The sequence below is a fragment of the Bos taurus genome, chromosome 16 (genome assembly GCF_002263795.3).
Source record: "Bos taurus isolate L1 Dominette 01449 registration number 42190680 breed Hereford chromosome 16, ARS-UCD2.0, whole genome shotgun sequence".
NCBI lineage: Eukaryota > Metazoa > Chordata > Mammalia > Artiodactyla > Bovidae > Bos > Bos taurus.
The window spans coordinates 48539237-48682039 of record NC_037343.1 but is presented as its reverse complement, the minus strand read 5'-3'; the positions used below and the strand labels follow the sequence as shown (position 1 = coordinate 48682039).

Sequence of the window (142803 nt, the reverse complement as noted above, 5' to 3'; positions counted from 1 at the left end):
CCTGGTGTGCATGTAGAGACGACAGAGGCGTGAGCTGTGGCCACCCATGTGGAGGAAGCACGAGAGAGAATTATCAAGTGAGCTGCAGAGGATGCCCTGGAGGCCTTGATCTGGCCAAGATGTGACTGGTCAGGGTGGGATGCAAGCCTGGCCAAGCTGGAGTGGGGTCTGGGGAGGGCAGGCCCAACACGGTCACCAAGGAAGTGGGAGAAGCCGGCACTGGCTATGCCAGTGCGGAGGAGGATGAAGGAGATGAGGGTCCCACCCTCCGGAGGAAGAGATGGAGCAAACACAACGGTTCAGCTCCCACTCAACTCACTGTGCTTGTGCAGAGGGGTCCTGAGAGCTGATGGTCAGATATTCAGGAGTTTTGTGAGCAGGTTTCTCTGTGGTTTGTAGCTTGAACTGGCTCCCTTGGGAGTATTGACACCGTGGAAATTAGCAAAGACAGTAAAACAAAGCATGTCCTTTTTCTTCCTTTTCCAGCCAATTCTCCAGCAAGGAGAAGGAGGCAGTCCCCCAGGAGGAGGGGAGGACAGGCATGGGGTGCAGCAGTCCAAGGGGGTGTGCAGGGGGTGACTCTGGGGGGTGGACCGCAAGGAGAGGTGACTGGGCCAGCTCGTGGAGGAGCAGCAGCCCCGCCCGGGTGCAGGCCGCCACGGCCCATGTGCAGCCACCTGGCTGTCCTCTGCAGGTTTGCAGGGACTGGGGGTCACAGCTGGGAGGGCCCTTCCTTTGTGGGGATAGGAGCAGTCAATTCCACAAAGGAGTCTGCGCCTTCACAGCTGTGCTGGGGGATAGGTTGGCTGGGAAGGCTGGACCGGCTGCACGTGTAAAGGCCACCCCTTTCTCCTGCCACGTGGACAGTGAAAACACTCCCACGATCAGCTCTGTGTCTCCAAGCAGTTAGCATGGATTCTGAGATGTTCCAGAGTGAGGAGCTGAGGGGGTGGGTAGAAAATAGGGACACTGGCCCCAGGCCACACAACAGGGCCTCTCAGCAGAACAGAAACAGGTCCAGGTGGGCTGGCTCTGCACCCCCATGTGGAAGCTGAGGCCTCCCCTCTACCGAGAAGTTCAGGCCCTGGGTCCCTCCAGAACCTACTCACTGGATTTCGAAGCAACAAGGTTTTTATTGTGCCACTTGAAATTAAAATCTCTCCATTTTGCAGAATTGTCAGCTGCTGGAGGAAATAAAACTTCATAGGCTTAATCATTTCAAGACAACATTTCAAGACGGGCAGTGACATGCCGGGGAGTGCAAGTTGCCCCACTTTCAGCAGAGACAGATCACAGAAAACAATTACATCCATAAGTTCCATTTGAGGGTTTAATGGAACAAGCCTGCCCTGCATTGATAAATAGCTCAGGCAGAGAAGCAGGCCACGGGGGCGAGGCTTCAGGGAGGGAGGAGGAAAGGAAGAGGGAGGGGGGAGGAGGGAAGAGAAAGAGAGGAAGGAGGGGGTGGCCTCTGCAGGGAGGAGGGAGGAGGAAGGAAGAGGGGGGAGAGGAGGGAGGAGGCGGATCTGTCTGCTGCGGCTGCCATAGCAAATACAGCAGACTAGTCCATGGGGTCACTAAGAGTCGGACACGACTGAGCGTCTTCACTTTGACTTTTCACTTTCATGCATTGGAGAAGGAAATAGCAACCCACTCCAGTGTTCTTGCCTGGAGAATCCCAGGGACGGGGGAGCCTGGTGGGCTGCTGTCTCTGGGGTCGCACAGAGTCGGACACGACTGAAGCGACTTAGCAGCAGCAGCAGGGGCTTAAGAGGCGGACACATGGTATGCAGGGTTCTGGAGGCTGTACCTCCAAGGTCAAGGCCCCTGCAGACATGCTGTCTGGTGACGATCTGCTTCCTCTCTCGCAGACCTGCCTCATCTCACCATCTTCACCTGCATCTCTCCTGTCTTTCTTAAAGGCACCAATCCATCGGGAGGGTTTCACACTCAGGACCTCCCTTGGCCCTGCCTCCTGATAGCAGCCCATTGGGAGATAGGATTAAATTTCTTTTTCTTTTTAAAATGTATTTATTTACTTATTATGCTTCCCAGGCGGCACTAGTGGTAAAGAACCCGCCTGAGACGTAAGAGACTTGGCTTTGATCCCTGCGTCAGGAAGATCCCCTGGAGGAGGGCATGGCAACCCACTTCAGTATTCCTGCCTGGAGAATCCTCATGGACAGAGGAGCCTGGCAGGCCACAGTCCACAGGGCCTCAAAGAGTCGGAGATGGCAACAACAACGACGTTCGATCTGCAGCATGTGGTCCCCAGGACAACACTTGCTGGGAGTCATCCCATAACCCTCAGTGGCAGGGACCTGCTGTTTCATCGACTCTCCATTGGTGCGTGGCTTTGCCTCCAGGCCGCCCAGGGCTGTGGCTGCAGGCCCCCACGTGTAGGGAGAGGAAGGCAGGTGGCATATGCCGACAAGTCCTGTCCTCAGGCCGAGGGGAGCTCAGTCTCTGGGGGCAGGTCCCAACTCTCCTTCTGCTCCCTCATCTGTTACCAGCTGTTACCATGCAGGATGCTAAGCTGAATGTGAATTGCAGATAAACCACACGTATGCACACGCTGGTGTTGACAACCTGTGCCACATTTGCAGTATATTCATAAAAAGTTACTGTTATTTATCTGAAGTTCATGTTTCACCAGCATCCTGTGTTATCCTGCAGCCATTGACCCAGGCAGGCCTCAGCTTCCCTGAGCCTCAGTTTCCTCCTCCCTAGACAGTGTCTACCTGTGGAGACAGGATGATTCCAGAAGGCAGGGGGCAAAGCCTAGGGCAAGCCTGCTTAGCCTGGTGGTGAGTAGGTCTTGGTTGTCCTTCCAGTGTCCCAAACACCCAGTAGACCACCACATAGCCAAGCAAGGTGACCACATGAGGGCAGGCTCAGGCCAATGGTGGAAGAAGTCCATTAGTTAAAGCCGTGGGGCTGGGGGATGGACAGGAACAACACCACAAAGATACAGGCTTGAGAGAAGGCTCTGAGTCAAGGAAGACATGCCCTGGTGCGGGGATGGGGGTGGGGGGTACGGGGATTGGGAATCAGGTGTGGGAGGACTTTGCTTTAGCGTGTGGGGATGGAGGCCCTGGGCTGCTGGGAGAGGCTGTAAAGGCATCTGGGATGGAGGCCTGAGCAGGCTCGCTGGTGCCCTGTGGGTGGTATGGGATATTGAGCTGAACTGTGTCTAGAGAGTGTCCTGGATCCAGGAGAGAAGAGGGCAGAGTAGGTGTCAGGCCACAATCTCCAGAGTTGCCAACCATGATGTAAGGTCCTAGCATGGGACGGGAAACTCCAGGTATCCCAGCAGATAATGGAATGGCTGCTGGCCGCCTTATGAGACCTGCAGGCAGAATTCCAAAGTGGCTGAATGACTGTGGTTCATTCACCCTGGAGCCTGGTCAGAATGGTAACTTGCTTCTCGCCCATGGACCGTTGGGCTTCTGTAGATGTCATTAATGTCCCTAGTCGACTGATCTTGAGCTCAAGTCCATGGAATGCTCCAGGCCAGAATACTGTGATGGGTAGCCTTTCCCTTCTACAGGGGATCTTCCCAACCCAGAGATCGAACCCAGGTCTCCCACATTGCAGGTGTATTCCTTACCAGCTGAGCCACCAGGGAAGCCCAACAATGCTGGGGTGGGTAGCCTATCCCTTCTCCAGCAGATCTTCCCAACCCAGGAATCGAACTGTGGTCTCCTGCCTTACAGGCTGATTCTCTACAAGCTGAGCTAGCAGGGAAGCTCTGTCCAGGGTGAGACTGACCCAACTAGGGGAAGGTTCTTACAAGAGGGACTGGGGCCCTTCCCAAGTCACAGGCTCTGTCTCCTGCTGGCTTTGAGGAGGGAAGTGCCATGAATTCTACAGCGGCAAAGAACTGAATTCTGCCAACTATGGGAGCTCAGATGAGACCCCTGCCCCCATCAATACTGTGATGGAAGCCTTGCGAAACCACACCAAGGACCCAGCCTCTGACTCACAGCAATTGTGAAATAACTGACAGGCGTTTTAGACGCTGAGCAGGTGATGATCCTGAAGCACCACAGAGGCTGTGCATTTCCACGCATGAGTTCAAGGAGTGGGCAGGTGGCCACCAGAGGTGTGTTGGGCTGGGACTTTGGCCTGGGTGAAAGGCTGCACCGGACCACTTGCATTTGGGATCTGGAACCCACTATTCCATGTCTCCAGACAGACTAGGAGATGGGCATCATTCATTCATTTCAACACATTTTATGTAAAACAGAGCAAAAACCTGGTGGTGCTGCCCTCAAGGGGCTTAGACGCAGATAGGAAGGACCAACATCAACAGGTGGACGGGTGGCAGCTGCGGGAGTGGTCAAGGGCTTGCAGTGCAGGGAGGGCACTGGGAAGGGGGTGACAGTGCTGGGGCCCTGGGGGCCTCCTGGAGGAAGGAATTTGGTGCGATTGATCGGGAGCTTGGGGAGTTAACCCCCAGAGAGAATGGAGGTGAATCTTCCCTCAGATCCACCAGGGATGCAGGCTGGGTTGGACCCCAAGGCCTTCCCTGAGCTGAGTCAGGTGCTCCCCTCACCTGGGCCAGGTACACCTCAGGGAGTGGCCTCCTAGGGCTTTCATCAGGTCTCCTCCCACATGCGCTTCTACCTGGAAGTCAGAGGTTCTCCAACCACCAATTTCTCCTGAGGAGGAAAAGCAGGGAAAGGATGCAGAAGGCAGTGGATGAAGGGAATGGGCCCTTCCTCTTTCATTTAAAGGGGCCCAGGCTTTGGCCATCAGCCCGTTTCTATAACTGAGGACCCAGGTGGTGCAGCCACAGCCACTAATGCCCCCAGCTCTGCTTCTTCCTCTGTCCCAATTAAGATCCGAGTTTCCACGGGGATCCAGAAAGGTCCTCCTACCATCCGAGTCTTCTTTCTAAACAAGGCACTGCTCTTCCTTGCTCTCCGCACAGCAGGAAATTTGCATTTTTAATGCTCAGTGCTGCATGTATTGATTGAAATTGCACTGATTTGCATTTTCGAAGTGGTCAACCACTGGAGCTGTTTTTTTCTGATGTACGTTTCTTAGAAAATGAAGCCATGAGCCATAATCATGAGTGACAGAGGACTTGGAATGTGGAAGCAGCTGCTGGAGCCCTCCTTGGAGTAGGGGGTGCTGGGGCTCCTAGGGACACCAGCTCTTGGCCAGGAGCCAAGGCTTGGCGCCTGGGGTAAATGCTGAGCATCCTTCTCCGAGGGGTGTATCTTGCAGTGTTTTATAGGGGGACTGACAATTAGCCAGACTGCCAAGGTCAGAGGACTCTGGGGTCATTCAGCCAAGACCACATTCACTTCTGACACCAACACCAATTGGGGGGTGGGGTGGAATCCTCAAATCACCTTTAGGTTTGATAATTTGCTAGAAAGACTCACAGAACCCACTAAAGCTGTAACTCATGGTTACAGTTTCTTATGGGTCAGAACCAACCAGGGGCAGAGGCATGGGAGGGTAGAGTCTGAGTGGGCTCCAAATACAGAGCTTTCATTGTCCTCTCGCATGGGGTCAGGACACCCCCTCCTCTAGCACGAGGGAGTGACAACACATGCTGGGTATTACCCACCAGGCAAGCGCTCCTGAGCCCTGTGCCCAGCGCTTTCTCAGGGCTCCATGGTAGGCATGATTGATTGATTGACGATGGTTTGATTAGTGACCGACCCATTGAGTGCCCACCAGGTCCATCTCAGTCACCAGGTTGGCTGAGATGGCAGGACCCAGAGCACCTCTACCAAGCCATATGGGTGGTCTTTCCAGCATGGCCAGCCCCATCCTCCATGTTGGCCCTCCTGTCAGGATGACAGGTCACCTTCCAGAAGCCAAAGGCAAATATCAGACCACTCTTTTTTGCCATTCAGTTGCTAAGTCATGTCCAACTCTTTGCGACCCCATAGATGCAGCATGCCAGGCTTGCCTGTCTGTCTCCATCTCCCAGAGGTTGCTCATACTCATATCCATTGAGTCGGTGATACCATCTCATCCTCTGTCACCCCCAGACCACTCTTCAGGCAAGGCCAAGGCCAAGGACTTCACTGGACTCACCCCACCCAAGGCCAGGCCACACCCCTACAGCTCCCTCTGAAGGACCCCAAGGCAAGGAGAAATTTAAGACTATCAGATAAAGAGCCTTGAAGTCAAGTGGTGCGGCTGTGGGCAGGGGCTGTGGGGCTGTCTGCTGCCAAACAAGAAGGATGAACATACCCTGAACCAAGCCAGGGCATGGAGACTGGCATCCCAGCAATGTTTTCTAGCTGTGCCCCTGTTCACCCACCTGCCCTAGCTCTTGCTGCCTCCATGGTGAGGAGACCCTCTGACCTTAGCTACACCGGGCTGGCCCCTCCTCCCCAACTCAGTCTTCAGTCTGGGGTCACTTGCACAGTGAGGTCTCCCTGACCGCCCTGCCAAGGAAGCCGTGAGCCCACCCCTCCTCTTCCAGTTGCTCTCAGGCCCATCATTACTGTTGTTGTTTGTCCCTAAGTCGTGTTCCACTCTTTGCGACCCCATGGACTGCAGCCTGCCAGGCTCCTCTGTCTGTGGAATTCTCCAGGCAAGAATACTGGAGTGGTTGCCATTCTCTTCTCCAGGGGATCTTCATGGACCAGGGACAGAACCCGGCTCTGCTGCATTGCAGGTGGATTGTTTACCACTGAGCCACCAGGGAAGCCTTTGGGCCCATTACTTTTATTTCATTCATAGACTTGGGTGTGGAGGGCAGAGGGATATTAGTTTCTACTGATGCTCTAGCAAAAGTTCATAAACTTGGAGACTTAAAACACTTATTATCTTATTAAATAGGTAAAAATCTATTCTCTTGTAGTTCTAGATTTCATAGGTCCTATAAGCAAAGTGTCAGCAGGACTTCCTGCCTCCTGGCGGCTCTAAGAGAGAATCCCGTCTTGCCTTTTCTAGTTTCTAGAGGTGCCAGCATTCCTTGGTTTGTGGCCCCTCCCTCCATCATCAAAGCCAGTAGGGCAGCATCTTGCAGTCTCTGACTCTGACCCCCTGCCTTTCTTTTACGAGGACCCTGTGATGATGCTAGGTTCTCCAGATAATACAGGACAATCTCCATCTCAGGATCCTTCATTTACTCCCATCCATGTAGGTCACATACTCACGGGCGCTGGAGATGATCAGCCTCTTATGGGAGAGATTATCGATACATTATTTATATCTACATGGGCTTCCTAGGTGGCACAGTGGTGAAGAACCCACATGCCAATGCAGGAGACACAGGAGATGGGGCGGAGGTGGGAGGGGGTTTGATCCCTGGGTCAGAAAGATCCCCTGAAGGAGGAAGTGACAGTCTACTCCAGTATTCTCACCTGGAAAATTCCATGGACAGAGAAGCCTGGTGGGCTACAGTCCATGGAGTTGCAGAGTCAGATACGACTGAGCACTCATGCATACATGCATATATATACAGCGTCTATTCACTAATTATCTGCCCTCACTAACTGCCTCACACCCCACACCAGCCTGCACATCTCCTGAGGGCAGCAGCTTGCTCATCGCTGCACACCCAGGTCCTGTTATGAGCTGGCACAGGGCGGGGGTCTGCGCAGATGCATGAAGTAAAGGAGAGAATACAGTGTGAGAGGCAATGGGGGCGCTTGCTTCCTGCCAGCAAGTTCGGAGACACAGTGGGTGTGGGACCCGGAGAGGGTGGGGGTGGTCCCTGTGCTGTGAGCTGCAGAGCTTTGCCTGGGAGGCCTGCCATGGGACTGGTGGGTTGTGTACCAGAGCCTGGACACGACAACCCTGCTTCTGAGAAGTGTGGGCAAGTGGTCCAGGGGAGGGGGGCTACAGGAGGTCACAACCCACCTCAGAGGCTGGTGCTCCCATCCTTGGCTGCACGATATGGAACATAGAGGTACCCCCTCTCTCTGGCTGTGCCCCACCCTGGGATGCTATTCAAGGAGTAGATCTGTGAGCCACAAATAATACCATGACCAGACTGAGTAACTGAACCCCAGGAAGAGCTCAGGTTTGGGGATGCCCGGTTCCCTCTTACAGCCTTGTACCAGGAAGAGAGCAGAGAGAGACTCCAATTCAACAATGTTTGGTCTGTATGAGAGGGTTTGGGGATGCCAAGCCCTCCCATCCCATCAGCCTCCTCTCAGGTTCCAGAAGGTACAGCCTCACTGCTCTCAGGTCACCGGAGAGGCCAACGGGAAGCGTGGACGGCAGTAGGTGGGCTCGTGTTAATCGGAGATAAACAGCTGTCTCCACCTCCTTCTCCGTGGTCCTCCCACCAGGATCCCCTTCTCTCCTCTCCTAGAAGGTGGGCCTGCTTCCCTTCTGAGTGAGTCAGACGTCCTGAGCTATTGTGTTTTGCTTTTCATTTGTTTTTAAAAGTCTCCAGAGCCCAAAATAGCAAAATCTTCCTTGGGCATGTAAAGATAATTTATGAGAACTTGGCCTGTCTCTACAAGCATGGATAGCAGAAAGGAGGAACCACCTGGGGACTGTGTCTGCAAGCAGCCCTCATCCAACGTCTCTTCTTGGCTAAACTAACCTCTTGTTCTCTGCCAGGTAATCCCAGAGTGCAGCAAGAGCCCGGCATCCAGCCAGATTCTTGTGTGTCATTTGCTTCTAGGAGGAATCCATCACTTACGATGTTTAATGGCAATGAAAGGAGTCGTCTCCTCAATGGGGCCTTCCATCCTTTAATTTGCCAGAGTGTTTTATGTGACATAGGGGAGGGAGTGTTCCAGGTGACCCCAGGGACCTTCCTGCAGGCCAGAGCGGGTTTAAGAAAGCCTACTCCAGCCTCGGCTGGGGTGACCTGCACTGCCCACCTTCACACTACCCACCCATTCACCCTGCTCATTCACCACCCATACAACACACAGCTGCTCAGCACCCGATCTGAGCCAGGCAGTGAGGGTGGGGCTTCCCAGGGCAGTATCTGGGCGTTTGCAAGGACCAGTTACTAAGAAGGTCGGTTCCGGTTCTTCCCTGGAGGAAATGATAGTCCAGCAGGAGGAACAGAATATGATGAGGGTGAAGATGAGGATGACAAGAAGAAAGGACGAGGATGGGGAGGAGGAGGCTGGCAGTGGATTGTGGTAACAAAGAGGACGCACGGCGGGCTGTGGACCCACAGAGGAGGGGCGCCTAACCCGACAGGGAGGCTGGGAAGACTTCCCGGAGGACGTGAGACTGTACTGAGTCCTAAACAGCCAGGACAAGCTGGCCAAGAAACAGAGGAGCGAGGAGGAGGCACTTTCCAAGAGGGTCCACTGGCTGATGCACAAGCCAAAGGGCCAGTAAGACGGTGCAGAGAGCAGGATGTGGACAGTGCGGGCCTGGGACAGGTGGTGTGGGGCTGAGTACCAAGGAACGTACCTACAGGGAAAGAACCTACAGGAAATTCCAGTACCTACAGGAAAGAAATGCCCAAATACTGCCCTGGGAAGCCCCGCCCTCACTGCCTGGCTCAGATCGGGTGCTAAGCAGCTGTGTATTGTGTGGGTAGTGAATGAGAAGGGTGAATGGGTGGGTAGTGTGAAGGTGGGCAGTGCAGGTCACTCCAGCCGAGGCTGGAGTAGGCTTTCTTAAACCTGGATGAGCCGGATGCTGCTGTTCCGCATTGTATGGGAGAAGTTGAAATCCATTGTTGAATTGTAAGCCAGGAAGTGACTTCACCAGGGCCATCATCTGCTTCCCCATAGTTACTGAGTATTTATTGAGTATTTACTCTGTACCAAACACTTCCAAGGGTTGAATCTATGATGACTCATACAATACTTAGAGCCCTCAAGGGTAGAAACTATTACTTAACCTCTTTGTATGGGGCACAGCAGCAGCAGCAGTCTGGCCAGCACCTACATCTTCACTGTGCTTCCTTATAACAATACTGTTCGGGTTTGCCTGTGGTCTTTGAATGATGCTTTGGCTCCTGGGAAGAAGGTGGGCTTGAGAAGGACAGAGTTGGCTGCAAAGGGTCTCAGAAGCTTAGACTCTCAAGGAACTGCTTTCTGTCATGTTGTGTGGGGGGGTACCTTTTGCCCCTGACATCAGTGCCTGCACCCCACTTGACAGACACATCTGCTCTCGGGGAACTCCTCAGCCTGTTAATCATGCCAAGTGGAAATCAGAGATTTTTCTATCAAGAGTCTGAAAGCCCCGTTTTCAAAGGATGCCTCTCATTGTACAAATGAATAGCCATCTCCTTATAAAGCATTCTTCTTTGAAATTCTGGGATGAAAAGATGAGCCCAAGTGATTGGAGCGATGGTAATAAGTCACACAAATCACCATCCTTGTATGGTACCAGGATTCGCATTTTGATGTTGGGGGTGGGGAAGTGTGGCTAATTAGTGTCCTCTGACTTCATACTCCAAACCTGAGCTGTGCCTTTCCTACAGCAGGAAGACTGTGTCAGCCAAGGAAAGTGATGCATGCAGAAACGGGGCTCCGGTGAGGTGATGCTCTCACCTTGGGCTTTCTCCTCCCTGCCCTGGGCCTTCTGAAGATCCGGCAAAGATGCTTCCGTGTCACAGCAGGAACCCCTGGGACCCCGAGGACTTAAACATATTGGAATCCAGGACAAACACCTCTCAGCAGCTCAGGCCACGTGTCCAAACTGCACTGCCGGCCTCAGGAGGCGGTGATGTCTGTTCTGCCCCAAATACAGGGAAATCCCTCACCTTGAACCAGGTGGTGCATGCGTGAAGTTGCTGATACCCAGAGCAGGGGTAGGGGAGCTGTGAGCCATCATCCCTGGGTGGAATGGTCAGGCCAGTCACTTAGGATGTCCTTGGCCCTCTGAAGCCCTCCTCCATTGCTCGCTGGGAGCACGGAAAGCTGCCAGCAGGAAAGGGAAGTCACAAGATGCTTGCATTGCTGGACCATCCCTGTCGAGCTGCAGAAAAACAAGGAAACACCAGCAGAGAGAAGGACGGAGTCTTGGGAACTGAGATGTGCTCATTCAGGCATGCTTGCCACAGAGAGTGATCTGCAAAGAACAGGCAGGACAGGACAGTGCTTCCCTTTATGCATTTCAACACTGAGTGCCCTCGGTGGTCACCTCCTCCCTGTCCTGTGCAGGGGGAGGTGGGGAGCATCCCACAGGCCTCAAAGCAAAGGACCTTTGGGGTTATCCCACCTGCTCATGAGTCAGAGGTACTGAAACGAGGCAAGAAAAGACAAGATTCTTCAAGACAGATCTTACAATGGGGTGCTGTTGGGGCCAATCTGGGTCACCGACTTTCTTGACCCTGAAAATAGTCTGTTGCTCAGTCGTGTCTGACTCTGTGAGACCCCATGGACTGTAGCCTGCCAGGTTCCTCTGCCCATGGGATTTCCCAGACAAGAATACTGGAGTAGATTGCCATTTCCTTCTCTAGGGAATCTTCCCAAAGCCGGGATTGAACCCAAGTCTCCTGGTTAGCATGCAGATTCTTTACCACTGAGCCACCAGGGAAGCAAAAGTAGCAGCGTGCACCTTGCTCTCCAAGCAAAGTGAGCACCGAGTGGTCACTCTGGTCGAGCAGGGTGACCAGAGGCCACAGGAGGGTTTGGCTTCAGGAATAGGCTGGTTAACAGAGGAAGAGACAAAGATTCCATCTGAGTTCCAAACTTGCAGAAAATCCTCCTGAAATGCCTTGTCGCTTAGCCTCCACTGGAAATCTTTGCATGGACACAAGAACAGAACTCTCAACTGTGGGCAGAGGTTCCTGTGGTCAGTGCTGCCATTGCTTGGGTCAGAAGCAGCCAGAATGCACAGAATTTGATTAGCCCCACACCTCCCTGTACAGCGTGGCATCACCATCCATGCATGGCTCTTTTAAAAAAAAAATGCATTTTTTGAAGTATTGTTGATTTATATCATTGTCAAGTCTTATATTTAAGCCTTTAAGTTTTGAGTTTATTTTGAGTAAACTTTAAAAATTTAATTGGAGGATAATTGCTTTTCAATGTTGTGCTGGTTTCTCTTGTACAACAATGTGAATACTCTAAGTATATACATATCCCCTCCCTCTTGAGCCTCCACCCCACTCCCCCTTGAGTATATTTTTGTGTATGGAGTGAGGGAGTGTTCTAACTTCATTGATTTACATGAGCTGACCCGCTTTCCCAACACCACTTGCTGAAGAGATTGTCTTGTCCCCCATAGTATATTCTTGCCTCCTTTGTTGAAGATTATGGTGTATGGGTTTATTTCTGGGCCCTCCATTCTGTTCCATTGATCGTTATGTCTGTTTTTGGGACAATACTATGCTGTTTTGATTACTGTAACTTTGTGGTATCATCTGAGCTCTGTGAGGTCCAACTTTGTTCTTTTACCTTAGGACTGCTTTGGCAAGTTTCAGTCTTTTTTGGTAATTATTAGTTCCATATAACTTCCCTCATCTTGAAAAAGGAAGGCCCATGACACTGAAGAACGAGAGGTGATGGAATCCTGGACACAAACCCAGTCGGTAGGGGTGGGGAGGGATCAGATCCACTCTGGTTTCATCAGCTTCTTGTAAGGGCACCAACCCCATCATAGGGTCCCCACCCTCATATTTATCTAAACCCAATCCCCTCCCAAAGGACCCACCTCCACATACCATTGCACTGGGAGTTTGTGCTTCCACAGAGGAATCTCCAGGGGACACAAATGTTTGGTTCACAACACTTCCCGACAATCAAGAGGCCAGCCGACCAGGAAGCAGGCAGGTGGGAACCAACAGCTGTCAGGAAGTGACTTTGTAACTCTGCCCCCAGAACTAAATCTCTGCCCTGCAAGTTCCCTCTGGGAGCAGGAGGATGTCCCACACCAACCCCCAACCCATACTGAAGATATGGGTTGGGGGGTGTCCATACAGCCCCTGGACACTGACTCCACACCCCACTAAGAACAACATAACTGCAGTGTGCATACCCACTTTGCCACACTGGCTGAGGGGAGCTGTGTGTCAGCCACAAAGGCTGAAGGGCTATGCGTCTATGCTGCCCACCTGCCAGCAAAAGACTCCAGAACATACTCTGCAGACCTGCCCCTGGGTACCTCCCAGAGCAGCTGTCTGGGCTAATAATGTCCTCACTTTAAGGGGTGCTGTCAGGATAAATGGCCCAAATTTATCAAGCACTTGACTCATCGTTAACTGGTTTATAATGTTAACTGGAATTAATATAATGATCACCATCATCGCCATCACTCACGCACAGAGTGGGCATCCGATGAATTTTTGAATGAAGGGGTGAACGGCTATGCTAACACTGCACAGGTTTTACAGGCTGAGCCAATTATTGAGTCTGCATTTCCTTCTTCACTTAAAAATTACTGTTATTAGTGTAACTAACATTCTTACTAAAAATAACATTTCCAAATTAAAAGGACATTGTGTGAGACATCCAGATCGTCACATCTGAATCTCTGTTCAGTCGGTTGCAACGTGTCGTTTTGGTTGACGTATCTAAGGAAAACTCAGCCTCAGACATTGGTGTAGCTAGGGAAGAGATGAATGTTTTAATAGATTTTTCAAATAATTGTGGGTATCTTGTTTGAAACCATAGGGACATTTGACAAGTTGTGGTTTCTTAACGGTTAGTTGCAAGGTGGAATTCCACGTCTGTACCTTTTGTACTGTATTACATTAAAATCTACTGGTTTATCTGACTTTGAATGGATTTTTACCCATGCATGAGTCTTAAACAGCTTTATTGAGATTTAATTCGCATACTACAAAATTCAGCCATTTAAGGTGTACAATTCAATGGTTTGGGCATACCCACAGATATGTGCAGTCATCACCTAGTCAGTTTCAGAACATTTTCATCACTTTAAACCATCTTAAACAGAGATTGTACCCTTTAGTTATCACTCCCTATCCTCCTCCTACCCAAAGCCCTGAGCAAATAGTAAACTACTTCCTGTCTTGTTGTTGTTGTCTGATTGTTCAGTCGTGTCCAACTCTGCGATCTCAAGGAGCAGCCTGCCAGGCTTTCCTGCCCTTCTCTATCTTCCGGAGTTTGTTCCCCACACATGCCCTTTGTCTAGTTTCTTTCACAATGTCATGTTTGCAAGGATCACACATGTGGTAGCATGTGTCGCTGCCTCATTCCCTTTTAAGGTTTAACTGTCTTCCATTGTATGAGGATCCACATTCCGCTGTCCACCTGTCTGTTCATGAACATTTAGGCTGTGTCCACCTTTTGGTGATTGTAAGCAAAGCTGGTGTGAGCTTGCACGCCCACATTCCTGGATGGACTCTCACTTCTCAGTCTTAAGATCCCTGGTGCCTTCAACCTCCCAGTTGTGTGCTCAGTTGCTCTGTCATGTCCAACTCTTTGCGACCCCATGAACTGTTCTGCTGGGTTCTTCTGTCTATGGGATTTTCTAGGCAAGAATACTGGAGCGGGTTGCCATTTCCTTCTCCAAACTCCTAGGTGGTGTCTCTTTAATGCTCAATAGCTTTTGACAGCGTATTAAAAAGCAGAGACATCACTTTGCTGACAAAGGTCCATGTAGTCAAAGCTATGGTTTTTCCAGTAGTCATGTAACAATGTGAAAGTTGGACCACAAAGAAGACTAAGCCCTGGAGAACCGATGCTTTCAAATTATGGTGCTGGAGAATAGTCTTGAGAGGCCCCTGGAAGGTAAGGAGATCAAATAAGTCCATCCTAAAGGAAATCAACCCTGATTATTCATTGGAAGGAATGATGCTGAAGCTGAAGCTCCAATACTTTGGCCACTGGATTCAAAGATCAGACTCATTTGAAAAGACCCTGATGCTGTGAAATATTAAAGGCAAATGAGAATAGGGTGGCAGAGATAGTTTGTTAGCATCACTGACTCAGTGGACATGAATTTGAGTAAACTCTGGGAGATACAGAAGGACAGGGAAGCCTGGCATGTTGCAGTCTATGGGGTCGCAAAGAGTTGAACATGACTTAGCGACTGAACAACATCAAAGCTTTTGATGTGGAAGCACTTGATTGATTGAGTCAGCATAGAACTTATAGTCCAAACTGGGACACCTTGAGAGTGAGAAAGAGCAGTGTGAAGAGTTATTCCAGAACTATAGTCCCAGCCTGTCTAGGTCACCCTGTTTGCCAAGAGCCTCCCCTTTGGACACCCGTGTGTCCCTGGTCAGCGATCAAGTTCTTTTAATTAATTAACTACTTAATTAATTTGGCTGCATTGACTCTTAGTTGCAGCACATGGGATCTTTTGTTGTGGCTTGCAGGCTTCTCTAGTTGGGATGCACAGGCTCTAGAGCACATAGGCTCAGTAGTTGTAGCATGCAAGCTTAGTTGCCCCGTGGCATGTGGGATCTTAGTTCTCTGACCAAGGATTGAACCTCTGTCCCCTGGCTTGGAATGTGGAGTCTTAACCACTGGACCACCAGGGAAGCCTCAACAATCAACTTAGACATTCAACAGATGAGGCTACCTGCCCCTCTCCCAATTTTCAAGCAAGTTTTAATAAGCCGATGATGCTTCGATCACAGAGAGCTTACTAACGTTCCCACATGGATGTTTGGGGCTTGGAACTTGACCCAAGGAATCTAGGGATGAAGACAATCCAATCTCATCCGTCCCTTAATCCCAAATCTGGGTTCCAAAGTGATGTCTAGCTCACATTTTCTGAAACTCAGTAGGCTGAACTAGAAAACAACCTGAGAGACAGGATCTCATTTGTCTGATGCAGCAGTCATGGAATACAAGTTGGCTCAATGAACATGGGAATCGAGGAATGGCTGACTCTAAGCTGCTGACTGCTCTGCCTGGAGAGAAGTTGACCCAGATCTGTTTGTCCTTGTTTTCCTACCAAGTTGCTCAGAGGCATGGGCAGCTTCAGATCCCTCACAGCACTCTGCAGAACCCTGCTTACATTAGGTCTTACTGTTCTGTTGAGACATGTATGACTTTCAATATATATGGATGTCACCCTGGCTTTCCTACCGTGTGAGTCTCTAACTCTCCTCTGAGATCCAGACACCATTATTCCACAGCCACTCACAGGACCATTTGCTACTGCAGGAAGGAGGGCTAGGGATGTAGTTTGCAGGCTTCTAGCCCCTAAAAGCAGGAGAGAGCTTAGAAAGGAGGCGATGGTGCCGAGTACCAGACAACAGCCAGTCAATGACTTTCAGAAAGTTTCCAGTGGACAATTATGCATTTCTATCTTGTGTTCTGTTTATGGTCTGGATTCTTCTCTGAACTGTCTTATGAAGAAGGTGTGTTTAACTGTTCAAAGTTTACCTGGTACCTAGAATCATGCACAATAAATCTTTGAGGCATGAAGGATAAATTAATAAGTAGCTGATATCTGTCCTCAGATGTACACCAGTTGCACTGACAGCAGCTCCTTCCTAATCATGGCAATGATTTATGAGCATCTAATGTGGCAGGAGCATCGCCCAGGTCATATGATTTAAATCCTCCCGAGGTTTGCTCCTTCCTGTCTCATTTGCAAGATGTGAGAACCATGGTAAAGGAAATGACATAACTGGTATGAGATCTGGTAAGTGGTGAAGGCAGCACTTGACATTATTTGTTTGATGTAAAAAAAGAGGAACAAATGGAACCCATATCCTTCTGATTACTCTAAGTGTCCTTTTTTGGATACAAATGTCGCTGATCATTATGAGGGTGGAGATGAGTGGAGAAATAACTCCAGAAAGAATGAAGGGATGGAGCCAAAGTAAAAACAACACCCAGTTGTGGATGTGACTGGTGATAGAAGCAAGAGAAATATTGCATAGGAATCTGGAATGTTAGGCCCATGAATCAAGGCAAACTGGAAGTGGTCAAACAGGAGATGGCAAGAATGAACGTCGACATTCTAGGAATCAGCGAACTAAAATGGACTGGAATGGGTGAATTTAACTCAGATGACCATTATATCTACTACTGTGGGCAGGAATCCCTTAGAAGAAATGGAGTAGCCATCACGGTCAACAAAAGAGTCCGAAACTCAGTACTTGGATGCAATCTCAAAAACAACAGAATGATCTCTGTTCATTTCCAAGGCAAACCATTCAATATCACAGTAATCCAAGTCTCTGCCCCAACCAGTAATGCTGAAGAAGCTGAAGTTGAACGGTTCTATGAAGACCTACAAGACCTTTTAGAACTAACACCCCCCCCCCAAAAAATGTCCTTTTCATTATAGGGGACTGGAATGCAAAAGTAGGAAGTCAAGAAACATCTGGAATAACAGGCAAATTTGGCCTTGGAATACAGAATGAAGCAGGGCAAAGGCTAATAGAGTTTTGCCAAGAGAACGCACTGGTCATAGCAAACACCCTCTTCCAATAACACAAGAGAAGACTCTACACATGGACATTGCCAGATGGTCAACACCAAAATCAGATTGATTATATTCTTTGCAGCCAAAGATGGAGAAGCTCTATACAGTCAGCAAAAACAAGACTGGGAGCTGACTGTGGCTCAGATCATGAACTCCTTATTGCCAAATTCAGACTTAAATTGACGAAAGTAGGGAAAACCACTAGACCATTCAGGTATGACCTAAATCAAATCCCTTATGATTATACAGTGGAAGTGAGAAATAGATTCAAGGGACTAGGTCTGATAGATAGAGTGCCTGATGAACTTTGGAATGAGGTTTGTGACATTGTACAGGAGACAGGGATCAAGACCATCCCCATGGAAAAGAAATGCAAAAAAGCAAAATGGCTGGAGAGGCCTTACAAATAGCTGTGAAAAGAAGAGAAGTGAAAAGCAAAGGACAAAAGGAAAGATATAAGCATCTGAATGCAGAGTTCCAAAGAATAGCAAGAAGAGATAACAAAGTCTTCCTCAGCAATCAATGCAAAGAAATAGAGGAAAACAACAGAATGTGGAAAACTAGAGATCTCTTCAAGAAAATTAGAGATCCCAAGGGAACATTTCATGCAAAGATGGGCTCGATAAAGGACAGAAATGGTATGAACCTAACAGAAGCAGAAGATATTAAGAAGAGGTGGCAAGAATACACAGAAGAACTGAACAAAAAAGATCTTCACGACCCAGATAATCACGATGGTGTGATCACTGACCTAGAGCCAGACATCCTGGAATGTGAAGTCAAGTGGGACTTAGAAAACATCACTACGAACAAAGCTAGTGGAGGTGATGGAATTCCAGCTGAGCTATTCCAAATCCTGAAAGATGATGCTGTGAAAGTGCTGCACTCAATATGCCAGCAAATTTGGAAAACTCAGCTGTGGCCACAGAACTGGAAAAGGTCAGTTTTCATTCCAGTCCCAAAGAAAGGCAGTGCCAAAGAATGCTCAAACTACCGCACAATTGCACTCATCTCACACGCTAGTAAAGCAATGCTCAAAATTCTCCAAGCCAGGCTTCAACAATACGTGAACCGTGAACTTCCAGATGTTCAAGTTGGTTTTAGAAAAGGCAGAGGAACCAGAGATCAAATTGCCAACATCCGCTGGATCATCAAAAAAGCAAGAGAGTTCCAGAAAAACATCTATTTCTGCTTTATTGACTATGTCAAAGCCTTTGACTGTGTGGATCACAACAAACTGTGGAAAATTCTGAAAGAGATGGGAATACCAGACCACCTGACCTGCCTCTTGAGAAACCTTTATGCAGGTCAGGAAGCAACAGTTAGAACTGGACATGGAACAACAGACTGGTTCCAAATAGGAAAAGGAGTACGTCAAGGCTGTATATTGTCACCCTGCTTATTTAACTTCTGTGCAGAGTACATCATGAGAAACACTGGGCTGGATGAAGCACAAGCTGAAATCAAGATTGCCGGGAGAAATATCAATAACCTCAGATATGCAGATAACATCACCCTTATGGCAGAAAGTGAAGAGGAACTAAAAAGCCTCTTGATGAAAGTGAAAGAGAGAGTGAAAAAGTTGGCTTAAAGCTCAACATTCAGAAAATGAAGATCATGGCATCTGGTCCCATCATTTCATGGGAAATAGATGGGGAAATAGTGGAAACAGTGTCAGAGTTTTATTTTTGGGGGGCTCCAAAATCACTGCAGATGGTGACTGCAGCCACGAAATTAAAAGATGCTTACTCCTTGGAAGAAAAGTTATGACCAATCTAGATAGCATATTGAAAAGCAGAGACATTACTTTGCCAAGAAAGGTCTGTCTAGTCAAGGCTATGGTTTTTCTAGTGGTCATGTATGGATGTGAGAGTTGGACTGTGAAGAAAGCTGAGCACTGAAGAATTGGTGCTTTTGAACTGTGGTGTTGGAGAAGACTCCTGAGAGTCCCTTGGACTGCAAGGAGATCCAACCAGTCCATTCTGAAGGAGATCAGTCCTGGGTGTTCTTTGGAAGGAATGATGCTGAAGCTGAAACTCCAGTACTTTGGCCACCTCATGCAAAGTGTTGACTCATTGGAAAAGACTCTGATGCTGGGAGGGATTGGGGGCAGGAGGAAAAGGGGACGACAGAGAGATGAGATGGCTGGATGGCATCACCGACTCAATGGACATGAGTTTGTGTGAACTCCAGGAGATGGTGATGGACAGGGAGGCCTGGGGTGCTGCAATTCATGGGGTCGCAAAGAGTCGGACACGACTGAGCGACTGAACTGAAGCGTCCTTTTTTGGATACAAATGTCACTGCTCATTATGAGGGTAGGGGCAGTTCTAGTGGTATCCAGGCTATTGCTTCAAAAACATACCCTGGATTGCTGATGTGTTTGGGAAGCCTAAGTCCTCAAGCTCATCTGGGATGCTGTGAGCCTGATTCAGCTTTTAAACACTTGCTTCAGACACAGCAGACCAGGCTACCTTCTCTGGAGCCCTTTGCTGACTCCTGCAACAGAGGAGAACTCTGGGCATCAGACATGCAACCCAGATGAGCCAGGAGTCACTGTATCCTGGGAGACATGTACTTCCTTACTCAGTGAAGTTTCCAGAAACATCAGAACAAAGGAATGATGAATTCCTTAGCTTCAACACTCCCATCCCCAAGGCAGAAAGAACTCAGCGAAAGAGGTGACGCTGGTGAATCAGGTGTATATCAAGATGTTAAGGGGGAAAGGTGAAGCCAGTACAGGAGATGCAGGAGCCCCAGGTTGATCCCTGGGTTGGAAAGATCCCCTGGAGATGGGAATGGCAACCCACCTCAGTATTCTTGCCTGGAAAATCCCATGGACAGAGGAGCCTGGTGGGTTACAGTCCTCGGGGTCGCAAAGGGTCAGACATGACTGAGCAACTGAGCACAGCACACCGTGAAGACTTAAAACCCTGTGTTATGTTTCTATTTAGACTCTTGATTCTGGATTGATCTCAGTCATTCCTTTTTAACTTTCAGTGACAGTTGATAAAATTCTACCCTAGGAAATTTAGAATCTTAAAACACTGAAGGCCTACAATTGATTAACTACCAGCCTTACAGGTAAGCACTGGCATGCTGTCAATGAGGATTACATTTGGCCAAAAGCTACAGAAAATTGGGACCAAGAGAAGCTTGAACTAATGTGAGATTTATTTCCCTTGCCAAACAGGAAGTCGGTAGGTCGGTAATTTGGAATGCATGTGGCTGTGCACCACACCCCAGTGGCCCAGACTCCTTCTGTCCCTTTACTCTGACATTTTGACATGCAGCTTCCACTCTCATACCTGTCACCTCATGGTCACAACATGGCTGCACCATCTCCTGCATCCTATCTGCATTCCAGGCAAAAATAAGGACAAGAAAGAAGGCAAAAACAGGTGCTAAAAAGTCAGCCCCCTTCTAAAAAACTTCACCAGGTATCCCATCAAGCAATTTCTTCTTATATCTCATTGGTCAGAATTGCATCACAAGCCACCCTCAGGAAAAAGGAGGCGGGGAATACATGAACTTTCAGCCAGGCACATTTATCACTCCCCCGACCCCCCCAACAAAGTTCTGTTAGTAAGAGACAGGGGCAGTAGATATGGGGTGGTCATCTGGCAGTGTGTAAATGCAGCCACATTCCCTAGAGGTCCAAACAAAAGTGAACCTTTCATAAAAGCATAGTTCTAAAGGTGGAATTAGGGCCAGAGTTGATTATGCAGGGGACCAGCTCTACTGTGCATCAAAAAATCATGATCCAGGGTAGCCATGGGTAGAATTTGAGTATTGAACTGCTTTGAACACAGGTTGCCTTCCAGGGCTTCGGCTTTTTAACATACTCAAAAAAAGAAAAAGAAAGAGAAAAAAAGAATAAAACCCATAGGACCAATTAAAAAAAAAGAAGAAAGCAGGTGGTGAAATGGATCTCTGTCAAGAGTCCTTCATGTGTTGTACTAGAGAGAGCTTCGGCATTGGACATCCCAGACTGGATCACTGAGTCGTCCCTTCCCTGCAGGGGGATCCTGGACAATCAGCTTTGAAGTTCTGATGCATATGCATGTGATCAGGCCTGGCATTCAGTCAGCATGGCTGCGAGCAGCCACTCCAGATATTACAGAATTGGAATACCTTCCTACGAGCTGCAAACAGCCCCCCTACTCCCCAGCACCCCGACCGCCGCCTCTGGTGCTCTCCCGGAAGCCCTGCATGACCCCATGGCTGTGGACAACCTTCATCCCGGTGCCCAGGCTGCACGGTATGAAATGCTTTCAATATAAGCCCGTGTATGATAGTATCACCAACCTCTCCGGGTTGCGGCGGCACTTAAATGAGGTCAGAAATGTAAAATTCTTCATGGTGAAGAAGAATTTAAAATTCTTCATTCATCTTCCACGCAGGGGTGACTTTCAGGCTACACTGGGACAAACCAGCTAGGCATTTGCTCTGCACCGGCGCATTCAGGAAACGACAAGTCTTCCTCCCTCCTTGGCATGTTCTGGAAACCTCTTCAAGCCGAAGATAACAGCTCCAACAAGGCACTGTTAGAGGAAGTGGCTTTTCTGCTCAATTACTTCCTAGATTGGCTGAGAGCAGCCCAGATGAGCTGCTTCTGGGGGAAGGCAGGGTCCAGTAATTACTGACTGAGAAAGGAGGCCACGGAGGTATCTTAGAAATGACAGTGATGACGATGGTGACCATGGTGATGGTGGTGATGGTGGTGATGATGATAATGATGATGGGGATGGTGATGATGAAAAAGATGGTGATGGAAATGATGGTGATGGTTGCTTTTGACTAATCACAGCTCTCTCTTCTAGATAGAAATACAGGCCCTAAAGATGCATTATCTGACCATTTGTATAGTTAGGGATAAAGCCAATCAGCCCCACTACCCAATCATTAGTGACAACTGTCTGCCTCCGAGTTTCCAGCATTAACCAGGTGCCTGACTCTTGGGTAGGCGATAATGTCTAGATGAATTCTTGCAGCCTCGAGGTTCAAAAATCCATCTAGAGTTCAGAGATAGAAAAAAACATGCAAGCACAACATGCTTGCCAGAAAACATGCTACCTTCCTTTCAACAAATTTTGGCATTGTCAAATTTAGGGGCTCTGTAAAAATGAAATTTTAAACCTTCTGGAATTGTTGGCCCCTATCAACTCTGAATATTCATTGGAAGGACTGTTGCTAAAGTGCCAATCTTTTGACCATTTGATGCAAAGAGCTGACTCATTGGGAAAGACCTTCATGCTGGGAAAGATTGAGGGCAGGAGGAGAAGGGGTTGACAGAGGATAAGATGGTTGGATGGCATCACTGACTCAATGGACATGAGTTTGATCAAACTCTGGGAGATGGTGAAGGACAGGGAGGCCTGTCCATGGTGTTGCAAAGAGTCGGACACAACTTGGCAACTGAACGACAACAATAACTCATAAGTAGAGGTATCACCTGCCTTTCTCTGGGTGAGGTTTCTGTTTCCTCAGCCTGCTGATGCCAGCCTGGCTGTGCCACCTCCTGGGGGTAGCCGTAGGGGCCACAGTGAGGTTCTGCCATGACTCTGCCCTGCATCATGGGGTGTGCAGGTGAGAGCAGCTCCTGCAGGCTGGTCCCGAGTGAAGACAACGTGCAGGAGGACGGATGGGGCAACATGGTGGTCTTGAGCGGGAGCCAGAAATCACCCTGTGTCGGGTTGTCACCAAGCTCTGCAGGTTGTCTGCCGACGCAACAGTTTCTGCTCTGGGCTGAACGCGGTTGATGAATTGATTTGGAAGAGACAGCAATAGCTCAGAACCCTGGGGCATCCAACTCGACCCTTCCTGCTTAGAGCCAGGGGTCCCTGGACCTGCCAGGAGCAGCGACCCCTCCAGGGTCAGCCCTCAGTCCCTGTGCACCCACCACCGATGGAGGAGCTTGTTCCCAGGGAGCCTCATCACTGGTATTTTTCCCTGCACATCCTCAGGGCTCAGTCAACACAATGAGGGCATCCTCAGCCTCTCTCCTCTCCTCCTAGAAGGAGTGGGACTTTTGGGGCTAGCAAGTGATGTCCCTGGTCCCTTACTGTATCAGTGAGTGTAACCAAGGGGCCCCTGACCTGCCCCCAACCTCATTGATTTTCCTTAATACCCAGTTCACCTGTCTAAAGCCCCATCCTGAGAACTCTGTGAAGTTGGGCGGCTCTTCTTGCCACCACGGTCCCCATCCACCCAGGGCCCAGAATCTTCTGGAATGTGAGGCAGGAAGGAATTTTCCTCACATCCCTTCTGGAATTAGTCACCGTGTCCCAGTTCTTCCTCCTGGTTTCTCTGGCCACTGTGGTCTCCCCCAGCCCTCACCCCCACAGCAGAGGTCCCCCAACTCCCCTCGACACAAACACAACTGCAGAAACTTTGCAACACAGGACAAAACCCTCAGACTTTGCTTCATTTAAAAATTTAAAAAAAAATCGTGTATGTATTTTTGGCTGGGCCGGGTCTTCACTGCTGTGTGCACAGGCTTTCTCTATTGTGGTGAGCAGGGGCTACCTTCCTAGTGGCACAAGGGCTTCTCTTGTGATGGAGCACAGGCTCTAGGGTGCTCGGGCTTCAGTAGTTGCAACATGCTGGCTCAGGAGTTGCGGCTCATGGACTCAGTGACTATGGTGCATGGGTTTAGTTGCTCCATGGCATGTGGAATCTTCCTGGACCAGGGATAGAACCCATGTCTCCTGCATTGGCAGGCAGATTCTTATCCACTGCACCACCAAGGAAGGCCAAAACCTTCAGATTTCGGACTCAGTCACAGGAGAATGTGTAAGGATTCAGCTGGGTAGCCCCATCCCCAGGCACCTCATTGACTGGCTTCCCGCCCATGTCTGTCCACCCTAGACCCTCTACTCTCCAGCTTCATGCCCCAAACCTCCACACCCTGTAATGCCAAAGGACTGCTAATCAAATGGTCACTTTATATTGCAATGGGAATGGATCCTCCTAGTCTTCATCCTTGCCCACTTAAATAGAACAGGAAAGTTGGTCATCACAGAAAATTTTTTAAAGGCTTGAAGTGAGGGTTTTCTTTTTCCCAGATAAAATTCTTAGGCAGCCCTCATGGGAGTCCATTGCTTGATCAGAGGAAGCAGAGGGACCATATTTTTCCCTCTCTGATACACATGAGTATTTGATGGGTAGCAGAGACCCAGCATTCCGAGTCATTTGATGAGAGGGAGTCTCAGTTTCCCTCCCAGGCTCTGACCTGCCCACAGCTGGAGTGGACAGCTGTGTGCAGCATCCCTGGGGAACAGTTCAGAGGCGGGTGGGGTCGGGGCAGGACTCCAAAGTCAGGGGCACTCACTCTCCCCCACTCAGGAGGAAAAGTGACTTGTACTTCTTTCCCAACCCTCTGACCCCTTGAATGTTTTAATGGGTGGAGGAAGCTGGAAAGGCAGGGGGGCGGGGGCAGAGAAGACTGTGAACGCTTTAAAGAAACTTATAATAATTTCAATCAGTATTTCCCTTCCATTTAAAATCACAAATGTAGCCACTTAATCAAATGTCATGCTTAAGACACATTTACCTCCTTGGGAGAAAAATGAACAATGGCAGCTCAATTTGGCTTTGGATGGGTTTTAAAAATAGTCAAGTCTGTGAAGGCCATTAGGTAAATGGTCTAAGAGCTTCAAAGAGGGCCTCCCACTGGGGGTCGGCCAGCTTCTTTGTTGGGAAAATACTGCAGGGCAGAGAGGGCTTCCAGAGCCTGGGGCCAGCCTGGGATTCCAGGTCCCTGGTTGCAGGCTTCTCCTGGAGGTGGGGACCTGGTGATCTTTCAACAATGGGTACATCTGAAAAGTTCCCTTTTGCATTTGTTCAAGCTTGTAGGCGTGTGTCTCTGCCTCTGTGTGTGTGCACGCTAGTGTGCTGGGTGGGAGATGACTTACACCATCCCCTCCAAACTCCCAAGAGAGGAGAAAAATGGACTGGTCAGAAATATGAGATGCCATCCAAGCACAAGAAACCAGTTACATTAACAGTGAAATATGTCATTGCTCTTAGTTAGTGTGAGTCACTCAATCGTGTTCAACTCTTTGCGACCCCATGGACTGTAGCCCACTAGGCTCCTTCTGTCCATAGAATTCTCCAGGCAAGAATACGGGAATGGGCAACCATTCATTTCTCCAGGGGGTCTTCCTGACCCAGGGATTGAACCAGGGTGTCCTGCAATGCACACAGAGATTCTTTACCATCTGAGCCACCAGGGAAGCCCAATATGTCATGATTTTATTCTTTTTCAGCACATACAAATGACCATGTTGGGACTTCCTTGGTGTTCCAGTGGTTAGGACTTCACTTTCTACTACAGGGGTTGTGGGTTTGATCCCTGGTCAGGGAGCGAAGATCCCAAATGCCTTGCAGCCAGAAAAACACAAAAAACAAAACAGAAGCAATGTTGCAACAGATTCAATAAAGACTTTTTAAAAAAAATGGTCCACATAAAAAAAGCCTTTTAAGAATGACAATATTTGCATCAAGAGAAAAAAAAAAAAAAAAATAAGAGTTGTTCTCTTTGGAGGATTTGCAGCCGAGTGGTCAGTGCCCCAGGAAACAGAAACCTGCAGGTCTCTGTCCTCAATCTGACTTTACAGCCTGGGTGAGGGCAACCTCCCTCCCCTAGGGGTGGAAGGCGCCCCACCAAGTCTCGGTGGTTCCCTGCTGGGTAACTTCCCCTCCTGACTGTCTCTGCCCCCAGCTCTTTCCAGAAAACAATTCCACTGAGGTCTGGGGAGCCCCTGGGTATGTGGGTAGAATGCAAGGGGTCCTTATACTTGGATGGTGAGAAAAATCACCTAAGTCCAGCCTTTCTTTCTGTTATAAACAGCAGCAGAACAAGGCGGTGTGACATACCTGCGACCATCAAACAGAAACTGCAGACATTTCTCTTGCATCACCACGACTGTGGATGGCTCGAAATATTACTGCTACATGTCCGGACACAGCCAAATCACGGCACACTTTGGATCTGGCGATTCATCCTCAGTGTAATAAAAAGAACATACACTGCTATATAAAAAATGCATTGTAATATTTTGTTGTGTTTCAGTGCACTTGGTTTCCTAACAATCCTCTGCATTTTAGTTTCTATGCACTTAAAAACGTTCTGAGACGAGGGTTTGCATAAGGGTGCTGAAGGGGTCCTTGGAGCAGAGCTGGTCAGGAGACCCCCAGGCTCACCTGGCCGGGCAACCTCATCAAGGATTCTTGGGCTCCTGAAGGGCCTCCCTGGTGCAGCACTCCCACTTTATCCCGCTAGGTGGCAGCAGTGAAGTCACCGCTTCTCTCCAGGCTTCAGGGGCCCAGTCCATTGTTCGAGGACCTCCCTTTGGGATCTGTTCACCCCCTTAAACCCTCAAGCAAAGAGAGGACTCCAGGGGAAGACCCGCCAGGGGTGGTCAGGTAGATGAAAGGCTGAATCAGCCTGCCGCTTCTTCGGACAATAATAGTGAAACAGTGTGAGGCAACCTCATTTAACCCCCACAGAAATCTCTGCTGTGGAAGGGAATATGGAACCCATTTCACAGATGTGAAAACTGAGGACCCAAAGAGGTTGATAATGTGCCCAGGATCCCATAGTGAGTAGACAGTGGCACCTGGGCTACCTGCGTCAAAGACTTGGGGTGATCTGGCCACCACACCACCCTGTCCCCTGCCCTCTCCTCTAGGACCTTCTCCGGGAGGCAGGTCATCCCCCTCTGTCCTCCTGCCTGGGCAGAGGAGAACCTTATGACTTTAAAGGTCCTGGAGGCTCAGGGATGAAGTTGCCTGCCTGGGAGTCCAAGTTTCAGGGGCAAGCACCGGGCCTGGCTCCACCCCATAACCATCTGCCCCCTCCCAGGGAGGCCTCTCTTGATAGAGGGGGTCTCTCTCGCGGGCTGGGGGTTACAGAGCTTCAGTGGGAGAGTCACCTGCATAGACCACTGGTGCCTGCCCCTCCCTGGACCCCCGCATCCACACTTGCCACACAGGAGCTTCACTAGCTGATTTCTAAGGCCTGGTTTGTGCACCTCCTCGGGCCGCTGAGAGTTGGAAGCAGGGCTTTGTCGCGGCTGCTCACGGAGTCGGCCTTCAGCCCGGAGTTTCCCAGGAGTCTCTTCCCGGTGTGAGGGACCCTGCCGCGGGCCCTTTCGCCTCTAGTCAAGGCCTTGCAAGGACAACCTAACCAGGTAGGCACGGGAACTCCAGGGACGGACAGTCCGAGACGCCGGGGTCCTGGAACTCTCCGGGGTCCTCCTTCTTCAGAGCCGGCCGAGCAGCAGCTGCAGTCCTGCGATCGGGCGCAGCTGGATGCCCAGTCCGGGGAGCTGTTGAGGTTTCGGGATTCAGGACTGGACGGGACGGGTGGGGGGACAGAAGATGGTGGAGTTCTGACCAGGGACGCAGAGACTTCTCTCACCGGAGCCGAGACAGGGGTCCAGGCCGCGGGGAGACACGAGTGCCTAGCAGCGGACCCTCTCACCTACCTGACTCCCGCGGCCGCTTCCGCGCACCTCTGCCTGGAGGAAACTTTTCTCCTAGTCCCCGCCCCAGGCGCCCCCCGAGTACTTCCTCGGGAACGTCCCCTCCGCCAAACCAGGTCTCTCGGGGCACTGGGTGCACCGGTAACCGGGTCAGAACCTCGAACCGCTTCGCGTGCTATCCGGTTACCGTGGCAACACCATCCGGCGGCGCCCGGCGGTCCAATCCGAGCCCGCGGCCTCTCTCGAGCTTTTCCCAAGGTGGGGACCGGGACGAGGCCAGAGCTGGGGAAGGGGCGGCTGGGGCCCCGCCTGCAGTGTCGCCGGGGCCGGGCACGGCCCCGCGCGGAGAGGTGGGCCACCGCGAGGCGGGGCGGGCGGCAACCGGCAGCCGGGGCCGGGCAGGGGGCTCGGGCTTCAGTTCGAGGGGCGGGGGAGCGGGTGACGTGAGCCGGGCCGGGCGGGCGGAGTTGGGGCCCACTCGGGGAGGCGGGGGCGAGCGCGCAGAGAGGCAGACGCGCGGAAGGAGGCGGCCGAGCGGCGCGGGCGGCTCTGCGGCGGGCGCGGTGGGCGCGGGCGGCGGGGCCCCGGGATCCCCGCGCGCCTCCTCAGCGCGGCGCCGCCGCCGCGCGTTCCCACGCCCCGCGCTCCACGGCGCCCTCGCCCCGCGCGCCTCCCCCGCCCGCCTCCTGCCGGCCTCCGGCGCCGCGTCCGTCTGCGGAGCGAGCGCTCAGACGGAGCCCCCGGCCAACTTGAGCGGCGCCGAGCGGCGGCGGAGTCTCCGGCAGAGCCCCCCGAGTCGGTGGCGCGCGCAGGGGAAACGCGTCCGCCAGCGTCGCCGCCGCCCGCACCCCCGGACCTCGCCGCCCCCTCGGCGCGGGGCTCTGGCCGGATCGAGAACCGCGCTGCGAGACACGCACTGTGCGCGGCGGCGCCGCCCGCCTCCCTCTTCGCGGCTCCGGAGGACGAAGCCGCCGCTCCCCGATCCTCGCCTCGCGGCCGCGGCGCCGGAGTGCGCCCCTCCCGGGCCGGCAGCCGGCTCCCTCACCTCACCGCTGCCTTCTCCGGGTCGCTCCCGGAGGGGGTCGCGAGCCCTGCACCCGGGCTCAAGGATGTGCGCCCCAGCGGGCCGCCCCGCCTGAACCATGCGCCCCAACGGCGGCGGCGCGCCGGCCGGCATGGAGCCCCGCGCGGCCGCGCTCTGACTCGCTCTGCGCCCCGCGGCCGGCGGGCGGCGGGCAGCGGGCAGCGGGCGGCGGCGGACCGAGAGCCGGAGACCGGCGCCGCGGGACGGAAGCGAGCGGGCGCGGGCGCCGCGCAGATGGCCGGGGCGAGCGAGATCTGAGGCTCTGCTCCCCGAAACGTGACCATGTGGATTCAACAGCTTTTAGGACTCAGGTGAGCGACCCGGCCAGCGCCGGGGTGCGTGTGGGCGCGCGGGTGCGTGGGTACCGAGCTGGGCTGAAGCGGCGCTTTCCTCTGTGTTGCGAATAAAGCGAACCCCTCTCTGCTCCTGTGAGAGGCCAGCCTGTGCCCCGGGATCCGGGTCGGGGAGCCGCTCCGGAGCTTGGAGCCCCGGAACCGGCTGTCCCGGGTTCCGCGTGTCCGGGTCCGGGTGCCCGCCCCATTTCTCCCGGTTCTGGGGCCGGCCGGGCGCGCCCGCTGCTCCCGGCGCCAGCAGCGCAGTGTCCTGGCCAGCCGCCCCGGCGCGCCGCCTCTTCGGGGCCCAGGGGAGGCGCGGGCCGCTGGGCGCGGCGGGCTGTGAACCCAGGGCGGGGGCCGGGGCTGCCAGGGAAAGCCAGGGGGCTCCGGGTCTGGCGAGAGCTCGGCCGGCGGAGTTAGAAGAAACCGAAGCCTGATAGCCACGGCCGCCCCTCTTTTCCCCTTCCTCGGGGCCCCGGGGCTGAGCAGGGGCCTCCTGGGCTCCCAGCTGCCGATCCAGATGTTTGCCGGTGACCTCCGGGCCCGACGGGCGCGCACAGCTGGCGGGCAGCTGGGGCGGGAGACGTTGAGGCTCTGGGGGAGCGCGGGAGGGCACCCTTTCTCCCCTACGGGCAAACACCCTCCAGGAACGCCCTGGGGTTTGCCTTTGTCCCGGACTCCAGGGCCGGTTGAAACCGGGGGTTCGAGCTCGATGCCCGCAGCAGGGGTACCCAAGAAGACCCTTCGGGGCAAACTTTGCTCGCCTGCCACGGCTCTCGGGTTTTAGCCGTTCTAGGAGCCAGTCGGACACACTTGTCCCCTTGGCGGGGCAGACGGCCTGCGATCCGTCACCCTTCCGCCGGGGTCTCAGCGGAGCTGGTGCGTGTGGGTCCCGGGTTGCATCGGAGAACGGGAAGGACGCAGGCGGAGGCTGCGAAAGCCAGCGTGCGGTTCTCGAGTTTGTCCACTGGGATGCACTGCACTCCCGCTTTGGGGAGAAAGGGGCCCGGTCGTCGCCGGAGCCTGTGCCTGAGCCGCCCCCACCACCAGCCGATAAAAGCTGGGGGGAGCGGGCTGAGGGGGAATCGAGTGCGCGTCCTGATTTTGAGAAACTGGGAGAGGACGGAGCCCGCAAGGCGTCTCTTAGCTACCCTTGATTTATGAGACGATTCCCCAGTCCCGGGGCAAAGCCTGTTGGAAATATCTAGTGAGAATTGTCCAGTGTTATCCTTGGCCTTTTTCTTGAAAGCGGCGTTTCTTGTCTGGGTGGCCGGGTCGTGTTCGGCGGCCTGGGCTTTAATAGGTTAATTCTGAAGCGGGTTGCGCTGGATATTGGCTCAGCCTGAATCGATGTCCTGTACTCAGACTAGATAAGGTTTAGGCTCAGCCGCTCTGGGACGCAGACTCCATGGAGCGTCAGGGCAGCTCTGCCCGAGTGACCCCTTCCAGGTGCCCTGCCTCTGCCTGCCGGGTTTCAGCCAGACTCCAGAGCCTTCCAAAAGATCAAAGGGGTCTCCCCTCTTTGGGAGAGGGTGCTCCTTCAGCTCCCAGACACCTCCCCAGCTTCTGTCTGGCACTGCCTTCCTGATTGCCGGCAAGTTATTTGAACCGACATCTTTCTTTATTACTAACTTGCTAGATTGAAAGATTAGTATATTTTGATAAAGAGAAAAGTGAATAAATATTACGGGAAAAAAGAACCTCTCTGGTGGTTCACTAAAACAGTTCATCTAACGCATCCCTGAGTGAGGTCTACCTGGGATTTTGCTTTAGGAAATAGTTCTGTTGCTGATTTTGAAGTTTGACCTTTTGTTTTTTTCCCTTCAGTGTTAGCACAAGAGATTTTCTGTAAATGTGCCTCTGAGGACCGGCTGTCACCTCTTGGGGAGGCTGGCAGGAGAGAGCTCTGTCATGTCTGAGAGCCACCCCCTGGCCGGCTGGCCAGGAGAAGGGGCCGTGCTTGGAGGGTCTGTGTTTCTGCATCTCACCAGGCACAGCATAACAGTCACTAAAAGCCAGGGATGGCTTGCCTGGGACCTGCTAATGCGTTTTTCCTTGAAGGCAGCCCACTACCTCTGCTCCTCCCAAGCCCCTCCATGGCTCCCCCAGGTGAGCACCGGGCATTGTGCTGCCTGGCTTCCAGCCTGGTTAGGTCAAGCAAGCATAAGACACGGGGCCCAGGTGACGAGACGGCTCTGGGCACGACCCGAGTGAAGACTCTCAGCTCTGGCTTGCGAGACAGTCTGGGCTAGGATTTCTGCTTCTGCATTGGAAAGGAGCTGTGTGCGGTGCCTTTTCTTCCGAGGAGGAGGAGGAGGAGGAACAGATTGAGTGTTTTGGAGCTGTTTTTATGCCTTTTTGGTGGTGGTTGTAGCAGAGCTCCAAAGATACCTTCCATCCGTGCAGATAAAGGTATCTTTTGAAGGTGGCCTCAGAGCCCTGCCAGCTGCGTCCGAGCTCGATCTGGGAGCAGATTGAAGGGGATGCTTACTCAGCAGGCGGCACAGATTTTAGAGTTCGGCCGCCTGCTTGTGAGTGGCCTCTGAGGCTACAGCCCTTCACGTAGCAGCTTTATGGGGGGCTCGGAGCCTGCGAAGCACTTGCCAGGAGTCCTCAGGGGCTCCTTGGAGGCCTGGTGTCTGTCCTTCTGCTTGTTCTTCCAGGCTAAGGTTCTGTTGCTCCTTCTGTTCCAGAGGCCCTGGGTGTGCCTGCGGTGGGGGAGGGTCTGTAGCAATATAAGATGACTCTTCTTTCATGGAGGTTCACACAGGTCCCCGCCGGCCACACGGTACCATGTTTGGGTCTCTGTGCACAGTCCCAGTGGCTTGGTTGTCCCCATCGCTGCCTGTAAAGTCCTCCAGTAGCTGGGGCCCTGCAGCTGGGCTTTAGAGGACCAGGTCAGAGGCTCTGTCCACAGACGTCACCCTCCTGGTCAGTCTTGGTCCTCACCCACTTCCAGCTGCTGGCACCAAATTGATTACCACTGGAGCCCCTCGAGTGTCAGTAGCCGTTATACTCATCCAGGACAATATTGCTGGAATAAATCATCATTTTAGGAGACAGCTCACATCTTTTCTGCCACGTGGGTGCATCTCCCCCCACCACTCAAAGCTCCCCCACCCCCCAGGGGACACACTGTCTAAGCAGAGGAGGGGGAAGTAGGCTCCTCCAAGCCTGTTAATTGATTTATTCTTTGGTTGATTTATTCTAATCACCTGCTTCTTTTTCTTCTGTGCATCAAAGAGGCCAGTAAGTAGGGAGCAGGGCACAAGCTGAGACAGCTCCTCGCCTCCCTGAGATGTCTGTCTCCCAGTCCCTGGAGAAAGAGCCGCCTTCTTTCTCATGCATCCTGCATCCTCCTAGCCAGGTCGCTCAGAGGGAACAGCGGCATCCCATCCCCCTTGTGGTCCCCAGCCCCAACACGGACACCGTCAAGGTGTTTGGCAGGTGTGGGCTGGGTGTGCTTCTTGAGTTCTTCGTCCCCCAGCCGTTGTGTGGGGAAACCACAGGGTGCACAGAGCACGTGGGTCAAGGCTGCACCCTGGGTCGCAATGAAGTGGGTGGACACCAAGCCCCAATCCGGCCGACCACTGCCCAGCCTCCCAGAGGCCCAGGCTCCTGTCTGGGGTTACGTAAGAGTCATCTGCTTTCCAAACGTAGTTGCCAAGTTTTCTTCAAAGGGCTACAACTCAGTAGAGACCAAATTGATGTAGAGATTAGCTTGGAAAGCCAAATATATCCTTGATCTAGATTTTCACGTTTGAAGTCTGGCTCGAGAGGGTTTCTCCTGCCCGATGCCAGTCAGCCAGGAGGGGGAGGCAGGAGGCGGACTCACTGGGGCTACAGCAAACAGACCCTGTGGCCCCAGACTCCACTCTCTCTCAAGACCCCCTTCCAGGAATTCAGAGGAGCTGGTGCGTCAGGAGGCCATCCAGCTGGGAGTGGTGGTTACGTAACTCAGATTAACTCAGTTCATAGAAAGTCGGAGGCTGCAGTGTTCCCATGTCAGAGCTCCAGGAGCCCTTGGGTCCTGGCTCCCCCGGTGGCTATCCATATAGAGCCTGGATTGTTTCTGGCTGCTTGGAGGAGGCTGCTCTGGCCCCCTGTTGGGAGCAGCACTCTCTACAAGCAATGAGCCAGGCATAGTAGGGTACTTCTTCAGGGCCTCTTCCAAAGCCCCTTCCAGAAGAGCATGCAGGATCCATCCCCTACTGCTGCTGGTGGTGGGTGGAGGTAGTGAGCTGGATTGTCTCCTAGCAACCTCTGGACCAGCGGAGTTAATTGGGATGTCCCAGCAGGCGCAGGGAGGTAGCCAGATGATGAGTGATGTTTCTCTGAGGATGCTAAGAGGCTAGAAGCCCCCTGTTCATCTATGGGCATCTTCATAGTAGATAAATACCTCCAACATGACCCAAAGAGAGCTTGGGTGGAGGACAGTGGGAATGGTGGCATCCATTTTGCCCTTGTTGGCTGTGACCCACTGACCTGGGCACCATCAGAGTGTCATGTGCTGGCAAAGAACAGGGTCCTGCTGCTGTACTATGGGAGACTAGGGGATCAGGGGGCTGGGGGGGAATCGGGGTGGGGGGGATCAGGGGGTTGGAGGAGGGCTGGAGGGGGGCTAGGCTGGAGGGACTAGGGATTGTATTTGCATCTCCATCCCATACGTGCACTCTGAAAGAAGCTATTACTTTCTTTCTTTCTCCCCTCCCGCCCAAGACAAGGTGGGTGGCAGCCGTGCTGGGTCCATCTGTGCATCAGCCTTCCCCACACACCGATCAGGCGCTGATTCTGTCCACTCACTGGGGCTTTTGTCATTTGGTGCACTTTCTCTTGGGTGGTCAGCCAACAGAGCCCACTGCCTCTGCCCTCTTGCCGTTTCCAGCCCAGAATGGGCAGTGGCCTGGACCATGTGTCTGCTGAGACCTCCTGCCTGACTCTGCAGCAAATCATTGTTTGAGCCCTGTGTGTGACCTCAGGGGTTTCAGCTGGCGCTGGAGACTCAGGGAGTGTGTCTGCTGGGGATACTGGTGCACCTGTGCTCAGGCTTCCTGGTTGGTGCTGGAGAGGAGCCCTGGTCTCTGGGCTGTGGGTGATGAGGGCAAGGGCCGTCTCACCCTTCAGGACCTCTTGAGTGCTGCCACTGTGTAGATGCTCAGGAGCTCTCTGTAAATGAGTAAACTTATCCACCTGGCACAGTGCCCATGCTTTTTCCAAGTGTTGCCCTTGTAGTTACTTGGCCTTGACTCTAAACTAAGACCCAGGAAAGGAGTGCACAGCCAGAGCCAGGTTTAGGTTGAGACTCTGTTCTGCCCCCCACAGATAGAGACCTTCTTCAACCCTACTTACTGGTGCTCACAATTCCACCATTAGAGATTCATTCCTTTGGCTTGAAACTTCATCACAATTGGAATGCAGGCATGTTCAGGAAAAACTATCTGAGCTACTGATCTGATAAGAACTGAAAGTACTCAGTGCGATAGTTTTCAGTTACTATCAGTTCAGTAGGAGTGAGAGCATCCAATTTTTAACTTTCTGAGAGGAAAGGTGAGTGAAGAAAAGAGAACACGAAGGCAGGTGGCACAGGTCTGGCAGTGGGAGCTACGGTGCCACCAAGGGAGGCCTGAGAGACATGGGGTAGAAGTTGAGGGCAAAAGGCAAATTCACTGGCCTTGCCCTGGGCTGAGGTCTCCCCTCCCCTGGACTGTCTTGAGGAATAGGGAGAGTTAATGTGCCTACTAGGGACTAGTGGAAGACAGGGCCAACGCATCTGCAAGAGAATATTCTGGTCAGTATAGGAGTGCAGGTAGGCAGCTGGAAGATGTTGAGGAATGTCAGTAACACATAGACACCTTAAGCCATGTCTGTTCCTGTCTTAAATGTGAGCTGTGGAATTTGCACTGTATTTGGATAAAATATGCATGCTTTTTTAAAATTGAGGTATAATTTTCATAAACATTATATTAATTTCAGGTGTACAGCATAATGATTCCATACTTGGATACCTGTGAAATGAGCAACGCAGTAAATCTAGTTAACATTTGTCACCGTACATAGTTAATTTTTTTCTTATGATAAGAACTTTGGTGGGGGGGATACATTAAGAGGTTGGGATTAACATATATACACTACTATATAGAAAATAGATAATCAACAAGGCCCTACTGGATAGCACAGGGAACTATACTCAGTATTTTGTATTAACCTATAAGGGAAAAAAATCTGAAGAAGGATATAGATAGATAGGTAAATAGATAGATAGCTGTCGTTTAGATACTCAGTCATGTCCGACTCTTTCGTGACCCTGTGGACTGCAGTCTGCTAGGCTCCTCTGTTCATGGGATTTCCCAAACATACTGGAGTGGGTTACCGTTTTCCTTCTCCAGGGGATCTTCCTGACCCCGGATCTCACCCACTTAGGCTGCATTAGCAGACAGATTCTTTACCACAGAGCTATTGGGGAAGCTTCATAGATGGAGCTTTATATATATATATATATATATATATATATATATATATCTTTGCTGTATACCTGAAACTAACAAGACAGGGTAAATCAACTATAATTCAACTTAAAAAAGAAATTAAAAAACAAAACAAAAAAGAACTTTTAAGATCTACTCTCTCAACAACTTTCAAATATGTGATTCAGAGAACAGGCTGGTGGTTGCCAGAGATGAGGGGTGAGGGGTGGGGAGTGGGTGAAAGGGTGGTCGGGTCAAAAGGTACAAATTCCAAGAATAAAATAAGTCCCGGGGCTGTCACGTGCAGCTTGACACTGTAGTTCAGGAGACATATCTGCTGTAAATGTCTGTATAGCACAGAAAAATGTCCTGATCTCTATTTTCACTTATATCTCTCATTGAGTTTGCTCCTCAGTTTCTAAGTGCTTGGGCATGCCCCACCCTGAGTGGATGCTGAGCAGACCCAGAAATGAGTGGATTTCTCCTCTTCGAGACTCCTCACTGCAACAATGGGGGCAGGCAAATGAGGGGTAAAACACCCTTATTGGGGTGAAGAGGAGCACCGTCCAATAGAAATATAACACGGGCCACACTGGTATTTTGAAATTTTTCAGTAACCACATTGAAAAAAAAATGTAACAGGTGAAATCAGCTTGAATGATATATTTAATTTTTCAGTATGTGCAAAATAGCATTTCCACTTGTCATCAGTCTAAAATAGGATTAATGAGGATTCCTTTTACATTCTTACCCTGCTCTGAGTCTTGGAGACCAGGAGTGCAGTTTGCTTTCATTTCTCCCTCTGGACTTGCTGCATTTGGGAGCTCATACTGGACACTTCCGTATGGAAACTTAGAAGTGAGAAAAGCACGTGTTTGGGGACCGCCACCTGCCCAACCAGCGTGTCATGTTGGCACCATTGCTCCATTAGTAAGAGCTCCGAGGAGGGCCAGTCTGGCCAGCAGCCCTCCTGATTCAACAGCGGGCATTTGCTGAGGCCAGCTCTATGCCAGGTCGGCGCCAGGGCCAGAGGCAGAAGGATGGGCTGGGGTGGGGGCAGTGGCTGCTGCCATTAGGGGTCCTCGGCTTGGAGAGGGGGGAGGGCTGTGCTAGCACGTCCTGTACTCCATACCTAGCATACCATCAGGGGCCCCCCACCAAGAGCCCCCCCACCAAGCTGTAATAAAACCCTTTTGGGGGCTTGAAGAGCGGACGGCAGAGCTGTTCCTTTGTAACAGAGGAGTCAGAGGCCAGGGTCAACTGATACAGAGGAAAAGACCAATGAAAGAGCCTGCTGCTGCTGCTGCTGCTAAGTCGCTTCAGTCGTGTCCGACTCTGTGCGACCCCATGGACTGCAGCCTACCAGGCTTCTCTGTCCATGGGATTCTCCAGGCAAGAACACTGGAGTGGGTTGCCATTTCCTTCTCCAATGCATGAAAGTGGAAAGTGAAAGTGAAGTCGCTCAGTCGTGTCTGACTGTTAGCGACCCCATGGACTGCAGCCTACCAGGCTCTTCCATCCATGGGATTTTCTGGGCAACAGTACTGGAGTGGGGTGCCATTGCCTTCTCCCATGAAAGAGCCTAGTGAACACAGAAGCTGTGTTGCCCGTCAGAAAGGAGCGCTGACCCCCAGGATTGGGGGGCATTCCCTGCCCCACCCAAGTGTGCCCCAGAGCCAGTGCCTGGAGTGAGCACACCCTGGGGTGACAGACCTCCTGGTGGACCCCTCTCCCTCCACAGTGTACATTCACTGGATCTGTCCTGGTGGGGGCCTCCATCCTCCACCCCGCCCCCCAGCACTTGTCACTAATGCTGAGAGTCCGTGATACCTCAGGCGCTTGGGAGGAGGACAGATGGGGAATCACCAAGGCCTGGTTTCCTTGAAGATTTTAGGAATGTTTTTGTAGAAACAGGTGTGTGTGTGTGTGTGTGTGTGTGTGTGTGTGTATGGTGTGGGTGGTGTCTGGGTGGAGTGAGCATGTCTGTTGGGAGTTTATGTGGGTGTGTATTTGGGGAGTTTAGGGGCTATTGGGTCTCCAAGCACTTATCAGGAGTTCCAGCTCCAGGTGAAGAGACTAGTTTTTAAACAAAACTCTTCCTGCAGGAGGGAATTTGGTATGTTCACAGGACTGACGATCTGGATAAAGAAGCCTGAACAACCACGTCAGAACCTGGCTTCTGACAAATGCTCAGAGAGACAACAGACCCCAAGGCAGCTGGTGGACAGCTGATCAGAGCTGCACAGGTACAAGGGGGCTCTTGAGCAGATTTGGGGGCAGTGTCCTTGCAGTGACCAGTCTACCCTGTGCCTTCAGGAAACACTGATGGGGAACTCACCAAGTGCAAGACCTTGGCTCTGGGCACACTTCTGGGCAGTGGGGTGTGATCTGTGAAGGGACTGCACTTTGCTGAGGTGCCCTGAGTGGTCATTTGTAGTTACCTGTTCTTGAGTATTAAAGAATTTGTACTGTGGAGCAAGCCCACAGTATGGGAGTCTGTCTGTATTAAATGGTAAACTCTTTGAGCTCTGAGAAAACTCCCTTTTTGATATCATCTAAGTCTTTTTGAATGTACTGACTTAGTTAAGCAGGGCACAGATTCACTGTTGTTCAGTCGCTAAGTTTTGTCCTACGCTTTGTGACCCCGTAGCCTGCAGCACACCAGGCTCCTCTGTCCTCCACTACCACCTGGAGTTTGCTCAAATTCATGTCCATTGAGTCAGTGATGCATCCAACCAGCTCATCCTCTGCCACCCGCTTCTCATTTTGCTTTCAATCTTTCCCAGCATCAGGGTCTTTTCCAGTGAGTTGGCTGTTTCCATCAGGTGGCCAAAGTATTGGAGCTTTAGCTTCAGCATCAGTCCTTCCAGTGAATATTCATGGTTGATTTCCTTTAGGATTGACTGGTTGGATCTTGCTCTCCAAGGGACTCTCGAGAGTCTTCTCCAGCACCACAATTCAAAAGCATCACTTCTTCATCACTCAGCCTTTTCGATGGTCCACCTCTCACATCCGTACATGACTACTGGAAAAAATCATAGCTTTGACTATATGGACCTCTGTTGGCTAAGTAATGTCTCTGCTTTTTAATATCGTGTCTAAGTTTTTCATAGCTTTCCTTCCAAGGAACAAGCATATTTAATTTCATGGCTGCATTCACTGTCCATAGTGGTTTTGGAGCTCAAGAAAGTAAAATCTGTCACTGTTTGCACTTTTTCCTCTTCTATTTGCCATGAAATAATTGTAAAACCTCTAAATTCAAACTTAAGGAACTTTGGGGCAACTTAGATGAAGATTAAGTGGCTTCTTGTGCCCAAATCCAATGATGCAGCCTTTTCAAATTGATCTATAGGCTCTACCAGCTGTTGTGAAGATTCCAGTAAAAGAAGGGTGAGGAAGGAGTAGTCATAAGTGTCTGTAGAAGAGGGATCTCAGGAGTTCAGTATTGATTGATGGACCTCAGTGTGCCAGGGCCCTGTACAGAATTTTCATGCTATTTCATGGACTCCCTGGTCCTGAAAAAAGAACATGTAGGTTGGAGGAAGGGAAGGTCTCATGGAGAAGTTCTGACAGCAGGAAAGTGTTATTAAAAAGCTAGCATTCTCAATTCTGTAGATCAATATAATTTATGAAAATAGACCAAGAAAGTCCTTAACAAAGTATTAATAAATAGATAAACTTAGCAACATGGAAAAGAAGCATATGGGGGCTTTCAAGGTGGCTCAGTGGTAAAGAATCCGCTTGCCAGTGCAGGAGATGCAGGTTTGATCCCTGAATCGGGAAATTCCCCAGGAGATGGAAATGGCAACCCACTCCAGTATTCTTGCCTGGAGAATCCCGTGGACAGAGGAACCTGGTGGGCTACAGTCCATGGACTCATAAAGAGTCAGACGTGACTTAGCAGCTGCACATGCATGCAAAAAGAAGTATGCACCGTGACAAAGTGAAGTTTATACCATGGATGCAAAGATGGTTCAATATTTGGAAGTCAGTTAATGTAATGTATCATACTGCTACTGCTGCTAAGTCACTTCAGTCGTGTCCGACTCTGTGTGACCCCATAGACGGCAGCCCACCAGGCTCCCCCGTCCCTGGGATTCTCCAGGCAAGAACACTGAAGTGGGTTGCCATTTCCTTCTCCAAATGTATCATAAGAAAAGGCTAAAGAAGAAAAATCAGAGGATCATATGTGTTTAATAAGTTCAGAACTTATCTGTGATGAGAACCTCTAGAAAAAAGGACTAGGAGTGCATTGCCTCAACTTGATAAAGGACATTTATAAAAACTACCACTGACTTGATAGTTAATGCTGAGAAACTGGATGTTTTTCCCGAGATGAGGACAAAGTCAAGGATATGCACTCTCACCACTGTTACTTAACACAGTGCTAGAAGTTCCAACCAGTGTGCTACAGGAGAAAAGGAAATAGAAGACATACAGAAAAGGAGAAATAAAACTGTTCTTATTTGTAGATGATACAATTATCTCTATAGATATGATTATCTACATAGAAAACCTCCTGTAATCTATTTTAGAAAACTCCTAAAGTTAATAAGTGAATTTAGCAAGGTTGCAGGATATGAGATAAATTTACAAAAATGAATTATATTTCTATTATCAGGGAACACACAGACACTGAAATTTAAAAATGCAAAACCATAAGTGATTACAGTTGCTAAAAAATGAAATATTTCAGTGCAAATCTAATAAAACCTGTTATCCTGACAGCTTGTATTCTGGGAACTACACAATGGAAGAGTCAAAGAAAGTCTGAATATATGAAAGACATACCAGGTTCATGTACAGGAAGACTCATCATAGTATATGTTGAGAATGTCGCTTTTCAGATTGATACAGAGGTTTAGCACAATTCTAATCAAAATCCCAGCAAAATATTTTAACATATAGATAATTCTAAAATTCATATATAAATGTAAAGGAACTAGAATAACTAAGCCAGTTTTGAAAAAGAATTATAAAATAAGAGGCATCAGTCTATCTGATTATGACATTATATAACTACTGTTATCAAAACTGTGTAGTATCAGTGAAGGATTAGATTCACAGATCAGTGAAACAGGAACAAAGATTTTAGACTCCCGCAAGTACGCACAATTGATTTTTGACAAAGGTACAGATTCAGTGGAGAAAAGACAGCCTTTTCAATAAATGATACAAGAACAAAAGGATATTTATAGGCAAAAATAGAATCCTCACTTTATACAAAATTAACCCTGGATACAAAATTCTGGATCACAGAATTAAATATAAAATGCGAAAACACTAAAACTTTTAGGAAAAAAAAATCTACAAGATGTGGGGCTTCCCAAATAGTTCTTAGACTTGACAGCAAAAGCACAATCCATAAAAGGGAAAAATGATAAATTGGACCTCATCAAAATTTTTACATTTTCTCTGTGAAAACTTCTTAAGAGGATGAAAATATAGGCTGAAGAGTGGGAGAAAATATTTGCAAACCACACATTTGACAAAGGGCTAATATCCAAAATACAAAAAGACTCAAGACTCACAAAGACCTCTCAAAAAAAAAAAAAAAAATGATACAAGCTAATTAGAAACAAGTAAAGCCATGATGGAAGGAATGGAAGGAATGATGCTAAAGCTGAAACTCCAGTACTTTGGCCACCTCATGCGAAGAGTTGACTCATTGGAAAAGACTCTGATGCTGGGAGAGATTGGGGGCAGGAGGAGAAGGGGATGACACAGGATGAGATGGCTGGATGGCATCACTGACTGGATGGACGTGAGTCTGGGTGAACTCCGGGAGTTGGTGACGGACAGGGAGGCCTGGCGTGCTGCGATTCATGGGGTCGCAAAGAGTCGGACACAACTGAGCGACTGAACTGAACTGAAAGCCATGATGGGACATTTCATCAAAGAGGATGTTTAGATGGTAAAGAAAAAAAAAGGCACGTGAAAAGATGGTCAACATCATTGGCTGTTAGAGAAATGCAATTAAAACTACATTGAGACTTCCTTATCCATCTACCAGAATGGCTAAAATAAAAAATACTGACACCAAATTCTGACCAGTATATGGGGACCCTGGATCACTCATACACTGTTGATGGGAAGGTAAAATATTACAGCCAGTCCACAGAGCACTTTGGCAGTTTCTTATTAAATTAACCATGCAACTGCCTTGAAGTTGAGCATTCCACTCTCGGGCATTTATGCCAGAGAAATGAAGATTTCTGTCCACACGAAAAACTGTATATAAATGTTTATAACAACTTTATTTGTGAATAAAGTCTCAAATTGGAAAATAAAGTCTCAAATTGGAAACAATCCAGGTGCCCTTCAGTAGGTGAATGGCTAAACATATCATGGTACCTTTACACCATGGAATAGTGTTGAGCAATAAAAACGAGAAAACGCTTAGTACACGCAGCTGCCTGCATGAACCTCCAGAGAGTTAAGCTGGGTGAAAAGAGGCAGCCTCAAGGGTTACACACTGAATGGTGATTCCACAGTCTTCTTGAAATGAAAACATTATAGGAATTATAGTTCCTGTAACTATAATTATAGAAACACAGTAATAATTGTCAGAGGTTAGAGAAAGAAGAGAATGGCTATAATAGGACAAACTCGGTGGCCCTCATGGTGACGGGAGACTTCCTGTCTTGATTGCATCTGTGTCACTACATAACTTACTTTGTTGTTGTTCAGTCAGTAAGTCGTGTCTGACTCTTTGTGACCCCATAGACTGCCACATGCCAGTCTGTCTGCAACACTATCTCCCAGAGTTCGCTCCAATACATGTGCATCAAGTCCGTGATGCTATCTAACCATCTCATCCTCTGTTAGCCCCTTCTCCTTTTGCCTTCAGTCTTTCCAGCATGGGGGTCTTTTCCAGTTAAGTTGGCTCTTCCCATCAGGTGGCCAAAGTATTAGAGCTTCAGCTTCAGCATCTGTCCTTCCAATGAATATTCAGGACTGATTTCCTATAAGATTGACTGGTTTGATCTTGCAGTTCAAGGGACTCTGAAGCGTCTTACCAGCACCACAGTTTGAAAGTATCAGTTCTTTGGCACTCAGCCTTTTTTATGGTCGAACTCTCACATCCGTGCATGATGATTGGAAAAATCATAGCTTTGACTATATGAACCTTCATCGGCCAAATGATGTCTCTGCTTTTTAGTACACTGTCTAGGTTTGTTGTAGCTTTCCTTCCAGGGAGCAAGCGTCTTTTAATTTCATGGCTGCGTTCACCGTAAGCAGTGATTTTGGAGTCCAAGAAAATAAAATCTGTCACTGCTTCACTTTTTCCCCTTCTATTTGCCCTGAAGTGAAGGGACCAGATGCTGTGATCTTAGTTTATCCAGCTTATACACTTTATTGTAGTTTTGTAAGATGTTACTGCTGGGGAACTGGGTAGGAGTGTGCAGGATTTCTTCCTATCTGTCTTACAACACTTGTGAATCAGCTCAAAAAGTATCGTTAAAAAACCTAGCATTCTCTACCTCATTGTCAAAGGTTAGCATCTGCTTGTGTGCCTGTGTCCCCTCTTTAGGTACCATGTATTTGAATTTAATGATAGTCATGGGTGATGTGAAGATTTGCTATGCTGTGATTCTGCCACAGTTTTTATCATGCTAAATATATTAGCATGTAAACTTGCAGTGTTGCTAATGTGATGAAATCTGTTAGCAGTGACAGTAATGAATGACCTGGTGCATAATTATTGGATAAGAAGAGCTGTCCAGATTCATGCATAAATCAGGTCAGCTCTGAAAATAGCACAGCCTTTCTGGGGACAGTCCTACTTGCCTGCCCTGGCACATAGGATGGTATCAAGACCGTATTCCAAGGAAACACAAACAGTTGGTTTCCTGCTTTTAGATCAGTAAGACAAGAGCCTCAAGTTTGTGAAGGCACAATGTTCCTTTGTGTCGTTGCTGTTTTCACTTTCTTTGGTCTTTATGATAAAAGAACTGGTGTGTGTGTGTGTGTGTATGTGTGTGTGTGGTATGCACACATGTGCTCTATTAATACTTGCGGAATGAAGTTGGATAATGCAGTGGGAAACTGTGTCAGATTTGGCTGTGAACTGCTGTGATTCCAAGAACCAGACCCTTTGCTTGTCTTTTTCTCTCCTTTTCTGTCCAGCTAGGAGGCCCTGGAACACAGTGTTCCAGACCTTTCCATAACCTGGACTTCTGCAACTGACCAGCCAATCAGCACCATCTCAGTCTGTCCTCAGGATCCATGTGACAACACTGCAAGGCAGGTGTTGCCGCTCTGATTTTACAAAGGAGGAACCTCAAGTTCAGAGAGATTAAGTGATTTGCTCAGGGTGACTCAGGTGGCTAGTGGGGGAATGTGCTCTTCCCATTTCCTTTATGGCTCTCATGTTTTATATAAAATCTACTTCTCACTCCCTTGATTTAAGTCACACTTTGCCCTTCTAGGAAAAATAAAAATGCAAACAAAACCAAACATAAAGTGGAGAAGGACCCAGCCACTGTGATGTCATGTTAGCACTCTGTGGATCTAGCTAGCCCTGACTTTGAGGTTGTAAGTCCTTCCTGCACCCAGAATTTTAGGGAAAAGCTTTGTAGTCTAAATCAGAGGTTATTTTGCAGCAAAGAATTCCTAAGATGTCATAAAGAGATGAAAACATACCTGTGACACAGATACAATTATCTATTTAATAATTAAAAATAAGTATGTTGCCAAATTCAAGGAAGCCTCTTTTGAGAGCTCTTGTGAAATTAAACTTGAAATTAATGGATGGAGAAAGTTTGGTTTAACATAACTTGTAAATCTGGTCTAGTACCGAAAGAATTCATAATGGAAGTTGGCACATCCCATAATAAGCTCTCACATATGGGATTATCTGAATGGTTGACTCCGATTATGATGTGTATGTATAAGTAAGTGAAGTCGCTCAGTCGTGTCTGACTCTTTGTGACCCCATGGACTGTAGCCTACCAGGCTTCTCTGTCCATGGGATTTTCCAGGCAATAATACTGGAGTGGATTGCCGTTTCCTTCTCCAGCGGATCTTCCCGACCCAGGGATCGAACCCGGGTCTCCCTTATTGTAGACAGACGCTTTTACCGTCTGAGCCACCAGGGAATTCCATGTGTATGTATCTGTACATGCAGATGTTTAATATGTAAACCTAAATAGATGGACATAACTAAATATAGTACATTGAAGAAAAAAAAAAAACTCTGAGTCTGGATAAAAAGGATTGCCCACCGTGTGTGTTTATTGAGGTGTAGTTTATGTACCATAGCATTCATCCATGTTAAATGTACAGTTCAGCTTCTAGTGAACTTAGTGTGTGCAACCATCTTTGTACTTAGAGCATTGCCACCACCCTCAATAAGATCCCTTGTATTACTTACAGTTAATCCCATTCCCACCCTCAGCCTCAAGCAACCTCTTGCCTGACTTCTGGCTCTAGATTTGCCTATTCTGGGCATTTACTATGAACAGGATCAGACTTTCTTATCTGATTTTCTTCACTTAACATAGGGTTCTTGGGGTCTACTTTGTGGGCTTTTTTATTTCTGAGCAGCATTCCATTTTTTGGACATACCACAGTTGGTTTATCCATTCATCTGTGGACGAGTCTTTTAGCTTTGCTACTTTGTGGCTGATACAAACAATGCTGCTATGAACATACTTTCCATTTCTCTCCTGATTCCCTGTTCTTTGTACCCATCCATATAAATGCTTTGGCAGGGGTGGGGTTCAGAGATGCCCTTATGGTGTTACTCATTTGGTGGAAATGCACAGGCCAGGTATCCAGGCTCCACCTCTGGGTTTGGATTTGCTCCTTCCCTTTGCTCTGAAGAGAAGAGCTGACTGCACGGAAACCTTTGTTTATTCATTCATTTTTCATTCGATACACATTTATTGAGTGTCAGCTGTGTCTCGCCATGGTGCTGAATCTTGGCGAGATAAAGACCCGGACAAAGGTTTCCGTTTTGCCTTGGTACAAAGATAATGTGAAGGGGAACATTTTGTTCATTGGAACAAGGGCTCCTAACTGGCCTGGGGCTGGTTCCCATGGCTGGAGGGAGGCAGCCTGTGGCCTAGGGGTGGAGGGGTCCTGCAGATGGTCCTGCAAAAAGTCCCCCAGCCACAAAGTACCCTCCTGCTGCGTGTGGCTGGTGTGGCCCTCGGGTCTCCCAGAGAGTCTCAGGGAGGCAGCTGTGCTTTTTTTGGGGTCCTGTGCTTCCTTCTAGGGGTCAGTGGCCATTTTAAGGAAATCCACCACCATGGGACATCTTAAAACAAAAGCTATCATTTCAGATGAAAGAGAGAGCGTGGGTCTGAAAGCTCAGGACAGAGTTTTTAGTTTGGTTTTGCTGTGTTGGCTGCAGAACCCTCAGACTGTACTCTCCTGCTGGGGTTGGGTGGGGAGCCTCATTCTCAGCAGTCAAGGTTGGCTCTGAGAGGTGACCGTGATTTGGGAGATGGAGCTGGGCAAGTCCTCATCTGCTTTTCTTTCTGTAAGTGAACCTTTGGGTGAAGCTCCACATGGTCTCATTCGAGCATCCATATAACCCACTTTGACGAGTCTCATCACTCCCCTTTTGGCCCGGCTGTACCCGTGATCAAAAGTGAATGTTCCCCCTGGGGATCCAGTCTCCCAAACTGTTGCAGAAAGCCTACTTAGGCCAGGAATTACCCAGGGATGCCCGATGGGCTTCATTTGTGCACATCCGCTATTTTATAAAACTGACTTTTCTAGATGATCAGTGAGCAGGCAGGGTTCTGCCTTGCAGGCTAGCATGGAATCTCCAGAAACCACGAGGCCAGGCTGTGACAGATGGCTCAGCCTCTGGACCAGCTGAAGACCACATTCTCACGCTTAGCAAGGAGCACATGTGATGAGGAAGGATCCACCCCGGAGTCCGTTTCTCTCACTCCTCCCACCCCCTGTCTTTTGTAAAGAGAAGATTCAGGACTGTACCCAGATGCTGAAGAGAACTGTGCTTCCTGCTGAGGGACATGGTGGCTTTCAGAATGCAAGGATTCTTTAGGGAGCCAGTTATGCAAGACAAGAGTAAGCATGTTTATTTTTATGATACCACATTTCAAAACCCCAGAAAACATTGACGGAATGGCCCCATTAGGTTCTAGCCCCTAGTGCTGTGGCATGGCACTGGGCAGGTTTCTGGGGGGCACTGGCAGGTCCTTAATGAAAGCCCGGCCTGGGGCTAGTTGACTGCCTGTTACTGCTCTGGCCCCAAATTCCACCTTCCCTCAGCATCTGCAGGCTAATTCAAGTGTCTTCACAGAAGCCCTATAGATGCCTTCGAAAACCTGAGGCTAAAGCTCACACAGCTGGCATCTATCTCCCAGGTTCTTGTCTCCAGGATCATGGGAGAGGTCAGGGCTGTGGCTTTGTCACACCAGCCACCAGGTGGCCCCCTGAGGGTGTGATGCCCCAGCACTGCAGCCCAGGCCAGTTCTGGCCTGGTGGGGCCGAGGGAGAGTTCCTCCTGCAGTTTCATTCTGCTGGTGTGGTGACCTGCCCCTAGGTGCAGTGCTGTGCTAGGCATGGAGACAGGGGACTTCCCCCAGCCCTGAAGGAACTTTTCATCAGAGTGGGAGCAGCGGTGCAGCTGGAATTGCAGGAGTTGAGAGGAAGAAGCAGAGGGCTCTACCTAGAACCACTGGGAAGACTTCCTGGAGGAGGTGGCACTTGGCCCTGTCTGGGAAGAGGAGGAGGAAGAGGGTGCAGCTAGGCAAAGGGAAAGGGTGGCTGCTGTTGATCACTTCCAGTGCACGTGCTTCACAGGAGTGACCTGGGGGTACCAAAGGGGCAATGACTTTCTGAGGACACACCCCGGCCCTCCCCCTCCCCCACACCACCAGGAGGAGTGTGGGTGCCAGGAGTAGGTAGAGCCGGGTGATGATCCAACAGCACAGAGCCGGGTGATGATCCAACAGCACAGAGTCGAGGTGGAAATTTCCAGTAGGAAAAGGAAGATAGGAGATTGGATCCTCCTCAAATGATGTCACGTGTGGGTCCAAACCTGTGTAGCAGAAAAGATGAAGGCCTTCTTACAGTAGCTTCAGAGAGAGAGCTGGTGTGTGTGTGTAGGTGCGTGCATGGAGGTGTGTATCTATATGGGGTATGTTTGTGTGGGGAATATGGGTATGTAGGTGTGTGTGGGTGTCTGTGTGTTGTGGGAGGTGTGTATGTGTGTGTATGTTTGTCTATGAGTGTGGTGGTGTATGTATCTTTTGTGTTTTTGTGTGTCTGTGTATATGGGGATTGTGTATATGTCTGTGAGTGTTTTTGTATGTGGGTGTGTGTTGTGAATGTGTATGAGGAGGTGTGTGTGTTTCTGTGTTGTGGCGGCATGTGTATGTGTGTGTATGTCTATCTACAGGTATGGGGTGTATGTAGTTTTTATGTGTCTGCGTGTCTGTGTGTATAAGGCTGTGCGTATGTAGACGTATAGACTTTTATGTCTGGGTCTGTGGTGTGTGTGTGTGTGTTGTGGGGGCATGTGTATGTGTGTGTCTGTGTATAAGGCTGTGCATACGTAGACGTATAGACTTTTATGTCTGGGTCTGTGGGGTGTGTGTGTTTCTGTGTTGTGGCGGCATGTGTATGTGTGTGTATGTCTATCTACAGGTATGGAGTGTATGTAGTTTTTATGTGTCTGTGTGTCTGTGTGTATAAGGGTGTGCGTATGTAGACGTATAGACTTTTATGTCTGGGTCTGTGGGGTGAGTGTGTGTGTTGTGGGGGCATGTGTGTGTGTGTGTATGTCTATCTACAGGTATGGGGTGTATGTAGTTTTCATGTGTCTGTGTGTGTCTGTGTGTATAAGGGTGTGCGTATGTATGTAGACGTATAGACTTTTATGTCTGGGTCTGGGGGGTGTGTGTGTGTTGTGTAGGGGAGTGGGTATGTGGCATCAGCGGACTTGAAAATCACCAATTAACAAATCTTTGCCCTCTTCACCCATCAGCTCTCAAGCCGTGCAAAAACTTCCACAAAATCTCTTAATAGCTCTCCAGGGTCAGGACACATCATTAGCCTTATTTCACAGGTGGGTAAAACGAGGCAGAGAAAGGGTAAGGGGTTTATCTAAGCTCACGCAGAGTCACAAAGGATCTAGACCAGACTCTCGGGCAGCCAGCTGTCCAGCCCTGGTGCTGGGAGGGGACACGGGGACAGCGTGGCATTTCCTGTCTTATCTGTGTGTGCTTGGGAGCCCCAGCCTAGGAGATGGGAGCGTCCAGGGCTGATGTCCACGGCAGCTCTGAGAGATGGTGGGAAGGGTGGCCTTCGAACCAGCTCCTCGCATCACCCTAAGACCCCCCTTCTACCACCTTGTATAGGAATTCAGAGTCTTTTTGAGCTACAAGCAGAAAGAATTCATGTCAGGGGCCACAGGGAATATTAGGATATCACAGGAGGGAGTCAGACTCAGCCAACACTCCTTTTTTTTTCTTTTGTTTTTTTACTGATATGAAATTCAATGGTTAACAAAATTAACCATTTAAAAATGTACTTTTCAGTGGCATTTAGTGCACGCACAGTACTGTGCAACCATCACCACTAGCTGGATGCAGACTATATTCGTCTCCCAAAGGGAAGCTTGGTACCCATTAGCTGTCACTGATTCCCCTCCCTCATCCCCTGGCAACTGCCAGCCTACTTTCAGCCTCTAAAGTGTCTATTCTGGACAGTCTGTGTAAATGAGATCATGCAGCAGCTGACCTTTGGAGCCTGGCCCCTCTCACTCATCCCCACGGCAGCCAGAGTCAGTGCCCCGTTCTTTTTCATGGCTGAATAATACTCCACCGCACGGGTGGACCACACTGTATTTTCCACTCATCCACTGATGGTGATTTGGGTTGCTTCACCTTTGGCTACTGTGAACAGTGCTTCTGTGAATGTGAGCATACAAGTGTCTGTCTTAGGCCCTGCTTTCGATTCTTCGGGATGTGTGTAGGTGTCAGCACTTCCCACACACGACGTTTATGCACACCTACCTGGGTTGGAAGCAGCTGCACTGTTTGTGTGATCTTGGGCAGCTCCCGTGGTCCCTCTGAGTTTCCTGGTGGGCTTGTCGCCCCACATGGGGCTGGGAGGAGGGTCACTGTGTGAGAAGCACAGCCCAGTATCTGGCTGCCCAGTGACAGAGCCACCCCCATCCCCACTCCATTACAGAGAGCCAGGCTTTCACTTTGCCCGTGGTCCCGGTGCTGGAGTGCCCGGCACGGAGCAGCTGTTTTCATCTTTACTCCTGACACATCCCCAGGGAAGAGGCTCGGGTGAGAAGCAGCACTTTTTATAAGCTCTGCACTAAAGAGGGATTATGAGCCATTTTGGGAGTGGATTAAAGCAACTGCCCCTGGGATGGATCTTACTCTCGGTGACTTCTGCTTTCCCCTCTTCCTGGACCTCAGAGCCGAGTCGTGTGGTCTATTGAAAAACACCTGAACCAACGTTTATCCTTTTAGTTGAAAAGCCAGCCTGGACCGTGCAATCACATGGGACCTCTGTGAGCCAGCCATGGGCCGTGAGCTTGGAGCGTCCCCGTAATGACTTCTTGAGCCTGTTGCCTTTCCTTGAGAGCTGTGTCTTGCCAGCACAGAAATGCAATGCCCACTCTGCTGCTGGCTCCTGGGACACTGCTACCCCTCGAGTCCAGTGCCTGGGTCCCCAAGGAGCAAGCGGGTGGACGTCTCCCTGTCCGACCCCATCCATCTGCAGTTTTTAAAGAACCTGCTGGGCGACTTGTTGGGAAAATGTGAGAGCAGGAGCACAAATGCATCATATTCCAGATTACCTGGAATACGGGTTCCCAGAATGTTCTTTTGTCCTCTCCTTTTGGAGGAGGGAAAAAGGCAAATGACTCACCCAGTGTGTCGACAGGAGGGTTTACGTTTTAGGGAAACGGCTTTTAAGGGATGCCCTGGCATGGAGATGGTTTGAGGGAATATCCTGAGCCTTGTTCATCGTTCCCGTCTTGGAGATGATGTGATAGTAACACTTGCTGGTGCTTCACAGAGTTTGCCTCACACTTCCCATGCATTGTTTCCCTTGTTGTTCACAGTCATGAATAGAGTTGGGTGATGCTGTTCATTTCACAGTGGAAGAAACTGAGGTCCAAAGCATAATAGCGATACTAATAATGACATGAGGATGACAGTCTTCATAAAAATAGCAATAGCAAGCAACTGTTACCAGGAGCTTACAGTGTATCGTAGCACAAACGCATCATCTTTCTTAGTCTTCACACAGACTGATGGGAGCATCAGAACGTGGGTCTTCTTATCTGACAGGTGTGGGACCATGGGCTCAGGACATGCCCGCCTTTCCCAAGCACAGCCTGGGCGGTGGAAGAGATGGGCCTCTCCTAGATCCTTCAGTCCTTCTCTAAATGTCTGCCTGATTCTGCGCTCACAGCATATCTCCATTTATCAAAGGATGCTGGCATGATGACATGGAAACCTCGTTAGGCATGCTTCTAATCTAAAAGATATTGGCCCATTATTTTCCCTGCTTTTGTAGATCCGGAGACTGAACAAAATTGAATCCCTGGGTAACCAGAAAATGTAATTAATGGGAACACAGAGTTTCACAAAGAAGCCGGTTGGAGCCTGCTTTCATTGTGATGGTCTGAGCGGGGACCCACAGCACAGCCCTCCCACGTGTGCTTGGGTGCCGTGGCAAGAATGAGACTTGTGGAAACGAGCATTCTCCTGAGCACTGTTCTTCCCCATTGAGTGGAGTCTTCCAGAAGCCTCCCCCACCTCCCTGGTTTCTGTGGTTTGAGGCTCTCTGAGCTGCCTGAGCATCATTACAACGTGTACATTTAAGCTAAACACTGCCTGTCTCCTGGGTGTGGACCCTTGGCATTGGGTGGGAGGGCATTCGAGGTCACTCAGACCTTCCGTGGCTGGACCTTTTGGTTGCTGAATGTCACCGAGGTTATTGGACCCCATGTCAGTGCAGTATGAAAAGCCACAGGCACACTGAACAAAAATGAAAGAACTGAACCTCCAGGGGCCTCAGGGCTACAAGGGGTCAGCTGTTCCAGCTTTGGGGGCACTAAGGAATGGAAGACTGTTTCTGCGGGAGCTTTGCCTATGTGGTGTTGGGAAATGGTATGGCTCTGTTTGGGACTCTGCATCATGCTTCTGATGAAGTCTGGGGGTCTGGGAAGCAGGATGTCTGGCAGAAGCTCCTCAGATGGCCCCAAAGCTGCCATTTCTGGGGACCAGAACTGACTGTAGAAGCACTTCCATTGGGAATGCCAGCTCTCTCCAGTGCCATTTCTGGAGACTGGACCATGTCTCTCTGGTGCTCCACGGGGTCTCCAGGGCTGAGTGTCCCAGTGGATGATGGTTGAGATTTGTGGCCCCCTTGCAGGCCCTGGGCTTTGACTGTGATGTGATGCTCTGCCCTGAGTCCATCACCTGACACACAAAGGGGACTTTGCGGAAGTAATTAAGGTCACTAATCAGTTGATCCTAGAATAAGGAGATTTCCCTGGATTATCCAAGTGGCTGTAGTGTTACTGTGCATGCCCTTAGACACTGAGGCAGAAAGATGGAGAGATGCAGAAGCCAGGCAGGGAAATTCCAACCATCACAAGGATGTGACGTGGTGTGGAGATGGAAATGATCACCCATTGAAGAAACGGGGACTTCAGTCCTGCATCCATGGGGACTGGATTGTGCTGGCTGTCTGCATGACCTCAGAAGAGGATCTTTCCCCAGGGTCTTCTGGGGAGAAGCAGCCCAACAGTGCCTTGATGTGAGCTTATACAGCCCTGAGCAGATGATCAGCCATGCCCCTCTGGGCTTGGACCAAAGAGGTATGGGCTGATCCCTGGCTGGTGGTTCAAGCTGCTAAGTTTGTGTAATTTGTTACACAGTGCAGCTGACTGATACAAATGACTTAGGTAAAGAGGTGTCCTTGATGTCCAGTTTTCTTATGCCCGCTCCTCCCCTCTTGTCTTCCCCCCCATTCTGTTCTCTCTTCCCTTCTCTCCTAAGGCTTTATCAGAATTAGTGGTTCAGGGGAGGTGCCATTCCTGAGATTTGGGATCTCTGTAGACTGTATTGAACTGTGTTGCCACCACATACAGCTGCCAGATAAAATACAGGATGCCTAGTTATATTTGAATTTCAGACAATTGTTTAAATGTACCAAATACATTTTTGGTAAAAAGTTTGTCCCAAGTTCTGCATGGGATAGCCTTACATTAAAAAGAAAAAAAAAAAAAGGCTAAAGCTGTTGTTTTTCTGAAATGCAGATTTTATTTTCATTTGCTAAATCTGGCTGCCCTGGACCCCGAGATTGCAACCAAGCTGAGAGATTGGCTTACAGCACAGACTAATGGGTTTGGGGAGGGCACTGGACAGGGGATTCATGGAGAACCTTTGGGACTTTAGGAGCTATTATGTAGGTTAGGGGTTAGCAAACCAAAGTCTGAGGGCAGTATCCCACTGCTGCCTGATTTTGTAAATAAAGTTTTATTGGCACATGGCCACGCCCACTCATCTGCATATTGTGACTGTTTTTGTGCTGCGAAGGACAGGATTGCATGATTGTGCCAGGGAGCCCTGCCCAGCTCAGCAGCCTGAAATACTTGCTCTCTGGACTTTTCCAGGAACAGTTTGCTGACCCTTGGTGGGTTCAGAGGTCAGAGGGAAGGCAGATGTGCTGGTGGTGAAGTGAAGGACTGAAGTCAGATGCAAGGGGGGACTTTCTGATCCAGAGCACAGCTGGCCAGGCTTTTGTACACAGCAGGCAGGAGCTCTTGGCCCCTGGGGCTCTGGTTTGATGAGAAGCTTGTCAAGCCAGTTTTTGTTTGCACAGAGGACAGGGCAGAGTAAGCAGGCTACACTCTTCTCTGCCTCCCCGTCTCTGTATTTTGGGGTCTCTGGCAGAAAGTTCTGTGCAAACAAAAGCCTCCTTTCATCTGCATGTGCCTATTTCTGTCTCGTTGCCTACTTCTGCTCTTCCTTCTTGACATTCAGCGTTTTCAAACACAGATTCTGCACAGGGCATGAATCATGTTGCCATGTGGCCATGGAGACGTCTGGGGCGCTGGCTCCAGCATCCTCCTGCAGGCTTGGAGAACACCCTCCCTTCCCCGTAGGGTCCAGGTGTCAGAGCCTCAGGACAGGATGAGAGGGCAGGACCTGGGACATAGACTGTCCTACTCTCCAGCCCCTGTACCTCTCCTGAGCACCTTGAGGACCAGTGATGGGAGCTGTCCCCAGGACCACCGTCTCTTCCTGTATGGGCTCCTGTGTTTGGGAATCCCTGGACCACTCCCACGTCTGACACCAGCTGCAGCATTTGAGGGTCCTCAGGACCACTCTCAGGTTTGGTAATTTACTAGAGGGGCTCCCAGAACTTGGAAAGGCTCTTGCACTCAGAGTTAACGCTCATTACAGGGAAAGGAAGCAGATTAAAATTGGCAATGGGAAGAGACGCATGGGCAGAACCCCGGAAGGAGCCAAACCCAGACTCCCAGTGGGCCCCTCCCCGTGCAGTCAGGACATCGTCCTCTCCTGGGGACAGTGTATGACAGTATACCTGCAGCATTGTCCCCAAGGAAAGCTCACCTGAGGCTTGGTGTCCACAAAGTTTTCACTGGGGCTCGATTGACTGCCCACGTGACTGGCCTCCATCTCCACCCCTTGAAGGTCAAGCAGATACCATGTGACACATCCCCTGAGTCATACTCTTGAACTACTTGGTGGCCAAGCCCCCCAGGAAAAAACAGACATTCTGATCAGGCAGGACATTCCCAGGGCCTGGACCCACCCCCCAATGGCCACAGGCAAAACCAGACCACTCAGGTCAAGGTTAAACCCTTTACTACACAGTGTACTTTACACCAGGGTCTGAGGGTCTCGCAGAGTCTCACTATGGATGGAGGTGTAGCCAAAGCTGGTTAAATGCTGGTCCGAAAACCTTCAGGGCAGAGGAACTGGGAGAAGGTAGAGTGGTTTCTCCCTGAGTCAGCAGGACGTCCTGGGTGTGCAGTGGAGTTGCTTCAAGAAACAGCATCAGAGCTGCCTCGTTTCCTGCGGGGACTGACACTTTCTCTGGAGAGGAGGCTCTCGTCCTTGCCCAGGGACAGCAGCCCGTGCCAGCCACTCACTGCCCCTCCTCCTCCTCTGTGGGTCTGGACACCCGGCCTCTCTCAGAAGAGGACTCTGTGTTGCTTGATTCTCAAGCTGCAGATATCGGTGGGCACCATGCGTTGGTCTCCTCGTTTCATTTTCGGTGCCTGTGTGTTAGTCACGCTGCTCTGATTTCCTCATCTCTTAGGCACTCGCTCATGGCTTTTTTTTGTTGTTTTTTTTTTTCTTATTCTTTTTTTTAACCAGTTCCAAAAAAAGATAATTTGTGTGAAGGGAGTGAAAATTGAGTTTATTTACGACAAATTCAAACTTCGGCGAAGAATTCCAGAAGAGGCTACTGGCTCCTGAGATGGGTCCGGTTGCGTCATCATTGTACATGATGTTTCAGGTCCAGCTGGCCAGTGAGATGCTGACCCTCACTCTTGTCCTCCTGGGTTCCCTGAGGTCGACTTCTGCACCACGCCTTCTCAGAGTCAGTAAAGTTCGCTTTCAAATAATGCACACATCACAGAGAAGAGAAGGTGGTTCCTTGGGGACTCCAGCCCACAGGGTCCCTGGACATTTATGTGTGGGTGGAGGCAGACAGGCTGAGGGAGGGAGATGGGAATTTTGGGTGCCCTTCCTGTCTGTCATCCAGGCTCTGGGGCTGACAGTGCTCAGGTAGGCCTTGTCTTCCAGTGTCTCACCGAGGGTCAGGCACCAAAAAAGGGCACTGTGAGGATTTCTAGGTGCCAACTGGGGTATAGCATTATTGAATTTGCTAAGAGTAGGGACTCTTGAGAGTCCCTTGGACAGCAAAGAGATCAAGCCAGTCAATCCTAAAGGAAATCAACCCTGAATATTCACTGTAAGGACTGATGCTGAAGCTCCAATACTTTGGCCACTTGATGCAAAAATCTGACTCATGGAAAAGATCCTGATTCTGGGAAAGATTGAGGGCAGGAGGAGAAGGGGGTGACAGAAGCTGAGATGGTAGGATGGCATCGCCAACTCACTGGACATGAGTTTGAGCAGGCTCCATCCAGGAGATGGTAAAGGACAGGGAAGCCAGTCATGCTGCAGTCCGTGGGGTCTCAAAGAGTCGGACACAGCTGAGTAACTGAACAGTGAGAGTAGGGAAAAGAGATGCAGTGGTGCTGGATCCAGAAGGTTTTTTCAAAAAGAGCAATGGACAAAACTTCCACTGATGAGTTGCTGTTCACTGGGTTTGAATAGAAGGTCGGGCCTTCACCCAGCTGTGGGTGTTGGAGCTCGATTTGTAGGTGGAGAGGGGAGGAGGTAAGAGTCTCCCCTTGCAGGAGCACCAGCTCACCCCCCTTTCCTTGAGTCATCTGACTCCTTGGGACCAACCATGATGCCCTCCCAGCCCTGCCTGCCTGGCCCAGCCCTTTGTGGAGAGGCCGGCAGCCCTGCTGGTGGTTTTGCCCACCCCCTGGGGGCAGGTCAGAAGGTGACTCAGACACCCTAATCTACATCACCATCCTCCTTCCTGTTCCCTGGCAGAGATGACCTGTCCCATTCAGAGCCATGGAGAGAACATTCCAAAAGGAGGAGTGACCGTCGGTAGGGCCCTGGTGCCCAGCATTTTCCTTTGTCCTCACCCTCAGGCCTCTGTCTTTACGTATGTCCCTGGCCATCCTGTGTTCTAGGGCCCACCCCCCGGGGCCCCCTGAGACAGTTCCTTGTTTGTAGGACTCTGGGGACATGTGACATGGCCTCGTTGACTCTCTGGGTCCTTCCTCAGGGACAGATAGATGTTCCAGGAGAGCAGGGCTGTCCATCTCACTCCTGCTGGATCCCCGAACCCAGCACAGGCCTGGTGCGTCCCCAGCGGTTGTCTACCATGGGGTTAATTCACTCAGGGATGGACGGGTGGGTGATAGATGGACTGAATACTCAGAGATATGGGAGATGTTTGTTTGTCTAGGAGGAGGGAAGGCTTGGGAGAATCAGGAGTGAACCTGGGCCGTGTGAGCTGAGGTCCTCCGTCAGCAGGGCTGTTTGGGATGGGGGGTGGTGTGGACTTTGTGATGGGATGGGAAGAGTGGGCAGGACTCACAGGGTGGCTGAGATTAGTTCAAGGTAAACAATGACATAATCTTTGCAGGAGGTGTCCAGTGATGCAATGAACGGCTCATAGAGAGAGTGAGTTCCCAGACAGAAGAGGCATACAAGCCCAGGCTGAGTTGTCAGGGACAGTGCAGAGGGGCATCCCTGTGGAAAGTTGGGGTGGGCTGTGATCTCTGGTGCTTTCCAGCTTGTCAGGCTCCTAAAGGCTAAGGACTCTGACCTCACGGCCTGCTTCTTCTAATAGAGAGGCAGCCGATGTGGTGTGTGCAGCCCCTGCGCAGCCTGCTGCAGAGATTAATTGCTTTAATTGGTCATAAATGAGCTGTTCAAATAGAGGAGGGTCTCCATGAGAGCTGGCCAGTGGCTTTTCTCTTCTCTTCCAGAGGGTACCCCACTGTCTCCTGGCTCACTCTGCTATGCCAAGTGGATGGCAGAGAGGGGATTAAGAAGGGAAAGAAGGATTAAAAAGAAAAAACACTCTAATATCTGAAACCAAAGCTGGCCGTGCAGTGGGCATGAGGCCCTGGTTTACGGGAGAGACTCTTTTCAAGTTAGTCAGCCAAGATTCATGTGGGGTGGGAGAAACTTGCCTCATACAAAGGAACCAGCAAATATTCCAAATGAAAATGACATTAAAAAAAAAAAAAAAGTATGTGAGCCTGTGTTCAGCTCATTAAGAGTCTGTAGTAAATGTGTACCATAAATGATGAAAATAAGCCACTGTATTTGTCTGTCCAAGGTGGTTTTAGAGCTGTTGGTTCAAATCAGAATGTCAATTCACTAATTTTTTTTTTAATGTCTATTTTTATTTAGCCAGCGTTGGGTGTCAGTTGTGGCCTGCAGGCTCAGTAGCTGTGATGTGCAGGCTTGGTTGCTCTGTGGCACCTGGGATCTTAGTTTCTTGGCCAGGAATCAAGCCCACAGCTCCTGCACTGGAATGCAGGTACTTAACCACTGGACCACCAGGGAAGCCCCTCGATTCACTAATTTTAAGAAGAGATATTAGGAAATTCCCTGGCTCTTGAGTGGTTAGGACTCTACCCTTTCACTGCCAGAGCCACGGTTTCAATTCCTGCTTTAAGATCCCACAAGATGCATGTGCTCAGTTGTTTCAGTCGTGTCCAATTCTTTGTGACCCCATGGACTGTAGCCCCCCATGTTCCTCTGTCCATGAGATTCTCCCGGCAAGAATACTGAAGTGGGTTGCCACGCCCTTGTCCAAGGGATCTTCCCGACCCAGGGATCAAATTCATGTCTCTGAAGTCTCCTGCATTGGCAGGCAGTTTCTTTACCACTGAGACACTGGGGAAGCACCACAAGCTGCATAGCACAGCCAAAAAAATAAACATTAACTATATATTATAAATACAAGATAGAACTATGGAGTAGGGTGCTTTTGGTTTTTCTGAATAGTGGGTTTTCTTCCTGAGTCTTCAGGAAGAGTCTTCAGCTGAGTCTTCAGCTTTTTGGGTGTGGATCAACCTGGGGCCCAGTAAGTGGTGGGTTTAGTAGCCCCCAATGAGACTTAAATGGAAGAAAGTAGGGAAAACCACTAGACCATTCAGGTATGACCTAAATCAAATCCCTTATGATTACACAGTGCTAGTGACAAATAGATTCAAGGGATTAGATCTGATAGAGTGCCTGAAGAACTGTGGACAGAGGTTTGTGACATTGTACAGGAGGCAGTGATCAAGACCATCCCCAAGAAAAAGGAAATGCAAAAAGTCAAAATGGTTGCCTGAGGAGGACTTACAAATAGCTGTGAAAAGAAGTGAAAGGCAAAGGAGAAAAAGAAAGATATACCCATTGAATGCAGAGTTCCAAAGAATAGCATGGAGAGATAACAACGCCTTCCTCAGTGATCAATGCAAAGAAGTAGAGGAAAACAATAGAATGGAAAAGACTAGAGGACTCTTCAAGAAAATTAGAGATACCAAGGGAACATTTCATAAAAAGAAGGGCACAATAAAGGACAGAAATGGTATACACAGAAGAGCTATATGAAAAAGATCTTCATGACCCAGATAACCATGATGGTGTGATCACTCACCTCAAGCTAGACATCCTGGAATGTGAAGTCAAGTGGGCCTTAGGAAGCATCATGACAAATAAAGCTAGTGGAGGTGAAGGAATTCCAGTTGAGCTATTTCAAATCCTAAAAGATGGTGCTGTGAAAGTGCTGCACTCATTATGCCAGCACATTTGGAAAGCTCAGCAGTGGCCACAGGACTGGAAAAGGTCTGTTTTCATTCCAATCCCAAAGAAAGGCAATGCCAAAGAATATTCAAACTACCGCACAATAACACTCATCTCGCATGCTAGCAAGGTGATACTCAAAAATTTCCAAGTCAGGCTTCAACAGTATGTGAACCATGAACTTCTAGATTTGAACAAAACTAGATTTCAAAAAGGCAGAGGAACCAGAGATCAAATTGCCAACATCTGTTTGATCATCCAAAAAGCAAGAGATTTGCAGAAAAACATCTGCTATTGACTATGCCAAAGCCTTGACTATGTGGATCACAACAAACTGTGGAAAATTCTTAAAGAGTTGGGAATTCCAGACCACCTTACCTGCCTCCTGAGAAATCTGTATGCAGGTCAAGAAGCAACAGAACCGGACATGGAACAGCAGAATGATTCCAAATAGGGAAAGGAGTACATCAAGGTGGTATATTGTCACTCTGCTTATTTAGCTTATATGCAGAGTACATCATGCGAAATGCCGAGCTGGATGAAGCACAAGCTGGAATCAAGATCACCGGAGAAATACCAACAACCTCAGATATGCAGATGACACCACCCTTATGGCAGAAAGAGAAAAACTAAAGAGTCTTTTGATGAAAGTGAAGAGGAGAGTGAAAAAGTTGTCTTAAAACTCAACATTCAGGAAACTAAGATCATTGCTTCCAGTTCCATCACTTCATGGCAAATGGATGGGGAAGCAGTGGAGACAGTGGGTGACTTTATTTTGGGGGGCTCCAAAATCACTGCAGATGGTGACTGCAGCCATGAAATTGAAAGATGCTTACTCCTTGGAAGGAAAGTTGTGATCAACCTAGACAGCATATTAAAAAGCAGAGACATTACTTTGCCAACAAAGGCCCGTCTAGTCGAAGCTGTGGTTTTTCCAGTGGTCATGTATGGATATGAGAATTGGACTATAAAGAAAGCTGAGCACCGAAGAATTGATGCTTTTGAACTGTGGTGTTGGAGAAGACTCTTGAGAGTCCCTTGGACTGCAAGGAGGTCAAACCAGTCCATCCTAAAGGAAATCAGTCCTGAATATTCATTGGAAGGACTGATGCTGAAGCTGAAGCTCCAATACTTTGGCCACGTGACACGTGACTCATTGGAAAAGACCTTGATGTTTGGAAAGACTGAAGACAGGAGGGTAAGTGGATGACAGAGGATGAGATGGTTGGATGGCATCACCGACTTGATGGACATGAGTTTGAGCAAGCTTTGTGAGTTGGTGATGGACAGTGAAGCCTGGCATTCTGCAGTCCATGGGGTCACAAAGAATTGGACACGACTGAGTGACTAAACCAAACTGAACTGAATTGGACTGACTGGAGCGTCTCCTACACATATAAGGTCAGCCCTACCAGCGAGTATAAAGGGATGACCCTTGCTTCAGTGCTAAGGGCCATGTGGAATGACTCCCTTATGAATGTTCCCTGTGGTCGCTAGTTCACAGGGTTCTTATGGTTCCAAATGAGGAAGAGTGTGTGTTTGTGAATCACTTAGAAATGTGTGTGGGACGGAAAGTGTGTGCTTTACTAGCATCAGTGACTCTGGCCCAGCATTGTGCACTGCAGGGCCTGCCCTATTTCTAAAGATGAGCAGCCTTTGTGTTAGTTATCCATGGCTGCCTAACAAAGCACCACAATGTCAGTGGCTTGAAACAGTACACATACATGATTTCCCACTTTCTGTGGGTCTGGAGCCTGGCCTGGCTTAGCCAGGCTCTGAGCAAGAATGTGTCTCCTGTAGGCTGGGACTGGTTCATCTGAGGCTCAGCCAGGGAAGGACACACTGCCATGCCCCTGGCTGTTGCAGCTCCTTGCAGGTTCCCTGACTGAGGGCTCCATTTCTTCCTGGCTGTCGCTCCTTCACCCTGTGGCCCTCTCCACATAGCAGCAGCGTGGCAGCTGGCTTCTTCAAAGCCAATGAGAGGGAGCATCTCCTAGCAAGAGGGATGTTAGAATCTTAAGTGATGTCATCCCAGAAGTGACATCCCCACCTTTCCTGGTTTCTGTTGGTTAGAGGGTCATCCCAGGTCCTACCCACACTTGGGAGAGTGCATTATGCAAGGCGTAGACACCAGGAGGTGTGTAAACCACTCTGCTGGGGATTCCAAATAATCACTGACACAGTAGGACCATAGGCCAGGTGCACCTACCTTGAAGCATCCCATCTTTACCGCAATTCAGTGAGATGATCCTATCACCATCTCCTTTCAACAGCTGAGAAAACCAGTCCTCAGGGGCTTCCCTGGGGGTCCAAGGCTAAGACTCCAAGTTCCCCGTGCAGGGGGCCCAAGTTCTCTCCCTGGTTGGGGAACTAGATGAGACATGCTGCAACTAAGACCCAGTGCAGCCAAACAAACAAATAAATAAAAATATAAACAACAAAAACAACAATTCTCAGAGAGGTTCCATAACATGCCTAAAGACACACACCAAGTCTCTGAGGTCAAGTGTGCATGGCTATACCTGTTTGAGCCCTGAAGGTCAAGAACAAGCTGCTGACTAGGGCCCTGGTGGGTAGCTCTGTGCCGTGCACCCCCCAGCTCCTCCGCATCTTAAACATACCATCCAACTTCAGACAGCACCCTCGTGCACATTCTGTACCCCACTTCCTGATGCAGCCGTTTCTCTCGACGGCCCTCTTTGCCGTCTGGTCTGCTGTACTTTTACTTGATTTGTGTCTTGCCTGTCTCCCCTTCCTGGAATGTAAACTCCAAAAGGCAGAGGGTTGTATCTTGTGTTCCCAGACCCCAAACAGAGATGTTTAAGAGCAGGCCTTCAGTAAATATTTGATGGGTCGATGGACGAATGAATGAAAGATCCTCATGTCTTTGATTCTTAGGTGGGGGCCACCTGAGATAATAAGTGACCCCAGCTGATTTTCTGGGGCTGTCATAACAAAGGACCCCAGTGACCCAGCTATCATGTCTCTGGATATTTACCCAGAAGAATGAAGCTTATGCTTACACAAAACTCTAGACATTATACTTTACCACAATTCTATGTGCAGTAGCCAAAATGTAGAAATAACCTAAATGTTCTTTGATAGGTGAATAGTTAAACAGACTATGCTGTCCAAAAGTCAGCAGCCTTGAGACCCAGAGAAGAGCTAAGATTTTAGTTCAGGTCCAAAGACAGGAAATGCCTGATGTCCCAGCTCAAAGCAATCAGGTAGAAAGAGGTCCTGCCTCCTCAGCCTTTTGTCTTTTTCAAATCGTCAACTGATTGGGTGAGGCCCACCCACAGCAGGGAGGGCAATCTGCTTTACTGAGTTTTCAGATCCAAATAGTGATCTCATCCAGGAACCCCCTCACAGACATGGTCAGGATGACATTTGGCCAGATGTCTGGGCACCTCGTGGGTTAGAAAAGTTGGCACATAAAATTACACATCACACAAGTCATTAGACTTCAGTACGACCTCTTGATTACATCTTCAAAGACCCTATTTCTAAATAAGGTCACATTCTGAGATTCCAGGGGGACATGAATTTGGGAGGATGCTATTCCCTCCTCCTACTGTACACCCAGGGACTTCTCTTGTGACTCAGCTGATAAAGAATCCACCTGCAATGCGGGAGACCTGAGTGTGACCCCTGGGTTGGGAAGATCCCTTGGAGAATGGAAAGGCTACCCGCTCCAGTATTCTGGCCTGGAGAATTCCATGGACTGTATAGTCCATAGGGTCGCAAAGAAGTGGACACAACTGAGCAACTTTCAGTTTCACTATACACCCATGGGAGGCAGAGGCTTGGAAGGAGTTCAGTTGCAGGTCCGCTGGGCCCACAGCCTTCTCCTCAGTAGATGCTTGTGTGTGAATGAATGTCACGGGACTGCACAGAGGCCTGACCCTGCTGGCCCCAGCTCTGGGCACCATGCAGGCCACGGCTGTCCTCTTCACTCCCTTGTAAAGCCTTTCTTGAGGCTGGTACAACTGCTGGGCAGAATTACAGATGTATTTTCAGGTGTGCTGGAGTTTTTATATCTAGACAAATAAAATTTGTTTCTTCCCCAATAAGAATGGCAAAGTCGCTGTAGCATTGCTACTTAGGTGCTTGTGTTCCAGCACAAGCCTCTTTCCAGACTTGTTTTTATGTGGACTTTTGGCTGAAGGGGAGTCTAAATAGGCCATTTCTCTGCAGGATTATAGTCTTGTGTCTTATAACCTATACAATATACGAGCTAAATAACAGGTCTTTGACATTAGAATTTGGGTGGATTTGGAAATATTGTGAAGATAAACTTCTGAGCAAGTTCTCTTTGAAATGGAGTGCTTTCCAGCACCTGTTATTGGCTTAAAATCCTGAGGGGAAGAGTTAAATAAATCAACGAGACAGGTGCAGTTTTTAGATTAAACAGCCAAACTCGTACAAAATCCCTTTGTCTAGACTGGACAAACGTCAAGTGTTATTTCAGACGTTTTGATGAAATGCCCACTGTTAACCCGCAGCCCGCTGAATGCCCACACTGTTTGGAAAAGCCCCTTGGACGTTCGTGTTTTCAGCACCGCGGACAGTGTGCAGAATTACCGCAGACCTCGATGGAGAGGGGTGTGCGCTGGGCCACGCTGGCGTCCCTGTCTGCCAGCCGCAGGCCGAGGAGAGGGGCCCAAGCGCCTGCCAGAGCCAGACTGGGATGCCAGCCATGCCTGCCCCTCTGGCCAGCCTCCAGGAAGACCCACGATGTGCCAGGGCCTCCGGGGGTGGCCTGAGGCAGGGCTGGGTGCTGTCCTTTCTGGGCCTCTCTGCTCACACTCCTAAGACGAGTCATCTGGGGCAGAGGGGACTTGACTGCACAGAGGCGGTCCCAGGGCAGAAGCCGGCTCCTCATTCTGGGAATCTCTGTGCCCCGTCGTGGGTGTGGAGGAGAAGGCCTATCTAGAAACAGTGCATCTTGAATTGTCACCTCTGGCTGTGTCCCCACACAGGATAGGCAGGCCACAGGCAGGAAGCTGCATGCTTGGGATCTGATGGACCTGAATGGGGATGTTGCTCAGCTCGTGATGCAGGCGGGATTGTCAGGGCCTCTGCCTGGGTCTCCCTCCCTGCAGAATGACGAGGGTGATACTAGCCATGGTGACTGTCTCTCAGCTTGCTGCGTGCTGGACACCATGCGATGGTCAGTCCTCAGCACCCCTGCAGTGATGCTCATGTTACTCTCTTGAGGTACAGAGAGGGTGAGTACGTTCTTAAGGCCACACAGCCCAGAGAGCCCAAAGCTGAGATTAATCTGTGGAGTCTGGCTGAGGGACTGTTATCAGACTATGGTCTGATAACACCATAGTCCCTTGGGGCTCTGATGCTTTGGATTGGGATCTCGTAACTTCAGAGATGCTAAGCGTGCAGGCAGCTCGAGTCTTAGGATCATGGAAGCAGAGGTGCTGATGTCATGGGGCTGTGGGTATGGTTGATGAGGGTCTCTGTGAGTGGTGACCTGTCATCACTACTGAGGTTGTCATTGCTACAAAAGCATCCCCATGCTGGTCCAGCCTGACCACCTTCTGGCTTCCACCTACCCTGTGTGGCTTCCTCCCCTGACCCTGCCTGGGCCCACCTCCATCTGTGCCTGCACCTGGACCACTTTTCTTCTGCTCTCCTGGCTGGAGACCAACCACATCAGCTCTCAGAGGCCAGCTCGCGTCCCCACTGCCTCAGCCCTGGGGCGTCCCAGCTCCCTGTCCCAGGCAGCTCACTGGTGCCTGCGGAGCATCTACCTGGTTTTGTATGATTTCAAACCCAAGGTGTCTTCTGTGTCTCCTGTAGCCCCACCCTCACAGCACCCAGAGTCATGCCGAGCCTTCGTGGGGCTTTGGATGTGGGTGTGACGGTGACGATGATGGCGATGATGATGACTTTTTAAGGAGTGAGGATGCATCACTTTCATGGCCAGGTCCCTTCTACCCCATGGAGCTCAGTGGGTGGTGTGTGGGCTCCACCTGCCCAATCTGCCAGAGCCCCAGCACTGCGTTACTGGTAAGAGTCAGATGTCTGCGTCTCAGATCTGGCCTGTTACCTGCTGTGTGGCCTTCCATGCATTACTCACCCTCTCTGGGCCTCGTGCCTATCAACTGTAGAATGAGCTAATAACAGCATCCGTTTGTCAGGGGCTCAGGGGAATTAAATTAAGGCCTTTGAAGAGCTGTGCACAATCCCTGCCCCTGGTGCTCACTCAGTGAAGTTCCCACTCAGCCTCAGAGCCCGGGACCCCCAGCCCTGAAGAACTTGTGAAAATGCAGATTCCTGGGCCCAGGGCCTCTTGATTCCCTGGGTCCGAACTGCAGCCTGAGAATGTGCATTTCTTCAAGTTCCTGGGTGATGCTGGTGCTGCTCGCCCTGGACTCGCCCTGAGAACCTCAGAGCCAGTTTATTCTGCTTCAGCGGCTCTTCTGTGACCTTGGTGTGTGGAAGACAAAGGGACTCTGCAGACCTCGGGGAGCAGAGATGTGGAAGGTGCCTCTTAGTGGTTTGGGGACATGGCTTCCTGTACCGGGTGCCCTCGACCCTGGTCCTTGGGGGACTCTAGCACGTCTTCTGGCCTCAGAGCTGGAAAACTGCCCTGAGACTCAGGACGAGATGAAGTCATTCTCACCCTTCATGTCATGCAGTTCGCTGCCATCTGAGGTCCCTCCTTGTGCCAGCTCCAGAGTGAGGTTTGGGGCCATGGGGGCAGGGAACGTCACCCCTGCCTGAGAAAGCCTCGTGAGAAGGGTCAGGAGAGCGTGATGCACAGGGCTGGGGGCCTGGGGAAGGCATCCAAGGTAGGCAGGAGGCCGGGGAGCAGCTATAAAGCCAGGGAGGGTGGGCCTCTCAGGTGTGCGAGGGCAGGCAGGCCTGGCTCACTGGGCGGATCCAGTTTCCTGTCTCTGCAAAGCTCCAGTATGTGCAGGGCAGGGAAGAAGGGGTGCGTCCCGGCTGTTTTCAGGGCAGCTGTTATACAGTTGATAATTGTCCTCAGTAGAAATTGTTCTCCATTTCATTTGCTGCTGGCTCAGCATTTCTCGTAGGTTTAAGAGTTCACAGTGAGGGTGGGCAGGAAGGAGTGGGCCAGGAGACCCCCTCGCACCTGGAGCTGCCTGCCACCTCTGTGAGCGCGGCTTTCTGGCTGTCAGCTTCATGAACTGCGGGAGGCAGAGTTCAGGGAAGTGAGATGAGACCCAGGGCAGCTCAGCAGCCTGCCTGCCTGGCTGCCTGGGGGAGGCACAGGGTAGGGTGGAAGGGCATGGAGAAGCTGTGGGGAGGGAGGGGAGGCAGCAACCTGAGCAAATGCCCTGCACATCCTGATTCCAGGGAACTGTTTACCTACTGTTTCTTAGACATCCCAGATCCATGGCTTTTCTGGGTGGAATCCTGGGACGAGTAGTTTTTGCAGGTCACCTGGGGGTCATCACTGGCTTTCAAATAGAGCTGCATCCTAACCATCAGAGACAGCCTGGCATCTCTCCATTTCACAGATGGGAAGGCTGAAGCACCAGATATCAACTTGTTCAAGGGCAGCTTCCCCGTTGGCGCTAGTGGTAAAGAACCTGCCTGCCAACACAGGAGACGTAAGAGATACAGGTTCAGTCTCTGGGCCAGGAAGATCTCCTGGAGAAGGAAATGGCAGCTCACTCCAGTATTCTTGCCTGGAGAATCCCATGGACAGAGGAGCCTGGTGGTCTACAGCCCTTGAGGTCGCACAGAGTCAGACACGACTGAGTGACTGAGCAGCAAGGGCAGCTAGTAAACAGAGAGCAGATACAGCCATTGAACAGAGATGGGCTTGGACCATCTCGTGAGCTCACCCGCCCCTGAAGGGCTGGCCAGTTTCTTCTGGGATAGCAGGACCTCATGGTGGCCTCGGAGGATGGACTCAGACCTGGTCCCAGGCATTGTCCTCAGCTCTCTGAAAAGTCAGAAAGACTATTCTAGCCTCCTGCTGCCGGAGCATCCCTTCTCAGCAGGCCTTCTCTGCCGGACGTGATAGTGGCTGAGAGCCTGTCCACGCCGTCCCATGTCTGTGTGACAGCCAGCCTTCCTGGGCTCCAAGAGTCTGTGTTAGTCCGATTATGTCCAGAATGGGGAACTGTGAAATGCTCCCAGCCCATAAATCATGAAAAACAAGGACATAACCTTGCTTCTTTCTGCACCATCAGTACATTACCTAATTCAATCATAAAATGGAAGAGCGGTTCCATTTGTATAATTCCATAGGAAACATCAGCAGATCTTTGCATTTTAAGTGCTGCCTGGATGGCCTCTCCACGGGCCATGTGGGGTCCCCTTTGATGAAATGAGTGTCGAGCAGAAAAGGGTATCAAGGAGCTCTACGACACTGCCTTCATGCTTATTTAAGGGATCTTTTAATGCCTCGCTGCTGGGGTTTATTTGCAAATGGTTTGCAAGCTGCTAACAATTTGTGTTTCACAATTTGTGGGGCCTGGTAGCAGCCAGGGTCCTAACTAATAACACTGACAGGTCACAAATGTGGCATCGTTGTCTTCAAACTGCTGTCGGCAGGCACTGCTTCCTGAGAGCAGGAATTTGGGGCTGCAGCCCCCTCCCCAGGCAGGGGATGGGTAGGCTGGATGAAGACCATACCCTGGCTCCTTCTTAATGTGCACTGTGAGGCCGCCCCTCATCCCCCCCCAGCAATGCTCCCAACTGCAGGGCAGGTGCTGTGGGCAGCCTGCCATCAGCCATCTGGTCAACCTGAGGCCACAGGGCTGAAGGTCTGTTTGCTTGGTTATAGCAGCCTCTACCAGGATTGGGATGATGGGAAGGGTTAGGTGACAGACACAGGGACCCAGGCAGCCATTGAAACACTCACCAAATTTGACAGAACCCCTTTCTTTAGGGATTGCCCCTTGTTTTCCCAGGCAACCCAAACGCTAGCCTGGATGTCAGGGCTTTTTCTACTTCTCCGAGGTGTTTCCCTCAAAAGCATATGCCAGGCACAAGAGAGCTGATGGTTGATGGTTACTGAAGTGATGAGACAATTGAGCCTCCTCTTTACTTCCTCCTTAAGTTTACTTCCTCCTTGCTAAAAAAGCGGAGACATCACTTTGTTGCCAAAGTCCACGTAGTCAAAGCTATGGTTCTTCCAGTAGTCATGTATGAATGTGAGAGTTGGACCATAATGAAGGCTAAGTGCTGAAGAATTGATGCTTTCTAATTGTGGTGCTGGAGAAGACTCTTGAAAGTTCCTTGGACCATATGGAGATGAAACCAGTCAGTCCTAAAGAAAATCAACCTGGAGCATTCATTGGAAAGGCTGATGCTGAAGCTGAAGCTCCAGTACTTTGGCCATCTGCTTCAAAGAGCCAACTGATTGGAAAAGACTCTGATGGTGGGAAAGATTAAGGACTGGAGGAGAAAGGGGCAACAGAGGATGAGATGGTTAGTTAGCATCACTGACTCAGTGGACATGAATTTGAGCAACTCTGGGAAATAGTGGAAGACAGAGGAGCCTGGTGTGCTACAGTCCATGAAGTCACAAAGAATCAGGCATAACTTAGTGACAGAATGGCAACAACATTACTTCCCCCTGAAAGCCCTTGGTGGGGAGGCTGTCCTCCATTCAGGGCTGTCTTAGCAAATGATCACACCTGTGCAAGTGTCCCGGGGCAGCTATACCATGGATTTTCAGAACAACAGAAATACATCCTCTCCCAGGTCTGGAGGCTGGACATCTGAAATCAAGGTGTGGGCAGGGCCAGCTCCCGCCAGAGGCTCTGGGGGAGGGGCAGGAAGATGCTTCCCACCTCTTCCAGCTCCTGGTGGCCCAGCATCCCTTGGCTGGTGGCTACATCTCTCCACTCCACATGTCCTTCTCCTCCATGTCCAAAATCCCCTTCTGCCTTTCTATTGTAAGGACACTTGTCACTGTATCATATGTCCACCCAACTAGCCCAGGATGACCTCACCTCCAGATCTTTAACTTGATCACATCTGCAAAGACCCCCTTTGCAAATAAGGCTCAAGTTCAGGTGGTTGGAGGTGGCCATCTCTTTTGGGGGGACACCATTCGGCCTGTGTAGCAGCTCTGGAGCACCAAGCTCCTCCTGTGAGCTGGGGACTTTGCATCCATCATCCTTGACCTTTCTGAGATCCCACCAGACACCTGTCTTTTGCAACTTACAGATGAGGACACCAAGGCTCACAGTGGGCCCAATGCCCAAAAGTACGGCCCGGGAGTGAGTGGTTGAACTGGCCCTCAACCCAGGATGGTTGGGCTTCAAGGTCCAGATTTCTACCTTGATAACCATCTCCCTCCCACAAGCTGGAACCTTGAGGGGGCCTGGGGTTAAGTTTTCTGTCTTCTCTGAGAGTGTAAACCCCTGAATTCCTTTGTGCCCCCAGCAAAACCCCTTTTCCAAAAGAGTGCCCCTATTCACAGTTATTCAGTCTCAGTAAGTAAATGAAATGATAAACCCCAATCCTCCTGGATGTCTCACTGGTGGTGAGGGGGCAGGTAAGCCTGGGCCAGGTCCCCACTGAGCCTCTCTGGTCAGGAGGCACCAGTAGGAATTTATCCCCTTGTTGCTATTCTGCCATCTCAAAGCCTGCAGATAACAAAGGAGATTAGCTGAGATGTGGATGTGGACAGACCATCCTTCTGGAATGTTTTGTCCACTCCTCTCAGCTGTGGTCAGGACTACCGCCTGGCTCTGGGCAAGTGAACCCCTGGTCTGTGTGTCCCCCGGCCTTCCAGCAGTCACCAGTCCCTCTGGTCCATTGGCTTGACTCGCTGGCTGTGTCAGTCCTGCTTTTGGGATTTCAGGCTCCAAGCAGAGGCCGTCACTGCTTCTGCAGAGGGCACCGGGTGGTTAGAGTTAATGTTCCCGAGTTGGACCAGCATCCTGGCTGCCCACGCCCTGCCCCGAGCTGACCAGGGCAGCTGTCTGTCACTGTGATCCCCTGTAAGGGAACCTCCCGTCCCCTGACCCCACCCCAGGAGTATCAGGACCAGGAACATGGATGGGGACACAAGCCAGCGTCCTGGTCTCTCCCTCTGGAACTTTTAGCTTGGTGTCTTCTCAAAAGACTGATGAAGGTCTGTCTGTCTCCCTTCTTGCTCTTTGCAGAATCCACTCAACAAACATAGGAAAGTATTTAATTTTTAGAGCCATGACCATAGTGAGGATGTGGGGTAGAGGGCTTGAAAACTTGAGATCTTTGTGGGCAGTCACCATGTAGCACAATCCTGGGGCGTTTAGAGAAGCCGTGGATGGTTTTTGCAATTTCCCAGGATCATCTGTTGTCTCAGTTGAAAATTCAGAAACAGGCTCTCCTTAAACCCCACACAGAAAAGTATAGAAACAGAGGCACTCGCTCCATTGGCCTCAACGTACTGCTCTAGCCATAACATCGTGTCCAGTGTGAGGTCAACCCGCAGGGGCACAGCCTGGTGGGCAGCCTCTGGACGGGCTGGAACCCCTGGGGTTTGCATTCTGGATGTGAGGTCTTGGTTTTCTTTTTGATTGGAAATGAAAGTTCCTGGCAGCTTGTCCGCTTTCGTCATTGGATGGTGGGGATCAAGGGTTACATGGTACCAGCTGGGGCAGGGAATGGACACAGTTCAAAGGGATGGTAGCAGGAGTTTCTGCCCTCCATGACTAAGGCTTTTTAAGAAATGAAGATGTTCACAAGGGAGTTATGACCACTCAGGCCGTGGCCGCGAAACCCTGAGCTGAATTACGTGATGAATGTGGCTGTCGTTTAGAGAAGGCGGAGCACCCAAGACCCGGTGGTCAGTGCAGACAGAGAATGGAAGAAGGCACCCCACAGACAGACCAACACAGGTGTCGTCCGTCCGTCCGTCCGTCCATTGGCCCATCCCATGTTTGCATGTGGGGTGTTACCGGGGAGACTGGGATACAGACCAGGGCAGAGCCCAGAGCCTCGGGGGCCCCCAGCCAAGGAAAGGGGTGCAGCTTTAAGGGGCCGCTGATGCAGACTGTGCCTCCCAGAAACTTTCTCTAGGCCCACCTTTCGGGGGACACAGGAGGTCATTCAAGGCAGGCAGGAGCTGCAGTGAGCACGGGAAGAGGGCCAGGGGAAGGGGCGTGCTGGATGGGGCCGAGACTGGCCTTGCGAGCCCCGTAGGGTCAGATGTGGGATGTGGGGGGACCGTTTGGGGTCGATGGTGCCTGGCCCAGGGGTTGGCCGAGCCGTGGGAGCGTGCACGTGCCCTCGGAGTGACCACAAGGCGCGCAGTCTGAGAGGCGGTGTGACGGCCCATGCCCTGTCTCTCCCAGGCTCTGGGGAGGTGATTCCTCCACTGTCTGGTCAGACCTCAGGCCGGCTCAGTGGGCCCAGGTCTCAGCTGGGGCCTGGGAGGGTCCAACAGGAAGCTGGCCTGACCGGGGTTTGTCAGCTCTTCTGTGGGCTATGGGTCCAAAAAGAAAGGAGGAGGGAGGAAGGGAAGGAGGGAGATAGACAGACAGACAGACAGAGGGAGAGAGAGGTTGATGTCCTTAGGTGAAATGCAACATGTGAGAAATGTAAATATACATTCAAACATAGACTTATTTAGTGAAAACACTCAAGGTGTAGCTTCTCACTAAAAAACAAACAAGTGATTAACTTGGAAATAGAATTCTGGAAAAAAAAAAAAAAGCCCCGATTCGTCGTTTTCTCTCGTCGTTTACCTCGCTGTGGAGATGATGCACGTGCTCGAATTGCATCAACTCACAAAATGCAGCAGACTCCCTGAGAGTATCGTCACCCCCATGGATGGGGAGACTGAGTCCCAGAGGCACTACAGGCCCTGAGGACCCCAGCTCAGAGCAGGCACGCAGGCAGCACGCCCATTGAAGGAGAGACCCGTTGGGTCTCAGCCCAGGGGAGCTTAAGAGGCTCTTGGTGAGTGGCGGGGAGGCGAGGTCCCCTCCTCTGTGACCATGTCTGTGGGGTGGGGGGACTCGGGCTCCTGGCTGACCTGGCATGCTGGCCCTTGTCCAGAATACTCTCTGTTCCCCGTGGAGTGTCCTGAGGCCACAAGAGGGAACGGGGCGTCCAGAGCAGTTCCTGGCAGAGCTCAGAGACACACCGACATCCTTCTACCCCAGAGAGGGTTCAGACAAAATTACCGATAAATCACAACAGCGCTCCCAGTATGAATTCAACTGATTGAGGTGGTTAAATCGTTTGCCCTTGTCAAAGGGTGGCCCGATTAACAGCCAAACGAGCAATCTGATACACCTGAAATGCCCACTTTCCTACTTTCTGAGCTGATAGCAGAGTGAGGGGAGCCTGGCGGAGCCCCCCAGGCAGGCAGAGCCTGGACCAGGGGCCTGGCCCACCCTCCCTGTGGAAGGTAAAGGGAATTCCTGGAGGATTTTATACACATAGCAGGGTGAGGACCAGACTCTCCACTGCCCGAGACCCTCCAGTAGATTTCTGCTGGAAGGGGTGAACACAGGAAGCCGGGACTAGATGCAGGTTGAAGATGGGGCCCTGAGACCTGGGGCTTGGATTTGCTCCTTGAAGGAGGGCTGTGCCTGGAAGGGGCTTCCCTGGTGGCTTGGTCATAAAGAATCAGCCTGCAATGCAGGAGACCCAGGTTCGATCCCTGGGTAGGGAAATCCCTTGGAGGAGGGAATGGCTCCCCACTCCCGTATTCTTGCTTGGAGAATCCCATGGACAGAGGAGCTTGGCTGGCTAATAGTCCATAGAGTCACAAAGAGTCAGACACAACTGAAATGACTTAGACACGTGCACATGCCTAGAAGAGTCTGGATTTCAGCCTTGAGATGCAATAGGGCTATGAGCACCTGGAGTGAGCTTGAAGGACCATGTACTTTCCACTCCATGAAGAGCTGGGCTCCCGTGAAGGGTGTCTGTGAAATGTGGGGGAGGGGTGGAGAAGCAGGCTGGCGGCCAGCATCGCTGGAAGGGATGGGAGCCCCCGGTGGAGACAGGTCAGAGAAGAGCTTTCTTCTTCCTCCCCTTCAAAGGGAAAGGGGGTACCTGCCTCAGGTGGGCTTCCTGGCCCAGGGCAGCATCCTCAGGTTATAACACGGAACCTGCTCAGCTCCAGTGCATCCATGCAGACTTGATGGATATATATAATATTTCCTGCCTCCTGACAAGACAGACAAGACCCAGCCCTTCTTTGGAAGAGCATAGTCAAGGGTGGGATCTCTCCACTGACCATGGCCAGACATGTGCCCAACTTCCCCAGGAGGATCATGGAGGGGCTTTTCCCAGTGAGACCCTGCAGGAGGTTTTCCAGGCTCTAGCCTCTGTCACTGATCCCCTGGGCAGGTCTGGCCACTACCCTGCCCTCTCCTCAGGGTCTGGGATGCTGAGCTGGGTCTGCAAAGGCATCCAGAGCTTTCCTCCCTTCACGACATGTGTGACTTCTTGTATTAAAGACAGGGGCCCAGCGAATGGCCATCGGAGCCTGCACGGCTGCTGCTCCTTGTCCTCAGGGGTCTGCAACCCGGAGCTGCCCTGGGTTCCCCGAGGAGGCCCCTGGTAGCAGGAGCATCACTGTTGCTCTGTGTCTGCACCTCCGGGCTGCAGGCCTGGTTGAGAGGGGCAGAGCTTTCCCTGTTTATGGAGCATCTGCCCACCCTGGGTCCTAGATTGACTTTGTTTCATTTACTCCTTGCCTCAAGGCATCCTGTCCATTTCACAGGTGAGAACACTGAGAGCTTAAACCCCTGCCCAAGGCCGCACAGTCCATAAGAAGAGACAGGCCTTTGCAAGTTCTCTGGACATTCGAGGCTCTTGAACTGAGTCTAGTGGAAAGGAAGTCCTCAGTGAGTATGGACCCCAATCCTCTACAGGGGGACACGCCCTAGGGCTGGGGGAGTCCAGCTGCTCTTGGTAGCCATGCCTCCCTCCCCCATCCCTCTCAGGCTGGAGCTGGGCAGGGCCCCCAGCCACCTCCCTTGTCTCTGGGCAGTAGGGCTCAGCCCCCAGAGGCTGTGGGCGGTGCAGGTCGTTCAGCAGGATCTGGGGCTGTGGGTGGGCAGCCTGGGTTTCCCATCTCAGGAGGCCTGTCCCCTGCATTATCAAGGCAACAGGCAGTAGTAGGAACAACTGCACTGGTGCTCCTGGGGGCCAGCTCTGCACACGTCACTGCATCTCCTCGCCGCCACCTCCCAGGTCGTCCTTGTCAACAGAAGAGGGAGGGGATGTTGTCTCTTTGTTTCCAGATCCCCAGAGCCCATCACTGTGGCTGCTTAATCAACGTTTGTGCAATAATTGGATTAAAACAAGAATTAGGAAGCAAAGTGTTATCAATATTAAATAAGAATCAGGTTCAATAAGCATCCACCTTAGGCTGCAGATTTCCTCATCCCAGCTCTGGGAGTTTGGTGGGGCTGGATTCCTCTTCCGGTTCCCAAGAGAAAGCATCTGAGCAAACCCAAGAAGTCTCTGTGATGCTACCAGGATGTGGAGACGCATGTAATGGGATGGGGGTGGGAGGAGAGGCAGTGGCCACCAATGTCATGGGTAGGCGCTGGGGGAGATGGACTCTGAGCTTCAAAGGAAACCTGGGAGAGAGAAAGGTGGGGATGGGAGTTAGTCATGGGTGGCTTCCTGGAGGTGGTGAGGAGGTGACAGGGGCTAAAGCACACCTTCCTTGGAAGTGCCAGAGCCGCCACCCCCACTGGCTGCACAGGGGCCCTTCCACAAGTGAGGCTGACCACAAGTGCTCTGGGCACTGAGGAGCTGAGAGAGAGAGTTGCCTACCTGTGTTAGGGTCCTGGGCCCCAGGGCACATGTGATCATGTCAGGAATGTTTGTCACGACTTGGGGGGTGCCATTCGCATCTTCTGGGTGGAGGATGGCAAAGCCCCCAGATGTCCCGCAGTGCCCAGGACAGCCGCCACCCCCGCCCCGCCCCAAAGAATGGTCCAACCCAGATGTCCATGTGTGGAGGCTGAGAACCCCAGTGTGGGAGGGAGGGAGGCATGGATGGAACTGCTGTTCAGGGTGGGGATGGTGGGGAAGGGGTGGGGGGCTCCGAGGGCAGAATTCTGTCTGTGCTACCTGGTAAACGGTGGTGCCCAATGGCTGTGCTGATGGCAGGGGTTTTACAAGGCCCAGGTTGAGTTCTGCTGTGAGCTGGCTGTGAGGCTGGAGAACTGAGTCTGGACCGGTAAGGTGGGGTGGTGCTTGTGAGTGACCCCTGCAGGGACAGTATCTGGAGCCGCGGTGCCAGGTCCCAGGAGAGAGTGATGATGGGGACCCGCAGCAGTCACTGAGTCCTGAGCCCCCGTGGTGGGAACAGCAAGAGAGAGCACCCTGTCCTGGTCAGCTCAGGTGCCATAACAGCCACTGCAGACCTTTGTCCTCCCCCGATCCTGGAGGCCAGAGTCCAAGATCAAGGTGTGGGCGGAGCTGGATTCACTTGAGGCCTCTCTCCTTGGCTTGTAGATGACCGTCTTCTTCTTGTGTTTCTACATGGTCATCCCCCCGTGTGTGTCTGTGGTCTGATCTCTTCTCTTATAGCACACCAGTCATAGAGAATTAAGATCCCACATCTATAAGTCATTTTACCTTAATTACCTCTGTAGAGACCTCACCTCCAAACAGTCACTTTCTGAGATACCGGGGGTCATGACTTAACATATGAATTTGGAGGGACACAGCGCAGTCTGTACAGAACCTCAGAGGGAGGGAAGGTTGACCCTAAGAGGAGGCATTGCTTGGGGGGACACTGCTCTCAGAACTGCCAAGGGTTCATGACTGATGACCCCCCAGCCTATCCCTCAGGTCTGCTGCTCAGCTCCACTGGGCTGATTTGGGAAGAATTTCCCGTGTTTCGTCCCCAGGCCGGTGGTGACTATCCCATTAGCTATACGCCAAATTGTCTTGCGGCCACCCCACTTGCAGACTCGGGCAACATGGTGCCCAGGATGGTGGGCTTCATGGCACAGCCACTGGAGGGGACGCAGGGTGAACCAGAAGTGGAATGGCTGCAGATGTGTGGGCACCTGTGTCCATGTGTGACCATGTGTGTGCACACATGTAGTACAGGCTCGTGTGGCCTGCCGGGGGAGCACCTCTTGTGGGTTGGATGAGTCCAGAGTCCCTGCAGGATAGCTGAAGAAGTGAGGTGGAAGTGCCCCAGTGAGGCTGTCTACCTGAGCCCCGACCCCAGACCCGCTCAGTGCTCTTTGTATGTAGTGAGTTCCCCGTCAGTGTTTGTATTCAAGCTGAGGCTGGAAAGCCATGGATGGTGGCAGTTAGAGCACAGATGTCCATCAGGCAGGATGTGCCCTGGCACTGTCTGGCCGGCTGGTGGCTGGGCCCTCCTCACTGTGTACACAGGCCCCAACATGAGATGGGACCAGGCAGCCGAAAAGTGGGATTGAGTCCTGTAGGCGGGTGTCCAGTCCCCCAAGATATCTCTGAAACATCCATCCCCTCATTAGTAATGTGGGAGGAGTGGAGTTGCATCTCTCGGAGTGTGTGGATGGAGTACACAGGTAGGCCAAATGGGAACTGGGGGACTGTTCGGGCAAGCGCTCGGCTCCTCTTTGTCTGGTGTCTTTCCCAGCGCTTGGGGGCACCATTCCCCAGTCCTGTGGGACTCACGCCAGGCCCCTCCCCACCTCGACTGGGGATGAGTGTGTTGGGATATCAGCAGCAGAGCCTCTGTCCTCCTCACGTCCCCCCGACAGGGACACGGGAACTTGCAGTCGTAGAGACAGAACGGTGACCTACATTGTAGGATTTGCACAGATAACTTCACAGACTTCCGGCTATGCCAGCTTGTTTTCCAGTTAGCACTTTCTTTCTCTCCCTCACTCTCCCTCAGGGGCACTGTGGTATTAGATGGACCAAGGAGGAGTCCCTGACCACTCCCTGCTCCCCAGATCCCCTCTCCACAGGAGCCCTGTTCCTGTGGAGGCCACGGTGTGATCCCTGAACCACCTGCAAAGGCCCCATTTCATCTCAGCCTCATTTACACTCAGGTACAAAAGACTGAGGATGGTCATGTGGTTGCAGCTGGGTGTGGAGATGGCTGCCTATGGACTTCCGTGCTCCCTGGTCCCGTTAGGTGGGCTGAGTCTACTTTTCACTGTGAGAGGAGGACCCTCCTTTTCCCTCCTACCTGAAATCTGCCCATTACAGACTCCGGAGGACCTGCAAGGTCCATCTGCCCTCCCCGACCCCGGTTGGCTACAGGGGCTTCTCCCCCGGTGCCTGATGAATGGTCATCCTTCCTTTGTATGATGCTCCTGGTCAACACTGTTGCCACCCACGAGATTCTGAACCTCCCCAGGTCCCTCTGCAATTTCACCTCCTTCATATTGCTCACTGCAAGCTCTCCAACTAGCGACTTTGTCTTCCTTGTGGTTTATCTTGATATTCAGGGACCCACCACGGTCAGCCACACTGAGCCCCTCTGAGCAGAGGCTGCAGCTTTCCCTATGGCATGGTCCCACGGGCCCTAGGGCTCGGGGTTGGCCTGGAGACCAGTGGAGAGAACTAGAGGGTGTCAGCCTAAGCTGGTCCTTGGGCTCCTCCGACCGTCCACTCTTTTTGTCGCTGGACACAGAGATACTCTGCCTTCACTGCCCGTGGCCTGAGTCCAGCCTCCTCTTCAGTCCTAAGCAGCAGTCTAGCTGGGCCCTTTCCCAAGAGCTCTGCCAGTGTCTTGTCATTGTCACCCTCTCTTGCACAAAGTGGGTACGTGAACACCTCGGGAGATGGTATGCAGGGGAGGTGGGGTGACCTGCCCCAGGCCATACACCTGGTGAGCTGGTGATGGAGCTGGGCTTTTAGGCCAAGTCTGCCCAACCCCCAAGCTTTCCCTCAGCCTTTTCATTCTTCCTTCCTCGTGCCCCACCCTCGCCACCTCCACACTGTCATCCTTTTCCTGTCTCTGCAAGTCCCACAGCAGCGCGGCTTCTGTGACTCTGAGAGGCAGAGACGCCTCCACTGTGTGCCCCCGTCCTTCCTGGTTGGCTTACAAAGTACCAGGCACCTGTACTGGACTTCGTAAATACGACGTAACAGTGGCAACAAAGCTGAAATAGATATTTCCCATGAGGACAGAGGAACTGCACTGGGTATTGTGGAAGCTGACATCATTTATTCTTCTGAGTCCAGTCTTCGGGAACAAGACCAGCATTAAGGAGCCATCTATCGCCAGGAGCAGCGTCTGCTGCTCGGAATGTTCTCCGCGGGGAACACGTGTGTCCCCCAGTGCCAGAGAGGTGATAGGATGGTTCTCCAAACCTGAAATCCTGGAGGAATGCATCCTGCCCAGAACCAGCTTCCCTCTGGGCTGAATATTTACCTCCTTCAGCGTCAGCTGCTTTCAGTTGTATTTTTAAGAGTCTTCTTTCCAGAGAAAAACACAGCTACTATTTTTGTGCTTTTCTTTCTTCTTCAAGAAGAGAGTAACAGCCGTTCTTCTCGGAGGGTTACCGTGCGAACGGCATGAGACAATTCGTGTTGAGCACTGAGCCCAGAGCCCCACGTGGAGCTGGTGCTCAGTCTGTGTGGGTGATGGTTCTGGCGCCCGCCCCGCCCTTTCTGTCCTCGATCAGCTCTGTTCAGTGCAGTTTTCCATAAATACGCATCTGTGCCATGGTCCTTATCTCTTCACATGATTGCATAAGAGTTTTCTTGTGAGCATCTTCCCAGCCTGACAGACCTGGCACATGGTGCCCGGGACCCCTGTGCTGAAGAGTCACTGGCCTACAGCATTCCTCCCCCCCCGCCATCTTACGGAGTGTTGGTCACTCAGTCGTGTCCTGCTCTTTGCGACTCCATGGACTGTAGCCTGCCAGGCTTTTCTGTCCATGGGATTCTCCAGGCAAGAATACTGGAGTGGGTTGCCTTCTCCAGAAGATCTCCCCAACCCAGGGATCAAACCTGAGTCTCCTGCATTGCAGGCAGATTCTTTACTATTTGAGCCACCTGGGAAGTAGCATCTTATGTCTCTTGTTAAAAATGGATATAAAGTAGAATTAAACTGAGCCCTAAGGAGGAGCAGGGCTTCCCACGTGGCTCAGTGGTAAAGAATCCTTCTGCCAATGCAGGAGATGCAGGAGACACAAGGGTTGCAGGTTCAATCCCCCCATTCGGGCAGAGTTCCCAGAGAAGGAAATTGTACCCTGCTCCATAAATCTTGCCTGTAAAATCCCATGGACAGAGGAGACTGGCGGGCTACATACAGTCCCTGGGGTCGCAAAGAGTCTGACACGACTGAGCGACTGAACACATGGGTGAAAAGCAGGCAGTGTTCCCCAGCTCTCAACCCTGGATGCCTGGGGAGCGTCCCAAAATGTTATGATGCTGGGCTCCCTCCTCAAAGATCCTGATTGGTGAGTCTGCTGTGGTGGGACTGGAGCTCAGAGTTTTGTAACCATCCTTTCTCCCAATCGGGTGGTTCTCATGTGAAACCCAGGCTCAGAACCACTGCCAGGGGTTTGGAGAATCGACTTTGCCTTTCCTGGGTGTTCTAGTCTTTGTTCTGAGTTGGCTTTGGTGGTGGTGAAGGTTTGCCAGATATCAGATTCACCTCCAGCTCCTAGTCAGGTTTGCCTTTGCCCTGAGAGAGATGGAGAAGACAGGCTTGACCAGGGCATGGACCAGCTCGTGACAGGGGCCCGTCTCAGACCTTTGCTTCCTTCCTGCAGAGGAAGCACTGGAGCATGGCCCAGGGTACCCGGCAAGATGGGCTGGCAGATCTGGGGAGGCTGCTCATCTGCTGGTCACATCCTGGGTGCTGCCCAGACAGGACACTGACCCCATGCTGGGGGGACAGTAGCTGAGCTGAGGGGACTGACCAGGCTGGGGGGCACTTGGTGAGGCCACCTTTCTCGGATGGCCTGCCTGCTTTCCGGCTGCATGACGGCTGCAGGAGGGCAGTGGGGGCCTGGCCGCGGCAGCAGGGGCTGTAGCATGAGACACGCAGAAACCCTGTTCCCCACTCCCAGGGAGAGAGCGTCCCGCCCACAGGGCTCCCCACCCACCGCTTGTCACCACTTCACTCCTCCGGAATGCTTGCGGGCACGTTGCCCAGGCAACCAGAATGCCAGCACGTTGCTATCCTTCAGTCTCCTCCGAGCACCTGTGAAGCCTGTCGAGCAACAGCCCCCATGCCTCAGAGTTCTGTACACACCCTGCTCTGGAGCACCCAGGGAAGGAAGATGGGTTCCTGGGTGCCATCCCCAGCTATGGCGGGGAGTGGTGGGACCACGTCTGGGAGCCGAGCCTGAAGTACTCGCCATGGAGTCCCTGACACACCGTGGTGTGGGTACCCCTGTTCACCCCATTTGACAGGTGGGGAAACTGAGGCTCGGAGAAGTTCCACTCATTGCCCATGCTCACACTGTAGGAGGCTGGAAGTCAGGTCGCCGGCCCTGAGCCCGTGTCAGCACCACACCAGGCCTCTTCTGGAGCTCCAGGGCTTTATGATGGGGGCCTGTCCTTTGCGTGTGGAATGTCCTGCAGCCTTCCTAGCCTCTGCCCACTAGTTGCCAGTAGCAGTGCCTCCTTCCCCAGCTGCTGGTGCCCAGGAACGTCTCCAGACCTTGCAGAACATCCTGTGGGGGCGTGACTCCCCTGGGGAGACGCACTGACGGCACGAATGTACTGAGTTATCTGGATGGCGTCACTGACACACAAGGGCTTGTTATCTTTCGTGAGAGCCTGTGAAATGATTCCCTGGAACCCGCAGGGCCCTGACAGCTGGATAAGGTTGGGGGTAGGGGTGTGGAGTCCCACCTGCCCAGGCTCAGCACCCACCCAAGCACCTCCCTATGGGTGGAGCCTCCGTGCAGATGGTCCAGGGAGTAGAGTTGCCATGGTTACAGCTTATCGTGAGTTTGTTCTTGCTCTGCTTCTTCTAGTGTGTCCCCGGTCCCACAGGTCTAGGGCTGTTGGGACCTAGTTTCTGAGCACAGAGATCATGAGTCCCTGAGTCCTAGACTCACTGTGACCCCAGCCAGGCCCCTTATTTTTCAGGTCTCCTGTTGCCCACACCTGGGTAATGATGGTTTGGGATGAGGGCACCTACACACGGATGCTCCAGGACAAAGGGGTCTATCAGGAGACTGATTTTCCTGTGCTTCACTTACTGTGAGGCACCCAGGAGTGGGAGGGTGCCAAGTGGAGGGTGCTGAGAGGCCTGCAGACCCAGGACTGATCCCACTCTCCAGGGAAGGAGAGTAGCCAGAGATGTCCTGTCGCCTGTTGTGTTGGAGGTTTCTTTCCAAGGCTGCTCCCTCTCCGTGTCAGACATTGTGCACCCGGCATCCACGGGGGCCATGGAGTATGAAAGCTTAGGCACTCTGAGTGCCTTTCCTGAAGGGAGGGAGGCTTTAATCCCCTGAGTCCTGGGGCTGAGCACGGAGCAGCTCCAACAGGCCATCACGGTGACATTGGGCTGGGAGCACTGTTTGAATGAATCAAGGCTGCGTTTGTTTCATTAGGAAAACTAAAGCAGTGACACTTCCCAGAAGAAAGCGTGTGTTCCCTTCTGGAGCCGGGATGGAGGGATGGAGGTTGAGGCACCTGTGTTCATGAGCAGGGAGGGTGGGTCTCTGCTCCAGAAAAATAGCCAGAAGCTGCTGCACTGTCCTGTTGCTGTTGGGGATCCAGGGGCCACAGGGTGGAAGGGGGCCCCTCGAGTGCATCTGGGCACCAGAGGGTCCCGTGTGGAGGGGGGAGATGGACATACCCTGGTGCTGGAAGTCCTTGTTCCGCTTTCTCCAGGGCAGAGAACTTGGGGCAACACTGAATCTGGGTGACAGAGCTTTTCCTGCCCTGGGTACCAAGCTCTCCCTCCTCACCTAGAACGGATGCTGCTGCTTCCTAATGGGATGTATGTTCCACCAGGAGGAGAGGGTGCTGAGTCCACCTGGAGTTTCACTTTGCCTGATGGTCAGCATTGAGCATGGCTACCCTCTCCCCTCTGTGCCAGCCTTGAGATCTGGGACATGACCTCCGAAGGCTCACTGCCACCTCCATCCACCCTGGACCCCAAGCCTGTGCTCCATGATTTCTGGTCTTTTTTGAAGAACAGAATTATGCCATCAGTTTCTAGGAGAGGGCAGCTCTGAATGTTCTGAGAGAGAATCTCATGACTTGTTCCTCCCAAGCCTTCCTCCAGCTCCCTGAGTGGGAGATCCCATGGCTGGGCACCCTGACGCCTTCCTGCCAGCCCACACCCCCAAAGCATGTGGAATGTAGGTTTGAAAGGAAGAGAGAGTCCTGCCTGTTACCACTGTCCTCTCTGTTTGGGACAGTGACTTCCTCAGATTTGTCCCTTTCCACAGAGTATTAATAAGCAGAGACATCACTTTGCTGACAAAACTCTGTATAGTCAAAGCTATGGTTTTTCCTGTAGTCATGTATGGATGTTAGAGTTGGACTGAGTGCTGAAGAATTGATGCTTTCAAATTGTGATGTTGGAGAAGACTCTTGAGAGTCCCTTGGACTGCAAGGAGATCAAACCAGTCAATCCTCAAGGAAATCAGTCCTGAATATTCATTGGAAGGACCGATGCTGAAGCTGAAGCTCTAAAACTTTGGCCACCTGATGTGAAGAGCTGACTCATTGGAAAAGACCCTGATGCTGGGAAATATTGAAATATTTGGAATAATATGGAAATAATGAAGGCAGGAAGAGAAGGGGGCGACAGGACGAGATGGTTGGACAGCATCACTGACTCAATGGGCGTGAGTTTGAGCAAACTCTAGGAGATCGTGAAGGACAGAGAAGCCTGGCGTGCTGCAGGCCAAGAGGTTGCAAAGAGTTGGACATGACTTAGCAACTGAACAACAACGTGGCTTGGCTGCTGGATGGGTGAGATTTGAAGAGTTAAAAACAAAGTGGGTTTTCTCTCTCGAGTGTTTGCTGTGCTTGAGGTCCTGCTTCCTGAGATGAGCATGTGGAAAGGGGACAGTCATTACTTTTCAGTGGAGACTCCTGGCCGACAGGACATCAGAGGGGGCTGAGGTCATCAGCAGTGGTGGGTTGTGCTGACAGCAGGTGCCCCCAGTATCATGTGATGAGGAGGCTGCTGCAGTTCTGTGTTTCCTCCCAAGAATCCATTAGCCCAGTCTAACCTTGCGAGAAGCACCAGACAAAGCCCAGTAGAGGACCATCCTACAAACTACCTGACCCATCCCGCTCAAAACTTTGAAGGTCGTCCAGAGAAAGCGAGCCCAAGCGTCCATCACACTCTAGAGGAGCTTGAGGAAACATGATGACTAATGTCACGTGGGGGCCTGAGTGCGATCCTGAAAGAGAAAACTGGTGAAACCCTAATACAGCGTGGAACTTGGTTCTTGGTCATGGGCCCATGTGTTCTCTTAGTTTTGATGGATTCATGTTGGTGATGTAAGGTGTTCTCATAGAGGACTCCGGAGGACTACACAGGGGTTCTTTGTGCCCTTGTGCAATTTTCTGTGAATCTAAAACTGCTCTAAAAGCTACCATTTGTGACCCATGGACAGTAGCCTGCACCAAGCTCCTCCGTTCTTGGGATTTTCAAAGCAAGAGTACTGGAGTGGGTTGCCATTTCCTTCTCCAGGGAATCTTCCCAACCCAGGGATTGAACCCAGGTCTCTCGCATTGTAGACAGACAATTTACCATCTGAGCCACGAGGGAAGTCCAAAAGCTACCATATGACCCTGCAATTCCATTCCTGGGTGTATACCAGAGGAAAACATGATCCAAAAGGATACACGCACGCCAGTGTTCATTGCAGCACTGTTTACGATGGCCAAGACATGGAAGCAACCTAACTGTCCATCGACAGAGGAATGGATAAAGACGATGTGGTCCATATACACAATGGAATGTTACTCAGCCATTCAAAAGCATGAAATAATGCCACTTGCAGCTACATGGATGGACCTGGAGAGTCTCATAGTGAGTGAAGTAAGTCAGACAGAGAAGGAGAAATACATGACTTCCCCTTTATGTGGAATCTGAAATGATACAAATGAACTTGTTTAAAAAATAGAAACAGAGTCAGAGACTTGGAGAAGGAACTTATGGTTCAGGGAGGGGGATGGACAGCAGGGTGGGGGGAAGGGGTAATTAGGGAATTTGGGATGGACATGTGCTGCTGCTGCTGCTAAGTCGCTTCAGTCGTGTCCGACTCTGTGCGACCCCATAGACGGCAGCCCACCAGACTCCGCCATCCCTGGGATTCTCCAGGAAAGAACACTGGAGTGGGTTGCCATTTCCTTCTCCAATGCAGGAAAGTGAAAAGTGAAAAGTGAAAGTGAAGTTGCTCAGTCATGTCCGACTCTTTGCGACCCCATGGACTGCTATATTTAAAATGTGTAATCAACAAGGACCTACTAGAACAGGAAACTCTGCTGTGTGTTATGTTGCAGCCTGGATGGAAGGGGAGTTTTGGGGAGAATGGATACATGTATATGTATGGCTAAGTCCATCTGCTGTTCACCTGAAGCTATCACAATGTTGTTAATTGGCTATTCTCCAATACAAAATAAAGGTTTTTTAAAATTTATAAAAGATAAAACTGCTCTAAAAAGCTTATTTAAACAAACAAGCCAATAAGTGGCGTGGGATGGAGAGGCATCTGCACGCAGGGTCAGGCTGAAAGTGGGGCAGGTAGACTGAACAGGGGTCCCAGGTGAAGAGATGCTCGAGTCTGCAGGGGATTGGGAGTGTCCACTTAGGAACACGGACTCCCCCAGAGCCAACTCTGTGCTGGAGGAAGCCCATCTGTGTCTGTCGCACATGCATCTTCAGAGTCATTTCAGGTTGTACCCTGTCAATTATTGATCACAGACACACAGTTCTTCTTAGAAGGTGTGGAGTCCTCCATGCCATTGCTCCAACCGTGTCGAATAAGGATTGAACCCAGGGCCTGTGAAGCAGAAGCAGCAAGCCCACGCTCAGGCCAACCTCAAACAGAATTATTCCTACCATGACTTGTCCCTCAAGCCAGCTGATGACAAGCGCAAGAGCAGACATGGAAGTTGGGGGTCTCCCTCAGTCATCTGGTGCTGAGATCGCACACGGGGTGCTGGTCACTGCCTGTGGCAGGGCTGGGACAGGCTGGCCACCTACCTGACACCTCTCGGGTCCTGTCGCATCCTGGAGATTGTGGTATGGCCTCTGAGCTGTGCAGACTCAGGGCTCCTGCATGACCTTGTGGTCCAGCTCCGGTGTTCAAGCAAGTGGAAGCCAGCTGCTTGCAGGAGGCACCCTTGCAGACTCCTCGCTCGAGAAAGTGCGCCCTTAAATGGGAGAGACGTCTTTGTCACCCTTAATTGACAGTGATTTTCTTCAGTGAAGAAAATACACAGAAGGTATCAAATTGAATCTCAATTTGCTGAATCTTATTAAACCATTCTTCGGGAAAAAAGATTTCAATAAAAATTTAAAAGGGAGAGAAGCAAAAAGCTTGCAAACTAGAAAGTAAAGTGAGATGGAGCCGTAGTTCCCAATTTTGGAGCAGTCAGGTGGGGGTGGCTGGGACGACGTTTGTTTTTCATTTGAAAGTCTAGGCTGGGATGCTGCCACCGGGGAGCTGTCTGTCATGGAGTATAGATGGGCAGCCGACATTCAGGCAAGGATCATGAGGACGAACCTGAAGTCTCAGCCACAAGTTTATTGCCAAGGCCGCCTCTGACCCCAGCATCCTTTCTTTCCTCCTGCCTGCCATGACAGGGAGCAGGGCTAGGCCTCAGTGCAGTGCACCCCACGCCTGTCTACACTGCCCTGGCACACATCAGCTCTTCAAATCCAGTCTACACACCCTAAAATCCATTCCTTTAAAGTGCAGATGTCAGTAGTTTTAATATATTCACAAGTTTGTACAACTGTTGCCACGATAATTCTGGAACATTCTTATCACCCCCTAAAAGAAATCCTGTAATCATTAGAGTTTAGATAGTAACTCCCAACCTCCCTGCCCCCAGCTCCTGGCAACCACCAGTCTACTTTCTGTCCCTGTGGATTGATTGATTCTGGGCATTTCATGTAAATAGAATCGTGCAACATGCAGCCTTTTGTAACCGACTTCTTTGTGATGTCTTCAAGGTCCATCCATGTGGTAACGTGTATCAGGACTTATTTCCTTTAAAAAAAATTCATTGGAGTGTGGTGACTGTACAATGATCTTCCCAGGTAGCTCAGCTGGTAAATATTGTGTTATTTTCTACTTGCTGCTGCTAAGTCGCTTCAGTCATGTCCGACTCTGTGTGACCCCATGGACTGCAGCCTACCAGGCTTCTCTGTCCATGGGATTCTCCAGGCAGCAAATCAGCAGTGTGTTTACATATGTCCCCTCTTTTTTGGATTCCCTTCCCTTAGGTCACCATGCTGCTGCTGCTGCTGCTAAGTCGCTTCAGTCGTGTCTGACTCTGTGCGAACCCATAGACAGCAGCTCACCAGGCTCCCCCGTCCCTGGGATTCTCCAGGAAAGAATACTGGAGTGGGTTGCCATTTCCTTCTCCAATGCATGAAAGTGAAAAGTGAAAGTGAAGTCGCTCAGTCGTGTCTGACTCTTCGAGTACTGAATAGAGTTCCTTGTGCTATACAGTCAGTTCTCCTTAGTTATCTGTTTTATTCACAGAATCAATAGTGTATATATGTCAGTCCCAAATCTCCCAATTCATCCCACCCCCATACTTCTTTCCATTTTATGGACAATTAATGTTCCACTGTAGGGCTGGGCCACTTTCTCATCAATTGATGGACACTGAGGCTGTCTGTCTCCCCTTTCCTCTGTTAGAAATAATACTACTGTGAACATTCAGGTACACATTTTTGCTCCCAAGAGTGAAATTTCTGGGTCCACTGGTAACTCAGTCTTTGAGGAACTTCCAAACTGTCTAATGGCTGCACCAATTCACATTCTCACCAATGAGGCATGAGACTTCCTGTCTCCCCACACCCCTGCTGACATTTGGAATTGTGTCTTTTTGCTTGTAGCCATCCATGTGGGGGTGGAGTGGTGGTATTTTGTGAGGGGTCTGTGGAGGCCCCAGAGTTTAGGGGGAGCTGGCCCCACCTTTGCCTGCACTGTGACCTGACCTTGGTGTGTCACCTGACGGCCCTGATGGTTAGTGGCATCCTCAGCAGTGTTATCAGCAGTCTCAGGCCCTCCCAGCCCTCGCAGATGTGTGGGGTCCTCTTGAGAATAGGCTGATGGCACGGTGGATGCCTTCCCGAGTGAGAGGATATGTGAGTGGTGCTCCAAGAACCCCTTCATCATAAAGTGGGTGTGGTGTTGGGGACTGAAAGCTTCCCAGTCCTGTGCTGAGCAGTGTCACAGCAGAGTGTTCCTAGGGTCCTGCCTGGTTTCAGGACCAGATGAGGGATGAGGACAGAGGCCACCTGCTGCCCCTCACATGGTCCTTGCAGACCTGGCAGAATCCCTTCATGCCAAGGTGCGTCTTCAGCCCAGCGTGTCCGCACACCAGTCCAGGAAGGTCCAGGTTGCACATAGAGGCAGAGGCCTGCTGATAGAGCAGGGGGTTGGAGCCTTTGACCTCTGTAAAAAGATGAGTGATGATGGGTCCCCTGTAAAGAGGCCACAGGATCGGCCGCTGACCTCCCTGTTGGAGGGGCTCTCTCCGTCCCCACCCTGAGCCCTGCATTTCCTGGCTACTGGGGGTCGGGGGTAGGGTGGGTGGAGCCTCTGTCCTGACCTGTTAACCTGGCCTCCTGTTTTCCCTGTGAACAAGCCCACCAGTTCAAAAAGAGACTAGACTGGAAGAGGAAAAATACATCCAGCTCTCCCTGCCATTGTGATGGCCTGGCTTTTCTACATAACAGCTGGGTGGCATGGAAAAGAGGGTTTCCATGGTAACCAATTACAGCTCATGATTGGTGGAAAATGGCAGAAATATCCTGCGTGTGAAGTTATGCCGGGCAGGCAGGCACAGGCTCAGGGGCTGCTGTTTTAATTTCCTCGGCCGATACTTCTCCAGGTAGAGGTGGCAAGTGGGTTTGTGTACAGCTGTTGTTCATTCAGCCTGGTGAGGCCAGATGTGACTGTGGTAACTTGGGGTGCCTGGAGAGGCCTGGGCATGCCTAGTGAGGTCTGCAGGTACCTGGGGGAGGCCTGAGGGTTCCTGGTCATACCTGGAGGGGCCTATTGGTGACTGGTGGGGTACGGTGAGATCTAGTGAGGTGGTGGTACTTGGTGGTGCCCGGTGAAGCCTAAGGTTACAAGACAAGGCCTAGTGGTAACCTGGTGGCACCTACTGAGGCCTGGTGGTACCAGCAGGGCCTGATTGTACCTGGTGTAGCCTGGTGAGACCTGCTGAGACCTGGGGGCTCCTGGTAGTACCTGGTGGGGTCTCGGGGTGCCTGATGGGATCTGGTGAGGCCTGGTGACACCTGGTAAGGTGCTGGCACTTGGTGGTGCCCAGTGAAGACTGAGGTTACAAGATGAGGCATGGGAGTTCCTGGTGAAGCCTGGTGAAACCCAGTGATCCTTATAAGGCCTAGGGGTGTCTGTGAGGCTGAGGGTGCTCAGCGCTGCCTTGTGGTGCCTGGGGGTGGCCAGTGGTATCCTCCAAGCCGAGATCACGCTTGCTGGAAGCAGTGTCTCACTTCCCTGGGGGCTGGGCTTGTGTCTAGATGCACAGACAGGTGGGAGAACCTGAGCTTCTAAACCTCAAAGGGAGCTGCCCTTGGTGTGCGCCTGAGGGACCCCTCGCTGACCTGAATCTCTGTGTGCGAGGCTGGCCTGGTCCCTGCACCGCCCTGGGCTGGCCATGCCGAGAAATTGCACACCGGCAGCCTCTTGATGCGGAAACATTAGCATAATGAGCAGTTCCTAATTTCTGCAGCCAAGCACTTTCTCGTTCTGATTAAAAAACCAAGGCCTTATTATTCTGGGATCTGTCTTTTTTGGCAATTAGCACTCATTAATACAAGTTTCTTTCTTTCAACACACGAATGTCGGGGGCACAGCACCTTCCTGGGTGTTGGTGAGCATAGGTCAGCCCCGGGCACGTGGACAGCCTCATACTCACTCAGGGGCTGAATTAGTCCCTTTTAAAGTCATATGACAGCCCGGCTAAGAAACGCTGTCCAACTCCGCTTCCACAGGCCTGGTTCCGAGCAGGGTTGGCAGCTCAGCTCACTGAACACGCTCGCCCACCCCTGCCCGCCACCATCCCTAAATTCTAGCTTTGTTTCAATTTTCAGATTTGACATTGGTGATGAGCTCTGATTTTGAAGGGTACCTGTCTCCAGCCCTCAATTATCTAACTAAGCAGGTGGGAGGACCTGGGGGCCGGGTTCCCCTACCTTGCGTGTGGCCACATCCTGACCTGGCTCCATCCTGCCCAGGCCCAGCACATGCTCAGCCCTGCGTGCCCTCCCCAGCCTCCCCACGCTGAGGATGCAGGGGACAGGGTTTGCCAGGGCACCTACATGGGAGGTTAATGTCAGCAGAGCAAGCACTTGGTGGAGTTGGTGCCTTGACGAACTTTCCGCTTCCGGGCAGCACATCTTCTTCTGAGCGAGATCCAGAGGCAGCCACAAGTCAGCAGCTCTCCCTGTGCACACATCATGGCATTTGAGGCCACAAGCCTGCTTTCAAATAGACGTATCCGACTGAAATAGGAGGCCGAGGGGGTGGGGGTGGCAGGGAACAGGGCCCGGCCGGAGCAGCAGGTGTGGGACTCTATGCCCCATGGGAAGCCCCACAGGATGAAACCCCCCGTCCTTCCAGACGTCAGGACTGGCAGCTGTGAGCTTAGCGTCACTCACCCGCGAGTGGGGCTTCTGTGACCCAGAGCGACATGCCCCACAGGCTGAAACCCCCCGTCCCTCCAGACGTCAGGACTGGCAGCTGTGAGCTTAGCATCACTCACCCGCGAGTGGGGACTTCTGTGACCCAGAGCGACGTGCCTGGCTTGGACGCAGTGTGTGGACACATTGCTGGCTCTGCTGTCCCCTCCCTGGTTCCCTCTTTGTATCTCTGTTTTATTCTAGGTCAAAGCAAAGTGGGATGGAAGACCCCTGAGGTCATCATCTCTTTGGGGGCTTTGGGGACTCAGTGTCCCTCCTGTAAGTGGATTCTTTGACACCAGCTTGTCATCAGCTGGCCAAGTATGGGAGAGCTCCTGCGAGGAGAAGTGGGTCCTGACGAATGAGGTTGGGCCTGTCCTTCAGCGATGCTAACAGAGCGGACATGAGTTGGCCTTTGAAGGGGACTAACGAAGGGTTCCATTCCTCTTTGGAAGTTGGGATTAGCGCTTGTTACTAGGAGAGTGTTTCCTTGACCTGGAGTGGGGGTGGAGAGAGCCCCCCGGGTGGAGGCCCCCACTGACCCTCTTCTCTCTTTCCCATGCAGTTCCATGTTCATCCGCTGGCCCGGCTGCTCCCTAGGAAGCCATGCTTGGATCCTTATAGCCATGTTTCAGCTTGCCCTGGATCTGCCCACGTGTGAGTCCCTGGGCCCGGGCCCCGAGTTCCGGCTACTGCCTCGGCCACCCCACCGGCCGCCTCGCTTGTGGAGTTTTAAGAGTGGACAGCCCGCCCGGATCCCTGCTCCTGTGTGGAGCCCCCGGCCGCCCCGCGTGGAGCGCGGACACAGTCATGGACAGATGCCGAGTCCCCGGGCCCGACGGGCGCACAGACCCAGGGATCAGGAGGCCACTCTTGGGCCCAAAGGGGGGCTGGCCAAGCCCCCAGCTGCTGCCAAATCCAGCCCTTCCCTGGGCTCCTCCCCCACCTCCTCCTCCTCTGCAGGGGCCAGCGGGGCCCCCACGGACCAGCAGGCCCTCCTGCGGCGGGGGAAGAGGCACCTACAGGGGCCTGCTTTCAACAGCTTTGACTTCCGGGGCAGCAGGCCCACCACGGAGACGGAGTTCATTGCCTGGGGGCCAACGGGGGAGGAGGAGGCCCTGGAATCCAACACATTCCCGGGCTTTTACGGCCCCACCACGGTCTCCATCTTCCAAACGCGGAAGACAACTGTGGCCACCACCACCACCACCGCCACAGCCAGCACGGCCACTTCCGTGACACTGCAGACTCAAGGGGTCACCGAGCCCCTGGACCCCAGGAGTAGGATCCCAGTTGGGGTAAGCACAACGGAGCCTTCCACCAGTCCCAGCAGAGACAGTGGCCAAGACAGCCAGCCCCCGCGGGTTCTGGGGGAGACCTCAGGTACGCCCACCTCTTCTCTGGTTGGATTTGGGTTGTGGGGTGCTTTGGGAGGGTGTGGCTTACAATGCTGGGATTGCCTGTTTTCCAGCAGGAGCACCTAAAGCCATAGTACCTGAGGGTGAGATGGGGAACTTTGTGTCCATGAACTTGCACATGTCCATGTCCTGGCAAAGATGGGTTATGCTCTACGAGGAGTGGCCAGGCTCTTCTAGTGGATTAAGCGAGAAGGGAGAGGGTCTCTTCCTAGTAGTGACCTAGGGGTGGGCATGTACCCACCCTGCCTTTGTAGGGGGGTTCTGAGCCCCACCAGACATGGAGCAGCATCTTCTCAAATGCTAGAACTTAATCTCTGGGACCAGCCTTGGAGTCAGGTGTGAGCACATCTGCTGATGGAGGCAGAGTGTATGGCATCTTCAGAAACTTTCCAGGGTGCAGCCCTCCAGAGGGGCAACTACCAGACCAACCCAGAGTTAAGAATTACCTTAAACAGCAGGAGAGACGGAGGCCAGGTTATCAGGAGGAATCCCCTTCAGTGTTAGCTGAGGCTGTGCACACTGACTCGGGTTCTGGGGTATCTTGTCGCTGAGGTCAGGTTAAGAGGTGTTTGGAGGACGGAGATCAGACAGATGGCTGTAATTTTGCCTGTGTCATTCTAGGTGCATGCAGACAATTAGCATTTCTTGATTTTGAAATATCTACTGCATCGTCATTGTTTCTTTCTCAACTCCTCCAGTTGCTTCAAACGGAGTAGCCCTTGGAAATCTCCCAGACCAAAGCACTTCCTTTCTCTAGTAGCCCCTTGTATATACTGGCTTCAGGCCGGCAAAGGGACAGCCCAGAATCCTGGACCCATTTGTTGCCACCCACTGCTAGCATCCTTGGCTTCTGTGAACAGGCCATGGCCCCAGGCCCCATCACGACTTTCAGGTTTAGTTTGGAACTGTCCATGCACATTCTTGACCAGTAGTAGTATTTGCTAACTTGTAATACAGGACATTCCTGTATGTTCCAGGGCATAAGCAGGAAGGGGATGGGGGCACTGTGCAGCCTCTCCGACCCCCGGCTTGCCTCTCTACTTCCTTGGAGCTGACACGGGTCCTTTTCAGAACCCAGGGGACAGAGAGAATTGCTCCTCAGGATCCCTGTGCAACCCAAATGCCACGCTGTCCCTTGTACTCTGCGTGTGCATTAGATTTTGCAAACTGGCCGGCAGGCAGGCTATGGTCATTAGTTGGACAGGTTTCCATAGAGTGGGTGTTCCATGACCTACTTCCTCTCTTCACCTGGACAAGAGAGCTGCAGTTTTTGTCCTGAGCAGTTCTTCCCTAGAGAGCAACATATCTATGGATGCAAAGCCAAGCTCCATCTCAATGCTGGGGGCCATGGACCAGGATGGAGGGATGGAGGCTGTGAGCTTGGGAGCATCATGGGTGAGGGTCTGTAGGACTGTGCTTCAGCCGTCTCTCCTGTAGCCTCCTTCTGGAATCCACAGACTGTCATTCACTTCTGTGCCAAGCACCCAAGAGGCAGTTTACAAAGCATTAGTTTTTACCTCAATAAACTCCCAAGCCATCATCATAATAGAATTTAGTGGTGCATTCATTTATTGTCATCTCCCTGCCTACGTCACTTACTATATAGACATGGATGAGAAAATGAGTTCCCATTTCTTCCAAATTACATTTGTTATTACTAAAGTTAAACGCCCAGGACACCATTATAAGGCTTAGCAAATTAATTCACAGTACATTGGATATTGCTAATCCAACTTGACAGATGCTTATCTTGGAAAAGATTTATGGTTCTTCATAATATAATCTGGTGCTAGATTAATTTGTTTAGCACAACAAATTTAAATGGGGGAAAATATGTGTGTTTGCTTTTAACGCAGAGAAATGCTCATTCTGGGAAGTGATGCTGGATGCTGAGGAGGGGCACCCCACCGTCCTCAGCTTTGAATTCAAGGCGAGAAAAGAGAGAAAATGCAGAGATGTTTCCCCTAACTGGGCTCCTCCATGCTCAACTGGTCCTACAAAAGTGACCAAGCCTCAGAGCGTCGAGAGCCCAAGCTCTGATGAGAATCCCCCTAGTGGTCAGATGCAGACCTAAGCCCCCCAACTCTTTGGAGTATGACCACGACTCACACTTTTTGGCCAGCAAGAGTGGACTTGGGGATCCCAGAGCAGTGGTCTGGGGGGCTGTGTGAGCTGTAGTGAGCAGTACCTGCTTCTAAGCTGCAGATCTGCTGAACACAGCTGGGTGATTCTGGGAAAGTTCCCTTCTCTCTTCGCTATATTTTCTTCATCAGCATAATTAGAGCTTCAAAATATCTCTCCTAAAAGGTTGCTGTGAGGCCTCGATAAATCAATCCTGAGTACAAAATGCGATGCCTGGCAACCAAGAATCCTCCATCCACACCAGCTGTTTTCATACCTAGCAGGAATGACTCCAAGGAGAGGGTTACAGATGTCGAGGGCGAACAGGCCCAGACTTGCCCACTCACTGCACTCCAAGTCTGGAATTAAGGCTTTAAGAAGAAATACAAAGAATTTTCTAAGTCAATTCTATTGTCCAAAGAACTGTCTCTAGAATCAGACTTAGGGAGTTTGTTTTTTTTTTTAATAACCTTATTTATTTATTTTCGGCTGTGCTGGGTCTTTGTTACTGAGAGGGCTTTCTCTGGTTGCAGAGAATGGAGCTAGTCTTCACCGCAATGCGTGGGCCTCTCGTAGTGGCTTCTCTTGTAGAGCACAGACTAGAGCAAAGGCTGGGCATGGACTTAGTTGCTCTGAGGTATGTGGGATCTTCTTGGGATTGAACCTGTGTCTCCTTCATTGGCAGGTGGATTTTTTTACCACCAAGCCACTGGGGAAGCCCTGGGGAGTTGTTTTATTTTTCTTTCTGTAGAGAAATGTTTAGAAGGGGAATGTTATGTTTTCTTCTCTTTCTGTAGCACAGACATTGGTGGGCATAGAAAGGGCAGGTGGCTGGTGATTTGAAGCCCTGTGAAATCTGTCAGAGGTAACATTTTATAGAAACACCGCTGGAATTGTCCAAGGGCCATACAGTGGTTGGAAGATCTCTCCTAGTTTTAGTGTGATGGTTAAGAGTGATGCAGCCTGATGCCAATCCCTGGCTTCATTTGTATTAGTTGTTTGGACCAGGACGACTTGCCTCTCCTCTTTGTGCATCAGTGGGAATTACACAACAAACCATCTCATAATGTTGTAAAAATTAAGTGAGATAGTATATGCCCGATCCTCAGTGCCTGTCACGGGGCTTCCCTGGTGGCTCAGCAGTTAAGAATCTGCCTGCAATGCAAGAGAAGCAGGAGACTCGGGTTCCATCCCTGGGTTGGGAAGATCCCCTGGAGGAGGGGGTGGCTACCCACTCCAGTGTTCTTGCCTGGAGAATCCCATGGACAGAAGAGCCTAGCGGGCTATAGTCCAAATAGTTGCAAAGAGTCAGAGACAACTAAAGGGGCTGAGCGTTCACGCACAATGCCTGTCACAGAACAGCTCCTCAGGATGCATTTGCTGCTGTTAATATGATAATGATGATGGTGGTAGTGACGATGGTGATGACAGAGATAGTAATGATAATGATGGTGCTGGTGATAGACGGTGATGATGGGGATGATGATGGTGGTGGTGGTGATAGTGATGGTGATGGTGATGATGGGGATGATGATGATGGTAGTGACGATGGTGATGATAGAGATAGTAATGATAATGATGGTGCTGGTGATAGACGGTGATGATGGGGATGATGATGATGGTGGTGGTGGTGATAGTGATGATGGTAATAATGGGGATGATGATGATGGTGGTGGTGATGATGGGGTGATGGTGGTGGTGGTGATAGTGATGATGGTAATGATGGGGATGATGATGGTGGTGGTAGTGATGATGGTGGTGATGATAGAGATGGGGATGATGGAGAGGATGGTGATGGTGGTGGTGATAGTGATGATGGTGATGATGGGGATGATGATGATGGTGGTGGTGATGATGGGGTGGTGGTGGTGGTGGTGGTAATAGTGATGATGATGATGATGGGGGTGGTGATGATGGTGGTAGTGACGATGGTGATGATAGAGATAGTAATGATAATGATGGTGCTGGTGATAGACGGTGATGATGGGGATGATGATGGTGGTGGTGGTGATAGTGATGATGGTAATGATGGGGATGATGATGGTGGTGGTGATGATAGAGATGGGGATGATGGAGAGGATGGTGATGGTGGTGGTGATAGTGATGATGGTAATAATGGGGATGATGATGATGATGGGGTGATGGTGGTGGTGGTGGTGATGATGGGGTGATGGTGGTGGTGGTGGTGATAGTGATGATGGTAATGATGGGGTGATGATGATGGTGGTGGTGATGATGGGGTGATGGTGGTGGTAGTGATGATGATGGTGATGATAGAGATGGGGATGATGATGCTACTGGGATGTGATGGTGATGCTGATGATAGGGATGATGGAGATGATGGTAATTATGATGATGGAGATGACGGTGCTGGTGGTACTAGTGGTGAGGGTGCTGACAATGATGGTTATTATTCTTGGATGATCACTGGCTTTCTGCTCCACTTGATGTTCTCATGGTGAGTTCACTTGATGAGGTCATTAGATGAGGTCCCCATGCTCTCATCACTGACCTTGGTACTCCAAGCAAAGATGTAGGTGATGCTTAGCCGGGAGCTGCTTGGGATGGAAAATCACCTGGCTCAGGTTCATGGAGGTCAGTCATCATCGCCATCATCAGCCTCCTTCTCACAAGAAGCACAGATGCAGGATGAGCTCATACTCTTCATGACAGCATCCTCGTCTCTTGACTGAATCAGAAGGATTGTGTAGATGGAGGGTGAGGGAAGACTGGACAGCCATCTTCCCTGATCATCCATTAAAATAGACATTCATGTCAACCTCCCTCTTCCAACAAAGTCTGAGTTGGGTCTCAGGGAAGAAGCTGGTGAACATATAGAGATTACTGAGACTGGTGGTGAGATTAAGAGTGGTCCCTTACTGGCATATGTAGCTTTCAACCCCATTGTCAGGCTGATCTGGCAGACCCAGAGGAAGGCAAACTGGCTCAGAGCTTTACAGTACATGTCACGTGTTGGGCACAGGTGTATGGGAAGCCACTGGTCAGAACCAGCAGTGAACGCTGCCACTTTTAAAAATGGGCACCACAGCAGCTGTTCCTGAGGGCAGGAACCATGACTGAGTAAGTCAAAACTGGCCCTGCTTGGCATGCAGTAGGTACTCAATAGGTGATTCTTGAATCAGTGGCTAAAAGAAAGAGGAAGGGAGGCCCATGACATCTTCGGTTTTCCAAGTGTTGCTTATTCTGTGGGCTCAGGAAGGGAATTCCTAGGGACAAACAGAAATAGCCCGAAAGAGAGGCAGCCAGGAAGAGCTTGTTTTCTGGTCATGCCAGCTTTGAATCATTTATTAGCAATTCCCCCCACGAAGATCATATTCAGTGGAGAGGTAACATCTGTTTGTGAGACTATGTCCTTCAGAGGCCGCCAAAAAAAAGTGTTACATCTGTGAGATGCTCCATGCTGGACCACACACATGCTGTGTCCTCACCCCAGGATTGGCAGGGTCCTCAGGTGTGATGGGTGGGCCTCTGCATCTGAACATCAGAAGAGGAGAGAGACAGATACTCAAGTGGCAGAGATGAAAGAATGGCAGAGTCAGCACTCCCAGGGGCAGGGTGCTGCCACCTGCAGGGGTCTCTGCAGAGCCCCTTATGGCTGTTAGCCCCCAGCTCCTCAGGTGTGGTTCTTGCTGATGGGAAAAGAGCAGGACCAGAGTCCTGGACCTTCCAGGTGGACCTCACTGACCAGAGGATTCAACCCTAGTGTCCCCGGAAGGATGTAAAGATGAGTTATATGGGAAGGGATCAGAGGTGTTGCCAGCCTGTCTTTTTTCCCTCCCCCTGCATCTATGTTTGATGGAAGGTGATGCAGGGGATGGGGGTGGATGGACAGAGGGACAGTACAGACAGAATTCTTGTCCTCTGCCATCCTGGCCCTCGTGTGGGGTTCAGACCACTCTCATTTGTGGCTGTGGCTACCCTGCTCCTGGAGTGGCCAGTCCTTCTTTCCCTGTCTGCTGTATCCCCTGCCTCCTCCCACCATGGTGTATAACACACACAAGAGGAGACAGGACCTGGAGACCAGACTGCAGATCCTTCTCTGGGACTTCAGGAAGCATCACCTGCTTGGTCTGGATCTCTTATTTCCTGGAAGCTCATCTGGCAGTGAACTTCTTGGAGAGGAATCTGGGAAGATGAAGATGCTTTCCAGTGACCCAAGTGCCTGAATCTACAACAGTGTCACCTGCTTCTCTTCCTTCCCTTCCCAATAAATCCTGGGCTGTCCCGGCTTCTCCTGGGTCCAGGCAAACCCTGCTCCCACCAGCAGGCCAGCTTCCCTGGTGCCCAAACACAAGGAACAGAATTTACCCAAGTTGGGAGGAGAAAAAGGAGGGGTGACAGAGCTTACCCGTGCCAGGTGAAGGGGTCAGCAGGTGCAACAATGGCCACAGCTGCCCAAGGGCTGAGTCATTTCTCAGGGCCTGAGAGAGGCCAGGCTGGGGCCTCCCTTCCCTGGCTCCAGGTGAAAACAGTCCTGGTACCCACTGCATCTGGCAGCACCTGCATGTGGGCAGGAAACTGACCTGACCTGGTCCCACGAGGCCCCATCAACATGGAACCCCCTGCAGGGCTTCTCAACACATGATGGGACCTTGTGTTCAGGGCTGAGTGGATGGGACAGGTCCCTACTCCCTGTCTCTTCCTGGGCCCCTTCATCTCATGCCTCTGGTTTCACGGCTCCCCTCCTCCTTCTCTGTTTCCAGGTTTGGCCGTCCATCAGATCATCACCATCACCGTCTCCCTCATCATGGTCATAGCTGCTCTGATTACAACTCTTGTCTTAAAAAACTGGTAAGGACCCTTGGCCCTTCTGGCTGGGTAATGGGGGTCAGTGGGGGTCCCTGGGGAAGCACACACAGAGAGTTTCTTGCTTCTCAACACCATCTCAGATCACAGCCCAGGGAATCATTTCTCTGGAATGGAGAGTGCCACACAGCTCCTGCCCTGCTCAACCCACTCGCCTTTGCCCGGACAGCTCGGCCACCCAGTGGGAGGGGTTGTTCCCTGACAGTGCCCTCCCAGTGGGTTTCCCTGCTTGGCTTAATTCCTTAGGCAGCAGGTAGCCTGTTCCCAAAGCCTATCTCTCGGATCCTAGCGCCCCTCTGAATGTCCCCTTCACAGCTCGGTTTGGTTTTCCTTATTTCATACCAGCAGCCTGGCTGGGGTCCCTGCCCGCCCCTTGCCGTCCCCCACCTTCCTCTCGCAGTCACTCTGTGTCTGCTGAACTAGGTTACTTCTTTGCTCCAGGCAGCCCGTCTTCACCTATTTCCTCCTGGAAATTGGCCTACTTTGAGCTTGGCCTTGCTGGGTGTACACACCTGCTACACCCCTGGGAGAATCAGGGGGCTGCCAGCTGACCCCACTGCCCGCACGCCTCCTGGGCCCCTGTCCACCTGTAGTCTCTCCTCCAGCTAGTGAGGCACCTCTTAACATCAAAGCCAAAGCACCTTGGATGCAAATCATCCCCCTGCCAGCCTTGGTAGAAAGTCACAGATTGGTGGGAGGGAAGTGCCCTGAGCCTCTGGGTAACAGAGACTTGAGGAAATGAGAGAGAAAGCCGGCCTTTAGGATTACAGAGGACAACGTGTGGAGAGGTACCACCCCGGAACAGCCCAGGGAGGTCTTAGAGCTCCTGATGGCCAGCAAACCCTGGACCTGGGGTGTTTTCTGGGGGAGATAGTGAAGATAATCGTCAGCTCTCAGCAGCATGTCTTGGGCAGGGCTGGCTGGTTGGAGAAGGGGCTCCAGGTCCCTGGACTGCATGGATGCTCGGCAGGTCCGATCCCACTGGCTGTCTTGATGGTGAAATCCCATCCCCACCAAGGAGGTGGCAGACTGTGATGCTGTAATAGGCAACAAGCTTCCTCTTGGTTTTCCCACACTTCGGGGTTTTCAGCAGACCTTCAAAGAGTCTTTTGGGGAAGACAGTCCAGCAGGGTGAATAAGTGGTTCCATGACGTTGGTGGGCGGGGTTGGGGGGCGTCCCTTGGCTTTCACATCCATCTTCTCACCTTCATTTATGGGCAGTCTTCCTTGCCAGCTATCGAGATTCTCTCATTGGGAAGAGGCAGGGAATTAACACAATTTATATGGGGACAGGCTCATGAACCCCCGCCCCTTGCAGCCCACTCACTCTGCAAAGGCTCTGAGCTGTGAAGCGGGTAGAAAAGGAGAACTGATGAGCTAATGAGAACCACGACCCCTCAAATCTCCTCCTCCCTGCCCTCCTTCATGGGCATGACACTTCTTTCCATCCTTGTGAACTTGCCCTAGAGGTGACTCCTGGAGCCGGGAAGTGTCCCTGTGCACCTTCTCTATCAAATTCCTTGGTCAACAGGGGTGGGACCCATGTGTGCAGTCCACATAGTGTCTGAAAGCCTCTGTGGTCCAAAAGGACAGGGAACGAAGGTAGGTACCCACGAACACGAACACAGTCTTCTTCATAGATCCAAACGGTCTGCTTTCATTTCCAGCTTGTGAGCCTGGGCAGAGGAGAGGCTGAGGATGAGAGTTCCCAGTCTTATCTATCCCCAAAGATAATTACGTGGTCCACTCCACGTGAACTACGGCCGCCCCAACCTGTGGACAGAACCTTCCCCATGATCATCATTTCCATACCATCTAGGTGTTCCTGGGGAAACTGAGTCAGTACTACCACCCGGCTGACATTTCTTGGCCAAACCAGACCTCCGCTCCCCGATAACACAACTCCACCCCTCACTTCTTAATCCTTCCTGCAATAACGGCCGCATCTAACATTCAAATTTTATTTTATTTTTAAAAAAAGAGCCCATTGCTTGTGGTTGATCTTTCTGAAGAGGTTGGGAATTACTATTAAATGATGTCTAATTAATGCCTGGAGGTGAAGATTCCTTAGCGTCAGTGCGGCGGGAGATGCTGGTGGGTCTCTGCACCTGCAAGTCCCCCACCCCGACTCCGACCCCCACCCCGACCTTTCTCTCCCCCAGCTGCGCACAGAGTGGGAACCCACGAAGGAACAGCCACCAGCGGAAGACGAACCATCAGGAGGAGAGTTGCCAGAACCTGACAGACTTCACGCCTGCCCGGGTGCCCAGCAGTCTGGACATCTTCACGGCCTACAACGAGACCCTCCAGTGTTCCCACGAGTGTGTCCGGGCATCCGTGCCCGTCTACACTGACGAGACGCTGCACCCGGCCGGGGAGTACAAGTCCACATTTAATGGGAACCGGTAAGTGCAGGCGTGAGCCAGAGTTGGCCGCTGCCCCCTTCTGGGGATGCCGGGTCTGTGGATTGGTGTCAGGCAGCTTTCTCATCTCTTTATGTGGTCGGGGCACATGCAGGCAGCTCATTTGCTGAGATGAGACAAGACGCACAGTACTAAGGTGCCAGGGTTCACATCTGGACCCCTGCACTTGGCCAGTGGATGGACCTGCCTTGCTTGGTCCTGGATCCCACATTCTGGAAGCTGAGCAGACAGCTCAGAGCCCAGAACCAGCCTCTTAGTCTCAATCAAGCCTCCAAAATATCAGCAAATCGTGATGGGTCCCTCCCTCCCCAGTCAATATCTGTGAACCCCCATCACTAAAATGTCAGCAGCAGATCTGGCAGAAATATCAAACACCAAGCAGACTCCTGGTTATTAAATGCTCTTTTTAATGAGTCATATGTAATCCCTCAAAGAAGACATGTCTCTAAAACCATCCCTGGGAATGTTTAAGAAACCCTTGAGTCAGCTTCTGAAGGTTTATCCGGAATTAGATTAAAATATCAATAAGCTATTTTTTTTTCCTAAGTGAGTACACATTCATGCATCATTTTGTAAATTAAAAGAGAAACAATTCTCCAACGACTTAAAGATCTTAGGAAGAAATGAGCAGGACAGCAGGCTGACTTGAGGGGCATGGGGTCAGTGACAGGAGTGGTGACCGGGGACACTGCCCAAGGTGCCCTACCGGGCTCCTCCCAGAATCCAGGTCGAGGAGACTCAGGGGAGCCTTCAACTGTTGTGTCTGTGGCTCATGTTGGCCTTGTCCTGTCCTGGAGAGCGAGGAGGTGTTCCTTAGACACCTCCCTGCTGCTCCTCTCCTGGTATCTCCATGTCGGACTCTACTGTATGTTCTGTCTGAGATACTCCCTCCCCAGGGGAGAAGAGTGGAGAGCAGAAACCCCAGGACCCTCCCTCTGAACGACTTTGCTTTTACTCGACCACATTGGGGAGCCCGTGGGTTGCATCCCAGCCTTCCAGAAGGCCGAGTTCACAAAGAATTGGAGAAAAAGCTTTAAAATCATTTCATTGAATGCCTGTGTGCCTGTTTGGATATAAATCTTGGCCACTCAGAACCTCAGGCTTGGGGGGAGAAGGAAAAGGGAGTAGGTGGGTCCTGGTGTTTCACTGTGTCTCCCTCTCTGCCCCCATGTCCTGGGAGAGCCCTGTCCATGTGTAGGGTGGGCACAGCTAGCTGGTGTGGATGCCCTGGAGAGAACAGCTTCTTGTGTTGGGGCCAAAGGTGATGCTCTGTTGGTTCTCACTGGCTCTGGGAAACATTGGCTTAGTCTCGAAGGGGACAAAATAACTTGGGGCAAAGGGCATTTTAGGCATCAGGCCCTGCCCTCTCCATAATGTGCAGTAAAGTGGGTGGAATCTCTGATCTCAGAGGCAGAGACCCTGAGCTTTGCACTTGTATTGCAAATGAAAATCTGAAATCCAGACATAGCATCTCTGTGCATCTTCACCAGATTCGTCCTATGCACAGAACCCTTGGACTGCGTGTCCTCTTAGGCCTCCCAAAGTGAAAGGGAGGACTGGCCAACACAGGGAGAGGTGGCCAGTGGGTCCAGGCCAGGTGAAGCATCACCTTCTGGGAGTTCTTTTTGCCTGGAGAAGCCAGTTTTCTGCAACAGGTCCCATCCAGCCTGCCTGTCAGGTTTTACATATGAGCCCTCGCAAGCCCATTTTTCTGCTTGCTGCAGGCCCTCTTCTTCTGATCGGCATCTTATTCCTGTGGCCTTTGTGTCTGAGAAATGGTTTGAAATCTCCTGCTGACTGGCCGAAGTCTTTTTTACCTCCTGGGGGCAGGGCAGACGCCATGTGTCTGTTTTATGGTATGTACCTCTCTTATTGGACCTTGCTTGATTTTCCCCACCCCCCCATCTTTCCTCTGGAATACTGGGAGCCTGTCTGGACATGGCAGGTGGGCCTCAGCAAGGGCATCATTGCCCTGAATGCAAACCAGAGGGCTGGGTGTGTGGTCTCTCTGCTGCACTCGTTAGAAATGCCCCCACATCCCAGTGGGAGGGAACGACAGACTCAGGAACCCCTGCTCTGCAATCTTGTCCAGTTCTGCACATGCTGCTCCATCTCCCAGGAAGCCCTGTAGGGCAGGGGACCCCGTTCTGGAAACAAGCTATAGGTACACCCCTCACTTCCCCAAACAAAAGGAGATCAGAGCCCCAGCCCAGTGGGCAGACACCATGCCGCCACCCCGTCTCTACGTGGGGGTGGGGAGAGAGAACACTGAGTGGAATTAAAATACAATTTTGAAATATAAAAATAAGAGATAAGAAAGAAAATGATAAAGAGAGAAAGTGAAGAGTTGAGACGTCTACTAATTTGAAGCCAGGGACCGGTACCAAAACAGGGATGAATTTGCCACGCTCTGCTGGATAGGAACATTTGGTTTGCTTTCAATGATATTGACTTTAATGCTGACATTAAATTGCTTTCTTCTGTGCTGAACCTCCTGAACACACAGGCTGCTGTGGGGGGAAAAGGATCTTGTCACCCCCCCAGTGACTGCACATTCTGGATGAACAGTCAATTGAGGTGACTGGGTTTTTTTTTGTTTTTTTTTTCATTTTTCTTGTTTGATGCTAGGGTTTTCAAAGGATGACATCTTGCTCATCCACAGAGAACATCTTTTTTCCTCCAGATCTTCTCTCTAAGCATGACGTCACATCCCTTCCAGAAGCAGGGAATCCAGTTTTTAGGGTTATCTATATTTGAAAAAAAATTTTTTTCTTTACTTTTTCTCACCTTCTGATGTGGGGACTGAGTGGGAAATGTCATTGTCAGAATTGGAGAAGGTCCTGGGGCTTCTTGGGGTGTACCCCATCTTCTTCGGGAGCACACAGGACCCTCAGAGGCCTCTGCTTACAGCACTTCTGAGGGGCCAGGGGCCCCAGCTGCTTGGAGAAGCAGGTATCAATCAAATGGTTCATAATTCCAGCCCTAGCGAACTGTATATTTATTCCACATCAAATGTCCATCCCTCACTTTTGTCCTGAAGCCAGAACAACCTGATTAGCACTATGTTTAGCCGATGGGTGAAGGAATATAATGAGGTTAAAATGGAAATTGACCCCCTACTCACACAGAGGCCTTTGCTGAGATGTATAGGTCAGGCAGGTGAGATGAGGGCTGTGCCCGACATTCAAGAGCCACATGCCCTGGACACAGCTTCTCTGTCAGATGCTTGCACCTTTGTCTGCCTGGATGTGACTCATCTCATTAAGGCTTCGGACAAGCTCCCTTTGGCGTTTCAACCCAGCAAGCGATGGGGAAGCTCCCAGTTAGCAGTGGAACTCCCGCCTGCCTGGCAAGGCCTCTGCAGGGCGGCCAGGTGAGCGCCTGCATCTCCTTTGGGATTTCACAAATGCATAAATGCTTAAGGCATTGACCTGGGAGACCCTAGCCCTGCACATCAAAGACATCTGCTCTCTTCCTCCAAGAGCTATGGACCTGCAGGCCTGAGGTGGACACGCCTTCCATTCCAAGTAGCCCCCATCTGGAGAGGGTGGGGGAGACACTGCCCTAATGGCACATTCACATGGCAGCTCATTGGCACACTTTGGACATATAGAGACCCATTCAGTCTTCTCAGCAATCCCACTTACAGATGGGAAACTGAGGTCAGATGGGGAGGTCATGTGACTTGCCTGAGGCCAGTCATGTTGTAAGTGGTGGGGCCACGTGATCCTAGGCCACCTGATTCTCGGGCCACACTCTGCCCACCAGTCAGACTTCCTCAACTGCTATTCCCAGTGGAATGCCTCTGTGCCCCTTTCCATCCCTGATGGCACCCTAAGTGAGAAGGGAGTCAGGTAGTGGGAGAGGAAGGAGGGGTTTCCAGCTGATTTGGCATCCCTGCAGGGGACACACAGCCTGACTCTGCAGAGCAGGGGGGCATTGCAGTTCAGAGACCAGCCCCGGATCCTCCAAAAGTCTGGGCCAAGGATTGAACCAAGGAGCTGCAGACCTGACTTTAAAAGAAAACCAGGTTGGGAGGAAAAAGTGCTTTTTATCCACACCTCTGGTCCAGAAGACATTCCCGTCCCCTTTGCCCAGTTCTCTCTAGTAGCCCAGGACGTAGAAGGACCCCACGAGCTAAAAGGTGGGTTCTGCCAGTGTGCCACCCAAGACGGGCCCCAGGGACCATGTTCTCCACCAGTTGTCCAGACCCCACTTCCCAACTCTGCGTGAGGATCAATTTCAAGACCATCCCCATCTACAGGAAGACACCTCTGTGTCTGGAGAGCTCGACCCTCCCACCATGGATCTCAGGTGGGCATTCTGGGGAGGAGAGAAGAGGCAACAGGACTCAGCGGAGCCTGGCCACGCTAAGCCACAGCACCTATGGACTCGGGGCAGTGGCTCCCTCCAGCCGACTCCTCCCGGAGACGCAGACCAGGAGGTCCACGTGAGCAGCCTTGTTAGTCCTTGATAAACGCTTACACATCCCTTCGCTGTGGGTCACACGGGCTGTTTATCACTCACTGGGAGGAAAACATTCGCCTTCGAAGTGTCCCTGATGTCTACAGTTAATGCCTGGATGTGAGGATGGAGCGGTGGAGAGCCAGGAAGACGGCTCAGATTTATTGGGATTCTTATTGTCCCTTAAATAAATAGCAATTAATACTGGAACATTTAATTAAGGTTTAAGAGCCAGCAGAGATATTTATCTCTTGCATAACTGTTAGGCCTCTCCAAATGCATTTTTAATGATGCTACCACAGTTTGTTACAGCACCGTCATGTGTGCTCACGCTAACCCACACGCACGTCTGGGACCCAAGCCCCGCCCACCCCATTTCCCTGCGGGCAGCTTGATGGTGATTCTAGGGCTCGTGGACACAGGTGACCCAACCTGGGCAGAAATTTGTCCCGTTTCCCTAGATTCAGCCTCTGTGAGAGATTCCAGCAGACTCTTTACCTGGACCTTCCTCAGTGGAGCCTGATGGAACGCTGGGCAAGACAAAACGAGGCGGCCTTTCCTGCTCCGAGGAAAGAGACCTTGAACACAGGCCTGTCATTGGCTCTTGGGCTGATTTCCTGTCATTTTTCATGCAGCAAGTAAACTTCAGAAAAACCTCATCAGTGTTCAGATCTTCCCGTTTGCCGAGGCCACTTCATTCCAGCCTGAGAACTCATAAAAGCTCTTGCATCTGAAGCAAGTGAGAAATAAATCATGCGTTATTATTATTTTCAAAAAAAAAAAAAACCACACTGAAGAGATAACTAATAAAAAAAACAAGAAGTGCACCTGAGCCTTCCTGCTTTGTTCTGAAAAATGCATTAACAGAATATCCAGCTTCTGTAATTCAAAGAAATGTTTTCTTCAAAGCAACATCCAGACCCTTCTGGAAGCCGTTTTTCTCCCCAAGCTGAGAACCAGCACCAAGGAAACCGGTGTGCAAGAAGCTTTTTCGGGATGTGGAGAAACTAACTAGAGGCTCACTCTCCAGGAGGCCTTGCTGCCAACTGCCTGTTCTCTTTGTTCCTCAGAAGCTGATACAGATCTTGAAACCCAGGACCCTCGTGTGGTTTGCAGCTCTGGGGGCCACAGAGCCAGAGCATCCCCTTCCAGGCAGCAGAGGGCACTGGTTTCTCCCAAGTCAGGATTCATCCTGGATCCCTGATCGCTCAGATCTCTCTCCAGCCATAGCTTTTCCTTCTGGCTCAGAGTCTCCCCTGCCTGCCCTCACCAGCTATACGACCTCGCCAGTGTCCTTCTCCAGGCAGGATGCACTTCCTCTCTGCCCCTCCCTGGGTGAATGCCAGGCTGAGAGGCTCTTTCTCTGAGCCTTTGGATCAGAAAAAACCCAGCGCTTCCCCTCAAGTGGAGTGCAAGCAGCAGTGTTTCAGCAGGAACTGGGGCAGGCCTGGAAGGTGGCCTGGCAACCGAGCCCTCTCCTTCTTGCAGCGGACCATCACCTCTGCAGGAAGCCAGCACTGCTGTTCCAACAGCTACTCAAGGTGCAGAGTTGGAGCCATCGCTCCTTCTCTATACCACCTCTTTTTCATTCTGAAAAAGTGAAAGTGAAAGTGTTAGTCATTTGTGTCTGACTCTTTCCTACCCCATGGACTTTAGCCTGCCAGGTTCCTCTGTTCCTAGGATTTTCAGGCAAGAATACTGGAGGGGGTCACCATTCCCTTCTCCAGGGGATCTTCCCTACCCAGGGATTGAGCCTGGGTCTCCTGCATTGCAGGCAGATTCTTTAATGACTCAGCCACCAGGAAAATGCCTGAGATGCTGATAGAAGCAGATATTGTTAAGTTTGGAAGATACTTGGCCCCCTCAGTGGCCCAAGAGCCCCTCCAGCCATCCTCCCAGGCAGGCAGTATATGACGGTCATTCCAGACAGATAAGGGGCTGAGGACAATGCTTCTTTCACACAGATGCCTCTGCTCTGAATTTCATTCAGTGTTGATCTCCCTCCAGAGGGCCAGGCTCAGAGCTGGTACCCAGGCAAACTTTGGCGGACCTGGCAGGCACCCATGAGACCTGGGTGACATGTGATGTACACACACTCAGGTACAAAGCAGTGCCTGAGGAGTCACAGAAACAGATGCTCTAACAGAGATTAAACAGAACATGCTTAGGAAAGGAAGGGGTATCCATGAAGGTCTCCCCAGGGAGGTAACAGTCAGCAGAAACTTGGGGTTTTTCAGGTCAGAGATTTGCTATTGAAGCCAGGCAACCGCCCGGAAAGGAGAGGGAGAGATGGGGCAAGAGGGGCCGGGCCCTTGTCCTCGAGGATCCGAGGAGCCACTGTCAGAAGCACTGAAGACTTTTAAGCCTTTTAGCAGATAATGTCTGTTTGAAAAACCCTCAGGAGACGGCTGGCCCCAGGGAAGAAGCAGTAGCAGTGCCTCCCTCATCTGTTTGGTTAAGGTTGCCAAGAAGGATTGGAGAGCAGCCCCAGGCTGCAGTTCTCCCTTCTTAGGAAAGGAGGCCCTGTGACTCCAGGTCCCACCCTGGATGCATTTGAGAGTGGGCAGGGGCCTGGTGGTCAACCTGCTGGGGCAGTGGGCAGCAACTCAATCCAGAGACTGCCCCAGATCTGGGCAGACGGTCACTAGGTCACTAGGTCTGGCTTTTACTGTCCCCATATTTTTTCATAGGTGACAGGATGAGATGGTTAGATAGCATCACCAACCCAATGGTCAGTGGACATGAGTTTGAGCAAACTCTGGGAGATAGTGAAGGACAGGGAAGACTGGCATGCTGCAGTCCATGGGGTTGCAGAGAGTCAGGCACAACTTAGTGACTAAACAATAGCAACAATATTTTTTCAATATGTATATATATTTTAAGATTTTTTGATATGGACCATTGTTTAAAAGTCTTTTGTTGAATTTGTTACCATATTGCTTCTGTTTTATGTTTTGCTTTCTTGGCTATGAGGCATGTATGATCTTAGTTCCCTGATCAGGGATCAAACCCACACCCCCTACACTGGAAGGCAAAATCTTAACCGTTGGACCACCAGGGAAGTCCCCCAATATATTTCTTAAGTTCTTAAAATTGTAGTAAAATATATATAACATAAAACTGACCATTTTACTTTTAACTGTTTTTAATGGAACAGTTCTGTGGCATTAAGTACATTCACAGTTGTGCAGCCGCCACCACTGTCCACCTTCACAACTCTTGTTGTTTTTCCTGAACTGGTATTATGCCCCCCTTAGACACTAACTCCCCCCACCCGCCCCTGGCACCCAGCTTTCTACTCTCTGTCCCCAGGAACTTGACAACTCTGAGGACTTCTTATAAGTGGCATCATCACAGATTTGTCTCCACATTTTTTAACTTTCTAAAGATTAAAAAGAAGGTAGACATACAGGAGGGATATTCTGCTTTAATGATTTCACTTTTTAAACCACACTCCCTCTCTCCCTGCAAATCCTAGAGAGCCTAGGCATTGGCAGGCGGGGGGCTGGCGGGGGTGGTGGATAGTTGGAGTGACCTTGCCGAGGGTGGTCCAGCACACAGTTGACCAGATGTCCATTTCATCACACTCCTGCTCACAGCCAGGCAGGCCATCCCACAGGAGATGAGTGGACGCCTCATTTGGGCCTCCTGGGATTGCCCAAACAGGTGTCATTTGTTTGGGCAAGGCGACGCCCTGCCTTTCTTATCCAAACCACGAGGGGTCCTGGAGAGGGAACAGGCACTGCCACCTCACCTCATGGAGTAGACTTTCATGTGCTGAGGCCCTCGGAGAAGACAACGTGTGCAGTGCTGACCAGATGCTTTCCTGAGGGCTGAAGGTGTGTCCCTGCACCCGGATGCCCTTCAGCCCTCCGTCCTGTGTAGGTTCACCTGGGGGGATTATTGATGCAGGAGAAAGAACCTTACCCCAGAGTCCATTTGGAAGAAGGGTGCCATGGTATCCTCTTTGTACCATTTGAGGGTCCGATTTCCTGTCATTGTGGGAGTGCAGATGAGGACTCTGAGTGACAGCAGAGAGACACACCACCCCACCCTTGTAACAGAACAGCAGCTTTGAGCCAACCCCACTCCCGGAACCTGGGGCTGAGCTATGGGGCATTCTGACTTACCTGGCCATCCCCAGGACGGCTGTAGCTCTGTCTCCCTAGGGGATGCTGACCTCAGGGTTTGTCACTGAGGCAGGATGACTTTGGGGTCCCAATTTTCTGAGGCAGCACCCCCCAAACTGGGCAAAAGCCATCTGCTTCTTTGTAGCCATCTGACCTGGCCGGCACGCAGGGCAGTTCAGGTTCTTCCTCTGTCCAGTGAGATCACTTCTTAGGGAGACCCAAGGGGTAGTTATTCTGATGCAGTCCATCAGCCTCCCCAAGTCCCAGCCCCGTCCAGCTGAGCAAGATTGAAATGGATTCCATTGCTTCCTGCAGCCCAGGACTGTAGCTGGCAGCTCCCCCTGCCCTTGGCATCGGGAGCTGGAAGGGGAGCAAGCAGGACGCTGGATGCATTCAGTCACCTGAGGGCCTGGAGTGCCATGCCTGCTCATGAGTTAGTGTCGGGGTAGTCCCAGCCACCTCTTGGGAAGCCCAGGCCCCTCCCTCAAAGGCAGGAGGACCACTCTGTTAATTACTGTAATTAACACGAGGGCACCTCAGGATTCCTAGCATTTGTAGCAGTCCTTGGTGACCAGGTCCAGCGAGATAGCTTTGGTGCCCCCAGGATGACACTTGTGTGTCATTTAGCCAGGCAGCTGTGCACCCAGGTCTTGGTGACAGAGGCTCAGAGGGGCCTCATAGACACCTACTACTTTTGGCCCGCTGCCATTTAATCTCTTCTTGTTTTCTTTCCACACAGGATTCCGTTGGTGAACCTGTAAAAAAAAAAAAAATTAAAAATTACAAAAAACACACAAAACCTAAAACTAAACTATCTAAGGGGAGGGTCCCCACCCCTACCACTTCTGTTTGCCGGTGGGGAACTCTCAGAGCAGGACGCTATAGGCCAAATATATTTTTATAAAAATGCTGACGCCTATGGGGGACTGCCTTCTCCCAGAGCTCCTTTGGGAAACAGAAAGAAGACCCAACAGAAGGAACCGGAGACAGAAAAAGGGCAGGAGGACGCACCAGAAGCTGGAGTTTGTACTTCGATTCTGAACCTGTGCCAATAATACCATTATGTGCCATGTACTGACCTGAGGACTTGGTGACAAAGCCGAAGCCAAGCGAACCATGAGGAGTAAACTTACAGAAAACAGGAGTGGGTATCTCTTCTGTAGAGTCGCTATTTCTGGTTAATATACATATATAAATATATAAAGACACACAGATACACACACACACACACCCCTTTTTTGTACCGTAGCAATTTTTGAAGACCTTCAATGTTCCTTTTTAAAAAAAAAATGTGTTCTCGGTTACAAAATCTGATTTCTTTAACACGCTTAGTATGAACAGGATGAACTGGTGTTTTCTACTTGCAGGATCACACACAGGCACACGCGCGCATATACACACGTCCGCACATATATATGCATACACTGGAAATGCAGTTCCACGCGTGAGCATATTCTTCTGGTGACCTGGTGTCCCGTCGCTGTCCAGTCTGGGGCGGCCACGATGAGCAGACAAGACCCTTGAATGGCATGTCCTGCATTTGCTGGGTATTTGGTGAGTGGCACCGGGTGTGTGGTTTCTTATGTTGGGCCGGAATGAAGATTGCCATGGTTTTATCTACATACATACATACATATATATATATAATCTCTATACATATAAATACAACCTTTTTTCATTGAGTTGTTTGGAAAAGCTACCTAATAGCCATGTGCACACGTGTGTGGCCGGCCACTTACAAACGGGCCTGAGCATCAGATTTTGGGGGGGGGGTTGGCTGGTGGATTCTTGGCCATCTTTGTGTTATACAAACATAGACCGAATTAAAGGAATTTTCCAGTTCCCAAAATTAAAGGAATATATCCTCGTAGTATGTGTGCGCGTATGTCAGAGCATTACTCAGAAATCCGTGAGCGCCCCGTTCATCTGGGCAGGAGCACTGGGTCCTGGACCAGCATGCGGTGTCTCTTTCCCGCACAGTGGCACTCAAAGGTCACCCGCTCTTTCTTGAGCCTGAGAGTGACTTCGAACCTTGGTGGAGATGGTGGCAAAGATGCTGTCTCTTGTCGGCTCCTGTTGGCCAGCTTGTGAGCTTTGGCCTCTGAACCCCGACCACACACTTCAGTGAAGGTCCCCCTCTTTACGGCCCCCACTTTATGAAGGCGCCCTGTTGCCCCTCCTACTGTCAGTGGGAGTGCTGTAAAAGATGGGGATCCATCTGGGCCTCAGAGGGCATGTCCTCCTCCAGGGACCCCAGATTCTATGCACAGGGCCTGTCTCCTGTGAGTGATGTCACCAGTATAGCATGAAATGCGACAGGTTAAGTCGAAGGGTTAAAGGTCATCAGGCAGGAAGCTCACCCCTCCTACTCACTCACTGACCAGGCAGGTGACCCAATCCTTTCAGCAGGCTCCCTCCACAACACCTTGAAATGTACTTGGAAACTTGGCTTTGGTACCTTTTAATATATGGGAGAGTCAGACAATGCCAGCAGAGGGAAAAATGTCATTTTGTCACAATGCCCGTTAAGATCTGTTTTGGGGATACCCCCCTCCAAGAGTGGGAAAACTGTGTTTTTTGGTTTTTATTTTGTCATCCCCCTACCCTCCAAAGTTCTGGCACATTAACAAGATGCCACTAATGTCCACATCATCTCCAGGCTCCCGACTCGCCCGCATGGTGCTCCCTGCCACACTGCTGTCGGCCCGGCACCCAGCACAGTCAGCTCTCATCCTCCAGTCACTCTCCTCCACTGGAGGGTGGCCCTGGGGCCTCTGTGACTCAGGAGAGCACTGTGCAGTGTGAACCACAGGTGAGGGTTATGGGAGCCACCACTGTGTGTCGGATGAGATGAAGGTGATGGCAAGGGTGTCTGTTGTACCACTGGTAGCAGAGCCTAGGGTTCCTGACGGGGATGTGGCTCAGTGACCAGTGCATCACCTCTAACTGTAGCTCAATCCTCTCCCCTGGACCTCAGGCTGCCTGACTACTGGGTGACACAGAACTTTCGAAGGAAGCTTCAAATAGCAGCCACTTCCTCCGCCTCCAACACACACACAAACCCCTTTGGCACATGTTCAGGGCAGGGCTGGGGGATGCGTGTACCACCACCAGACAAGCCATGCCTGCATGTTCCCCACTGGGAATTCTAGAAGTGTACTGACAATCTGTCCAAATAAATCCACTTTGAGGAAGGCTACCATATCACGGTGATGGACGGAATGTGTGTAGAGATGCTTTATTTTTTAAATGGTTACCTGGAAACATCATCTCTATATACAAGGAGATGAAAGTGAGTAGGCTTACAAAATTAAGCTCCTTCAACAGTCAAGTCTATGAAATGATACAGCACAGGTTTTTTCTGACTCAGGCCCCGTGTTGTCGTTCAGTTGCTAAGTTGTGTTTTACTCTTTGAGACCCCATGGACTGCAGCATGCCAGTCTTCCCTGTCCTCCAGTATCTCCCTGAGTCTGCTCAAATTCATGTACATTGAGTCTGTGATGCCATCCATCACATCCTCCAACCATCTCACCCTCTGCGACACCCTTCTCCTCCTGCCCTCAATCTTTACCAGCATCAGAGTCTTTTCTTTAAAAAAAGTCAGTTCTCCACTTCAGGTGGCCAAAGTATTGTAGCTTCAGCTTTAGCGTCAGTCCTTCTAATGCACATGTGTACATTTGTCTGAACATTGTATGTATCTGTGTGTGATGAGTTTGGCCTGGCCATGCTTGCACAGACCTAGGTTGATGCTCTGGGTCAGTCAGTGATCCCTCTTCTCAGCTCTTTGGATTTCAGAGTCCACCAGTGACCCAGTTGTATCTTCTTAGATCCCGGGGCCCCAGTTCTTACATTTCCTTTAGCTTTTTTCTCTCTTCAAAAAAGGTACTCAAAGGAAGCCTTCATCTTGTTGTTTGGTGAGGTACTGCCCTCATGGGTTTTACTTTCTGTGAGGCAGAGGCAAACAATTAACACAGATGCAAACAAAATAATTTTCAGGGAGAAGGATGAAGGAAAAAATTTTAAAATAAATAAATTTATAAATAAAAAATAAATTTCATAGAGGGATGGTAGGAAAGCAACAGAGTAGGATGACAGGAAAGAGAGAAAAGGGGAGCTGTCTGGGTTTATTCATCTGGCCATCATCTCCAACTGAGAAGTCATCTCCACTTGCCATCATCTCCAGCTGGGAAGTCATCTCCACTTGCTTCCTGAAGGTTGGCCTGGGAATGAAGGATAAAAGTGAAGTACCAAGAAATAATTGCAACCATTATTGCAATAATTATTGCAATAATAATCGCAGTCATTGCAACCCTTCTACCCCCACCCCCCAATCATTCTAGCCAGAAGAAACACCTGAGGAAGCAGAGAGATAGGACCAAGAAGAGGCATATCACCTTGATGATGGACTTGATCTCTGCGTGGCATGCTGTCTCCCCCCAACCCGGGTCCCCTCCCTACTCACATCCCTAGGTTGTCAAGTCATCATTAGGTCAAGCAGATCTCAAGGAGGACAAAGAAACTCAAGGAGAGATAGGAAGCCCACAGGACAATGGGGGCCCCAGGGAGAGCCATCCCCCCTCGTAAGAGAAGTCAGCTGCCTTTCCCAATGCTCAACCTCAACACAGATCATACTCAGTAATGTACTTCTTAAACAACATCTGCTTTTATTCCAAAACATGCTGTGATTCATGTAATTCTGGAGTGGTTACTTTGGTACAGTTTGTCAATTTGCTATGCCATACTGTTTTTTGATCGTTTGTTTGTTTTCCGATGTAAATAGCACAGCCCACATAAACGAGCCAGACTCTCGCCATCTGAGAATCTTTGATTATTCTTCCCAACTTGTTCTTCTTCGCCTGCTCTGAGCCAAGATGTGTGTGTTAGCTGCACTCAGCACTATTCCTGGGGCTCCCATCCAGGTCTCAAATGATCGGTTGATGTTTTGAAATACGCTCCCAGCCCTTCATTTCAAAAAGTGTGAGGCCTGGGTGGGCAGTTTTGCATTTCTAAGTTTTGAGTTTGCACTTAAATGTAAAGAATGGGATAAACAGAGGCGTAGGCAGAGGATCAGTCTTTTTATATCACCCCACCCATTGAACAAGGGGTTCCCAGGTGGCGCTAGTGGTAAAGAATCTGCCTGCCAATGCAGAAGACATAAGAGACAGGTGATCTCTGGATGGGGAAGGTCCCCTGGAGTAGGAAAAGGCAACCCATTCCAGTATTCTTGCCAGAAGAATCCTTTGGACAGAGGAGCCTGGTGGACTACAGTCCATGGGATTGCAAAAAGCTGGACACAACTAAAGCAACTTAGCACAACGTTAAACAAACAAGAAAACTGAATTTCTTTGGACTTCAAATGATTTTAGGAAGAGCTCAGCCAGCAAGCCCACAATAGCCAAACTCCAGAGTTCAAAACGGTCACCACGTGAGCAAGTAGGAAATTTAACTCTGGGCACAGTCTCTCTGTATGCCAAAGGGCCAGCTGTAGCATTTGCCCTTTGTCAGGAGAGCAGTGTTACCAGAGCAACCAGCCTCTGGTGGGTGGGGCTTGCATGTACCCCCTCCATTCTACTTCACTTTGGTTAGGGAGGTTCAGTGCCTAGGCTGTACTGATGAGAAAACTGTGAACACACAGGGCCAAGAACAGAAAAGGACAAGGAGAAGGAAGAGGCAAGCAAGATGCTATGTGGGCTCTTGAAGGCAGTAGTGCTTGGATGGGGGAGAGGGTAGCAATGCGGGTAAGGGGCTTCTCTCCATGGATTCCCAGACACCACAGCAACAACAGGTCCACAGCCCACACTTAACAGATGCACGGCCCACACCTGAGTGTAAAGGCAGCTGAAGAGAGTGGTCAGCTAAGCTACAACGTGTGTCTGTGTTGGAACTGGAAGGCTAAAACCCATCCTTCCAGAAGCCCCATTCCATTTCCCACTTGATAGATTCCCTGCTAAATGCTCCAAGAGTTGCGCAGCATAGAATCAAGAGAGAATCAGAGCAGTTTTGAATGAATCCATAAGTCTAAATCATATATGGAACCTGAGCTTAAGAGGCTGGTATAAACTGGGCCAGCCCTGCCCTCTGGGACAACAGAGGTTTATAAACACAGATGGGATAGGGTAAACAGAGAGTGAGCAGTAGGGGAAGGAGCCAGTGAACCTATCAATGGCCCTGCTGTCTTTTCTGTGTGGGTTGAAATCAGAACACACATGTACCATGGAGAGTATAAATGAAAGAGGTTCATAGAATAAGCCAGGAGAGTTGCTAAGACATCCCCTGGGGCTGAATTAACTTGCTCAAATCTTGAATTTCAAAGTAACACAACTGCTGATCATATATACAGAAATGGATGCAGAGAGGATCAGATTGTAGGAAATCCTTCTTTATAAAGTTAATTAGTTTTGCCTCGTGTAGTCTCTCTTAAAAATAGAATCCCCTGGAGACCTAGGTTCTTATCAACATCCAAATACTTGCAACCAAATAACTCCCCAGAAACTTCTTTCATGTGTGAACACAAACTCAGCTGTCCACACTGGTTAAGTTTTCTTGGATTTATGAAATTCTGCAATAAATTCTTTAGTGTTGATATTTATAGATTTTGGATTGGTGAACTGGCAGTTCGTGCCAGTCTTCCTGAATGTAACAAGTTATTGCTTCCAGAGAAGTGGGGAGAACTTTTTTCACAGGAGAAACAAGCCCTAAGTTCTACTTTTTGACATCATCTTGTACCACGAAGACTTGTTGCTAAAATGGTGGGAGACCCTTTGAAGACCCCCAGTACATTTGTGTGTAATAATTACGCAGGAAACTATAAGAGCAAAGACTGTTGTATTAACCTTCTAGACCAATGATTCATCTCCCAAGAGAACCATGTCATCCTTCTCCACTCTGCAATCATGCCAGGCCAGAAGGGACACTTTCAAAGACATTGTGACACCCTAAATTCAATTTGCAACCTTTGGGGGACTAAATGGAGTAGGAGAGAAGGGCTTCACTGAAGTCTCAGGTTGTAGGAATCCACATGGCAGTAGAATAGTGAACCAATAGTGTTGTTCTTGACAAGGTTTTTGTGACAGCAGTTACCACCAGAAAGAACCCTCTCCCTCTGCCTCCAATGTCTATTTTGGGCTAGACACTCCACTCTGTGTCATCTCTCCCTTATGTGTATGGATTTCTAACATCAAGTGTTGTGACTGCCGACAACTCAAGGTCTACAAGGCAACATGAGTATTTTTTTCATGGACTTACAGCAAGCAGACATGAACTGACATGAAAGTTCTGGAAAGGAGAGATTTCTAAGGTGCTGATAAGTATTGTGCTACTTCTGCACATAAGCACAACTGGATGGACAGTCAAGGGCCTTAAAGATGAAGATGGGCAACTGGTTTTGAAAAGTCAGCAGGAGTTACAGAACCCACCTATAGCCACACCCTCCTTGAGTTGAACTGCCGTGACCTACAGAAGACATTTGGTTTTATCGTTTTTGTTTGTTTGTTTTTCACATGTATTTGGATTGCTTCCTCTGAAGCCAGACGTGTGAAAGGACTTGAACAAAATCGGTTCTCAATCGACTCACCATGAATTTGATCTTTAAAGATGAATCCTCAGCATAAGATGACACGGAATGACTTGAGGTTCAGCAGAGCTTTCAAAGATACATGTCTTCCTTGGCTGGAAGATGAGCACCATCTGAAGCATTTGCTGCTCCCTGAAACATTCTCCTATTGTGGGGAGAGAGGATGTGGGGACTTAGCAAAGTCTGGGAATAAAACATTGAGACTGAGGGAAAGACTGTAGTCAGTTTTGGGTTCCAGATCATTGTTTTCTTAAAAACTAGAGAGTTTGTGGGGTTTTCTAATAGAAAAAACCCTTTTTTTCTGGCAGCCCCATTGGAATCCTTCCTCTTGCCTCACTTGGAGAAACAAGATGGCAGGCGATGGAGCCCAGAACACAGTTATTCTTCAGTAAAAATTATTTAAAGGAAAAGCAGAACAACAACCAAGCCTCACCTGACCATGAATGACTTTGCTGATTAAGTTTTACTTAACTCATGATTCATATTTGGGTCAACAAGAGATTCATTGATTTTCTGTCTCTTTATATGTATGCTACTGAACATGAGTTAAACCCTTGAACATGAGTTAGATCCAGAAAGTATTAAACTTGACATTGGAGGAAACATAAGACCACACATGGACTGTATTTTCAAAGTCTTTTACATTTTTTTCAAAAGGAGTAAATGTTTACCACAAAACATTTAGAACATAAATAGAGCCAGAAAGAAGGGCAAAATTGGAAACCCTTCAGTTCTTATTTAATTCAGTGGTAACTGTTCACTAAGGTCTGGGGAGTGAGGACAAGTCAGAGATCTCTCCATGGTAAGCATGGTTGCTTACCCATGTTGGAAACACCCATCTGTTTCCAACATATGTTTTCTAAAAAGTTAGTCTAACTAATGTTTAAAGGCATCCTTGTTGTGGACTACAGTCTTCACTAAGCACGAGAGTGTCTCCATGACTAAGTGGAAAAAGCAGTCAATCATTTGGATGTTTTGCTTTCACATCCATCATCACATGTGGGCACATCTGGGTGTTGTGGGGAGCGGCAGGGATACACAAGATACTCAGAGAAACATCCAAACTCTTGGCTGAGTTTTTCATGTGGGGCGTCTATCTGAGGGTCACAGATCTGATAACCAGAAGTCTCCATGCCCTTGTGAGACCCTCATGTACTTGAATCACACCCAAATTTACCAGGTTTAATCACATACATTTAAACACAGACCCATTCCCCCCTCCTCTCCCCAGCTCACCCGTGGAACTAGGAAACTCACAAACCATGAGCCTGAACCACAGGACAAGAAGGTCAAAGGTGATGGCCACACAGGCCCATTTCAGAACTTTATTTTTCTCCCCTCCCCAACTCATGTATAGCAACAATGGGTTTATTTTGATTTTCCTAAATTATTTTCTGATACAATAAACTGTTAACTGTTTATTTATACTTTTACATGGAGCAGTGGTTATTTTTCCATAGAAAAACAGAAGCTTCTCTGTTTATGTGTTACGCATATATATCTATGCCACAGCTGTCCTTACAGACATATGGATATATCATCTTCCTGAAAGAGCTCAATTATTGTAGTTTATTGTTGTGTTTTTCTTTGAATGCATCTCATAATCATGTTAATAAACAGACATGACACGAGCTACGGGGGTATGGGTGGGGGGCTGGGTGTGATTTCCATACAGGTGAAATTTTATTCCAGATTTTTTTAAGTTGTTTCTGTATTTCAAAGCAATGTAATTTGAAAAATTATTGTTAATGCAGCAGCTATATCAACTTTGCTGTATATTTAGTACTCTGATGTTGCTATTAAAAAAAAAAAACATAATATGAAAAAAAGAGACAAAAGAATCACCGTTAGTTCAGGTCATGACTGCAACATGACTTTTTCAAAATGTTATTTGTATATTTATTTCCTTTACCAGTATTATCTGAAACCTCCTCGAAGACTATGTTCATGTCTGTGTCATGGTTCACAGATTCTAAGATTTCCTCCTGGGTCTTGATTGTTTCCAAACCAATTCTTTCCCAGTTCAACCATGAAGAAAATATTTCCAGGTCTCTGGTGTGGGTCCCAGGGTTATTTGAAGCCAAGTCTATGCTAACTGGGTCGGTCCCATAATACTTTAGCTGAGACCACGAGGGCCCCCAAGAGTAGGCTGGGGGCTTCCTGGGAGGTTTTTTGTGGACCATCTGAGTCCAGGTCACATCTATGGAGATTTCCCTGCAGAGGAAACTGTCCCTGGGAGGAACAGAGATCCAAAGCTTCTTTGTCTGTGCCGAGGTGGGATATTCCAAAGGGCCCCCTTCCTTGGAGTTGATGGACTCATGGAATAGGCAGGGTTTACAGAGGCAGAAGATGGGCTCAGGTCAGGCCGATGGTGTGTGAGTGGCCCTGCCCCCAGCCCAGCGGTTCTTAACCAGGGACAGTTTTACTCCCCAGAGGGGGGTCACACTGGGAGGGGTTGCTCCTGGCCACTGGTGAGTAGAAGCTGGGATGCTGTAAGCATCATAAAATGCACACAATGGCCCCCAAAGCAATGGTCAGACCCAGATGTTGACAACGCCCAGAGAGCAAAGACTGCCCTTATCTTCAGGGACATAAGCTGAACTCTGCCCTGGTGGCAGGCAGGGGTCTTGCTCCCCTGATGTGGATTTAACGCGAATGCCTTTGCCTCAGAGGAAGTTTCCTGCCCCCCAGACCGTGGTCTCTCTGGTCAAGTCTGAGACAGCAAGGACCCTAAGGCTGTCTTCTTTTTCAGCAAAGTCACTCCCTTGGCTCTCAGCCCTCAGCCCAGTGAATTGCTCTTCTGATAGTGCCTATCCACATATCTGCTGCGGTATCCTGTGTTGGGGATCCCTTGACTGCAAAAGTCCTGCACATCATCAGCTGCCCAAGATACCATGAGCACCCCCTGGCTTCTGAAGGGCCCCTAGCCCATGGAGTGGACCCAGAACCTCACCCCATCCTCCCCCTTCCAGCCACAGACTCACAGGCCTCCAGAAAGTCTCTGCAACACAATTCACCTGCTGCCAAGTTTCCTGGCCCCTCTTTGTGGCTCAGTAGCTAAGATCAGTCTGTCTGACTCTTTGTGATCCCATGGATGGCAGCATGCCAGGCTTCCCTGTCCTTTGCTATCTCCCAGAGTATGCTCAAACTCATGTCCATTGAGTCAGTGATACCGTCCAACCATCTCATCCTCTGTTGTCTGCTTCTCGTCCTGCCCTCAATCTTTCCCTGCATCAGGTTCTTTTCCAATGAGTCGGCTCTTCAAATCAGGTGGCCAAAGTATTGGAGCTTCAGCTTCAGCATCAGTCCTCCAATGATATTCAGGATTGATTTCCTTTAGGATTGACTGGTTTATCTCCTTGCTGTGCAAGGGGTGCATCCATTGCCAAGGCCATTGACTAGCATCAGAAAGACAGGAGGGAGGGGGGCAGGGAACTGTGGTCTCAGGGATCAGGCAACACACAAGAGCCGACTTGCACCCTGGGATCCCAACGAAGGTCTGCAGAGTTAGAGACACGAGGTGTTCACCATCTTTTCCTAAAGGGAGAACAGGTTTAAGAATGCAGAGAAGTGAAAAGTGAAAGTGAAGTCGCTCAGTCGTGTCCAACTCTGCTACCCCATGGACTGTAGCCTACCAGGCACCTTCGTCCATGGGGTTTTCCAGGCAAGAGTATTGGAGTGGGTTGCCATTTCCTTCTTCAGGGGATCTTCCTGACCCAGGGATCGAACCTGGGTCTCCCGAGTTGTAGGCAGACACTTTACCATCTGCACCACCAGGGAAGTCCAGAGATGCCAACAACTGGAAGCAAGGGGTAGAAGATTCTTTTTAAGTCTGAATGAGTATTCCTCACCCTTAATTAGCTCAGGAGAGCAGGTGGCACCCTGCCCAGCCCCCACCCCGTACCCCTGCAGGACCCACAGGGTATGTAAGTATCACCTAGTTCAGCACAGGACCCATGCAGAGAGATACTCTTCTGTTCCCTCTTAGCCTGGAGCGCTGCCTTGGTCTCAGCTCCTCAGTGCCCAGGGGCCCCCACTGGTGTCTGAGACTGTGAGCCGGCAGATGGCTACAGTGACCACTGGCTCCCCAGGGAGAGCCTCTCCTCAATCAGTGAGCGGTTTAATGCCCTGAGACACATTGATGAATGGGATACATAACCGTCTTTAACAAGCAGAAAAAAAAAACAATACCACTTAGGTCATTTAACTGATTTAAACAAATCAACAGCCTGGATGCCGTTAAAATAAACTCAATTTGCTCACCAGTGAGAGATTCTAGGATCCATTTGCTACCGCATAGAGCCCGTGCCTCTGAACTGAAGCCAAGAACATAAATATGGGGGCCTAGGATGGCTGGATACATTTGGCAGAGCTGACCGTGATGGGTGTCCAAATGGGCAAGCCCAGCAGAAACCTTTTGGGTCTGGAGGGTGGCTGGAGGAGTGTCCCCATCCCTGAGCTTATTGTAGGGGTGTGGCCTGTGACACGGGGTTTCTTCAGTCCCACCAGTGGTAAGAGGGGAGAGGACGCAGGGGAAGAGTTTGAAAGGAACTCAAGAGGAAGTCAGGTCAGCAGTCTAGCCACCAAAGATGCACACTGATCCATCACAAAAGCGACAACAGACCACCCAGGCTGGGAAAGACCGCAGGATTCCAGATCCTATGGGTCTCCCCATCTACAGGATGTCATGATTAAGGAAGGGTGCCACTGGTGCCTGGAGGTCAGGGATGCTGACATACTTCTGGTTTGCACAAGACAGCCCCCCACAGCAAAGAATTATCTGACCCAAATGACAACAGGTAAAGAGTCCACCTACAATGCAGGAGATGCAGAAGACATGAGTTCAGTGCCTGGGTCGGGAAGATCCTCTGGAGGAAGGCATGCCAACCCACTCCAATATTCTTACCTGGAGAATTCCACGGACAAAGCCTGGCGGGCTACAGTCCATGGTGTAGCAAAGAGTCAGACACGAATAAGGGACTGAGCACACAAATGTTGACAGTGTCAACATGGCAAAACCCTGCTTTAGGGAAGTTAAAAGTTGACCTTCTTTCCATGGAGAGTAATTTCTAATAGACCAGGTGTTGGCCCCCCAACCCATCCTGGCTGCCACTGGTTGGTTCCCAGGACTGACTGTAGAATCTTCCCTAAAACATCAACTGAGTAGAAACACAGAAGGTGTGCGCCGGCAGCATTCCAGATAGCAAGGTGTGGGCTCCCTTTCCCTGTTGTGTTATTTTTCATATATATATATATATTTTTTCATATATATATATATATATATATATATATATATATATCGGAGAAGGCAATGGCAACCCACTCCAGTACTCTTGCCTGGAAAATCCCATGGACGGAGGAGCCTGGTGGGCTGTGGTCCATGGGGTCGCTAAGAGTTGGACACAACTGAGCGACTTCACTTTTACTTTTCACTTTCATGCATTGGAGAAGGAAATGGCAACCCACTCCAGTGTTCTTGCCTGGAGAATCCCACGGACGGTGGTGCCTGGTGGGCTGCCGTCTATGGGGTTGCACAGAGTTGGACACAACTGAAGCGACTTAGCAGTATATGTATATATATATGTGTGTGTGTATGTATGTGTGTGTATATATATATATATATTTGGCTTTTGCTCCTTAACCTGGATTATTGGCTGCTGGAACAAAGTACCACAAACAAAGTGGCCTGGAAGAAAAGAAATGCTTTGTCTTACTTTGCCGGCAAAGGTCCGTATAGTCAAAGCTATGATTTTTCCAGTAGTCATGTAGGAATGTGAGAGTTGGACTATAAAGAAGGCTGAACACTGAAGAATTGATGCTTCTGAATTGTGGTGCTGAAAAAGACGCTTGAGAGTCCCTTGGACTGCAAGGAGATCAAACCAGTCAATCCTAAAGGAAATCAACTCTGAATATTCACTGGAAGGACTGATGCTGAAGTTGAAGCTCCAATACTTTGACCACCTGACTCAAAGAACTGACTCATTGGAAAAGACTGATGCTAGGAAAGATTGAGGGCAAGAGGAGAAGAGAGCAACAGAGGAGGAGATGGTTGGATGACATCACCTACTCAATGGACAAGAGTTGAGCAAGCTCTGCTGCTGCTGCTAAGTCACTTCAGTCCTGTCTGACTCTGTGTGACCCCATAGACGGCAGCCCACCAGGCTCCCCCATCCCTGGGATTCTCCAGGCAAGAACACTGTAGTGGGTTGCCATTTCCTTCTCCAATGCAGGAAAGTGAAAAGTGAAAGTGAAGTTGCTCAGTCGTGTCCAACTCTTTGAGACCCCAGGGACTACAACCTACCAGGCTCCTCAGTACATGGGATTTTCCAGGCAAGAGTACTGGAGTGGGTTGCCAAAAGGACAGGGAAGCCTGGCGTGCTACAGCTAATGGGGTGGCAAAGAGTTGGATATGTTTTAGGGAATGAACAACAACTGTTTGCTGCTGGAACAAAGTATCATAAAAGGAGTGGCCTGGAACAAAAGAAAGTGATGTTGTCTCACCACTCTGGAGGTTGAAAGTCCAAAATTAAGCTGTGGTCAGGGCCATGGTCCTTCTAAAGGCTCTGGGGAAGGACATCCCAGGTGCTGCAGTGTGTAGACATACTGGTAATGTTTTAGAGACAATCCTCCAGGTCCTGACTTATGATAGCTCCTTGGTTTGCGCAGCATCACCCCAATCCTTGTGTATGATTCTGTGTCCAAATTGCCCCTTTTTATAAGGACAAAAGTCCTATTGCATTAGGGCCATGCGCATTTCCAGGATGACATCATTTTAACTTATCATGGTTTCAGTGACCATATTTTCCAACAAGGTATTGTCCGGGGCTGTGGTCTTAGAGGTTACTTAGGACTACAGCATGCTAATTTGGGAGACACAATGCAGCCCAGAGTGAAACCAATTGGTGTCGTGTTGGGCTTCTCTCCTGCAATGCAGGAGACCTGGGTTTGATCCCTGGGTCAGGAAGATCCCCTGGAGAAGGAAATGGCAACCCACCCCAGTACTCTTGCCTGGAAAATTCCATGGACAGAGGAGCCTGGTAGGCTACAGTCCATGGGATCACAAAGAGTCGGACACAGCTGAGCAACTTCACTTCACTTCACTGGGGGCTCTGAAGAGCTCTGGTACCACTGTCCTTTATGTCTCAGTGCAGAAGAGAATTCAACCAGAGCAGAGTGATAGATAAGAAATGATTATTCGGCTGAGATGTTTGTGAGGCTTACAAGCGGATGGAAAAGGGGGTGCCTCAGCATGAGAACTTACTGGGCTACAGTTTTATAATCAAAGGAAAAGTGGGCAGGGAGAGAAGAAATTCTGTGTCTTAAGTAGATGTCATACTATCATCAGTTCTTCCTCCAGGTTGAGCAGGTGAGTTTCCTTGCCTCTACATGGTCAAGCTAGGTCCACAAATTATTGTTTTTTTGTGTGTGTAGAGAGTATGTCTTAGGGGTCATTAACTTACTGGGCAGGCTTTGGGTCTTACACCACCACTGTTTTATTATTTTGGGGCATATCTCGTGCTTCTGCTGCATGAGTTCTGTTGCTAAGTAAATCTGCTTGGTTTTGTGGTTAAGCAAACCTGCTTTTGGTCTTCTCCAATGGCTTAGCAGATAAAGAATCTGCCTGAAATTCAGGAGACACCAGTTCAATCCCTGGGTTGGGAAGATCCCCTGGAGAACAAAATTTTGAAATCCACTTCCGTATTCTTGCCTGGAAAATCCCATGGACAGAGGAGCCTGGCAGGCTACAGTCTAAAGGGTCGCAAAGAGTCGGACACAACTAAGTATGCATACTTTGAAACCTACTTTCATGAGTTACCATTAACTTACAGGAGTCTCCCATATTTTTTCTACTTACAATTCACTAGTGGGATTAACGCTTAATCACATACTTTATCCCTTCACTCTGTCTGTGTTAAGAGCACTGGGGAATCAGAGAGAGACACCCTTACTAGGACAGAAGCCAACCTCATTTTTCTCAGTCCTATATCTGCCAAAAGAAAAATGAGGATCTAGGGGCAGGAAAGGGTGAGTCCAGAAGGAAAGTTCAGGTTTTTCCTCCCCTCATGGAAGCTGAAAGATCTGGTCAGGAAATAATAGAAGTGGTAGGAGCATCACCTTTTAATTCTGAGACATCTGAATTCTAGTTAGAGGCCCAGCTGGGCTTAGGAAGGAGAAATGACTTCCTTTTAAAGCGACTGTCCTCAGAATAGTGTTTTGTTTTGGTTTTGGGTTGCCAGATAAAGGTGAAGCAGCTGTCAGGATTACGTGGTAATAAAACTTAGAAGAAAGGGGAACTTGGAATACATTACTCCCTACACAGAGAGCAGCTGCAAAGGCAGAGATTTGCCTTTTTTTCCTCTGTTTTTTTTTGCATCTTTTGCCCTTTTTTCATCTTTTGTGATTCCTTATTTCTGTTTCATATCTTCCCTGAAGCCCCATGCCTCCAGCCTACAGCATCTGTGGTGTCTCCATTAGGGTCTGCTGCATGGATAAAGGAAATGGGGCAGCTGTTGTTGGTGAGAAAGTCATTGTGTGACTTTGCTTTGCGATCCAGTCAGCTCTTCCCAACGTGTTTCTCCGAACTTACCCTTGGCGGGATGGTCTGGACTGGAAAGGACACTTCTCCCCTCTGATCTCCTTGCAGCCAACACTTTACGATCTCCCTTCCCCACAGCACTCTCCATGTTTCCTAAATATTCAGCTTTGAACTTGGCAGAAATGAGGCAGCAAAGCCTCCAATCCTTGAGGCTGTGGTTTCCAGTCAGACTATCTGGGAGTGAAATCAAAGGTGCCAAAGCAGGAGGCAAGGTGAGAAAGTGCAGAGATGCAGAGATGCAGGGCAAGTCTGTAGTGGTCCTAGGCTGGTGCTCACAACTTTGCTGAAACCCTAGCCCAGAAGGTCCCTGGAGCTCTACTTGGTGCTGGAGATGCTGGGTCAGTTTACTTGTTCTCAACATCTTAAAGACACATCTTGAGAAGAACCAGTGTGTAGACATACCGGTAATGGTTTTAGAGACAATCCCCCAGAACACTGTGGCTGAGAACATTCAACACAAACTAACACTGGAAAACTGCGAGATGTTGCACTTTTTGAGGGGATTGTTGTTCAGTTGCTAAGTTTGTCCAACTTTTTGCAACTTTTGTGAACTGTAGCATGCCAGGCCTCCCTATCCTTCACTGTCTTCCAGAGTTTGCTCAAGCTCATGTCCATTGAGTCGATGATGCCATCCAACCATCTCATCCTCTGTTGCCCCCTTCTCTCTGTCCTCAATCTTTCCCAGCATCAGGATCTTTTCCAATGAGTTGACTCTTCACATCAGGTGGCCAAAGTATTGGAGCTTCAGCATCAGCCCTTCCAGTGACTATCCAGGGTTAATTTCCTTTAGGATTGACTGGTGTGATCTCCTTGCTGTCCAAGGGACTCTCAAGAGTCTTCTCTAGCACCATAGTTTGAAAGTATGTTCTTCGGCTCTCAGCCTTCTTTATGGTCCAACTCTCACATCCATACATGACTACTGGAAAAAAGGACAGCTTTGACAATACAGACCTTTGCTAGCAAAGTGACGTCTCTGCTTTTTAATATGCTGTCTAGGTTTGTCATAGCTTTCTTTTTTTCCTTTTTTGGGAGATAATGGCACCATATGAGCTATGACATAGGCTAGACCTTCTTAGCATCTCAAACCACTTCCCGTGTGTCTTGTTAATACCAGCAGACTCCCTGAGGCTGTCATCACCAAAGGCAGCTGAGTCAGGAGAGGACATAAGAGTTCTGAGAACACTTCACCTTTTTCCTCTTGAAGGTATGCATCAAGGTGGACCAGTCTATGACCTGGATTTTTTCACATCCTCCCCATGTCGGCAAGTCCCTCCACCCCCACCATTATGCTAGATCACTTTGATTCATGGAGAAATAATAATGAAGCATTATCATGGGCATCTTGCTTAGCTTTATTTTTCCTAGGATCAAAGAAATCACACCACAATCGCTCCAAGGATGCAGCAGACACCTGATTTTGTAGCCCAGACCCTGACTGGGCTTCAAGACCTTGCACTGTGGTGAGTAATGGCTGGGGTGTGAGCATCCCTCAGCCAGGTCCTTATATATGATAGCATTATGCAGAAAAATAATGAGAACCGTTGAAAGATGCTGCTCACTTTGGGATTGAATTACTGTTTAAATCAAGCTGGCAGTGGGCAGGGGGCTTGTGAAATGAAATTAAGGAGGAAGCTGTATTTCAATTGGGAAGCCCTGGGTACTTTCTGAGAGAGTGGGCCTCCTGTAAATGAAATACGGCCCTGAGCTCGAATTCTGTCCTCTGTGATTTATCTGAGCCGAAGGGGCTTGTTCGAACCATTCTGAATGTTGTTTTCAAAGTGCAAATGAACATCTCATTCTGCAATCAATGACACAGGAAACAAGCTCTGGAGGAGGTGGCCTGGGGGAGAAGACAAGAGGGAACATGGAGTTCTGCCCAACCAGCAGCCAGTTCTAGGTGGGCTTCAGGGCTTGTAAAGTGAGGAGACCCAAGGGTTTTAGTGGGGCAGAAATGTCAAGACTGGGGCTTTTTCTCTGAACATCAACAGGCAAAAGGACTTGTCTCCTGCAGTCCATGTGGGGATGCATATGGCCAGAGAAATATGAAAGAGACCTGCCCAATCCAGACTCCGGCTTTCCCCATTGGGTCCTGTTGGCTCCAGAGCATCTCAGTGCTGGACAAGAGGCTCACATTCAGAGTGAAATGGGTTTGGTTTTGAAAGTGTCCCGGGTGAACCTTATGTACTCCACTGGAGCAGATACATTTTCTCAGGTGATGAAGAGCCATGGATACTTCTGAGCAGAGGCGTGATGTGAAACGATCAGAGTTTGAAGAAAGAGAGCACAGGCTGTGGGCTGGAGGGAAATGGGACCAGAGTCAGTGGTCAGAGAGGAGACATGAATAGAGTCAGCCAGGGCATGAGGCCACTGAAGCTGACCAAGGTGACCCAAGGGGTGAATCCATGGGAGGAAGAGAACACAGAGCTGCCTCCACGACCATCTGGGGTGGCCCACCAGGAAGATGTCTTTGCTGGAATATGTCCACACACAAGGCTGCTCTAGGCACAAGTCCCAAAGGTGCCTGGGCAGGGGTGGATGGTCTTACGCCGTGGTCCAGGAGAAAGCAGACACCAGGACCCAAGCCAAGACCAGAGGGCACCACTCTCCTAAGCTCTCTCCAGCTCTAGCCCCTGCCCACTCTGATGCTGGTCTCTGCCCATGGGAGGGTGGCCAGAGAGACACACACCATGAATGACGAAGGGACTTTGGATGGGTTCTGGTGGAGGAAGATAGCAGGCCTGAGCAGAATCTGGAAGCTGTCCAGTGCTGAGGAAGGCAACTGGCACACAGGAATCATGCCCCCATCACTAGGGAAGCCAGTCTCCCCACAGTTCTTCTGTGTTTCTTCAGCAATGGCTCAGAGCCCTCCCTCTGACCATCCTTCCCATGTCATTCTGGTCAAGACTGGCTGCCTTTTCCTTCATCCACTTGCATCACCTTCTGTCCACCCTCTCACCTCTTCTTACTGTCCATCACAAATCTGACCTCAGGTGTCTTCTGCACAAAATCTCCACTGGCTCCAAGTGCCTTCACAGAGCTCCCAAACTCATATGTTGTCTGTGTTTGTGATTGTCCCGGAGGGAGGGCTGTCTTTTCATTTTATCTGCCCACCCAGAGGATAGACACCCTTGAATTTATTCTCGGTCTAGAAAAAAGCAGACCTTTGGAAACTGACACCCAGGGGAAGGTTTATTTAATTCAATGGAAAATAAATCCTCATTCTCTTAAGTGGACATTTTACCTTTCCTTGAAGGTGGGCTCTAAGTCTCAGTTGCATCCAGTCAACTTTACTTTATAGGTAGACTAGTGATTAACAGGTGTTTACTGTTATCTGTGCCCCATTTGAAAGTTGATCAAGGTGAACACTTCCCCACAAAGGAGATTTCTTTCTTCTCCTTGGATTAAGGTTTGAACTCTGACCAGTGGTAAGTGTAAGAAGATCAAACATCACAGAAAGCATGCAGATCGAACTGCTGGGTACTTGCAGGCCTTTACTGGGCACCTGGGAGAGACAGTCTACCTCCTTTTTATTCTTTTCTGGCTGTGTTCCAGAAGCACAGGCATGCACCCCACAGTACCCCACCTGCAGTTTGGAATGCTGAGCTGAGCACAGAAGGAGCCAAAAGGAGCATCTGTCCAAGTAAGATGTTACAATGTCAACTTCAGGAAATATGGTGGCACAATGATCAAAGCAAGGCTTTATCTTTTACTGCTGTAGCCCTTCTGCTAGCATCTCATAAATGATGCTAGTTCATTCTTGAGATAAGATGGTAGGGCCATTCCTCTTGTTTCTGACACTTGGGTAAGATAAACCACAGGAGAATGAAATGAAGAAAGGTCCAAACATGGATATATCCTGCCAGTGGGAAGCTGTACTTGTCCTTCAAAAGGCATCAGATTGAAAGGACTCCTCCTCCCCTTCCCAGTCTTTTTGGCCTGCTCCCAATTTGTCCTATGCTTCAACCCCAGGGACCAAAGCATTGGTACCCTGGTATGGCTAATTCTTTGAAGTCCATGCTTAAGTAGTCTGCTTAGCCTAAATTGACCTTCTCCCAGGAAAAATGCTTTAAATTTCTCCATTCAAAATACTTTCATTTCTCCTCATTCAGTGTTCTTATCTCCAACTCCTCACATTGTCACACACACACTGACTTGGGATTGGTCCACCCTGTCCTGCGTTCCTACCATGTTTGGTCTGAAGTGTAGGGCCTATCACCCTAAGAGATGAACTGGAAGCCATGGTAGAGCAACAGGCAACATCTACTGAGCATGCAGCTTGTGCACACTTAGATCAGGATCTTCCCTAACTCTGGCTAGTGTGGGGTGAGGTCGGTCATTTGACTGTCTTTGGCTGTATAACAAGCCACCTCATGGTGGCTTAAAATTAGCATTGTCATTTTGTTTCTTGTCTTGGTGGTACAGTGGTAAGGAATCCATCTGCCAATGCAGGAGATGCAAGAGATGCAGATTTGATCCCTGTGTTGGAAAGATCCCCTTGATGGGCTATCCTCTTTGGGCATATCCATAGGTTTGCAAAGAATCAGACATGATTGAGCATAAACTCTTCTGTGGTTGACTGGACTCAACTGGGCAGCTCTCCCTCCAGGTCTCTCACTCGGCTGCAATCAGAGGGCATTTGGGGCTGGAACCCTCTGAAGGCTCCATCACTCATGAGTCTGGAGCCTGAACTGGGGGAACTCAAACATCTGGGACTTCTGCCTCTCTCTATAGGGAATCTCTCTGTGTGCACCAGTTTCCTTGTCTCTAAAATGGTACTGATGATATAAACTATCTCAGGGAATTGTTGTCAAACTCAAATAAGCTGGTAAATCCTTGAGAAACATCAGCTAATATAGTGGCAATCATTATTATCAAGAAGACTTGGGACCTGCAGGAACTCTTTGAATGGTTAACAGCTATCATTGGAACGTAGGACTCTTCTCTACACAGATTCTGAGGGAAGAACAAGGCCAATGGATGGAAGCTATGCAGAAGATTCAGGTGCAGTTTCTAACAGTAAAATAGTTCAGAAATAGAACAGGCTGCCATGGCAAAGAGTAAGTTCCCACTATCAAATTGGATCAACACAGCCTAGATGACCATTTACTAGGGAATGGCAACGGGATGGTTTCACCAAATGGAAAATTAAACAAAGTTCTTTCGGGACTATTCTAACTCGGACTTCCTGTAAGTCTCTGATTCTGTTGTTTCCATTGATAGAGCCAAGAGCATACAATGTAAGTATCACCATTATTTCTTCATCTGGACATTCATGTATGCAACCAATATTTATTGCTGCTGTTTATCACTAAGTCATGTCTGACTCTCTGCGACCCCATGGACTGCATGCAGCACACTAGGCTTCCCCGTCCTTCACTGTCTCCTGAAGTTTGCACAAATTCATGTCCATTGAGTCAGTGATTCCTTATAACCATCTGATCTTCTGTCGTCCTCTTCTCCTCTTGCCTTCAATCTTTCCCAGCATCAGGGTCTTTTCCAATGAGTCTGCTCTTTCCATCTGGTGGCCAAAGTATTAGTGCTTCAGTTTCAGCATCAGTCCTTCCAATGAATATTCAGGGTTGATTTCCTTTAGGATTGACTGGTTTGAACTTCTTGCCATCCAAGGGAGTGAACATCCCACAAATGCCACATCCTATGCTAAATACAGGAACACAGGATGGTGATTATAGCAGCACCATGAATACATGGGTTTCATGAGCCTCATCCCAGAATCTAGTGGAGGATACAGTTTATGAAATATAACCATGTAATAGGAGAAATGTTCTATTGAGAAAGAAACCCAGGCCACCAAACTTCATCTGTGGAAAATAGGGAAGGGAAACCTCTTTGAAAGGAGAAATGTTTACTTTGAGAACTGAAGGATGGGTAGAAGCATGGAGACAAAATATGGTTAGAAGTAAGAGATGAATATATATATTTTTTAATTAGACAAAAAAAAAAAGAAGAGGTGAGAAAGAAGACTGGACCAAGAAAAGGAAGAGTTGTATGGGGAGATTCAGAGATGAGAGAGAGCATGATGGAGGGCATTAATAAAGCTCTTCAGGTAACCAGGGCACAGGAAATGGAGTAGACAGGATGTGACTGAAAAGCCCTGTTGATCATTGAGAGGTATTCTTGTTCTTCCAGGCTTTATGGCATCATCCAGCTTCCTCCCTCAGTCTGTCATTTAGAAAGCTATTATTTAGTTGATGAGGATCTGTCCCAATAAGGTTGCAGTCGAAAGAGAGACAAGGGAGTCGATTTAAAAGATCCTTGAGGAAAAACTGGCATGCCTTGAAATTGGCACTGATTTTCAAGAGGATATGGATAATTGAGCTAATGTTTAAAGATGACCAAGATTTTGAGCTTAGCAAACACAGGGGCACTGGAAGGAAAAGTTGATGGAAGTGAAGATAAAGAGTTCACTTTGGAACATAGTGACTCAGAGATAATGGCAGGGCAGGATGTATTTTAGGTAATTAGAGATGAGAGGCCAAACACCGAGTGAAAGACTGGGTTGGATTTATTGACTTGAAAGTGACAGGAGGATACATTTCTTCTTCCATCAACTTGGATAAAATGGTACCAGATCTGTGTTCCTGTCTAAGCAACTAGAAAACTGGATGAAGCATTGGAGACTTGGCAGTATAGGACTGTGACCTGTGACAGAGATTAATGAGGTGATTGCCTTGTCTCTGGAGGTACTTTTCATGCTATGGTATAAGGTGAGGGAACATAGGTAGACAAGGGTAGTGTCATTGATTTGAAGAGAAGAGATTGGAATTTGGGGATTCTGAGGTTGGAATTGGGCTTCCTGTTGGCTTAGACAGTAAAAAATCTTCCCACAAAGTGGGAGACCTGGGTTTGATCCCTGGGTTGGAAAGATCCTCTGGAGAAGGGAATGGCTACCCACTCCAATATTCTTGGATAGCAGTCAACACTGGAGAGGAGAGAATCATGGTGAAAAAAAAAGAGCTCCAGAAACCTACATAGAGTTTCTCAGGAATCTTGCTAAATGCTGAGTAGCATAGAATGAAACTTCATAAGGCTTAGTTAGGAACTACCAAGGAGTTTTAAAGTAAGCAACTCTTGAAATCCACACAGGGTTTCTGGAATTGTGAGGTCCGAACAGCTACAGTGTTTAACATTTGTGACACTCAGAGAGACCTTAGAGAGTTATGCCTTATTAGTAGGGCTAAACTACCATAGATTAAAGTCTACTCTACACTTGTCCTTAAAAAAATGAAAAAAAAAAAAAAGTCTCAAAAGGATCAAATTGATTGACGAGCAACTAAGTTGCACCCAAAACAAAATTCACAGTATTCTAAAGGTTAACAAAATGCATGCCCTCAATATTGTAATATTCAAACTGTTTAGCATCAAATAAAAATTACTAGACATGAGAAAGTAGACTGAGTGACTAATTACAGGGAGAAAGCATTTAATAGAAACAGACCCAGAAATTAGAGAGATGGGTGGCATTAAATCCAAAATCCTTAAAACAATAATTATAAATATACTTAAGGGCTTACTGGGAGATATAAAAATTAGGAGAAAAATATATTAAAAAACATATAAATCTGAAAAATAAAATATCTGAAATGAAAAATTCCCTGGATCAGTTTAACAGATTAAATGCTTAAGAAAAGACCAATGAACCTGAAATACAGAAATATAAATTATCCAATTGAAATATAGAAAGAAAAAAGATAAATAAACAAAGCTTTAACAATCTGAAGGACAAAATCAAGCAGTGTAACATATTTATAATTGGAGTCCCAGAAAGAGAGAATGAAATGGGGTCAGAAAAACATTTGAAGAAATAATGGTTGAAATTTCTCCAGTCTTGTAGAACTATAGCTCACAGATCCAAGAAGCCTCAGAGACTAAGAGAATAAACATAAAGAAAACCACAAAAAGCCACATTACCACCCAATTCTTGAAAACTAATGATAGAGAAAATCTTAAAAAATATTCAAAGAAAAAACACTGTCTATTCAGGGGAACAAAGATAGGACTTATCTTTGTTATTCTCAAAAAACTATGCAAGATAGAAAATGGTGGAAAAACACCTTTAAGGGTGGGGGGTGGGGAATAAAGACTTTTATTTTTTTTTTAACTTTACAATATTGTACTGGTTTTGCCATACATCAACATGAATCCGCCAAAGGTGTACACATGTTCCCCATCCTGAATCCCCCTCCCACCTCCCTCCCCATACCATCCCTCTGGGTCATTCCAGTGCACCAGCCCCGAGCATCCTGTATCATGCATAGAACCTGGACTGGTGATTCGTTTCACATATGATATTATACATGTTTTAATGCCATTCTCCCAAATCATCCCACCCTCGCCCTCTCCCACAGAGTCCAAAAGATTGTTCTATATATCTGTGTCTCTTTTGCTGTCTCACATACAGGGTTATCGTTACCATCTTTCTAAATTCCATATATATGTGTTAGTATACTGTATTGGTGTTTTTTCTTTCTGGCTCACTTCACTCTGTGTAATAGGCTCCAGTTTCATCCACCTCATTAGAACTGATTCAAATGTATTCTTTTTAATGGCTGAGTAACACTCCATTGTGTATATGTACCACAGCTTTCTTATCCATTCGTCTGCTGATGGACATCTAGGTTGCTTCCATGTCCTGGCTATTATAAACAGTGCTGTGGTGAACATTGGGGTACACGTGTATCTTTCAATTCTGGTTTCCTCGGTGTGTATGCCCAGCAGTGGGATTGCTGGGTCATATGGCAGTTCTATTTCCAGTTTTTTAAGAAATCTCCACACTGTTCTCCATAGTGGCTGTACTAGTTTGCATTCCCACCAACAGTGTAAGAGGGTTCCCTTTTTTCCACACCCTCTCTAGAATTTATTGCTTGTAGACTTTTGGATCACAGCCATTCTGACTGGCGTGAGATGGTACCTCATTGTGGTTTTGGTTTGCATTTCTCTGATAATGAGTGATGTTGAGCATATTTTCATTTGTTTATTATCCACCTGTATGTCTTCTTTGGAGAAATTTCTGTTTAGTTCTTTGGCCCATTTTTTGATTGAGTTGTTTATTTTTCTGGAATTGAGCTGCAGGAGTTGCTTGTATATTTTTGAGATTAATTCTTTGTCAGTTGCTTCATTTGCTATTATTTTCTCCCATTCTGAAGGCTGTCTTTTCACCTTGCTTATAGTTTGCTTTGTTGTACAGAAGCTTTTAGTTTTAATTAGGTCCCATTTGTTTATTTTTGCTTTTATTCCAATATTCTGGGAGGTGGGTCATAGAGGATCCTGCTGTGATTTATGTCGGAGAGTGTTTTGCCTATGTTCTCTTCTAGGAGTTTTATAATTTCTGGTCTTATATTTAGATCTTTAATCCATTTTGAGTTTATTTTTGTGTATGGTGTTAGAAAGTGTTCTAGTTTCATTCTTTTACAACTGGTTGACCAGTTTTCCCAGCACCACTTGTTAAAGAGATTGTCTTTTATCCATTGTATATTCTTGCCTCCTTTGTCAAAGATAAGTTGTCCATAGGTGTGTAGATTTATCTCTGGGCTTTCTATTTTGTTCCATTGATCTATCTTTCTGTCCTTGTGCCAGTACCAGACTGTCTTGATGACTGTGGCTTTGTAGTAGAGCCTGAAGTCAGGCAGGTTGATTCCTCCAGTTTCATTCTTCTTTCTCAAGATTGCTTTGGCTATTCGAGGTTTTTTGTATTTCCATACAAATTGTGAAATTATTTGTTCTGGCTCTGTGAAAAATATCGTTGGTAGCTTAATAGGGATTGCATTGAATCTATAGATTTCTTTGGGTAGTATACTCATTTTCACTATATTGATTCTTCCAATCCATGAACACGGTATATTTCTCCATCTATTAGTGTCCTCTTTGATTTCTTTCACCAGGGTTTTATAGTTTTCTATATATAGGTCTTTCGTTTCTTTTTAGGTAGTTATATTCCTAAGTATTTTATTCTTTTCGTTGCAATGGTGAATGGAATTGTTTCCTTAATTTGTCTTTCAATTTTCTCATTATTAGTGTATAGGAATGCAAGGGATTTCTGTGTGTTGATTTTATATCCTGCAGCTTTACTATATTCATTGATTAGCTCTAGTAATTTTCTGGTGGAGTCTTTAGGGTTTTCTATGTAGAGGATCATGTCATCTGCAAACAGTGAGTTTTACTTCTTCTTTTCCAATTTGGATTCCTTTATTTCTTTTTCTGCTCTGATTGCTGTGGCCAAAACTTCCAAAACTATGTTGAATAGTAGTGGTAAAACTGGGCACCCTTGTCTTTTTCCTGGCTTTAGGGGAAATGCTTTCAATTTTTCACCATTGAGGATAATGTTTGCCGTGGGTTTGTCATATATAGCTTTTGAGGTATGTTGAGGTATGTTCCTTCTATTCCTGCTTTCTGGAGAGTTTTTAATCATAAATGGATGTTGAATTTTGTCAAAGGCTTTCTCTGCATCTATTAAGATAATCATATGGCTTTTATTTTTCAATTTGTTAATGTGGTGTATTACATTGATTGATTTGTGGATATTGAAGAATCCTTGCATCCCTGGGATAAAGCCCACTTGGTCATGGTGTTGTTGGATTCTGATTGCACTGAGCTCACTTGGTCTTGGTGTTGTTGGATTCTGATTGCTAGAATTTTGTTAAGGATTTTTGCACCTATGTTCATCAGTGATACTGGCCTTTAGTTTTCTTTTTTTGGTGGCATCTTTGTCAGATTTTGGTATTAGGGTGATGGTGGCTTCATAGAATGAGTTTGGAAGTTTACTTTCCTCTGCAATTTTCTGGAAGAGTTTGAGTAGGATAGGTGTTAGCTCTTCTCTAAATTTTTGGTAGAATTCAGCTGTGAAGCTGTCTGGACCTGGGCTTTTGTTTGCTGGAAGATTTCTGATTAGTTTCAATTTCCGTGCTTGTGATGGGTCTGTTAAGATTTTCTATTTCTTCCTGGTTCAGTTTTGGAAAGTTGTACTTTTCTAAGAATTTGTCCATTTCTTCCAAGTTGTCCATTTTATTGGCATATAATTGCTGATAGTAGTCTCTTATGATCCTTTGCATTTTTGTGTTGTCTGTTATGATCTCTCCATTTTCATTTCTAATTTTATTAATTTAATTTTTCTCCCTTTGTTTCTTGATGAGTCTGGCTAGTGGTTTGTCAATTTTATTTATCCTCTCAAAGAACCAGCTTTTGGCTTTGTTGACTTTTGCTATGGTCTCTTTTGTTTCTTTTGCATTTATTTCTGCCCTAATTTTAAAGATTTCTTCCCTTCTACTAACCCTGGGGTTCTTCATTTCTTCCTTTTCTAGTTGCTTTAGGTGTAGAGTTAGGTTATTTATTTGACTTTTTTCTTGTTTCTTGAGGTATGCCTGTATTGCTATGAACCTTCCCCTTAGCACTGCTTTTACAGTGTCCCACAGGTTTTGGGTTGTTGTGTTTTCATTTTCATTCGTTTCTATGCATACTTTGATTTCTTTTTTGATTTCTTCTGTGATTTGTTGGTTATTCAGCAGCGTGTTGTTCATCTCCATATGTTGGAATTTTTAATAGTTTTTCTCCTGTAATTGAGATCTAATCTTACTGCATTGTGGTCAGAAAAGATGCTTGGAATGATTTCTATTTTTTTGAATTTACCAAGGCTAGATTTATGGCCTAGGATGTGATCTACCCTGGAGAAGGTTCCGTGTGCACTTGAGGGAAAGGTGAAATTCATTGTTTTGGGGTGAAATGTCCTATAGATATCAATTAGGTCTAGCTGGTCTAGTCTATCATTTAAAGTTTGTGTTTCCTTGTTAATTTTCTGTTTAGTTGATCTATCCATAGGTGTGAGTGGGGTATTAAAGTCTCCCACTATTATTGTGTTATTGTTAATTTACCCTTTCATACTTGTTAGCATTCGTCTTACATATTGTGGTGCTCCTATGTTGGGTGCATATATATTTATACTTGTTATATTTTCTTCTTGGATTGATCCTTTGATCAGAATGTAGTGTCCTTCTTTGTCTCTTTTCACAGCCTTTGTTTTAAAGTCTATTTTATCTGATATAAGTATTGCTACTCCTGCTTTCTTTTGGTCTCTATTTGCGTGGAAAATCTTTTTCCAGCCCTTCACTTTCAGTCTGTATGTGTCCCTTGTTTTGAGGTGGGTCTCTTGTAGACAACATGTATAGATAGGGGTCTTGTTTTTTTTATCCATTCAGCCAGTCTTTGTCTTTTGGTTGGGGCATTCAACCCATTTGTGTTTAAGGTAATTGTTTGGTGATTGGGGTGATGGTGGGTGGTACTGATGAGTGTTGTGGATGATGTGGTGTTGTTGGCAGTTGGTGTTGTTGCAATGGTAGTGGTGGTGGTGATTTGGTGGTGGTGAGGTTGTGATGAAACTGTTGTTGGGGTAGAGGAGGTAGTGAATATCTGGATTGTATCTGTTTCCAAGTACATCCACCATGGCCTCTTTTCCCAGATAACCACATCGACTTACTTTAATTATTGATGGAAAAGTTAATTAAAACATGGAGCTTCCACAAATCCCAAAGTGCTGGTCTTCAAACTGCTCTCCTTGCCATTTATTATGACCCTTTGTTAACAGACAGTGATCCAGCCTTCAATCTTTGTGACAACATTCCAATCCCAGCCAATTTAAATAATTCTCCCAGTAAAAATTCCACAAGATGCTGTCAAACATTTTATGAGTCTGAATATATAACACCAACTGTATCTAATCATTTTTTGTTTAAATCCTATTGGGAGGAAACAAATGATAAAGGATATCTAGCAAAATTTGCTTCTGTGAATCCTTCCTATTATTGTTCAGGAACAGGAAATCTTCCATTTCCTCTCCTAATTTTTCCATTATTTTATTTACTTGAAGGGAATCTGCTGTGCGATATCTGAGAGGAGCTTTGATCAGTGAGAGTGGGCCTTCTGCATACTGCCTCTAGTTCACCAGCTCCTTGCGGTCTCACACCATTGGCATCTCCAGGAGTGTTGGCATTCTTGGACTTGTGCCCCAATCCAGCCACCAGCTGCTTCATCTTGGTTGGGTCTCAAGTCCTTCATCTCTAAGTCAGGGATCATCACACCAACCTGCAGAACTGTCCTCCAGACAATCTATGATTAGGGCACTGAACTCAAAACTGAGCCTGGCTTGGAGGAGCAGCCCCTTTGACAACAAGGCAGTGTCCCCTAGAAAACAGGGCTGAGAATTCTCTTCTCCACTAGCCAGCACCTCCCTCCTAGGTACCACTGGCCAGATGGGCTTGGATACATGGGCACAGACCTTCCTCCTCAATCTCCGGGCCTTTCTCATGCAGGCCTGACACACAAATTGGAAAACAGCAAGAAGGCAGCAGCCAGTCCTTGAGAAGCCCATGCCCTGAAGAAGTATGTGTTCTGATGGAGAAGTGAGGAGAAGCAGATCTGGCTTCACAAGATGCGGGGCTCAGGGAAGAAGGAAAATACGGGGTTCTTAACAAACTATTAAAACTTTCAAAATAGCAGGGGATTAAACCAAACGTGGGGTCCTCCTCAGTGTGGAACCTTGTGTTTCTGAGCAGTTCACACACACATGAAGCTGTTTCCTGGGAGAAGGAAACGCTTGTCATGACAGGCCATGCTGGATCACATACATGCTTTGTTTTATTTCACTGACTTAAGAGCTAGCTGCAAAGGGTAGGCATTGTAATCCCTCATTTATAGAAAAGGGAGACAGAGGACTTAACCTGTTAAAAGATTTCTCAAGCGCACATCAAAGTCCATGCTCTACCGGTTAGGCTGGACATTGAGCCCTCTGTAGCACCTTTAGACTTTCCTATGAGGAGCTTAGGCAACCTGAGGAGGCAGACAGAGCATCCTCTTCATTACAGCCTTGCTCCAGACCCAGATCTTCCCTGACTGTTCAAAGCAGTGTCTCTGGGTCCAGAGTTCAAATCCCATTTTTGCCTTGTGTTACTTGGATGACACTGGACCAGCCATTAAAACCCTCTGGGCTTCAGTATCCCCATCTGTGACATGGACAAAATTGTATCTGATGATGCTGAGAGGACTGGATGAGTGAAGAGGAAAAAGCATTTGGAATTTGCTTGAAAAGTGAAAAGTAAAAGTGTTAGCCACTCAGTCATGTCTGATTCTTTGCAACCCCATGGACTGTAACCCACCAGGCTCCTCTGTCCATGGAATTCTCCAGGCAAGAATACCGGAGTGGGTTGCCATTCCTTTCTCCAGGGGATCTTCTCAACCCAGGGATTGAACCCAGGTTTCCTGCATTGCAGGTGGATTCTTTACCATTTGAGCCACCAGAATTTGCCTGATGTATTAGCAATTCTATCTGCCATGTTATATAAAAATAACCCACGTAGATTTGGGATAGAAAGTAGGCTTCATTTCATCAAATGGAAGGAGGTGGCTGCTTGAATCATGCTAGTGGGAAGATCAGGAGGTTGGGAAGGGTGCAATGGTCATTTGTTAATGTCTGCTGGATCTGCATGTGGATGGTGGGGTTGCATTGTAGGCTACTGGCCTTTTAGACAAAGTCAGTACAGAGTTCAAGGGTGGTAAACATTGGCTGGTGTTTTTTTTTTTTTTCACTTTTATTTATTTAATAAGTCCTTGAAGGGTACAGCATCCCACGGATTCTGTGTCCAGTGGCCTCAGCAGGAAGATTGCTTTGGAATTTGACATGAGCCATGCCAAATGTTTCCATGAGCTTGAGTTATCTCTCCACAGATTGCTCTGGTTCTGTTAGGTTTTCTGCCAGGAGTTACTGTGTTGTTGTTTGCTCTGTACACATATGCACATCTCTTGCCTGGATAGAACTCAGTTTCATCGAGGGCACATACATCTTCAGTTTGCAGGAGAGCTGTGTGCTCCTTCCCTCTGATTTCATAGACTCCACTCACAGCCAACAAAAATGGCTGTGGACCACAGCCTTCCAGACTTATTTGTCATTTCAGAAGTCCTGTTCCCAGCAGGTCTCCACAGAGTCCAAAACGGCCGGGCTGGTGTTTTCTTATTCCCAGGACCCACCAGGCCAATCCAGGCCAGGCACTGCACTGAACCCTCTCCGGCAGGAACTCATTTCATCCTCAGATGATCTGGTGTTGAATCTCTGTTTAGCCCAAGGCCATTTCTACAAAATGCTCAAGCATCTGAAGGAAGATATAAAAAGAACAGCTACCACCAGACTGGTTTCCAATGATACCGACTCCAGATTGTGTACTTGAAATGGGGTAGCCCGCGTGGAGACGGGCCTGATTTGGAAGACTGCATATGCAAAAACTATGTCAGCGATCACATAACTTTTATACAATTATATGTTCAAGTGATAATATTTGGTATTTGTTGGACTAAATAAATTATGTTATAATTTCATTTTTTTAAACTGTTTTTCAATGTGACTTCCAGGAAGCATGAAATTCCATACCCAGCTCACATTGCAATTCTATTGGAAGGCTCTGCTGCAGAGTGGACATTTGCTGGATATACCAGGCCCACTGTGGGAAGCCCCCAGGAGGTTTTGAAGGCCATAGTTACCTAGACAGGGGACAGTCTTGCAGAATAAAGGCTGACCCATGTGGGCTGGACATGAGGAAAGCAACAGGATGCCCCTCTGAGGGAGTGGGTGTGTATCTCTGCCCTGCAGCTTCCACGGTATAGATGGGCAGACCCACCTCTCTGATCCTCTCTCTGGGTGGACTCCAACCCCACACTTGTCCTCTTTCTGGTCTTTACTCAGATGTCCCCTCCTCAGGGAAGCCTCTCTAGAGCTCTTATATAAGACTCCCTCCCTGATACCTCACAAGGCCACCCCTGCTGTAGTTTCTCCAAAGCACGTACGCTGTGGGACATACCCAGTGGTGAATAATTTTATATGTCAGCTCAACTGTGCTAAGGAATGTCCAGAGAGCTAGTCATATATTATACTTGGGTCTGGGTGTGTTTCTTTTTCTTCTTTTTATTTATTTATTTATTGGCTGTGCCACAAGGCATATGGGATCTTAGTTCCCCAAACAGGGATTGGACCTGCACCCCCTGAATGGGAGTGCAGAGTCTTAACCACTGGAACACCAAGAAAATCCTCCATGGGAGTGTTTCTGGAAGAGGTTAGCATTCAGTTCAGTCCATGAATGAAGATCCCTGCTCTCACCAGTGTGGGCAGCATCCTCCAACACTTTGGGGGCCTTAACGGAGCCAAAAGGCAAAGGAAGAGCAAATTCTCTCTCATCTTGAGCTGGGACTTCCATCTTTTCCTTCCCTTGGTCATCAGAGCTCCTGCTTCTTGGGCCTTTGGACTCTGGGACTTTTATCAGAGGCCCTGTGGTTCTCAGGCCTTTGGACTTGAACTGAGTTATATCACTTGGTTTTTCTGGGTGTCCAGCTTGTGGATGGCGGATGGTGGGATGTGATCTCTGTAACCACGTTAGCCAACTCCCATAATAAATTTCCTTTTATATAAAAGGAAATTTATTATATTTATTAAATTTATTATAGTATTTATTATATATTATATGCATATATCTATAACATATATAATGTATATGTTCACATGTAGATGATATATCTCCTATTGGTTTTCTCTGGAGAACTTTGACCAATCTGAGTACCTATTTCCTTGTTCAGCACTGGGGAAAAGAAACTGTGTCTGCTGTGTTTGCTGTTATTTCCCAGCACAGAGAACAGTGCCTGGTGGGCTGTCAGGAAACCTTTATGGGATGAGTAGGTGAATAGGTCTACAGAGACAGGAGACCACCCTGCATGATGCCTGGGGTCTGGATAAGGGGGTTTTTAGCTCTTCAGCAGACCTGCTTCATATCTAGCCTGAAGAACACTGCCCCAGGATGACCCTGTATCTAAAGGGACCAAGCTTATATCCCATGAGACAGGCCTCCACCCCCCCCCCCACCACTGCTCCATCTTGCCAAACACACATACTGTGTGCCTTCTGGGTGTGTTTCTTCCCTGGAATCTTAAAGAACAAGGGGAACTCCTATGATCCATCTCTAGTACCAAGGTTATGAAGGCCCAGGTCTCTGGTTCACACACACCTAAGACATGGGCAGCGTCTCTGACCTGAGGGATGCATCCTTAGCTCAAAATCTGCCACCCTGCCCTGTGGACCAGGGATTAAAATCCAAGACTAGATCACAGACCACAAATGAGCATTCATTTACATTCTCACCATGCATCACTATATGCATGTATTTTCATAGACTCTGCTCTAAGTAAGGTAAGTAAGTGGAAGCCACTCCATCGTGTCCAACTCTTTGCAACCCTATGGACTATACAGTCCATGGAATTCTCCAGGCCAGAATACTGGAGTGGGTAGCTGTTGCCTTCTCTAGGGGATCAACCCAGGGATGGAACCCAGGTCTCCTGAATTGAAGGTAGATTCTTTACCAGCTGAGCTACTAGGGAAGCCCACACTCTGCTTTATGGGGATAAACTGACTGTGTGTTTGTATCTCTC

General features: G+C 49.5%; 2 protein-coding genes and 1 pseudogene across 2 annotated transcripts; 1 reads left to right on the top strand and 2 right to left on the bottom strand.

The window, feature by feature from the left end:
• Positions 1-25524: 25524 nt before the first annotated feature.
• Positions 25525-28932, bottom strand: LOC132342412 (serine/arginine repetitive matrix protein 1-like). The gene is made up of 3 exons (XM_059875625.1): positions 28505-28932; positions 27759-28304; positions 25525-27599 (listed from the first exon to the last, which is right to left on the bottom strand). The coding sequence occupies exons 1-3, from the start codon at positions 28930-28932 to the stop codon at positions 27272-27274; spliced, it is 1302 nt and encodes a 433-aa protein (XP_059731608.1). The 3' UTR covers positions 25525-27271.
• An 87-nt stretch (positions 28933-29019) lies between these two features.
• Positions 29020-109941, top strand: AJAP1 (adherens junctions associated protein 1). The gene is made up of 6 exons (NM_001206815.1): positions 29020-29150; positions 90351-91168; positions 98049-98136; positions 100314-100556; positions 102299-102430; positions 109908-109941. Exons 1-5 carry the CDS (start codon positions 29122-29124, stop codon positions 102369-102371), a joined length of 1251 nt encoding a protein of 416 aa, NP_001193744.1. The 5' UTR covers positions 29020-29121; the 3' UTR covers positions 102372-102430; positions 109908-109941.
• Positions 109942-139936: 29995 nt separating this feature from the next.
• Positions 139937-140286, bottom strand: LOC107133239 (large ribosomal subunit protein eL33-like; annotated as a pseudogene).
• Between the last annotated feature and the right edge of the window lie 2517 nt (positions 140287-142803).

Coding starts and splice junctions, on each gene's coding strand:
- LOC132342412 (XM_059875625.1), bottom strand. CDS start 28,932: ATGCCGGCCGGCGCGCCGCCGCCGTTGGGGCGCATGGTTCAGGCGGGG. Junction 28,305..28,504: donor CGCCGCTCGGCGCCGCTCAA/GTTGGCCGGGGG, acceptor CGCCCGCCGCAG/AGCCGCCCGCGCCGCTCGGC. Junction 27,600..27,758: donor GAAGCGGCCGCGGGAGTCAG/GTAGGTGAGAGG, acceptor AAACCTCAACAG/CTCCCCGGACTGGGCATCCA.
- AJAP1 (NM_001206815.1), top strand. CDS start 29,122: ATGTGGATTCAACAGCTTTTAGGACTCAG. Junction 91,169..98,048: donor GGTTCTGGGGGAGACCTCAG/GTACGCCCACCT, acceptor CTCTGTTTCCAG/GTTTGGCCGTCCATCAGATC. Junction 98,137..100,313: donor ACTCTTGTCTTAAAAAACTG/GTAAGGACCCTT, acceptor TCTCTCCCCCAG/CTGCGCACAGAGTGGGAACC.